The sequence below is a fragment of the Boleophthalmus pectinirostris genome, unplaced genomic scaffold (genome assembly GCF_026225935.1).
Source record: "Boleophthalmus pectinirostris isolate CB_2022bp ecotype Guang Dong unplaced genomic scaffold, ASM2622593v1 HiC_scaffold_10, whole genome shotgun sequence".
Lineage (NCBI taxonomy): Eukaryota > Metazoa > Chordata > Actinopteri > Gobiiformes > Gobiidae > Boleophthalmus > Boleophthalmus pectinirostris.
The window spans coordinates 32,819,948-32,941,843 of NW_026570971.1; the positions used below are offsets into that span (position 1 = coordinate 32,819,948).

Sequence of the window (121,896 nt, forward strand, 5' to 3'; positions counted from 1 at the left end):
ACCAGACTAAACCAGGCTAAACACACTGATTAAGCAAGCCCAACCTAACTAGGCTAATCTAAAATAATCCATGCTACCCCATGTCAAACCAGACTAAACCGGGCTAACCTGGCTAAGCTGTGAATCAACATCTCATGGTTTTATACTGAGCCCAGGTTGAACGTTAGTTATTTCTCTCCTCTCACCTTTTCTTCTCTTCCCCTCTCCTTTCCCTCTCGCTCCTCTGCCCATCTCTCTCTCTCCTCTGCTCCTCTTCCCTGCTGCTCTCCTCTCCTCTCTCTCCTCTCTCCCTCTCTTCTCTCTAACCCTGCAGGTACAGTGCTGAGTCTGCATTAGTGCTGTACGTGTCTAGTGTAACAGTAACAGTGTAACAGGCGTCTCAGGTCTGCTCTCTATAAATATCTGTCCCTCTCTCCACACCTCTCCTCTCTCTCTCTTTCTTTCCTCTCGTCCCTCTCTCTTCCCCCTCTCCTCTCTCCTCTCTCTCTCTTTTCTCCTCTTGTTTAAAGACTCTGACCTTCTGTTTGGATGTGACTCCAGCTCAGGTCTCACTCTGAGGACAGAAGTACTATATGTCCTCTGCACCTGACACAAACTACAGGGTTACATCTGTCAGTGTGTGTTTTAGGTTGAGTACAGATGTAGTTAGAGGTTTAGAGTCATTTCACATTTGTTTCTCATTTGAGAAAACTGTTCTCAGGTAAAGGCACGTTCGTTTGTTTTGGTGCGGGTTGGTACAGTCTGAAAGTGATTCACAGTTTGAAATGAAGCAGCCTGTTTGGAGAGAAGAAGAGAAGAGTTCTGTCTCATTTCAGCTAGAATGTGATCCAAAACTGTACAAACTGATCCGGTTGTGTTATGTAGTTCTTATTTACCTGTCATGTAATTACAGAACTGCTTTGTGTAAATTCAAATTCAAACATGAGACTTTCTGGCCAACACCAACCAGTTAACAATCTTATTACATTTATTTCATGATGGATTATTTGTTTATCAGCACAGCGGATGCACACCGCCTGAGTGCAGAAAGCACTGCTGTCTGTGCTCGTAATCCTAACTGTGCAACACCAATGAGTGTGTTGTCAGCACTAAAACAGTTTATCACTGTCTGATAAAATCAGTTATGATGCTAAATGAACATTACTGAGTGGGATACGTCTTATTGATCTGTATGCACTCAAACTTCAGTAGTCATCCGTCCATTCAGTCCTGATTGACACACTTAACCCCGCCCCCTGGGAGAATCTGAAATCTGCTGAAGTCCTACAAGACTCTGACATGACACAAACAGAACAGCTGCTCTTTCTGCAGGAGACATGCGCAACAGAACACAAAGGGATGTATAATCCCTCTGTATGTCCAGCCAAGATATCGGCTGAACTGATATTTGGGAGCCGATATCTGATTCAGCGCATTTTTCAGTATCGGTGTCAATATTCAACACCTCATCTCTCTCCTGGTCTGAAATGATTGGAGCAGAGAATGTAAACTCTGGTGAAAAGCAGACTTCCAAAAGCAGATGTGAACTAAACATAAGTGTGACTTCATCCTGTGGTAAATGTTCAACTTATATATCGAGCTGGAATATTTAATAAAACAAAGCCAATGCACCTGAGTTACAAACATGTGTTTCCTGTTTATTGACACATGGCTCTCACATCCAGATCAAAGATTTGACATTACACCAGGTCATAATGATTCTGACATGAGTCACCATGAGTCAAAGCCGTTACATAAAGAGACGTTTAAATGTGCTGTAGAGGCAGGAAGTAGTTTCATGTTTACTCGTTTCACAGCACCACAAAGAGATTTCTGCTCTTACACAGTCACATGTACAACTCCAATAACTAATATATAACTACAAGTGAAAGTACACTGCTGTTGGTCTTTACTGTGTGTAATGGTAAATATAACACCCCTCTCTTCCTCTTCCTCAGGTGTTTAATGAGCACCCAGCGTTCCGCCTGGCCTCAGACGGGTGCCTGCGTTCTTTGGCCGTACAGTTTCAGACCACCCACTGTGCGCCCGGGGACCTGATCTTTCACGCGGGCGAGAGCGTGGACACCCTCTGCTTCGTGGTGTCGGGGTCACTGGAGGTCATCCAGGACGACGAGGTCATCGCCATCCTCGGTACGTGTCACTCCTCTTTAGTCCAGAGTCTAAACTTTATTTTTACAGTGCATGTGTCAGGTTTTTACGTGTTGGTTTGGTGGTACCTGTACTAAATATTGATCATAGTTTTACATCAAGTGGTAGTTTGTGGAGAAAAGTCAAAAACTAAAGTACAAAAATACAGAAAGTAGCTCTGAGTTGGAAGACAGATTCCCATCAACATGGAAAACTCCATCCAAAATGCAAAGACAATTTACGCACATTTTCCTGACAGTTTAAACCTTCATTTAACTAAATCAAAGCGTTATTGTTTGTTTTAGTCTTATCATAACTCTTGTGTGAGTTCGGCCCCGTCCACTAGAGATGCGCGGATGGGCTACTTTTTCATCCGCAACCGCATCACAAAACTCATCGTCCGCCCGCTATCCATTTGCAACCACAGTTTTTGACCAGTTTTCAAAACCGCACCCGCCCACCATCCGCTTGGTCCCCTCCCATTTGCTGAGTTTTTTATTTGAGTAGTGAATCCGCCACCCGCCCGAATTTAATTAAAATATTATTTTTCGTCACGTCATCCGCCCGACCCGCGGTTTAGCCGCGGAGTCCGCGGCTGTAACCGCCATCCGCGCATCTCTACCGTCCACACTAGTACGAATTCGAGTCGTTTTCGTTGTGGATGCTCATTCACACTAATCTGATGGAAAACGGCTCCAGAGACGGAATGATCTGATGCCTCCAGCTCCCATGAATTCATGTTTGTACAGATCTGATTCAGCACTGTGTGGGCGCCTGAAAACACTGATACACTGATGTATTTCTGTGCACTGCGAAGTAATTCACATCCAAAATACTAAGAGGCTAGAATATCTGTCCATTCATATAAACGTGTGTCTGTGTGTACGACCTGCAGACGTATAATCTCTGAAAAGTTTAACATGAACCATCTCCAACACGACAGAAACACAGAACAGACTCACCATCAACATAACACCCCTCTGTCACAGAAAGAACACTCATATTCCACTGAGTCGTGTCCTTTAGTCCAACAGAAGCTGAACCGCATCAGCGCACAAGGACGAGCTGTTTTTTCAGTTTATGCAAATGAGTCATGTGGTTTTAAGTTTCGTTTCTGTAAAACGTAAACAAATATGCTCAAAGTTGTGTGGATAGGGAAGGATTGCGGACACAGAAACGACGTGTGTGGACACAGATTGTTTTTGATACGGTGATACGTGGATTTGTTTCAGTGTAAACATAGTCTTAGGCTGCGTTCAGACTGCAGGGCTTAATGCTCAATTCAGATTTTTTTGTGAAATCCGATGTTTTTGCGAGGTCGTTCAGATTTCCAATTAAATGCGACTTGTATTCGATCCCCTGTGTGAAAAGTAAACGGCCCGAAAGTGTCCCGCATGTGCACTGGAGACACAATGACGTCAACCACAGTGAGCGTGCTCTGTGTTTACGGAAGTTGTCCAAACATGGACGCAGCATTGAGCACCTGGAGATTTTAAAGTTCCTCTCATACTGGAGCCAGAACATGAACAACTTACTTGTTTTAAGGAGGAGATTGAGAAGGAGAAGGACGAGGTTTTTGGTCGTGGTGTTTTGTGGGACAGCGACAGCGACGTCCGTTGAAAGGAACATGTGGATGTGGAGACGGAGCCAAGAGTGGTGAGTGGTGATGTGCTTCACTTCAGTGACACAGAGTTCATTAACAATTTTCTCCTACTTCAGTGCAGAATAGTGACGTTTGTGTCTTGTTGATAACGTGTAGGTGGATGAATGCACTTTGACCGTTCAGACTGAAGTCGCATGTCAAAAGATCAGATATGTATCGGTTTCAGGAGCACATATCCAAGTGTCCTGGGTCACACTTTGAAAAAATCGGATCTGTGCCGTTCAGACTGTCATTAAAAGATCAGATACAGGAACATAGAGGCCAAAAAATCTGATTTGGGTCACTTCAGGCTGCAGTCTGAACGCTGCATTAGACAAGTTTTGGGCATTGTTTACATTATGGTTGCTAGGTAACAGTTATGAAATTACCTTTATGTATGCCATATCTGCTCCCATTTTATTCTTTAATAATCAGGAAGTGCTTGTTAACTTGCTAGTTAGTAGCTTTACTGTGGCACAAACCTCTGCTCTGGTCTCTGAGTGTGAAAAGAGCTTGGTGAATAATTAGGAAGTTCTGGATGCATAAGGTGCATGAGGGATAACTCTGGAACACTGCTGACTGTGTTGTAATAGTGCTCTGAAGGGGTAGTGACTTAACACGGAGAGCAATGAGGGGAGACTCAGTTTCAAAAACTAGTAAGTAGAGCCCGACCGATATGGATTTTGCTGTGGCCGATATGAAACCAATATAATGGAAGTGGAGCTGCCGATAGCCGATATATTTAGTGATGTAAAAATTCACTGTAAATGTTGAATTGTTTAAAAAACTTAGGTTTGGCTCTGGTGGATTTTAAATTGGGTTTATTTAGGCAACATTTATTGTTATTCTGCCTCTTTACATCATATTTACAGACAGTAGGTTGGCTTAATGGCATTTTTGCATCACATTCTAGACACTAGTGATGGGTATTCCAGTTCTTTTTAGAGAACCGGCTCTTTTGGCTCGGCTCACTAAAAGCTGCTGGTTCTTTTGGCTCCCAAGTGGCTCTTCAGATTGTTTTGTTGCAAGCAGGACTAAAGCACGTCTAAAGCAGGACTGAATCAGGACTGAACCAGGTCTGAACCAGGACTGAAAAAGGACTAAACCGGGACTTATTTATTTTATGCTAAACTACAGTCAAATATGCTCGTTTTTTTAATTTTTTTTTTTTTTAATCCTACGTACACGCAAATTTCTCAAAGTTTCTTTTTTAGCCGCTGCCACTGTCAAACCACGAATCACGCGGCGTGAAGAGAAAAAAAGTGAGAGAAAGAGAAAACACGGCTCCCAATAAGGATCAGGCTCCCGTCGTTCCCTTCAAAGAGCCGGTTCTAAGAGTCATTTCGTTCACGACGGACCCATAACTAGTAAAGAAAGTAGCGCTATTAGCCTTTAGCCGTAAATACGCTGCGCGCCGCGGTAATTAATTATATGCGCAAATGTCATAATTCACACGTCTATTCACAGCTCATTTACATATCAGTGCAGGTCCAGTAACAAATATACGGCCAATATAGTCACTTTAGAACAGACCAATAGAAAACAGTCTGTTTATGTGCGGGAGCTACAGCAGCTAACCCATAACAAATGACAAAAACTAGCTTCAGAGTCGACATATTTCCAACACTCACCGCTCATACAGGCTCCTCCCACATCACAAATCTGCACTAATAAATGTCCTTTTAATCCAGACTCAAACCGATTGTCCGTAAAAAGAATATAATCTCAGTGTTTGGATCTGTGTCTGCAGGTGTAAACAAACACACGTGAGTGACGCGACTCTGTGGTGTGTTCAGGGACAGTACGGACACACACAGACAAATGACTCCGCAGATAAATACTGATGTGGAGCCACATATTAGAACATTTATCTGTCTGTAAATTGGATTAAATGAACAGAATGTAGAGAGTCTAAGCTTTATAACGAGGTATAACATGCCCACGTGAAATATCGGCCCCTATCAGCAAACATATCGGCCGATAGCTGATATGCCTAAAGTTGCCCATATCAGCCGATAATATCGGCCAACCGATATATCGGTCGGGCTCTACTAGTAAGTAATGAAAACATTTTCAAAACACTAAAAGGTATCAGATTATCTAAATATGTGTTACGGAAAGAAAAGATCTTGTCTTTAAGGCTACGCTGGTTGAGGCTGTTTGATAAATGTCATCATCTCACCTTGTTGTTTACTGCGGTGTTACCATGACGACAATCTGACCTTTACCTCAGGGGTCGTGACCTTTAGCCGCAGGGGTCAACACCACACAGCGCTAAAGCTATTTTAAGCTAACTCCCAGGGACACTTATCAAACATGTTTAATCACATCACAGCCTCCCATCCTCATGTGTCAGATGCCCTCCCATCCTCATGTGTCAGATGCCCTCCCATCCTCATGTGTCAGATGCCCTCCCATCCTCATGTGTCAGATGCCCTCCCATCCTCATGTGTCAGATGCCCTCCCATCCTCATGTGTCAGATGCCCTCCCATCCTCTGTATCCCTGTGTGTCAGATGCCCTCCCATCCTCTGTATCCCTGTGTGTCAGATGCCCTCCCATCCTCTGTATCCCTGTGTGTCAGATGCCCTCCCATCCTCTGTATCCCTGTGTGTCAGATGCCCTCCCATCCTTTGTATCTTTGTGTGCTTCCTGTTTTCAGCACTTTTTTCCCCTGCAAACGTGTTATTGTTTTATGTTAATCACTATGACAACAGTCCTTAGTTTTCATCATTAAGCTTTTTGACTAGACCAGCTCTCCCTAAACCCTGGACTGGGGACTGGTACTGGTCCTTGGGTCGTTTGGTACCGGGCTGTACAGAAAAAATAAATGACTTACATTATTTAAGTTTTATTTATTATCCAAATCTGAACAATGTTTTATTTTGAAAAATTACAAAATTCTCTCCGGTACATCCATCTATGACTCTCTCTTGACGCATGTCCAGATGTTTGTCTCAGTCACATGACACATTAACACTAATATTAAACCCACAAGCTGCAAAATGAGTAAAAAACAGATGTCTTTGGAAATGTTTATTATTATACTAAAATACCACAGTTTTTATGTTGGTATCATTGGTTGGTATTTTGTTGTATTTATCCATCACAACTTAAAAGCTGGTCGGTGAATTGAATATTGTCTGACTTTGAACTGGTCCTTGGTGCAAAAAAGCTAAACCAAGAAGTTTAAAGGTGCACTATGGGCCCGGTCAAGCAGAAGTAAACAGCAAGGCCAAAAATTGAAGTTAATGCATCTGATATAAAAATATATTCAACAGATACATATGTACTCTAGTTTATGAAACTGTTGACCTTTTTTCTGTACCATTTTTGGTTCTAAAGTTCCATATGTTTTAAACAGACCATGTATGAAACATGGAACAACAATTATTTCCCAAATTTCAAAGACCTGCAAATCATGTCAATAAATGGATGTATTTCATCATATCTTGTGTTATTCCATCTTTGAGCTGTTGATGAAGGGGCATGATTATTTTTTTTAAGTATTTAAAATTATAAAAATGGACTGACATATTTTATAGAAATAGTTTCTTTCATTTTGAAGTAATATTAAAGTATTCAGAAGAAAAAAGCGACAAATTATACAAAATCATGCACCTTCTACTTGCTCGCACAATTTTCCCGTAACCATGACCTTTCTTAATAAAACATCTCATGAGTCAAAAAGTAAGAGGTTTTTCAACCTAATCTTGTACCATATGGTAGAAAACTATATGAAGCAAATATTCAAACCAGTTTGTTAAGGATATGGAAGTGAGAACCAAGAGTTATCACTGTTTGGATTTATTGCCCAAGAAGTGCTGCATATTTCATTCCCTCCGTTACCGACATGAGTTTTTTAATTTTTTGTCAACAACTTGAAAGAATATCGCAGGGTTAACTTTACCCTTTCTCCTACATTCTGATACTTTACTTATTTCAATAGTCCCTCTAGTTTCTGAATAAGAGACTATTTGAATGTCTGCCCCTGTTTCCCTCTGTTACCACTTGACCGGACCCTATGTAACTTTTTGTTTTGTTGATGGTCTCCATGTCCAGAATGTTCCACAGGATGTATAGCATGAACTTTATGTATCCATGAGGCCAAATTACAGGTCAGATCTGTGGAGGGGCAACACTCCTCCACTCACTGTAAGAATGCCTGTTTTTCAAGTTATCATAGAGCAATAAAAACAGCAACAATCTAATAAACGTAAGATTGACAAGTTTAAAGCATCCACATCTCCATGGAGACAAGCATGTGACGGACTCTCCTGCGCAGTGATTTTGAATATAGCCCTAAGCCCGGCTCATATCTGTCTCACTTATCAAATAATGTCCCATAATTCAATAAGGAACGCTGCGGAACTTTCTAAATTGTGTTAAAATCCTGGATTCGTTTGAGCCCAGTTTTTATCTTTCTTTCTGCAGGGATATGAGGATGGGAGGGCATCTGACACACAGGGAAAGAGGAGGATTTCTAGAATAATGGAGTTTCTTGGTGAGTTTGTGGAGTTGATATAAAGCGAAGGTTCCACAGCTGGAGAGTGACATTAACACAGCAGGACGCCCGGCTCTGAGAGAGAGAGAAGATGGAGGGAGAGAGAAAGAGACTGAAGAGGAGAGAGAGGGCGAATGAGGTAAGACAGCGAATAGAGAGAAAGAGGGAGAGATAGAAAAAAGAGAGAGGAGAGGAATGTAGTCGAGGAGAGGAAGACAAGGAAAGAGAGGGAGACGTAAGAAGGAGAGGAGTAGGAGAGGGGGAAGGCGAGGGAGAGAGAAAAAGAAAGGAAAAGAGAAATGAGAGTGGAAGGAGAGAGGGAAAGAGGAGTCATAAACATAGAGAATATAGGGAAGAGAAGAGATATACAGGAAGGGGAGAGGAGAGAAGAAAGGATGGAGAAGGGGAGAGAGAGGGAGGAGAGGGGAAGAGAAAGACAGGAGAGAGAGAAGGAGAGTGAGATGTCAAGAGAGGAAAGATAAGGAGTAGAGTGTGAGGAGAAGAGAGATAGACAGAAGGAGGGAAGAGGAGAGAGAAAAGAGAGAACGAGGGAGAAGGGGAGAGAGAGCGAGAGAAAGACAGAGGTGAGAGAGAGAGAGAAGGAGAGAGAGGAAACAGGGAGTAGAGAGTGAGGAGAAGAGAGATAGACGGAAGGAGGAAGAGGAGAGAGGAAAGAAAGGGAAGGAGGGAGAAGGTGTGGGAGAGAACGACAGAGGAGAGAGAGAAGGAGAGAGGAAGGGGAGCGAGAGGGAGAGAAAAGCAGAGGAGAGAGAGAGGAGAGCGAGATGGTGAGGGAGGGAAGTAGGGAAGGACGAGAAGGGAAGAGAGAGGGAGGAGAGTGGGAGAGAAAGACAGAGGAGAGAGAGAACGAGAGCAAGATGGAGAGAGAGGAAACATAGAGAATATAGGGAAGAGAAGAGAGATACACAGAGGAAGGGGAGAGGAGAGAAGAAAGGAGGGAGAAGGGGAGAGAGGGGGAGGAGAGGGGAAGAGAAAGCCAGAGGAGAGAGAGGAGGAGACTGAGATGGAGAGAGAGAAAACACTGGGAGTAGCGAGTGAGGAAAAGAGAGATAGACAGAGGGAGAGAGAAGAGGAGAGAGGGAAGGAGGGAGAAGGGGAGAGAGAGTGAGAGAAAGACAGAGGAGAGAGAGGAGACAGAGATGGAGAGAGAAAAAACATAAGGAGTAGAGAGTGAGGAGAAGAGAGATAGACAGAAGGAGGGAAGAGGAGAGCGAAGGAGGGAGAAGAGGAGGGAGAGAGAGGAAACATAGGAGTACAGGGAAGAGAAGAGAGATAGACAGAGGAAGGGGAGAGGAGAAAGGAAAGAGAGGGAGGGAGGGAGAAGAGAAGCGAGGGAGAGAAAGGCAGAGGAGAGAGAGAGAGAGAGAAGGAGAGTGAGATGGTGAGAGAGGAAAGTAGGGAAGGACGAGAAGGGAAGAGAGAGAGGGAGGAGAGAGAAAGACAGGGAGAGAAGAGGAAAGAGAGAGAGGGAGAGAAAGACAGAGGAGAGAGAGAAGGGGAGCGAGATGACGAGAGAGGAAAGTAGGGAGGGAGGAGAAGAGAGAAGAAAGAGAGGGAAGGAGGGAGAAGGGAAGAGAGAGGGAGGAGAGAGGGAAGAGAAAGATAGAGGAGAGAGGAAAGGAGAGAGAGTTGGAGAGAGAAATAAAGGAAGGAAACAGAGGGAGGGAAGAGGAGAGAGGGAAGAAGGGAGAAGGGGAGAGAGAGGTAGGAGAGAGGGAGAGAAAGACAGAGGAGAGAGAGAACAAGAGATGGCAAGAGAGGCAATATAGGGAGAAGAGGGAGGAGGAGAGAGAAAGGAAAGCGAGGGAAGGAGGAGAGAGAAAGGAAAGCGAGGGAAGGAGGGAGAAGAGAAAAGAGAGGGAGAGAAAGGCAGAGGAGAGAGAGAGAGAGAGACAGATGGTGAGAGGAGTAGAGAGAGAGGAGAAGAGAGATAGACAGAGGGAGGGAAGAGGACAGAGGAAAGAGGGAAGGAGGGAGAAGGGGAGAGAGAGAGCGAGAGAAAGACAGAGGAGAGAGAGGAATTATAGGGAGTAGAGGGAGGAGAAGAGAGATAGACAGAGAGAGGGAAGAGGAGGGAGGAAAGAGGGAAGGAGGGAGAAGGGGAGAGAGTGAAGGAGGAGAGTGGGAGAGAAAGACAGAGGAGAGAGAGGAGGAGACCGAGATGGCGAGGGAGGAAACATAGGGAGTATAGAAAAGGAGGAAAGAGGAAAGAGAAGGAGGAGAGAGGAAAGGAGAATGGGAGAAAGAGTGGAGAAGAGAGGAAGAGGGAGAGAAAGACAGAGGAGAGAGTGAAGGAGATTGAGGAGAAGAGAGAGAGACAGAGGAAGGGATGAGGAGTGAGGAGAGAGGAAAGAGGAGAGAAAGAGATGGATGCAGGAAGGAGGCACAGTAGAAAGAGAGAGGTGAGGGAAAGAGAGAGAGAGAAGGAGGGAGGAGAAGAGGAGTAAGTGTTATGTAATCGGGTTTTCGAGGCTCTAAATCTGTGCAGAGAAAAGCACAGTGAGGATTTGTGTTCAGTCCTGTCGTTTATCCAGAGGAGGATCCAAACTCTTTAAACTGTGAGACTTCATTATTTCTGGTTTCACTCTGCCCCGCTGCTGCCCTCTGCATTATAACACTTAAACTGAAACACATTTATTCATATTTTATTCATAAATCAGGAGCTGTTGGATAATAAGGCCAGAGTGGACACGAAATCTCAGTGTCTTTTGATATTCTAAAAGTTTTGATATAGCATAATCAAAACTTTTAGACTTTTGAGAGCTTTTCTTCTTGTGTTGTCACGATAATCAAATTTCAAACTCAATTTACTACTTAAAAAGATAATTTCCTTTTTTATCATTTCTTAAAGTGACCAAATGTGTACAGAAATCTCAAGTAAAGTTATGTATGATAGGGTGACCAAACGTCCGTTTTTCCCCGGACATGTCCGTATTTTGCGTCATGTCCTGGGCGTCCGGGTTTTTTTTTTTTTTTTATAAAGTGATGCAAATGTCCGGGTTTTCATTACTGTTCATTGGGGCCATTAAACTGAGCGTCTCTCGTAGCGTCTGTGACTCAGAAGGAGCGAGACACAAACAGTCGGTCAGTCTGCAACATACCGAAGCACAAATGCACATTTGACAATGACGTACAAGAAATTCTCTGTTTTCCATCCCGGTCGGGACAAGTGTGAGTCCATGTGCACAGGTTGTGAGGTGAGAGTACAGTGTTCCTCGTTTATCGTGGGGGTTACGTTCTAAAAATAACCCGTGATAGGTGAAATCCGCGAAGTAGTCTGCTTTATATTTTACAATTATTCCATCTGTTTTAAGTCTGTAAAACCTCAGCACAAACTTTATACACTTTTCTCAGACAGGACAGGTGCAACACTTTTTACTTCCTTCTTAAAACTTATTGCTGCTGTCGTCATGTTATTTTCCTCCTTCTTTATGTAACGAACTGAAGATTCATTTATTCCGTAATGGAGCCAACAGCGCAGAGAACTGCACGTCTCCATTTTTGAGACCCCCAGTACAACACCACAACCACACAGTACAACACTGCACCCGCGCAGTACAGGACCGCACCTGCCCGTTAACCCGAGATTATATCAAACGTTTGCACTGCCTACGCCACGGACTGAACCAAGACCAAACCAGGACTAAACCAGGACGGAAGAGGAGGACTAATCCACGACTGAACTAGGACTAAAACAGGACTAAACCAGGACCAAACCAGAACTGAAACAGGACTCACCATCAGGATGAGCTTGGAGGTGACCGCAGGAGAAAGGACCGGCTCAGCGGCTCAACAGAAATATGGTCACCCTAATGTATGAGCACCGTTCCCTCACCAACAGACGCCTGGATTATTCTGATAATCTGACTCCGACACAGTCCACACTCAGTGCAGATCAACAGACCGACTGAAACAGACTGAAACTGTAAACAGTGTTAGTTCCAGAGTAGTTTCAGTGTAGTTAGCTCCTCCTGCAGGGAGATATGAAGAAGTGTCCACCAGAGTCTGAACACAACTCAAGAAGCAGTTTGGATGAGCTGAGAAATGTATTTGATCAAAGAACTTTTTTCCCGTGACATAATTGAATTCCTCCTTTGCCATAAAGTTTCTGAATTAGGTTTTTGTCTTCTCTCCAGTGAAATCTGTTTCTAGTCTTGTCCTGCAGTTGGTCCACTGTGACTCAAATGTTCAGTTAATCCTCCCTTTTCTTTTCCTCCTGTAACTTGTGACCTTCTGTGTTTATCCTGACACCTGCTTTTGTAAAAAGTGTTTTGTCAACAGTTTAAAGACACTGACCCAGAGCTGCCACCACACAACACCTCCCTCTGTCACTCTGCAACGGAAGGAAGAGACAGAGACGACAGAGAGGGAGGGAGAGAAGAGAGAGAAGGGAGAGAGAGAAAGAGAGGGGAAAGGGAAAGAGGTCAGACAGGGAGGCCAAGAAAGAGGGGAGAGAGGGAGAGAAAAGAGAGAGGGGAGAGAGGGAGGAGAGAGTGAAAGAGGGAAGGTCAGAGAGGGAGGCCGAGAGAGAGAGGGGAGTGAGAAAGAGGGGGAGAGAGGGAGACAAGGGAGAAAGAGGGGAGAGAAGGATTAGAGACTGAAAGAGGGGAGAAAGTGAGGAGATAGGGGGAGGTAGAGAGAGTGAGGGACCCAGAGGCGTCTGAACACACTACAACACCTCTGTGACTTCTGCAGAGAGGAGGAAAGAGAGAGTGAATGAGTGACACGACAGGAGGAGCAGGAGAAAGAGTGAGAGAAAGGGAGGTAGAAGATACTGTAGATACTGTATGCTCTGTGCACTAAAAACAATCATGTTTTTAAGTTTGACTTTCATTTTTGATGCTGTGAGTGCCCCTCCCTTTACTCCACCGGTTAAGTCACTCCCCCTTCAGAGCACTATCACAAGACAATCAGTGTGATTCCTGCATTCTGGGTAAACACTATTGTTAACCTAATTTGAAATAAACACAGGTTCAAATCAGGACTAGGATTAAGAAGGACTAAAGCAGGACTAAACCAGGACTAAAGCGGGACTAAACCAGGACTAAAGAAGGACTAAAGCAGGACTAAACCAGGACTAAAGCGGGACTAAACCAGGACTAAAGAAGGACTAAAGCAGGATTAAACCAGGACTAAAGAAGGACTAAAGCAGGATTAAACTAGGACTAAAGAAAGACTAAACCAGAACTAAACTAGAAAAGCACTCAGAGAGCGCAGACCTCCGCCAAGGACTACCCCCATTTTTTATATAAATTGCGATAAAATTAGTCTTGTGGATCAGATCCGGATCAGCCTTTGGAATATGAAAGAGGATCCCATTGTCCATCCCTGAGTCAAATTTCATGGGGTTTGGTCAATAATTAACCGAGATATTGAGAAACCAAATTTTTGGCCCCATTTACCACAATGTTAACTAAAATTTCAAAGTGATCCAGAATCCAGGGTTTCTTCCGGATCACCCCCAAAATGAAATCAGTTCTTCCTTTTCACATTTCCAACAAATCCTGAAAATTTCATCAAAATCGGTCCATAACTTTTTGAGTTATGTTGCTAAAAGACAAACAGACAGACAAACGTGGGCAAAAACATAACCTCCTTGGCGGAGGTAAAAAGAACTAAAGCTGGACTAAACTAGATCTAAACTAGGACTAACTGAGGTCTAAAAAAGGACTAAGGAAGCACTAAGGAAGGACTAAACCAGGTCTAAACCAAGATTAACCTAAGTCTAAACCAGGACTAAACCAGAACTAAAAAGCTGCATCAGTACTTAACCAGGACTCTGTGGAGATGCTGTTGCTTACTTTACTTGAAATGTTCCATGGCATTAAACTTGTATTGTATTTATTCTGCTACAGATGTTTTTATTGCTCAAGGGTGACAGGAAAAGCAGTAACATCACCATGGAGACGAGCAGGTGATGGATCCTCTATGAGAAAAGTTTCGCAGTGGAGCTTTAACTTCTAAACGTCTAAAGAAGTGAAGGCTAAATCAGGACAGAATCAGAGCAACTGTAATATTACGTCTCCCTTGCTCATTTAATTAAAAATCGTAATAGCTCCCAAATTTCCTGTGGTGTTGTTGAATGTGATGTAATTGTGAGAAACTGGTCATAGACGAGTTCTAATTACAGCTCCTCAATCCTCAGAGACACTGTACACACACACACACACACACACACACACACTCCTGTAGAGAACCATCAGAACACACACTCATCACACTACACACATCTGGGCCTATCCATCACAGCTCATCACAAACACAAACACCAGGACTAAAGCAGGACTAAAGCAGGACTAAAGCAGGACTAAACCAGGACTAAAGCAGGACTAAAGCAGGACTAAAGCAAGACTACACCAGGACTACATGAGGATTAAACCAGCACTATATCAGGACTAAACCAGGACTAAACCAGGATTAAACTAGGACTACACCAGGACTATACCAGGTTTACATCAGGACTACATCAGGACTATACCAACAACAACAAGGACTATACCAGCGACTAAACCAGGACTACATTAGGACTACCTCACGACTAGATCAGGACTAAACCAGGATAACACCAGGTCCACATCAAGACTACACCAGCAACTAAACCAAAATTAAACCAGGACTACATCAGGACTAAACCAGGACTACACCAAAATTAAACCAGGACTACATCAGGACTAAACCAGGACTACACCAGGACTACATTAGGACTAAATCAAGACTACATAAGGACTACATTAGGACTACATCAGGACTACACGAGGACTACATCAGGACTACATCAGGACTAAACCAGGACTAAACCAGGGATTAAATGAGGACTAAATCAGGACTACATCAGAACTACATCAGGATTACACTAGGACTAAACCAAGACTACACCAGGACTACACCAGGACTAAACCAGGACTACATCAGTGATTAAATGAGGACTAAACCAGGACTACATCAGGACTACATCAGGACTACATCAGGACTACACCAGGACTACACCAGGACTACACAAGACTACACAGGACTACACCAGCGACTAAATCAGGTCTGAATCTGGACTAAACCAGGTCATAAACTCAGACACAGTAGATCTGTCAGTGGGGTTCGTGGATGCGGTTGCTAGGGACCTGTCCAGGTGAGGCGGTCTCCATGGAAACGGAGATCAAAGATGAGGAATATTTTTAATGTTTCTCACGCGGCTAAAGTGTGTGCTCGTTAAAACCTCGTTAACAGAAAATCCAATTAGGATTTGTTTACAGGAAATTAACACAGAGTAAACATGAGGGGATTAAAACGGATTAAGGAGAACTAAACCAGGATTTAAAGGGGTCTAATCCAGGATGTAACCAAGGCTAAACCAATTAATAAAAGAATAAGAGAACTAAACCAGGACTTAATCAGTGGTCTCCAGTTCCCCGTCCTTTCTGGTTCTGACGCTGTCTCCTTTCTCTCTGGTCCAGGTAAAGGGGACGTTTTCGGGGACGTGTTCTGGAAGGAGACGTCGTTAGCTCACGCCTGCGCCAACGTCCGCGCGCTCACCTACTGCGATCTCCACGTCATCCGGAGAGACGCCCTGCTCAAAATCCTCGAGTTTTACACCGCCTTCGCCAACTCCTTCTCACGCAACCTCATCCTCACCTGTAACCTACGGAAACGGGTAAGAACCAGGACTAAAACAGATCTAAACCAGGGCTAAACAAGGACTAAACCACAACTAAACCACGACTAAACCAGGACTAAACCACGACTAAACCAGGACTAAACTAGGTCTAAACCACGACTAAACCAGGACTAAACTAGGTCTAAACCAGGACTAAACCACGGCTAAACCAAGACTAAACCAGTACTAAACCAGAACTAAACCAGGTCTAAACCAGGGCTAAACCAAGCCTAAACCAGAACTAAATCAGGACTAAACCAGCACTAAACTAGGACTAAACTAGGACTAAACAAGGGCTAAACCAAGACTAAACCCTTACTATACCAGGACTAAACTCAGGCAGCAGTGGCTCAGTGGTTTTGAGCACTTCACACATTTCTGAAGATTCACAGCTGTAACATGTGTTTTGTGTCCTTGTGCAAGACACTTGGCTCTGTGTGAATATGATGTGTGAGTGTTGGTGGTGGTCAGAGGAGCAGATGGTGCAGATGGGCAGCTTTTGTCAGTCTGCCCCAGGACAGCTGTGGCTACAAAAGTGTCTTACCACGATGGAGTGTGGAGTGAATGATGAGTTCAGTTATCCAGTCTGACGCCACCGAGCGCGTCCACTCAATTTCATTTCTCTCCACTGACTAGGTCATTAATCAGAATACAGTAGACGGTTCGCAAAAACCCCGGAAGTGCAAGTTCGGGCAAAAGCCAATCAGCGAAGAGCCATACATTCAGTGTTGGCAACGATTCCCGAGATTGATTTTTTTAAAGCCGATCGATCGATTTAAAGCCAGAACAAAGAGAATGTTTGGTGAATTTCATCAAGGGGGAAGACGTTATTTTCCTTCTTCCTACAGGATTTGGGAAAATCTTAATATACCAGTTTGCCCCGTTAGTGGTGCATTGCATACGTCATCACCAAATAGCAGCGATTGGTTAAATAAAAAAAAATTTTGAGGGAATGAATCTTTACCCTGCGAGGTCAGATGGTTTCCACGAAGTGAAACCGCCTGATGAATCAGGCTAGAGTTCAGTGCAGCCCTGTAAAGTACAATGTATGTGTAAGGCATAGTTTTCCACATCTAAACCAGTCCTAAACCAGGTCTAAAACTAGGTTAAACTAGGTCTAAACTAGGTCTAAACTAGGTCTAAACCAGGTCTAAACCAGGTCTAAACTAGGTCTAAACTAGGTCTAAACCAGGTCTAAACCAGGTCTAAACCAGGTCTGAACTAGGTCTAAAACAAGTCTAAAACAGGTCTGAGCCAGGTCTGAACCCAGACTGCAGATGTTCAGGGTGAAGGACAGGACACAGTAGGTGACTCTGATTCATAATTGAACATTTGAGTTATAATGAGAGAAAAGTGTTTTATTTATGAAGGAAGATGACGTGCAGAGACATGAACCCTAGACACACACACGCGCACACGCACACACACCGACACACAGCCACACAAAAACACACACACAGACAGGGCACTAGAGACCCGTAACAGAACTGTATACCAATCCACTTTATTAAACCTTTATCAAAAAGACATATTTTCTTTGGTTCCTTTCAGCACATTTGAGTTATGCTGAATTTTTAGAGACTGTTTTTAACCAGGTTTAAACCAGGTTTAAACCAAGATTGAACAAGTTCTAATCCATCTTCCAAGCAAAATAAACTACAAAACTAAACCTGAACAAAAGGAGACCTAAGTATAGCAGTAATAACAACAACAAACTGTGGAAAATGAACCAGAGACTAAATCCAAAATTGAAGCAGTACCTACCAACACTGACTCAAACACTGAACTCGGTCTAAACAAGGCCAAACCAGGACTAAAAATGGACTAAATCAAGAACTAAAATGGGCCTAAACCATGTCCAGGACTTGATCCATCCAAAAGTTCATAGATTTTTTGCATTTAACATAACTGCTTTTACTGCATTTTCTAAAACAAAAATGCAAACACTTCACAAACCAAGTATAGCACAAAATGATCATAATACTCAGCTCTCTAATCTCTAATCTCTCTTTCTAATAACTGATTTGCATATTCATATACGGTGCCCAGTGAGGGTCATTTTTCATTAAAGCCAAAGTGAAAAAAGCTGAGTCTATAAAAAACAGCAGTAAAACTTTATTAAATCGTGTTTCAAAGTTCACCTCGCTCTGAGCAATGGCCGACCTTTGTGTCTGACACTTAACTCGGAGATTCATCTTGAAATCAGCACGGGTTTTTTTTATTCTGTTGTTTCATTGTATTCAAATTGTATGAACAAAATACAGCTAAGAGGAAGTACAGAAGCTTTCAAAAGGCAATTCTTGCACTATTGTTCACCGTCTTTATGTTTTAATGTGCTGTAGCAGATTTTTACTGTCTTAAAAACCTGAAAAACAGAACTAGTTCTTTATAAAAACTTTGCAGTGGTCCAGCGTTATTCCTCACTTACCTTACACATTCAGAGTATCCTAATTAGTTTTTAAGACTTTGTAAGAGCTTTTCATAATGCTCAGAGACCAGAGTGGAGTTTTGGGATCACAGTAGAGCTAACAACAACTAGCATACTAACACACACTTTCTGCTTGTCGAACAAAAAGCACTTTATAATAAGGAATTTTTTTATTTTTTTTTAACAGCGTATGAACGTGTATTGTGTATTACAGGTGGGTAGTAATTACACACGGGTAAGTCAGGAGTAAACCAGGTCTAAACCAGGACTAATCTTGGACTTAAGAGAGAGAACGTCGAGCAGTTTGTCCGCAAAGCGCGATCGGGCAATTGCCGTGTTTAACTCCGTGAGGTGTGGAGCTGAGCCTGTCCTTTCTCCTGCGATCACCTCCGAGCCCGTCCTGACGGTGAGTCCTGTTTCAGTTCTGGTTTAATCCTGGTTTAATCCTGGTTTAGTCCTGGTTTAGTCCTAGTTCAGTCGTGGATTAGTCCTCCTCTTCAGTCCTAGGTTAGTCCTGGTTTGGTCTTGGTTCAATCCGTGGCGTAGGCAGCGCAAAAGTTTGATATAATCTCGGGTTAACGGGCAGGTGCGGTGTTGTACTGTGTGGTTGTGGTGTTGTACTGGGGGTCTCCAAAAATGGAGTCGTGCAGTTCTCTGCGCTGTAGGCTCCATTACGGAATAAATGAATCTTTAGTTCGCTACATAAAGAAGGAGGAAAATAACAAAAGGACGACAGCAGAAATAAGTTTTAAGAAGGATGTAAAAGGTGTTGCACCTGTCCTGTCTGAGAAAAGTGTATAAAGTTTGTGCTGAGGGGTTTTACAGCCTTAAAACAGATGGAATAATTGTAAAATATAAAGCAGACTACTTCGTGGATTTCACCTATCGCGGGTTATTTTTAGAACGTAACCCCCATGATAAACGAGGGTCCACTGTACTCTCACCTCACAACCTGTGCACATGGACTCACAGTTGTCCCGACCGGGATGGAAAACTGAGAATTTCTTGTACAAGTCATTGTTAAAAGCCCTTTTGCGCTTCGGTATGTTGCAGGCTGACCGACTGTTTGTGTCTACTCGCTCCTTCTGAGTCACAGAGAACTACAAGAGATGCTCAGTTTAATGAACTGTACAGAAAACCCAGACATTTGCATCGCTTTATAAAAAAAAAAAACCTGGACGCCCAGGACAGGATGCAAAATACGGACATGTCCGGGGAAAAACGGACGTTTGGTCACCCTAGACGACGTCTCACACAGCATTGAAAACATGGAGATTTTAAAGTTACTGTTATACCGCAGCCAGGACATGTACAGATAATTTGTTTTAAGGAGGAAATTCAGAAGGAGAAGGACGAGGTTTTTGGCCATGGCGTTTTGTGGGGCGGTGGCAGCAACGTTCATAGAAAGAAACGTTTGAGTGTGAAGTCGCAGCCAAGAGTGGTGGGATTGATCTTTGCTTCACTGCTTCACTCACACTGAGTTCAGACACAATTTTCATATGATGAGAAGAACGTTTGTTTACATTTGTGAGCGCCTACTTGTACCACTCTACAGTCCCTGACAAAAGTCTTGTCGCTTATCCATTTTGTAGAAACAAAAGCTTATAACTTGACTTTAAATGAATCGATTGGTTTTAGAAATGTCTCATATGAAAGCTAAAACCCTCCCAAATTATGCTCAATAAACTAAAATAAATTTGCTTCACTGAAGAAAGATTGATCATTTAATGAACACAGAAAGGTCAGATTTTGGCAAGACAAAAGTTTTGTCGCCTACATAAAATTGAACAAATAATTTACTTCAAATACAAAAATATGTTGCATAACGTCAGTGAATGAAGTAGTGGTGCTGTGAGATCCATATTTAATATCTTGTATGACTTCCATGAGCTTGAAGGACACATCCATGTGGTTCAACAATGATTCATACAATTTGTTGATGAAGTCATCAGGAATAGCAAAGAAAGCGTCTTACATGCCTCCCAGAGTTCATCAAGATTCTTTGGTTTTGCCTTCCATGCTTCCTCTTTCATTCTACCCCAGACATGCTCAATGATGTTCATGTCTGGTGACTGGGCTGGCCAGTCCTGGAGCACCTTGATCTTCTTCGCCTTGAGAAACTTTGATGTAGAGATAGAAGTATGCGATGGAGCACCATCCTGCTGCAAAATTTGACCCCTTTTATGGTTGGGAATGTAAGAGGAGCTAATACTTCTTGATATTTTAGGTTATTGATATTTGCCTTCCACCCTGCAAATGTCTCGCACACCCCCAGACTGGATGGAACCCCAGACCAGGATTTTTCCGCCACCAAACTGAACTGTTTTCTGGGTGAATCTTGGATCCATGCGGGCTCCAGTAGGTCTCCTGCAATATTTGCGGCGGCTGTGATGTAATTCAGCCGAGGATTCATCTGAGAAATCCACCTTCTGCCACTTTTCCAGTGTGTCCATCCTTTTAGCAGGCTGTGGGCCTTGGCAAATGCCACACGGTTTTTTTTTATTGCCTTTTGTTTAGTGCTGGTTTCTGTGCACTGATTCGACCATGGAGGCCATTTCCAGACAGAATTCTACAAACTGTTGTGGTTGACACAGGGACTTGAGGTGACCAGGCCTGGTGGAGTCTGCTGCAGTGGAAAAGGGGCCTTGGATTTTTGAATCAACAGACGGTCCTCCCGAGCAGTTGTCTTGCGGGGTCTGCCGGACCTGGGCTTGTCAAAAACATCTCCAGTCATTTCAGATCTTTTTCTTATTCTTTGTACTTGACGCTGAGACACATTGAAGGTGTCACCACCTCAGCAGTGGATCTGGTCTTCAGCCTCTTGATAATTAACGCTTTGGTCTCAGGGTGGATCTTAGGCATGTTGTCAGAGGTCAAGTTGCAGTTGATGTGAAGGTCTGGTGTGCTGGGGTTCTTTTTATACACACCCACTAATTGATTGATCAGTAACTGATCACAGGTGAGGCTGTAATCTAGGATTGGGTGCATCATATGACAAGGCCACAAGACTTTTGTCTTGCCAAAATCTGACCTTTCTGTGTTCATTAAATGATCAATCTTTCCTCAGTGAAGCAAATTTATTTTAGTATATTGAGCATAATTTGGGAGGGTTTTAGCTTCATATGAGACATTTCTAAAACCAGTCGATTAATTTAAAGGTTGTATGGAGGATTTTTTTTGTTTCAAGTTGTCAATGATAGCATTATAGAGATGCAGTAGCCTTGTAATTATGATGACCAAAAAAAAGAGAATAAAAATTCATCAACTCTGGACGTGGTGGGGCTAAACATTTGCCAATAGATAACGACACTGCCTCGTTATCTGTTAGCTGACAGGCTGTCAATCAATCTCCCTACGTTTCTAGCGTAACTGACTTGCCTGCGCGCTGTCGGTACGTGGTTTACGTACGACTGTCACGCAGTCCACAGACGCAAGCCGCACAGACGCTGTTTACTCCACCAACGCAACAGTTCTTAGCGGCTTTTTTTGACCTATATCTTCCTCGCAGTTCGCACAAAGTTTGTTGCAATGGCAGACAAGAATCCAGGAGCAGTTAGCCGAAAAAGAAAGTCCGTTTTTGAGGTCGCTGAAAGAAGAAGACAAGGGGAAAAGCAGCGAAGCCAAACTAAGGTGATTCTTGAAGATTCATTCCAGCGATGGCGCGACTGAAGCAGACGCAGGGTCTAAAGACTGACGCATTGGTCGCCAAATTACTCCTGGACAGGTCACTTCTGCTTATTATGAAAACGTACTTTATTTCCAAGAGCTAGTCAAACGTTTTTCAGGACACGAAAGCGATATCCTATGTCTGAAAACGTAATTTTCAAGGCAAAGAAAGAGTCCGCTTGCTGCTGCGTGTTGTAGCTAGTTCATTCGCACGGAATCTCCGCGCAACCTTCTCTGCACCCCTTTCCTGCTCCTGTCCCCGCTGCCCGATCCGCTCTTCCCCCTGCTCCTCACTTCTCCGGACACGGAATCTCCGCGCACCGCTCCCCTCTCCTCTCTCTCTCTCCCTGCTCCGCTCTTCTCCCTGCTCCTCACTTCTCGTCCGTGAACGAAATGTCCGCGCACCCGCTCCTCACTTCTCCGCCTTGCCTAACCAACACTGTAGTTAGTTGTTTACAAGTCATGTGCAGCACCGGCTGTAAACAAACCTGTTTCTGGCGTAAGGAGGAGGCGGGAGGAGGCGTTTCTACGTAGGAGCTGTAGGGGAGGGGGGGTGGTTTCACGCATGCGCAACATTTGAAAAAGGACAAACAGTCGCTGGATTTCTCGTTCCTTGGAAAATCCTCTATACAACCTTTAAAGTCAGGTTATAAGCTTTTGTTTCAACAAAATGAATAAGCGACAAGACTTTTGTCAGGGACTGTAGAGGAAGGAGGAAATACGTCTTCAGCGGCCTACATCAGTGAGCAAATGCTTCGGCGCTGGACTGTATTGGATCGCAACCGGTGCTTGTTACTGTGTTGTTTTAACGTGTAGGTGGGATGAATGTGACCTGTGAGTTCAGACTGAAGTCGCATGTCAAAAGATCGGATGTGTATCGGTTTTAGAAGCACATGTCCAAGTGTCCTGGGTCACATTTGAAAAAATCAGATCCGTGATGTTCAGTCTGTCATTTAAAGATCTGATACAGGAGCATAGGGGCAAAAAAAATCAGATTTGAGTCACTTCAGGCTGCAGACTGAATGTAGCCTAATTTTGCATCTTTAAAGGTCCTATATTACTCAGAATCCAATACTCACAAAAACAAATAAATAAATAAATAAATAAAAGTTTAAAAAAAATAAAAATCTGTTCCACCTTGTGATGTCATGAAGCGATAGTTTTACAAATTAACAGCTACCTTTTCAATTTTATTTAGTAGAGGTTGGTGATTCCAGGTTCAAAATCATCCAAATGTTTCTGTTGAAGGTGTATGGAGTTTAAAAACACAACGGAGCATTTTCAATATTACCACATGACATCACAAGGTGGAACAGAGTGTTTTCAGTTTCAGAGAAGAACTAAATTTGCATCTTCATGTGTGAATGAAAAAAAACACAACTCCAGGTCTGTTTGTGATGAGGAAACTACTTTAGATCAGAAAATAGTGTCATGTGGCATCTTTAATTCTTACTTTTTTTCATATATTATTCTGTTTTTGAAATATTTTTGCCAGTGGAGTCCAAAGTCGAGACAGTTTCTTTCACCCACACATCACTGAACTCGAAATGAGGAAAATCATTTATTGAAACTGTAAAAAGAATCGATTCAGGGCCAGTCCAGGTCAGCGTTATTATGAGTCTCATTTTTGGTTTTGGAGCCGAGTAAATCTGTCGCACCCTCCCGTCTCTGCTGCTGCTGTCGGACCCAAGTCGAGTCAGCCATTTTGTGTCAGACTCAAGTCGAGTCAGCCATTTTGTGAATCCATGAAATCTGAGCCTGCACAATCCACTTCACCATGACTCAGCACAATTTAGACTAAAGTTACACAGAAAGTTAATTTAGGATTCAGAGTTTGTTCATGCTTTAGCTGTGTTAGCACTTACAAACAACAATGGCACTAATGCTGGAACTAAACCAGGGCTAGACGAGTACTAAAGCAGGATTAGAATGAGACTAAACCGGGACTAAACCAGGACTACATCAGGACTAAACCAGGACTACATCAGGACTGAACCAGGACTAGATCAGGACTAAACCAAGACTAAAACTAAGGCTACATCAAAATGTAATCAGGACTAGACTAGGGCTAAACCAGGATTAAACAGGACTAAACTCCTTGTCAAAGTCTCCTGTCAGATCTCAGAGCTCAGCAGGGTCAGGTCTGGTTAGTACTTGGATGGGAGACCTCTGGGAAAATCAGGTGCTACAAGGGGAAAACAGTTGTTGTGTCTTTAGGCAAGACACTTCACCCACATTGCCTAGTATGAAAGTGGTATGTGTGTGTGTGTGTGTGAGTGATGGTGGTGATCAGAGGGGCCAATGGCACAAATTGGCAGCCTCGCTTTCATCAGTCGGCCACAGTGCAGCTGTGGCTACAATAGCAGCTTATCACCACCAGGTGTGGAGTGACTGAATAATGCACCAAACTGTAAAAGCGACTGAGCAACAGTATTGAAGCTACGTCTACACCACAAATAAACCAGGTCTAAAATTGAATTTATGACTGAATCTAAGTCTACACCACGACTAAACCAGGTCTAAAACTGATTTTAGGACTTACACCTGTTTCTGGTGTAGAACTAGGACTGAAACTAAGTCTACAACAGGACTAAAACCAAGACTACGTACTTCAGGACTGAACCAACATTAGAATAGTACTAGAACAAGACTAAAACAAGTCTACATCAGGAATAAACCAGGACCAAACCAGAACACAACCCAGTTATAGCCACTCATTTATTACCGTCACATATATCGAGTCTTTGGTTTGAATTTACTTTTATTAGTCCTGCAGTTCAGACAAGTTTTGTGTTCGTGTGTCTGATCCATAGACTGTATATATAAATGGACATAGCTAATCCGCTACCTGCCACATTCCAAATAGGAAGTGTTCCTGGGCACACTTCTGGCTCCATCGACTCTGGTTCCAGCAGCCCCTCTCTCTGTAACTGCTGCCATGGTCCTGCTCATTTTGGTTTTAAAATGTTTATATTAACCCAGTCTACATGATCCTGCTGTTTTTATTTTGCTATTCTGTCTCTAAATAAATTTCTTTTCCTTATATGGAACTTGGCCTCAAATTCGCCCTATAATTTCAGCACCGATGAGCTTCATTTGACTGGAGCTGAACTCTGTGGGTGATGTCACACTCACTTAGTCCACTTCTTTATAGGCCTACAGTTTATGGTCACATCTTCTGCCCGTGTCCAACCAGGAAGTAAAATTATGAACTTAAAAATTTTAAGAGTAGAAAAGCATTTAGAGTTTTTAGTGACATGAGTCGAACCGAGACTTTAAATGTGTGTGTGTTTTTGTAGAGTATAAGTTAAAATATAAGATAAATCCTTGTGATGTTGTCGGTACAGTCTCTTTGGTCCGGTCCGGATCTAATCTCCGCTCGGCTCTCGGGCTCTAATGAGACTGACTCGATTGAACCGGGCTTAGTCTGTGATGGATGGACTCAGGATCAGCTTTAGCAGCTGCAGCTAGCACCAAAACAAGCACTACATCACACGATAACAGGCCCGGATCAACTCTGTGGACTCAGGTAGCGTGAAGAGACGGAGAGGAGGAGAGGAGGAGGAGGAGGAGGAGGAGAGAGAGGATGGTGTGAGAGGGCCAACAGGCCTTTATAAACTATATGCTCATGTAGTGTGAAGAGAGAGAGGAGGAGGAGGAGAAGAGGAGGAAGACAATGAGAGAATGCAAGAGAGAGAGAGGAAATGGGTACAGACAATGTAATGGGATGAGAAAGCGAGGGAGGGAGATGGGAGAAAGAGGGGGATGGAGGAATGACCATGGGATCCAATTAGAAGGAAAAACATGTGATAGTAAATAGCTGTGGTGCACCTGACTTTATAAATGACGCTGTTTGGTCACAAAAGGTTTATTGTAAAAGCTGCTGCACTTTAGACCCTGAGCTCTGATCCCCAGTGTCCTGTCTAAACCATGAGTATACCTGTATTACACCAGGTCTAAACCAGGTCTAAACCAGGTCTAAACCAGGTCTAAACCAGGTCTAAACCAGGTCTAAACCAGGTCTAAACCAGGTCTAAACCAGGTCTAAACCAGTCTATACCTGTATTACACCAGGTCTAAACCAGGTCTAAACCAGGTCTAAACCAGGTCTAAACCAGGTCTAAACCAGGTCTAAACCAGGTCTAAACCATGAGTATACCTGTATTACACCAGGTCTAAACCAGGTCTAAACCAGGTCTAAACCAGGTCTAAACCAGGTCTAAACCAGGTCTAAACCAGGTCTAAACCAGGTCTAAACCAAGTATACCTGTATTACACCAGGTCTAAACCAGGTCTAAACCAGGTCTAAACCAGGTCTAAACCAGGTCTAAACCAGGTCTAAACCAGGTCTAAACCAGGTCTAAACCAGGTCTAAACCAGGTCTAAACCAGGTACCTGTATTACACCAGGTCTAAACCAGGTCTAAACCAGGTCTAAACCAGGTCTAAACCAGGTCTAAACCAGGTCTAAACCAGGTCTAAACCAGGTATAAACCAGGTCTAAACCAGGTCTAAACCAGGTCTAAACCAGGTCTAAACCAGGTCTAAACCAGGTCTAAACCAGGTCTAAACCAGGTCTAAACCAGGTCTAAACCAGGTCTAAACCAGGTCTAAACCATGAGTATACCTGTATTACACCAGGTCTAAACCAGGTCTAAACCAGGTCTAAACCAGGTCTAAACCAGGTCTAAACCAGGTCTAAACCAGGTCTAAACCAGGTCTAAACCAGGTCTAAACCAGGTCTAAACCATGTCTAAACCAGGTCTAAACCAGGTCTAAACCAGGTCTAAACCAGGTCTAAACCAGGTCTAAACCAGGTCTAAACCAGGTCTAAACCAGGTCTAAACCAGGTCTAAACCAGGTCTAAACCAGGTCTAAACCAGGTCTAAACCAGGTCTAAACCAGGTCTAAACCAGGTCTAAACCATGAGTAAAAACCAGGTCATCTAAACCAGGTCCAGGAAACTAAACCAGGACAAAACCAGGTCTAAACCAGATCTAAACCAGGACTCAATCAGGCACTAAATCAGATCCTAAACCAGAACTAAACTAGATTTAAACCAGAACTAGTATAGTATAAAAGAAGTATAAACCATGAGCAAACTTGTATTAATTAACTTCCTAGTACCTGAACTCTTGTGCCTTTAGTGATTTCTCTTTGTTATTTGAGCTCTTTGGAACCTGATGAGTACAAAAACACAGAGTTATATTTTCATAATATGTTTTATATTTTTATATTTATATGTCCACATATGATATATAAAACATTTATTTTGTGTTTTAATCATTTTGATGGAACACAGAAAGTCACAATTGAATAATGATTTGCAAAATTAGTTATTAAGTGCCTGAACAACCCAAAATGTGTTGGACATACATGTGAACATGTGTGGACACCAGGTCCGAGGAGACTGCACCAGGACTGAACCTGGACTAAACCAGGACTGAACCTGGACTAAACCAAAACTAAACCAGGTCTAAACCAGGACTAAACCAGGACTGAACCAGAATTAAACCAAAACTAAACCAGGACTAAAGCAGGACTGAACCAGGACTAAACCAGGACTAAACCAGGACTAAACCAGAACTAAACCAGAACTAAACCAGGACTGGACCAGGACTGGACCAAAACTAAAGCAGGACTAAACCAGGACTAAAGCTGGACTAAAGCTGGACTAGGCCAGGACTGAAGTTTGAGGAGAATGTGTGAAACAAAATACACCTCCAGAGATGTTTTGGTGAAGATACTGGTTAAAAAGTCTCAGTTTAAGAGATATAAATGCTTTCTCCATCTCTGCTCCCCTCCCCTCCTTCATCCCCCTCTCCTCCCCTCTTCTCCTTCATCCTTCTCTCTCTGTTCTTGGATGCTTCTGTTCTCTCCATATTTCTACCGTGTCTCGTGTTTGGCAGAATCTGAACTCTCCACCTCCAACAAGAAAAATCCTTTTCAGTTCTGTCTTTTTATAACGATCCAGGTTTAAAATACCACCACCTCTTCATCCTCTTCTTCCTCTGCTCCATCTGACCCTCTGCTCCTCTATCCTCCTGCTCTGCTCCTGTCTGCTCCTGTCTGCTCCTGTCTGCTCCTGTCTGCTCCTGTCTGCTCCTGTCTGCTCCTGTCTGCTCCTGTCACACTGACAGCCTGTGGAAAGTGTAAATGTGATTACAGTGTGATAATGAGGTCCATTGATTTTGGATTTTGAAGCGTGTAATGAAGAAACATCAGAAAATCTCTGTCCCAGAATGACTTATTATGAACTGTGAAGTGAGAAATAGATTTAAGCAAACAAACAAACAAATTATAACTCCAACTTTTAAGCTCTGAGTTATCACCCTTGATTAAAAATAGCCATTTGACATTGTCCAGAGGCGGTTAGAGGAGCCAAAAACTGTCTGCAAGTACTGTCAATAAAAATATGACTATTTCTCAAGAGAATATAACTGTGTACTGCCCACCTCTGCACTAATGTCTAATAAGTTTTGTTCACTATTACAGCCACAAAACTGGGACCCAACCTGGAACTAAAACAGGATTAGAACAGGACTAAACCAGGTCTAAACCAGGAATAAACCATTACTAAACCAGGACCAAACAAGGACTAAACCAGCACCAAACCAGGTCCAAACCAGGACTAAACCAGGACTAAACCAGGACTAAACCAGGACTAAACCAGGACCAAACCAGGTCTAAACCAGGTCTAAACCAGGTCTAAACCAGGTCTAAACCAGGACCAAACCAGGACCAAACCAGGTCTAAACCAGGTCTAAACCAGGTCTAAACCAGGACCAAACCAGGACCAAACCAGGACCCTAAACCAGGACCAAACCAGGACCAAACCAGGACCAAACCAGGACCAAACCAGGACTAAACCAGGACCAATCCAGGTCTAAACCAGGACCCAAAACAGGGATTAAAACAGGAAAGAAGTAAAACAGGTCCAGAGCTAATTAGGACTGAACCAGGACTAAACCAGGACTAAACCAGGACTAAACCAGGTCTAAACCAAGAAAGGTCATGCCTCTCTTCTTCCTCTTGTCCTCCTCTCCTTCTTCAGTATCTGTCACTCTCCTCCTTATCTCCTCCTTCTCTTTTCCTACTTCAGTATCTGCTCCTCTCCACCTCCTATTCTCTTCCTTAAATATCTGTCACTCCTCTCCTCCACCTTCTCTCCTCCTCCTCCTCCTTCAGTATCTGTCTTTCCTCTCCTCCTCCTCCTTCAGTATCTGTCTCTCCTCTCCTCCTCCTCCTTCAGTATCTGTCTCTCCTCTCCTCCTCCTCCTTCAGTATCTGTCTCTCCTCCTCCTCTTTCCTCTCCTCCTCCTCTATCAGTTTCTGTCACTCCTTCTTCTCCTCTTCCCCTTCTCGCTTCCTCCCTCCTTCTCATCTCCTCCTCCTCCTTCTTCTTCTCTATCTCCTTCTCCTCTTCCTTCAGTATCTGTCACTCCTCTCTTCTTCCTCCTAACTCAGAATCAGTCACTTCACCTCCTCCTCTTTCCTCCTTCAGTAACTGTCACTCTTCTCTTCTTCCCTTTCCTTCAGTATCTCTCACGTTTCCTCTTCTCCTCTCCTCCTCCTCCTCTTCTCCTCTCGTCCTCCTCCTGGTTGAGTACGTGTCACTCCTCTCCTCCTGTGCTCTGTTCTCGTGTCTGTCAGGCGGTCGTTTTGTGCAGACAGAGTGTAATGATGCAGAGACGGGGGGGGACAGTGGACAGGTGTCAAAAAACGGGACATTTAAGGAGACGAATCCTCCAAACCCACTGCACTGTCTACTCCAGCTCCAATTATACCACAGAAATCCACACTCATCCTTTAACACTGTTTCCTGATAATGCTGCACTGATTAAGAGTTCGCCACCTGCTCGGAGCTGACAATCTTTGTTGAACTAAGGCAAATTATGAGTAACTGTATTCAGTTACAGTTACTGTTTCCATGAGTGGTAATTGGATTACAGTTACTTTGTAGAAATAAATGGATTACATGACGGTATTTTCACATTTTGGGCTATATCCCTTTTTTCTTTTTTTTCCCCCAGTAATTCCACTCATTGCCGGACACTAAACCAGGTCCAAACCCAGGTCCAAACCCAGGTCCAAACCAGGTCCAAACCCAGTCCAAGTCCAAACCCAGGTCCAAACCCAGGTCCAAACCCACGTCCAAACCAAGTCCAAACCAAGTCCAAACCAAGTCTAAACCAAGTCTAAACCAAGGTCTAAACCCAGGTCTAAACCCAGGTCTAAACCCAGGTCCAAACCCAGGTCCAAACCCAGGTCCAAACCCAGGTCCAAACCAGGACTAAACCAGGACTAAACCAGGACTAAACCAGGACTAAAACAGGACTAAAACAGGACTAAAACAGGATTTAACAGGACTAAACCATGCCACTGTCTTTTAGCAGACAAAACATCTCATGTGAAGATGTAGTCTTTGCTTCTCTACAGCAAATCAAGGAATCCAAAGTATTCAGATTACGTTACTCACTTTAAGTAATTTAATGGTTACGTTACAAACTACATTTTGGGATATGTAATCTGTAGGGGAATACATTTTAAAAGTAACCTTCCCAACACTGTAGACAGAGTTACTCAAACATGTGTGAATGAAACAAAACACAACTCCAGGTCTGTTTTTGAGGAGGTAACAACATTCGAACACGACTAAAAGCTCACAAGAGTTGATTTGGCGTATTATAAGATCTTTAATATGATTTTGGGTTCCTCCTGACCTGCTTTGTCCTCTGTTGTTTACCTGCAGGACGGTGAAGACGCAGAGGAACTTTTAGAGGAGATGTATTAACAAAGTTTTCCGTTTGAATATTTCATTAGACGAAGCTGCTGTTTGCTCCTGTCTTTAAAAGCAAAGTTTGTCCTTTGAACGTCACTTTAAAATTCACAAATTCACTCGGTTGGAAAAGTCTAATAGATGTGAAAGTCAAACATTTGAGAAGGTCTAAATACACACACGCACAAACATGAGTCAGCTATAAGTAATGTCCAGAAAAAATGCCCAGTCACCAGTCAATACTAATCTGTACTACTGACTCATTTGAGCAAGTATGTGGTAGTAGTAATAGGGCCCTGTCAAGCAGAAGTAAACAGCAAGGCCAAAAATTCAAGTTAATGCATCTGATATAAAAATGTATTGAACAGATACATATGTACTCTAGTTTATGAAACTGTTGACCTTTTTTCTGTACCATTTTTGGTTCTAAAGTTCCATATGTTTTAAACAGACCATGTATGAAACATGGAACAAAAATTATTTCCCAAATTTCAAAGACCTGCAAATCATGTCAATAAATGGATGTATTTCATCATATCTTGTGTTATTCCATCTTTGAACTGTTGATGACGGTACATGATTAAAAAAAAAAAAAAGTATTTAAAATGATAATGACATGATGACTGACATATTTTATAGAAATAGTTTCCTTTCATTTTGAAGTAATATTAAAGTATTCAGAAGAAAAAAGCGACAAATGATGTAAAATCCTGCACCTTCTACTTGTTTGCACAATTTTCCCTCCGTTACTTTTGCCTCTGTTACCATGACCTTTCTTAATAAAAAATCCCATGACTCAAAAAGTAAGAGGTTTTTCAACCTAATCTTGTACCATATGGTAGAAAACTATATGAAGCAAATATTCAAACCAGTTTGTTAAGGATATGTGAGTGAGAACCACTAGTTATCACTGTTTGGATTTATTGCCCAAAATATTATTGCCCACTATATTTCATTCCCTCCGTTACCAGCATGAGTTTTTAAAATTTTTTGTCAACAACTTGAAAGAATATCACAGGTTTAACTTGACCCTGTTGGAGTGTAACTCTTTCCTACAATCTGATACTTTACTTATTTCAATAGTCCCTCTAGTTTCTGAATAAGAGACATTTGAATGTCAAAAATCTGCCCCTGTTTCCCCCCGTTACCACTTGACCGGACCCAATAATAGTAGTATTAGTAGTAGTGGTGGTAAATGGTCCAGGAAAGTGTTCAAAACAGTTGGTGATCTTAATACTAACAACATGTTTCCTGACTTTTATCAATTATCCGAACAATATGACATGAATAAACATCACTTTTCAAAATATTTATAAATAAGTAATGAGTTGAGAAAAGAATACTTGGACACTAAACGCTCCACACTTTTGTAGAGGTCATTCAAACAAAGTGAGTATGTACAGACAGACACATTCAACATCGATCATAGGACATTTCATTCTCAGGCTGAGCACGTTAGGACATGGTGTTTCAGACCAGTCAGAGTAAAAAACTCAGAGTCAAAGATGGAACATGTCCATTGGAAATCTTGTTCACATGCTTTGGAGTTGTGTTAAATCACAATCTTACTGGAACTGTGTGATGAGGAGAGCTGATGTGTGGGACTTTGTCTGGATGCTGAGTACAGGATTTGGATTTTAGGAGATGCTGCACCACTAAATCCTAACGGCTGCTAAAAGATATTTTGTGCTATTGGCAGCGACTACGGCCAAAAAATGCATCCTCAAGAATTGGAAACCTCTGCTCTCCCAAATTAGACAAACTGTACAAACACCCCAGGGAAGATCTGACTCTGTGAGGGGAAACAAGAAGACTTTGAACAAATATGCACCCCCTTGGGCATATTGCTGGGACTGAACATTGGTATGTAAAGAGAGGGCTGAGACGTGGGAGGGTTTTTATTTATTTTTTGTTGCACAAAACAAGAACAAAAATAAAAGTGTTAAATTCAAAATAATAGTATAATAATAATATAGTATAATAATCAAAATAATAGTAATAGTTGTAGCAGATGTAATATCAGTGGGCATGTTATCAGTCCGCCCCAACACCCTCTCACCTCACTTACAGACTTATTCATACTGTTACATGCCTTGCCCAAGAGCACAACAACAGTGTGCATTTTAATACTTTGGAGCGCCCTCATGTGGAACAGTCTTCACCCTACAGCCGATCATGGACTTGACAGTTAATTTTTACATATGAACTGACACACTATTATTATATACATTATTATACAGATACTGAAGGGAGGATTTGACCTATTGTGCATGAGGAAACCCACCCACACAGGGAGAACATGCAAACTCCACATAAAAAGGCCTGGGAGTTGAACCAGGAACCTTCTTACTGAGAGCCAGAGTGCTAGTCACCCAAGTCCAAAAACAGCTCAAATAATACAGCGTTAATAATGACAGCATTAACTATATACAATATGCACACACTATTAATTAGGGCCCGACCAATATATCGGTTAGCCGATATTCTCGGCCGACATGGGCACTCAGGAACATATCGGCTTAAATCTTGGCAATATGGGTCGATATTTCATGTGGGCATGTTATACCTCATTATAAAGATTAGACTCTCTACATTATGTTAATTTAATCCAATTTACAGACAGATAAATGTCAGTATTTATCTGCGGAGTCATTTGAACACACCCCCAGAGTCACGTCACTCACGTGTGTTTGTTTACACTCGCAGACACAGATCCAAACACTGAGATTATTTTCTTTTTACGGACAATTGGTTTGAGTCTGGATTAAAAGGACATTTATTAGTACAGACTTGTGATGTGAGGAAGAGCCTGTGTGACGCTGAGTGTTGGAAATGTGTTTTGAAGCTACTTTTGTTTTTTTGTCATTGGTTAGCTGCTGTAGCTCTCGCACATAAACAGGCTGTTTTCTATTGGCCTATTGTAAAGTGACTATATTGGCCGTATATTTGTTACTGAACCTGCATTGATATGTAAATGAGCTGTGAACAGAGGTGTGATCAACATTTACACATATAATTAATTACCGCGGCATGCACGCATTTACAGCTGAAGGCTAATAGCGGTAGTTTACTTTCTTTACTGGCTAGAATGTGATGCAAAAATGCCATTAGTCTGACCTACTGTCTGTAAATATGACGTAAAGAGACAGAATAACAATAAATGTTTGTTTGTTAAACAATTCAAGATTTACAGTGAATTTTTACATCACTAAATATATCGGCGATTAGGGATGGGCATGATTAATCGATAATTGATCATTAAGAATTTCATCGATTAGGTTAATTTTAATCGACAACCCGAATGTAGGTTGCTGTGCTGTGCGCAGCGTGACCAAACAGGGGTCTGTACATGTGTCTCTCTGCACTCAGAAGGAGCGAGACACAAACAGTGGGTCAGTCTGCAGCGTACCGAAGCACAAATGTGGATTTAACGATGATTTGTACAAGAAATTCCAAGCTTTCTGTTGTGTTCAGGACAAGTGTGAGTCCTTGTGCACAGTGTATAAAGCAGCACATATATGTTTCGGTGTCCAGTGGGAAGAAGCTTTACCAGGTGAGAGTCGCACAATGTCGATGATGAGTCCCCACCTCCCTCCCCCCGTACAGTCCTGGTTTTGACAAACGCAAATCTGGTCACACTAACCTGTATTCACCTGAGTCATGTCTTTTAATCCAACAGAAATTGACCGCATCAGTGACAAAAGAGCTGTAGTTTTATCTTCGCTGAGTTTATGCAAATTAGTGATGCGGTTTTAAGTTTGGTTTCTGTGAGAGTTGCTCAAAACTGAATTAAACACATTATAATGTCAAACGGATTGATGTGGCTCTAGAGTCGTTACAGTTTATATGTCGTAAAGTTGAATTTATTTATGCAGATTAGTAGTGCAGATAGTAATAATAATGATGATCATTTTAATATAAAAACGTTAATGATTAATCGATAATCGATCGTTAATTCTTCCGACGATCGATTAAGAAGATTTCATTGAATGCCCATCCCTATCGGCAATTGTATCAGCTATCAGCAGCTCCAGTTCCCATTATATCGTTGTCATATCGGCCACAACAAAATCCATGTCCATGTTCGGGCCCTACTATTAATATTGTTTTTTTTTTCTTGTACAGTATTTTCTCTACTCTTTTCTCTGTACTAATAACCAAACCTGAAAATGAGTTGTGGGCCGGACCAGGTCTATTGGTGGACCGGATCTGGCTCTCGGGCCATCTTTTGAACAGTCCTGTTTTAGCCCCCAGTCCACCAGCCCTGATTTAATCTCATTTTACCAACAAAACTGCACCGTTGACAAATTTGCACGAATCACATGTCAAACCCCAAAAGCGCAGAATTGAAATGATTCTGTATTTAGCCTGTGTTTGGGTGGACAGGAGGAGGAGGCGGACATTTTGAATCGTTCTCAATAATTACTGAGATAATGGGCTTGAGTGGGAGGAAACAGAACTGATAGGTAAAAGTGAGAGTGGATACGATTACATGACCAGAACAAATAGAGGAAGTGCAATGAATTTTAACTCTTTCGATTTTGTTTTTTTTTAAGGGTATTTTACTTCTATGGGGCATTACCTGCACACATAACTTATTTAGCTTGCCCTTTGCTCTCTGCGTTAAGTCCCTCCCCCTTCAGAGCACCATCACAACACAAACGATCTCCTGCAAAATCCATCAGGTTTGTCAAGATGTAGTGCACAATTTGTATCACGTATTTGTATATTTATGGAGAATTGTTGTGTGTTAGCATGGGTGATGTAGGCCTGTGGGCGGAGCTATCAATAAGTAGGGTAGGGAATAGGGCCTCGTAGAGATCACTAGATTACTCAAACATGCATGGATGAATCTCAAACCTCTTCAAACATGTTTTTGATGAAGGAACAATGTTATAACAGTAAAAAGCTAAAAACTATGATTTTTTTTTTGCAGTTTCTCTTTCATTTTTATCTTCACCACATTAGTTTGTCCTTTTTTGTATAATTGTTCCTGCCAGAACCTGCACAGGGGTGAAAAAAAGGATTACGCACATCAGATGGAACAGTCAACATTTCTGTAATCTGATAACAACAGAAATCAGATCATGAGTTTAGACTGAGTTGAGTCCTGGCTTAGTTGCTGGTTCTATTCTGATTTTGTAGTCCTGGTTTAGTCCTGCTTTAGCATTGGTTTAGCCCTGGTTTCTTGTGATTGAATCTGGTTTTAGTCCTGGGTTAGCTTTGGTTTAGTTCTGGTTTAGACCTAGTTAAGTCCTAACTTAGTGCTGGTTCAGTCCTGATTTTGTAGTTGTGGTTTAGTCCTGGTTTAGCTCTGGTTCTGTCCTGGGCCAGTCCTGCTTTAGTCCTAGTTTAGTCTTGGTTTAGTTCTGGTTTACTCCTGGTTTAGTCCAGGTTTAGTCCTGGTTTAATTCTGCTTTACCCTTGGTTTAGTCCTGTTTTAATCCTGGTTTAGTCCTGCTTTAGTCCTAGTTTAGTCTTGGTTTAGTCCTGGTTCAGTCTTGGTTTTGTCCTGGTTTAACCCTGGTTTAGTCCTGCTTTAATCTTGGTTTAGTTCTGATTTAGCTCTGATTTAGTCCTGGTTTAGTCCAGGTTTAGTTCTGCTTTAGTCCTGGTTCAGTCATGTCTTAGTTCTAGTTCAGTCCTTGGTTTAGTCTTGGTTCAGTCCTGGTTTTTGTAGTACTGCTTTAGTCCTAGTTCAGTCTTGGTTTAATCCTGGTTTAGTCTTGGTTCTGTCCTTGTTTAGCCCTGGTTTAGTCCTTGTTTTGCTTGTTTCCTTTTTGTTTGTTAAACTATTATGGACCAATAATTGTTTCACTGTTTGATTTTCTAATTCCCTGTGGCTTAAATCCTGCTGCTGTCATTTGGGGCTCTATATAAACTAACCGAAACGTAATCATAGCCATGGCTTTGAAAAAGACTAAATCAACTTTTCGATTCTGTTTTGTGTCTCTTCCTCAGGTCATTTTCCGTAAAATCAGCGAAGTTCGAAAGGAGGAGGAGGAGCGGGAACGCGCCAAGAACGAAGTCCAGCTCACCATCCCCCAAGACCACCCAGTCCGAAAACTATTCCAGAAATTCAAACAACAAAAAGAGCTACGCCACCAGGGATCAAACTCCGTCGATCTGGAAAAAAATCAAATCCAGGCCGAACACCAAAACCTGCACCAGCTCGGTCACTCCAGCCTCCAGCACTCCCTCCCTCTGAGCCGATCCTTCCAGAACGGAGCCCCCGTCAGCAGCAGCGTCCTGACGGTTTCGCAGATAACGCCGATGCAAACGTACACTGACAGTACGACAAAACCGAACAACTGCGACGTAATGGAGGGCGTGGAGCAGGCGGTGAGAGCCAAAGCCAGCCCGGGCACGACGCTGGCGAAAACAGCAAAGGCGAGCGCTTGGATGAGGTTAAAAAACAACATGGCGGCTTCCGAAGTGAGGAAAGACGGTTTGAATAACAAGGCGGCGTCGGCGGAGATGCTGACCCAAGATGGGAAGAAGCAAGAGATCACCGCGGAGACGGAGGAAAGCGGGAATTTGCGGAAAACGGATTCGTGCGACAGCGGGATTACAAAAAGCGAGCAGAGGATTGATCTCCACAGCCCCCTCCAGAGCTCGGGGGGATCTCCGCAGCCGCTGTACCCGGGGTCGGAGCCTCTCATTCGGGCGGCGCTGCACGAGACCAGGGCGGAGCTCCGCGCGGACATCCAGACGCTTGGGGGCAGGCTGGGGCGGCTGGAGGCGCAGGTGAAGCAAATTATTGAACTGTTATCGGACAAACGAGGTGAAGACGAAGAAGAAGAGGGGAAGGAGGAGACAGGGCCGACCGGAGCAGACAGGTGCAGACAGGAGCACAAAGACAAAGCAGCGACACAGAAGCAGGACATATTCACTGTGTCCAGACCTGTGACGCCGGAGTCTCAGAGGGCCGAGGGGCTCTGAGGGGGAGGGGCTAAAAGAGGGAAACTGGAATCTGATTGGCCAAGTATCCAATTATTCTTCATTTGCCACGTTTACATGAGAGCTTTAATTCTGAATAAAAATTAATTCTGCTTTAAAAAAGACCATCTAAACACTTAATTCCTAACGTAACTGAATTTCGAAGTAAGTGGATGGTTTAAGCCCTGATGAAGACCAGTTTAGGTCAAAACATGTTGGCTTTGGCCATTCAAATAAAGGCCTTTTAACTATATTTTTCCTTGTGCGATTTTGAACTTTTTCTACTTTTTTGGAGTGCCTGGAGTCCATTGTGTTTTAGTTTTGATCCTTTTTCCAAGAGCACCCTCTACCTGCTCCCACTGATTGGAACACCTGCAGCAAACAGCCACATTTTTGTTCTTTCTAAGTGGATGTTTTATTTTGTTTTTAAAGCCAAATTAATTTATTCCTGGGTCATGTAAATGTTTATTCTTAAAATAATCCCAGTCATTCAGCAAATGCTCGTTGTATCGTCCTTCTGACATGATCCAGACAATCCGGCTCCACCAGTCCTGGCTTCTGACTTTCATCCACGTCTCTTTGGATTTGTGAGTGGGATACGGGAGTGGGCTGAGGTAGAGCAGCCGTTGACTCAGTTTGTCTTCTTCCTCCTTCTCCTCCTCAGCTGACAGACGGAAAGCGTGATGAGAGAATTCTCCAGGTGCTGCGCAATTTTCATCGGAACTACTGTGGGAAAATTTTGGATCACGTTTGTGTCCGTGGCGTAACGACAAACTGAGATGACAGAAAGGCCGGTAGCAGCTGAACTGTGTGTTTTCTTCCGGTCGACGTAAATACGTTGATGTCTCTATTCAATCAGAACCTTCCCCACCACCAGACATGGAGCGGAATTAAATAAAGACAAGTACGTTTTCCAAATAAACCTCAATTCAGAATTATTATTTCCATTTAAACTCCAAGCAGAATATTTTAATTTCTATTTAATTCAGAACAGTTTTTTCGGAATTAAAAACATCATGTAAACGTGGCCAGTGTCTCTGGGTTAAACCTGCATTTGACTCATCCTTCAGCGTCTCTGGGTCAAACTCATCATGGTCAGGACTAACTTAGCCGGAGGATCTGCCCTATAGTGCATGAAGAAACCCACCCAGACACAGGGAGAACATGCAAACTCCACACACAAAGGCCCAGGAGTTAAAGCAGGAACCTTCTTGCTGTGAGGTGAGAGTGCTAGTCACCCAAGTTCAAAAACAACTCAAAATGTCGCCTGTTCAGGAGGATCAGTTTCCTAGTCCAATCAGGTTAATTTGGTCTTCCGATATTTTATGTTATTAAGTTCTTTATTCAGACCAAGAGTTTGTTTTCATCCCTGACAGTTTCGACTGCTCACTAGCGTCTTCCTCAGAGTCACGTGATGTTGCTCTGACATGTCTCGTCAGCTGATTTAAACAGGTTTTGGCTCTGTTTTCCTACCGATGGAGGCAGGACGACAGCGCCATCTGCAGTCCGACTTCTTCAGGACAGTATCCCAGGTGTGTGAGAGTAAAAAAGCCCCTCGTCTTGGTTTATCGTCCAGTGGGCACATTTCTGTATTTCAATTGCCTCTTCAATCCAGCGACGATGTTTGTTGTCCTCTGTCTCAATGATGTTTGCTCCGTCCCAGACCATAGCCTGGTTTTCTCTGGGAACACTTGGTCTGAAAAAATAACCTAATAACACAGTGTCAGTTTCTGTTTATAGACGCCATTTTGAGGACTTCATTGTCGTTACTCTAAAAACATGGATAAGACTTTATTACAAAAGATTATAAAACAAAACGAAGTGATTAAGAAGAACTGGCCATAAAAACAAATAAAAACAAGTTGAACTCTGGGACCCTGTGAGGACCTTACGGACTCGGCCTGTTTCTCCGTCAGGGCTCACCCAGTCGTCGTTTCTGGATTTCACTTTTTGCACACGCTCTTCAGGTCACATGACAGGTCTCTCTGGATCACATGACTCTCTGATTGTACAGATCTTTCTTTCTCTATCTCCGTCTCTCACTCCCTTACCCCACTCTCTTCCTCTTCTCTCCTCTTTTCTCTTACCATCCTCTCCTCTGCTCTTAAGGTCCTAGATTACACAGAATAGACTCTGTGTGAGCTTTAAGTCATGTTATAATACTGTTACCTCCTCAAAAACAGCTGGAGTTGTGTTTTGTTTCATTCAAGTGTTTGAGTAATCCTTTATTTTTGGTCTGTCTGCATCTCCAAAGCTCTAAATGCTCTGCTCCACCTTGTGATGTCATGAAGTGTTAGTTTTCAAGTTAACTACTTTTTTTTTTTTTTTTTTTACCTTAAAGGGCCCATCTCATGCAAAATCAACTTTTCAGAGCTTTCTACTTTCTAAAAGTGATGTGTGGGCTTTATATATGTCGCCGATGTGTTGTGCCACCCTCCCACCTCAACGCACCTAAACAAAACCTCAACAAAAACAACAGCATAAGATTATTGTTCTCCACTGCAGTGTACACGATATAATAAGTTGATCTACTAGTGTTTATTAATACTTTACCAGTCAGTAATGTTCAGTTGATGTGGACCCGGTGCTTGAGCTTCGTGTTCCTCAAAATCCTCGTCTGATTCCAGGTCCAACACATGCGGCTGAACGCTCTGTATCTCCATGATGAATAAAAGTTTATTCCTACCACTATCAGGGCGCACGTCTGTCTCCCCCTCCCACCCTGAGATGGCGGAGGAAGGGCAGCTCACTCGTCGCCTAAGTTACGTTTGGAGGGTGGAGCCTGTGCTTTCTCAGGACGGGCGGGGGAATGAGCAATAGTTGGACTTTCATAGTTCCTGGTCTGTGACTGTCTCCAAGAAATCAGTAAGATTTCAGAACTATAGTGTAATGGATGTTCCAAAACCCAAATTGAAGATACAATGTGAAAAGAGTTATTTTACATGAGTGGCAATTCCAGGATTGAAATGATCAGATCAGCAGTCATTTGGTACCGGGTGGCACAGAAAGTATAAATAACTTACATTATTTTCATTTCTTTTATTATCAAAGTTTGAGCAATGTTTAATTTTGAAAAAATGACTGAATTCTCTGTTACATCCATCTATGGCTCATTCTTGATGCATGTCCAGATGTTTGTCTTGTTCATTAATGCGAATATTAAACCCACAAGCTGCAAAATGAGTAAAAAACAGACGTCTTTGGAAACATTTATTATTATATTAACAAAATACCACAGTTTTTGTATTGATCATATCATTTTATTTTGTCGTATTTATCCATCACAACTTAAAAGCTGGTCTGTAAAAACATTGTCTGACATTAAACTGATCCGTGGCTCAAAAAAGGTTGGGGACCGCTGGTTTAGATGATTCTAGTGAAGGTGTGTGGCGTTTAAAAGACAATGAAGCATTTCCTGTATTACCGCATGACATCACAAGGTGGAACAGTGTGTTTTCAGTTTGAGAAGAAAGCCTAAATATGCAGGATTTGTGTGTTAAAATGTGTGAATGAAACAAAACACAACTCCAGGTCTGTTTTTAAGGAGGAACATTACAGAGGAGATCAGAAAATAGAGTAATATGGGTCCCATTTATCCCTACTTTCTCTCTTTCTTCTTTTTCCTCCTCCCTCCCTCACCTCTTCCCCTTCATTCCTCCTCTCTCCCTCTCTCTCTGCATGTCCAGCTGGTTTCTGGCCTGCCTCCGTCCTCTGCTGTAAACCTGTACACACGTGTATATCTGTAGACTACACTTTAGAGCATGTCTCAGTCTCTTGTACAAACAGATATTTTTATTAAACTTTGATTCTTTTCAAACTGTAGCATCAGATTTTCCTGTAAAACGCTGCATGGATCCGATCTCCAAAGACTCACACTTAGGGACGAGTTTTGCCTGTATTTAAAGGTGCACTATGTAACTTTTCTGGTGACCTGCTTGTCTCCATGGAGATGTTGTTTTCTCTTGAATGTCCCAGAGTGACATTAAACATGTCCGTCTTGTGTTTGCTCAATAACATGTTTTTTTTTTTTTACCTACAAACTTACATTCTGACTGAGTGGGCTCGCCTCTCCACAGATCTGACATGTAAGTTGGTTCTGTGGCGTCACCTGCTGTTTCCGTAGAGATAAATAAGTGTAATGCTATACTGTGGAATATTTTTAGGCTACGTTCAGACTGCAGGGTTGAAAGCTCATTTTGGATTTTTTTGTGAAGTCAGATTTTTTTGCGAGGTCGTTCACATTTCCAGTTAAATGTGACTTGTATGTGATCTTCAGTGTGAACTTTAAATGCCCCAAAAGTGTTCCACATGCACATTGCAGGACATGACAACGTCACACACAGCGAGCGTGTTCAGTGTTTGTCCTTCCTACAGGATTTGGGAAAAGCTTAATATACCAGTTAGCCCCGTTAGCGGCGCATTACATACGTCATGACCAAATAACCGGTTAAATAAAAAAGTAACTGCCTACCGTCAAGCGTATGAATCCTAATGCTGCGAGGTCAGATGATTTCTATGAAGTAAAATCAGCTGATGAATCAGGCTAACTTGTAAGTGATGTCCAGTGTGAACTTTGAACGCCCCCCCAAATATTAATGAACTCACTAAGCTTGCTTCTCTTCCATTGGCTGGACTATGAGCCCTGAAAATTCTCTTGCATTGTTGTCCACCGTGGTTGTGTCTTTCTTCCAGTTTCCGCTAGCCAGACTGGCGCCACCTAGTGCCTCCGCTCAATTTCATTTCTATTCAGCGACTCGGTCAGGAATCAAAATACACTAGACGGTTCACAAAAACCCCGGAAGTGCAAGTTCGGGCACCAGCCAATCAGCGAAGAGCCAGACATTCTCGGTTGGCAATGATTTCTGAAATCGAGGATTTAAAACTGGAATTTTTGGTGAATTTTAACAAATGGGGAAAGACGTTATTGTCCTTCTTCCTACGGGATTTGGGTAAAGCTTAATATATCAGTTAGTGCTGTTAGTGGCACATTACATACGTCACGACCAAATAGCAGACGAAGTGAAACCGACTGATGAATCAGGCTAGACTTCAGTGCAGCCCTGTAAAGTACAATGTATGTGTAAGGCATAGTTTTCCACGTCTAAACCAGTCCTAAACCATGTTTAAATCGGGTCTGAACCAAGTCTAAACCAGGTCTAAACCTGCCTACCATCAAGCGAACAAATCCTAATGCTGCGAGGTCAGACAGTTTCCACAAAGTGAAACCCGCTGATGAATCAGGTTAACTTGAATGTGATCTCCAGCGTGAATTTTGAACTCCCCCAGATATGAATTAACTCGTTTACCTCACTTTCCCTCCATTTGCTAGACTCCGAGCCTTCAGGGCCTGAAAATGATCTTACATTGTCATCCGCCGTCGTTGTGTCTTACTTCCAGTTTCCACCTTCTTCAGCCCAGAATAGTGACGTTTGTGGCTTGTTGATAACGTGTAGGTGGATGAATGTGACCTGACCGTTTAGACTGAAGTCACATGTCAAAAGATCGGATAAGTTTCAGTTTTAGGAGCACATATCCAAGTGTCCTGGGTCATATTTGAAAAAACTGATCTGTGTGGTTCAGACTGTCATTAAAAGATCAGATAAAGGAGCACAGGGAAAAAAAAAATCAGATTTGTGTCGCTTCAGGCTGCAGTCTGAACGCCTAAGACTTCGACAAACTTTATGAATCCACAGGGGAAATGACTTGGACACAGCAGCTCACACATCACAACATAATATAATAACAAAGAGTAAAAATATATGTGGTAATAATACATTCTAGTTGCGATATCTCCATGGGGAGCAGCAGGTGATGGACCCTCCACCAGAAAAGTTACACGTTACAAGTTGTAATAAGCTCCCGTTTTCCACCAAAGCAACTTCACTGTATTTAAACCGAGAATCTTTTTACCCAAGAAACACAAGTGCAGCCATTTCACGTTATAGCAGCTCTCTGAAGCATGCTGCCATAGTTAATGCAATAATGAATGCATGTGTCTGGGGTTTTACTGAAGCATTTCTCTCTTTTTTATGATTGTTTTGATTTGCATTATTTAAGAAATGCATGTTCAGGACAGGATAGACAGAGTGGACAAATCATTTACACATTCTTATATAGACTGGACAATAATACGATCTGAAATAGTTTCAAATAATCAACAAAATAACAAAATAAAGCTAGACAAAAAAACATGAATCTTTTCTCAGATAGTGACACAGAACATGAATTTGGAAAAAACAATACCAATCTTTCACACACTTCTGTCTTCTTGCAGATTTTCAGGGTTTAACATGCTTCAAATTCCATTAGAGCAGAGAAAATGTATGCTTTTTCTGTTACTTATATTTTGTATTGTGTGAGCTGCCAATACAATGTTTCTTTAAGGTGAGAATGTTTTATTAGTCTGTCTACATCTCCAAAGCTCAAAATGGTTACACCCTTATAGTCAGAAAGCCCAATAGTCAGAAGGCCCTGTAGTCAGAAGGTCCACTTGTCAGAAAATCATTCCCTCTTCTATTGGTTTGTCAGCAACATTTCTCTTGAACAATTGAATGTATATTTGATGAAAGCAACAGGGAATAATCCCTGGATATCAGGGAAGAATTAGTAAACTTTTGGATGTTTACCATTAAAAATCACTGCAACATCAAAACCTTTAGAGATATTGACAGGAAAACACATAATCATGCATAACAGCATTAGCTAAGGCCAGAATTACTTAATTTGTTGGTTTACAAACCCACCAATGCTATACTAAAAGAAAAAGATTTAAAATAATGAAATGAAGGTTGTAGAGCTCAAATTACTGAACATTTTGCAAGTTGTTGCCTGAAAATCAGACAATTATTAACCCTGTTCCACTTAAGACAGACATTTCCACCCAAATCATTATTTCCTCAAACATTTTTGCTGTATTTTAAGGGTTTAATATATTTATTACTTTTAATATTTACTTTTTAAAATATTTAAAACTTGAAATACAATTTCATTTGTAACAATTTGTAACACGACCTGAACATGGATTTTCTGACTAGAGGCTCTTCTGATGATAAGGCTGACCTCCCTCAAAATACTCTGTTCCACCTTGTGATGTCATGTGGCGGTCAAGTTAACTGCTACTTTTTACTTTTGGTTCAGTAGAAATCGGCAATTGCAGGGTCAAAATCGAAATCCGAAATCGTCCAAATGATTGAAAGTGTTTTCGGTTTGAGAGAAGAAGTCAGTGTAAATGTGCAGGTTTGTGTGTGAAACGTGTGAATGAAACAAAACACAACTCCAGGTCTGTTTTTGATGAGGAAACATAACAGATGAGAAAATTAAGACCTTTAAATTGTGTATTAATAATATTGACATTTGGCCAAAGTTACACGTGTCTGCTGATGTAAGAATGTTATATTATATTCAAGAGGGCATTTTTTCCAACTTGTTTTTGGTGGAAAATGGGCTTTGTGTTCCTCCTGTAATAAAAATCTTGTGTATTTTGAAGTTTAATATTGAATTTTGCTTCTAGATCATTTCTATTTTGATACAGAAACGTGAAATGTGAAATGTCTCTATGCACCAGAGCCGCTGTAGAGCTGTAGACCTGAGTATGGACCAGTCTGCACCAGTCAAAGGTTTCACTCAAACGCTCCAATTCTCATGATTTGTTTTTGTTTTTTATCAGTAATTTTATGCTTTTATTTGTATTTATATTATTATTTTTTTATTTATTTTTTTTAAACTGTTATTTATTTTACAATTGTATTTATTTATTCATGTATTTATTATTTGCTAATGACACAGACAGGTTTAATTTTGCTCTCACAGTTTTTATTAATTACACTTTGGAAGGTGGACTAAACCAGGACTAAATCAGGTCTAAACCAGGACTAAACCAGGACTAAACCAGGTCTAAACCAGGTCTTGACCAAGTCTATAACAGGACTAAACCAGGACTAAACCAGGTCGAAACCTTTACTGAAAAAGAGACTAAACTAGAACTAAACCAGGAGTAGACTAGAACTAAACCAGGTCTAAACCTGTTGTAAACAATAATTAAACCAGGACTATAATCTTAACTAATGTAGGACTAAACCAGGACTAGACCAGGACTATATCAGGACTCAACCAGTACTAATCCAGGACTAAATTAAGAAAGAGCCTTGTTTAGTCCTTATTTAGTAGTGACTAAATAAGGACTAAACAAGGTCTAAACCAGGACTATAACCAGAACTATTAGGTCTGAACCAAGACTATGACAATAATGAACCAGAACTAAACTAGGACTAGGTCTAAACCAGGTCTCGGTCTAAACCAGGTCTCGGTCTAAACCAGGTCTCGGTCTGAGTCCAGGTCTTGGTCTAGTCCAGGTCTCGGTCTAGTCCAGGTCTCGGTCTAGTCCAGGTCCTTCTCTCTCTCTTCAGTGTCTAACTTTAAACTGCTCGTGTCAGCAGATCCTGGTTCTGTCTCTGTCTCTTCTCTTTTCGTTTAATTTGACATTTCTCTTCCTCCTCCGACTCAAATCTCATTTTTGCACTTCCTGACCCAGTTTGAACTGTTCCGAAAATCACGTTTGAGTTTTAAAAGTGTAGAGCCGGCAGAGAATGCATGTGGTCCAAATATGCACATTATTTTGAATGGAAACGTTTGTAATGTTTTTTCTCGACATTAATAAAATAAAGTGAATAAAAATGACTTTGGCAGAGTGGTTTTCCTCTCTCGTCCTCTCAGGAAGGAGAGACAGGAGGACGGGAGGGCATCTGACACATGAGGATACAGAGGATGGGAGGGCATCTGACACATGAGGATACAGAGGATGGGAGGGCATCTGACACATGAGGATACAGAGGATGGGAGGGCATCTGGCACATCAGGATACAGAGGATGGGAGGGCATCTGGTACACAGGTGTTCTCTTATAAAACTTGAATCTGCGTCACTGTTTCTCTCTGTGCCCACTGCTGTTTCTAAACTTATCCTCCTCCTCTCTCTCTCTCTTTCTCTTTCTCTCTCTTTTACTTGTCTGTTTCTTCTCGCTCTCCCTCTCCTTTTCTATTTTCTCTCTCTCTCTGTCTGTCCCTTTTTGCTCCCTGTCCTTTCTTTCTCTGTCCCACCTCCCTCTCTCCTCTCCCCCTCTTTTTCACTCTCTTCCTTCCCATTTTCCCTGCTTCTTGTCTATCTTGTTACTCTCATTCCCTCTCTCACCTTCTCTCTCTTATCCCCGTTTTCTCTCCCCTTCACTCTCTCTCACCCTTCACCATCTCTTTCACCCCCTCTCTCTTTTTCAGTCTGTCTCCCATATTCTCTCTCTTCCTCTCACCTCTCTCCCTCTTCTCTTCCATATACTTCTCTCCCTCCCTCGCTCTTTCTCTCCCTCTCCTCTCTCTCCCTTCCTCCCTCCTCCTTTATTCGTTTCTCTCTCTCACTCCTCTCTCTCTCTCTCTCCTTCTCTCCATCCCTCCCTCTCTCCTCCCCTATATATTTCCTTCTCTCCTCTCACTCCCTCCCTCTCTTTCTCTCTGTCCTCTCTCTCCCTCCCTCCATCCTCCTTTATACATTTCTCTCCATCTCTCCTCCCTCTCTCTCTCTCCCTCTCGCCATCCCTCCCTCTCTCCTCAATATATTTCCCTCTCCTCTTTCTCTCCCTCCCTCCCTCTCTCCTTCTCTATGTATTTCTCACCCTCTTACTCCCTCCCTCCCTCTCTTCTCTATATATTTCTCTCCTCTCTCTTTTTCTCTCCATCTCTTCTTTCTCTAATCCTCCCTCGCTCCTCCTCTATATATATATTTTTCTCCTCCTCTCATCTCTCTCTCTCTCTCCTCTATATATTTCTCTCCTCTCTTTTCTCTCCCTCTCCTCCTCCTCTATACATTTCTCTCCCTCTCTCCTCTCTCTCTATCCCTCCCTCTCTCCCTCTATATATTTCTCTCCTTCTCTCATCTCTCTCTCCTGTCTCTCTCCCTCTCTCCTCCTCGTTATATTTCTCTCCCTCTCTCCTTTTCTCTCTCTCTCTCTCCTTCCTCTGTCTCTCCCTCTCTCTTGTTCTCTCCCTGTCTCCTCTCCTCTCTCTCTCTCCCTTTCTCTTCCTCTATATATTTCTCTCCTTCTCTCATCTCTCTCCTCCTCTCTGTATTTCTCTCTGTCTCTCCCTCTCTCCTTCCGTCTGTCCTCCTTCTATCCCCCTGAGTGTTCGTGTCTCTTTCCGTTCTCACATAAACACTGTAAACTGTGTAATGATGCTTCTCTGCGGCTCCCGTCCGTCTCACGCGCTCACAAACACCACTCCACTCCACTTTTATTCTTTCTTTTTCTGACGGTGAATCCTTGAAGACGTCACATCTGAAGACATTTATCTCACCACAGCACCGCACGATTATATAAGGAACCATTAAACGAGCTTTGATGGAAAATCTTTTATGTCTGAATCAAATAAAACACTTGTCATTTCACTAAAACGTCGTTAGATTTTATCATAAGATTTCCCTGATAATCTACCTTTTCATACCGCGCTTTTCCACCTTCGGGGCTCAAAAACGCTTTACATCCAAGGAGCCGCTCGCCCACTCGCTCGCAGGGGTGTCTTGCCCAAGGACACAACACCAGCATTCGTCTGTGGGAGCTGGAATCTCACCGCTGCCCCGCTGATGTTTAAGTCGAGAGTGGGAGCGTTTTTGGGGCAGCAGTGATGGTTCCGTATCTGTTTCCTAGCAACCATCAAGTTAACAAAGGCCAGTTCATTTAACAAATAAAAATAAATGACCTTTATGTCGTTAAAACTGAACGAACTTTAAAAATGCTTTATTAGGAGTTGATTGTGTTTTAGAACTCCTCCTGACTTCATATATGACATTAAACTCAAATGGACACGAACTCCTCCAGGTCAATCTACAAATCAGATCTGTGGAGAGGTGAGCCCTTTCACGGTAAGAAATGCATCGACCTAAACCCAATGCGTGATCAAGAATGAAAGCTTTTAAAAATCTGTTTAAACAAAAAAACTAAATTAAGTAACAGAATGAATGCAAGATGTGTTTATTTAATTTCTCACTGCGGAACATTCCAGGCAAAGCAATGACACGGAGACAAGCAGGTGGCTGTACGGGTGAGTTACACACATGTTTTAAGTGCACAAAGTGTGGGCGGGTCTTAGGTTTGTGTAGGCGGAGCTTGGATGTGTGTGGGACTTAGGTGTGTGTGTGTGTGTGTGTGTGTGTGTGTGTGTGTGTGTGTGTGTGTGTGTGTGTGTGTGGTGGGTGGGTGGGTGGGTGTGTGTGGGTGTGTGTGGGTGGGTGGGTGGGTGTGTGGGTGTGGGTGTAGGTGGGTCTAGGTAGGTCTTAGGTGTGTGTGTGTGGGGGTGTAGGTGGGTGTTGTGTGTGTGGGTGTCGGTGGGTCTTCGGTGTGTAGGCGGGTCTTAGGTGTATGTGGGCGGGTCTTGTGTGTGTGTGAGCGGGTCTTAGGTGTATGTGGGCGGGTCTTGTGTGTGTGTGAGCGGGTCTTAGGTGTATGTGGGCGGGTCTTGTGTGTGTGTGAGTGGGTCTTAGGTGTATGTGGGCGGGTCTTGTGTGTGTGTGAGCAGGTCTTAGGTGTGTGTGAGCAGGTCTTAGGTGTGTGTGAGCAGGTCTTAGGTGTGTTGTGGGGGTCTTAGGTGTGTGTGAGCGGGTCTTAGGTGTGTTGTGGGGGTCTTAGGTGTGTGTGAGCAGGTCTTAGGTGTGTGTGAGCAGGTCTTAGGGTGTGTGGGGGGTCTTAGGTGTGTGTGGGGTGGGTCTTAGGTGTGTGTGAGCGGGTCTTAGGTGTGTGTGAGCGGGTCTTGGGTGTGTGTGAGCTGGTCTTAGGTGTGTGTGGGGGGTCTTAGGTGTGTGTGAGGGTCTTAGGTGTGTGTGAGCGGGTCTTAGGTGTGTGTGAGCCGGGTCTTAGGTGTGTGTGAGCGAGGTGTGTTGTGGGGGGTCTTAGGTGTGTGTGAGCCGGTCTTAGGTGTGTGTGTGAGCCGGTCTTAGGTGTGTGTGAGCGGTCTTAGGTGTGTGTGTGTGTGTGTGGGGGTCTTAGGTGTGTGTGGGCGGGTCTTAGGTGTGTGTGTGAGCGGGTCTTGGGTGTGTGTGAGCGGGTCTTAGGTGTGTTGTGGGGGTCTTAGGTGTGTGTGAGTGGGGTCTTAGGTGTGTTGTGGGGGGTCTTAGGTGTGTGTGAGTGGGTCTTAGGTGTGTTGTGGGGGGTCTTAGGTGTGTGTGAGCCGGTCTTAGGTGTGTTGTGGGGGGTCTTAGGTGTGTGTGGGCGGGTCTTAGGTGTGTGTGAGTGGGTCTTAGGTGTGTGTGAGCGGGTCTTAGGTATGTGTGAGCAGGTCTTAGGTGTGTGTGAGCAGGTCTTAGGTATGTGTGAGCAGGTCTTAGGTGTGTGTGAGCAGGTCTTAGGTATGTGTGAGCAGGTCTTAGGTGTGTGTGGGCGGGTCTTAGGTGTGTGGGGGTCTTAGGTGTGTTGTGGGGGTCTTATGTGTGTTGTGGGGGTCTTAGGTGTGTGTGAGCGGGTCTTAGGTGTGTTGTGGGGGTCTTAGGTGTGTGTGGGCGGGTCTTAGGTGTGTGTGAGCGGGTCTTAGGTGTGTTGTGGGGGGTCTTAGGTGTGTGTGGGCGGGTCTTAGGTGTGTGTGAGCGGGTCTTGGGTGTGTGTGAGCGGGTCTTAGGTGTGTTGAGGGGGGTCTTGGGTGTGTGTGAGCGGGTCTTAGGTGTGTGTGGGCGGGTCTTAGGTGTGTGTGAGCGGGTCTTAGGTGTGTTGTGGGGGGTCTTGGGTGTGTGTGGGCGGGTCTTAGGTGTGTGTGAGCGGGTCTTAGGTGTGTTGTGGGGGTCTTGGGTGTGTGTGAGCGGGTCTTAGGTGTGTTGTGGGGGGTCTTAGGTGTGTGTGAGCGGGTCTTAGGTGTGTTGTGGGGGGTCTTAGGTGTGTGTGAGTGGGTCTTAGGTGTGTGTGAGTGGGTCTTAGGTATGTGTGAGCAGGTCTTAGGTGTGTGTGAGCAGGTCTTAGGTATGTGTGAGCAGGTCTTAGGTATGTGTGAGCAGGTCTTAGGTGTGTGTGAGCGGGTCTTAGGTGTGTGTGGGCGGGTCTTAGGTGTGTGTGAGCGGGTCTTGGGTGTGTGTGAGCGGGTCTTAGGTGTGTTGAGGGGGTCTTGGGTGTGTGTGAGCGGGTCTTAGGTGTGTTGAGGGGGGTCTTGGGTGTGTGTGAGCGGGTCTTAGGTGTGTGTGGGCGGGTCTTAGGTGTGTGTGAGCGGGTCTTAGGTGTGTTGTGGGGAGTCTTGGGTGTGTGTGTGTGGGCGGGTCTTAGGTGTGTGTGAGCGGGTCTTAGGTGTGTTGTGGGGGGTCTTAGGTGTGTGTGGGCGGGTCTTAGGTGTGTGTGAGTGGTCTTAGGTGTGTGTTGTGGGGGGTCTTAGGTGTGTTGTGGGGGGTCTTAGGTGTGTTGTGGGGGTCTTAGGTGTGTGGGCGGGTCTTAGGTGTGTGTGAGCGGGTCTTAGGTGTGTGTGAGCGGGTCTTATGTGTGTGTGAGCGGGTCTTAGGTGTGTTGTGGGGGGTCTTAGGTGTGTTGTGGGGGTCTTAGGTGTGTGTGAGCGGGTCTTATGTGTGTGTGAGCGGGTCTTAGGTGTGTTGTGGGGGTCTTAGGTGTGTTGTGGGGGTCTTAGGTGTGTTGTGAGCGGGTCTTATGTGTGTGTGAGCGGGTCTTAGGTGTGTGTGGTGGTGGGGTCTTAGGTGTGTTGTGGGGGTCGGTCTTAGGTGTGTTGTGGGGGTCTTAGGTGTGTGTGAGCGGGTCTTAGGTGTGTTGTGGGGGTCTTAGGTGTGTTGTGGGGGTCTTAGGTGTGTTGTGAGCGGGTCTTATGTGTGTGTGAGCGGGTCTTAGGTGTGTTGTGGGGGGTCTTAGGTGTGTTGTGGGGGTCTTAGGTGTGTGTGAGCGGGTCTTATGTGTGTGTGAGCGGGGTCTTAGGTGTGTTGTGGGGGTCTTAGGTGTGTTGTGGGGGGTCTTAGGTGTGTGTGGGGGGTCTTAGGTGTGTGTGTGAGCGGGTCTTAGGTGTGTTGTGGGGGGTCTTGGGTGTGTGTGAGGGGTCTTGGGTGTGTGTGAGCGGGTCTTAGGTGTGTTGAGGGGGGTCTTGGGTGTGTGTGAGCGGGTCTTAGGTGTGTGTGGGCGGGTCTTAGGTGTGTGTGAGCGGGTCTTAGGTGTGTTGTGGGGGGTCTTGGGTGTGTGTGGCGGTCTTAGGTGTGTGTGAGGTGTGTGAGCGGGTCTTAGGTGTGTTTGTGGGGTCTTAGGTGTGTGTGGGCGGGTCTTACGTGTGTGTGAGTGGGTCTTAGGTGTGTTGTGGGGGTCTTAGGTGTGTTGTGGGGGTCTTAGGTGTGTTGTGGGGCGGGTCTTAGGTGTGTGTGGCGGGTCTTAGGTGTGTGTGAGCGGGTCTTAGGTGTGTGTGAGCGGGTCTTAGGTGTGATGGGCGGGTGGTGTGTGTGAGCGGGTCTTAGGTGTGTGTTCTTAGTGTGTGTGAGCGGGTCTTAGGTGTGTTGTGGGGGTCTTAGGTGTGTTGTGGGGTCTTAGGTGTGTGTGAGCGGGTCTTAGGTGTGTGTGAGCGGGTCTTAGGTGTGTTGTGGGGTCTTAGGTGTGTGTGAGCGGGTCTTAGGTGTGTCTTAGGTGTGTTTGTGGGGGTCTTAGGTGTGTGTGGGGGTCTTGGGTGTGTGTGAGCGGGTCTTAGGTGTGTGTGAGCGGGTCTTAGGTGTGTGTGGGTCTTAGGTGTGTGTGAGCGGGTCTTAGGTGTGTTGTGGGGGTCTTAGGTGTGTGTGGATGGGTCTTGGGTGTGTGGGCGGATCTTAGTTGTGTGTGAGCGGGTCTTAGTTGTGTAGCGGGTCTTAGGTGTGTGTGAGCGGGTCTTAGGTGTGGGCGGGTCTTAGGTGTGTGTGAGCGGGTCTTAGGTGTGTTGTGGAGGGTCTTAGGTGTGTGTGAGCGGGTCTTAGGTGTGTGTGGGCGGGTCTTAGATGTGTGTGGGCGGGTCTTAGGTGTGAGTGGGCGGGTCTCAGGTGTGTGTGGGCGGGTCTTAGGTGTGATTGACAGCTAGGTTACACAGATGTGGTGCTCTCGGTGGTCCTGGTTTGACACTCCTGTGGTCTGTAGAAAGAAGTGGACAAAGGGAGTGTGACGTCACCCATAACGTTCGGCTCCAGTCAAATGAAGCTCACAGAGGTTAGCAGTTATATGGGCAAATCTGGGGTTCCGTAGTTGGACTTCCGATGCCGAGTATCACAGCAACCAAAGAGCCAATCAGGAGCAAGACTGTTGAAGGCAACATCGTGAAACGCAGCTCAGAGGAAAGGTGTGGGCGGGTCTTTGGAGTGGTGGGCAGGGTCTTGTGTTTGATTGACAGGTGTTTCACGCAGATGTTATGCACTCGGTGGTCCTGGTCTGGCACAGGCCGCACTCACAGCTCAGGGCAGAGGGGTAGCTGTAGTTCGGGTCGACGTTGGCGCCGCAGTCGGGCAGTTTGACGGTGACGAGGCGAGAGGAGTTGTACGTACAAACTCTCTGATACGAGTCGATGAACGGAGGGTCCACGATCGGCTTCTGAGGAGAGAAAGAGGAAAAGTTTATCTGGCAACTGCAAGCTCAAATGTGGTTTTAAATGAAAATGGAGAGAGGGAGGACAAAGAGGAATAAGGAGAGGAAGAGAAGACTGGAGAGATGAAGGGGAGGAGAGATGGAGTAGAAGAGGTGGTCGATGAACAGAGGCGCCACTATCGGCTTCTGAAAGAGAGAAAGAGGAGTTTATCTGGCAACCACAAGCTCCAGTGTGGTTTTAAATGAAAGGGAAGAGAGGGAGGAGAGGGTGACTCGAGAGAGGAGAGGAGGAGGAGGGAGAGGGGGACTCGAGAGTGGAATGGGAGGAGAGAAAAGAGGAGGAGAAAGGTGGTCAGTGGAGAACAGAATGGAATCAAAACACATTTTTCTTATAAATCTCAGCGTCGCTCTGTGGGACAAATGAGCTCATGGGCCCAGTTTGGCCCACGAGCCACCCTTTGGACACACCTGTTCAAGAAGCTTTTTAAATTGAAAGCATCTTTAGGAGGCGCTCTTTCTCTTTCTGTGGCTTTGTTCACATGCACCAAAATCTGATTCTAATCTGATTTCTGGACCTTTGAGCAGATTTAATGATGAGAGGAACCACGAACTGAAAGATGTTGTTTTGTTGTGGCCATAGCAGTTTGTCAAAACCTGATCTCGTCAGATGTCAGAGTTCAGCAGGGCCGGGTCTGTTTAATATTTGGACAGGAGACACTGGGAAAATCAGGTGCCACAGGAGGCGCTAGTCACAAAAACTGTTGTTGTGTGCTTAGGCAAGACACTTCACCCACATTGCCTAGTATGAAAGTGGAGTGTGTGAGTGATGGTGGTGGTCAGAGGGACTGATGTCTCTGATTGGCTGGCAGCCATGCTTCCATCAGTCTGCCCCAGGGCAGCTGTTTACTACCACCAGATGTGGAGTGAATGAATAACGCTCTGTAAAGCGAGACAAATGTCTCTGAAAAGCTCTATATAAATAAAACACTTACTTACTTATTTTATTATTCTAACTCGTTTGAGTGTGTGCGAGTAACTGCAGCTGCTGAAAACATTTGGGTTCACAGAACATTCAGACTAAACACCAGAGCAGCTCTAAACACCATGAAACAAACAGAAAGGTGCTTTAAAGACACATTGTGCTTTTGTGGAAGAACCGTGGAAAGACTCAGTGAAGGAAACAGTGAGAAGATGCTTCAATGCTGTAAAAAGTTCATTTAGCACAATTTGTACTTTGCAGTGACATCACGCTGGGGGTGTTCTGTAATTTCTATTGGCAAAATATTCAGCAATTTCCATAGTGACACTATGGTGACAGGAGCTCAGTTTGTCCACTGATCTGAAAGCTGGTGGTTCGAATCCGTCTCTCGACATAAACATCATTGGGTGAGCGGTCAGATCCACTGAGCCACAGGTTGGAGGTGCAATTCCAGCTCCCACAGATGAATGCTGTTCTTGTGTCCTTGGCTAAGACACTTACCACCCCCAGTGTCTGTGTACTCTGGTGTGTGAATGGGTGAGTGGTTCCTTGTTGTAAAGAGCTTTGAGCCTTGAAGGTGGAAAAGTGTTATATAAAATGTGATACAAAGTTTAAAGATTGTCTGAAGACTAAAGAAGAAGAAAGAATGTATTTAAACAGCATATTTTCAGGAGGCTGTGATCAGTGCGAGGGTTCATGGTCTTGTTGAGGTGTTTGATTTTCAACTAAAAGGTGAGAGTGACACACAACACAAACCATCTCATCTATTGTAGGTCCAACTAAGTCAGATCTTTCTGGTCTGTGTTCAAATAAAGATCAGATTAACATCTAACTTGAGTAACAGAGCTTCAGACAGAGCAGTGCTTTCAGTTAGCATCACACTGCCAGGGAGTGTTGATGACATCAGGTGTAGTAGCAGTAGATCCACTTTAATAGTTTAATATCAGTGCAGTGTTTTGTTTTTGTCACTTGAAAAAAAAATCCTCTTGTTTTCTCTTTTTAAATTTAGAAGCAAATGTTTTTTCCAAGTTAAAGTGAGTGAGTGTGTGTGTGCAGGTGTGTGTATATATATATGTGCGTGTGTATGTGCATGTGTGTGCAGGTGTGTTTGTGTATGTGTGTAATGTGAGTGTGTGTGTGTGCATGTGTGTAAATATGTGTGTGTGTGTGTGTGTGTGTGCGTGTGTATATATTGTGTGTGTGTGCGTGTGTATATATGTGTGTGTGTGCATGTGTGTAAATATGTGCGTGTGTGTGTGCGTGTGCGTATATATATATATGTGCATGCGGGTGTGTGTCTGTGCGTGTGTATATATATGTGTGTGTGTGTATGTGTATATATGAGTGTGTGTATGCGTGCGTGTGTATGTGTATATATGTGCATGTGTATGTGTATATATAAGCGTGTGTATATGTGTGTGTGTATATATGATCGTGTGTATGTGTGCGTGTGTATGTGTATATATGTGCATGTGTATGTGTATATATAAGCGTGTGTATGTGTGCGTGTGTATGTGTATATATGTGCATGTGTGTATATGTGTGTATATATGTGCATGTGTGTATATGTGTGTGTATATAGGGGTGTGTGTGTGTGTATATATAAGTGTGTGTGCATGCGTGTGTGTGTGTGTGTGTGTGCAGGTGTGTATATAAGTGTGTGTGTGTGTGTGTGCCTGCGTGTGTGTGTGCATGTGTGTATATATCTGTGTGTATGTGTGTATATATGTGTGTATGTGTGTAAATGTGTGCATGTGTGTGTATACATGTGCGTGTGTGTATGTGTATATGTGCGTCTGTGTGTGTGTGTGTGTGTGTTTATGTATAAGTGTGTGTGTGTGTGCAGGTGTGTATATAAGTGTGTGTGTGTGTGTGTGCATGCGTGTGTGTGTGCATGTGTGTATATATCTGTGTGCATGTGTGTATATATCTGTGTGTATGTCTATATATATGTGTGTAAATGTGTGCATGTGTGTGTATACATGTGCGTGTGTGTATGTGTATATGTGTGTATATGTGTGTGTGTGTGTGTGCGTGTGCGTCTCTGTGTGCGTGCGTGTTGTTTATGTATAAGTGTGTGTGTGTGCATGTCTCACCTCCCAGGTCTCGCAGCGCCCCCAGCAGGCGTCTGTGGTGATGTGCAGTCCTCCACAGCCCGGTTTTTTAGCCAGAAACGTGAACTCTCTGACCGCACAACCTGTGAAACGACGAAGATTCACCACGGAGGAGGACAGGAGAGGGGGAGCGACGGAGGAGAAGAGGAGGAGCAGGGAGAGGAGGGGGGGACTGGAGAGAGAGAAGAAAAGAGAAGAAGAGAAGGGATGATGGAGGAGGAGAGAGAAGGAGGAGGAGAGGAGAGAGGGAGGAGAGAAGACAGGGAGGAGGAGGAGGGAGAGAAGGGGTGGACTGGAGAGAGGAAACGAGAGAAAGAGGGACAGAGGAGAGAGAGGAAGAAAAGGGAGAGGAGAGAGTGACAAGAGAAGGGAGGATAAGAAAGAGAGGAGTGGAGCCAGATAGATGAGAGAGAGGAAAGAAAGGAAAGGGAGAGGAAAAAACTAAGGAAGAGGAGAGAGAACGGAAGTAGTGGAGAAAGAGGGAGATGAAGCAATAGAGGAGCAGGGATGGAGAAAAAGGAGAGAGAAGGAGGAGAAGAGAGGAGAGGGGAAATCAGTAAGAAAGACATGCAAGAGAGGAGGCAAAAGAAAGAGAGAAGGGGGAAAGCAGAGGAGGAGAGAAGACAGGTAGGGGAAAGAAGGGATGAGGAGGAGAGAAGTTAATTCAGTTTTGTAAAAAAAAAATAATAAAAAAAATAAAATCTAAATTAATATCACACATAAAAGCACGACATAAAAACAAAAAATAAATAAAATAAAATAAATACAAAAATATAACAAACCTTCCAAACTTCCTGAAGTGAATCCTCATCCTTTCTTTCTTCTTGTGCAGAAAAAGTGAAAAATAAAAGCTCCAGAGTCTGTTTCTTCTTGTGTTTAGCCCCAAACCTGCACCATTTATAACCTTCTCTCAGCTGTCAGTCAAACTGTAGCCCCGCCCCCCTGACCTGCAGCGCTCCTGCATGTCCCACTCCTCTTTTTTTCTCTCCATCCTTTTTTTATTCTCTGCCACTGCCTCTCTCCCTCTTTTTCAGTCCTTCTCCTTTCTCTCACTTTGCATCTCTCTCTCTCTTTTATTTCACTCTTCCACCTCCTCTTCTTATCCCTCTCTCTCTTTCACTCTTTCTCCTTCTCTCTTCCTAACCTCTATCTCACCCCTTTCTTTCTTTTTAATACTGTCTCTTTCCCTCTCTACCCCTTCGTCTCTCCTCCACCACCACTCCCTCTTTCTGGATCTCCCTCTCTCCTTCTCTCCCCTGTCTCTCTCTCTCTCTCTCTCTATTTCTCTCTCCCTCCTTCTCTCTCTCCGTCCATTTTCCTGATGAGGGGAAATCCCGTCTTTTGTGTAAACGTCTTGAGGTGGAACAGAGTTGGACTTTAGGTTCATCAGATCAGACGTGTCTCTGTTCAGACGTGTTTTCAGACTTCAGGAGGAGCGGGGCATTTTCTGCTTCAGATTATCAGCTTTTTGTGAAAGAAAAGACAGAATAATGACTGGAAAAAGCTGCACAAAACTTCAAGTATTTTTAATTTACTTTTCTTAGTCCCACAGCTCAGGAAAAAGCTTTTCATTAACTTAAAGATACACAAAAGTGACACTTGAGAGCTTTGAGTCATGTTCTAATGTTGTTACCTGGTTGACTGAACAGTCGGGCAAGTGACTTCCCATTGGCTTCAAAAGTGGTTTTCCACAACTGCATCGAGTTTGCAGTGAAGGCCTTTAGAGTCTTGTTGATATTGTACAACTCCAATCACTCAGTGATCTGTGTCCAGGTTCTGCATGGGCGACTGTTAAGGGTGATCTATCTATCGATAGAAGGTCACCTGTTAGCTCCCTTTTTCATGAGTGAATTTTACTGGTCAATCTTTGTTCCTCCCCTCAGTTATGGTCATGAGCTTTAGGTAATGACCAAAAGGACGATATCGTGGATACAAGCGGCTGAAATGAGTTTCCTCCACAGGGTGTCTGTGTGCTCACTTAGAGATAGGGTAAGGAGCTCAGCCACATGGGAGGAGCTTGGAGTAGAGCTGCTGCTCCTTCACATGGAGAGGAGCCAGTTGAGGTGCCTCGGGCATCTGCTCACCTCCCTCGAGAGGTTTTCAGGGCATGTCCCACCTGGAGGAGGCCCCGGGGAAGACCCAGGACACACTGGAAGGACTATGTCTCTGGGCTGGCCTGGGTCCCCCCGGAGGAGCTGGAAGAAGTGTGCATGAGAAAAGAAGTGTGGGAGTTCCTGCTTAGACTGCTGCCTCTGCAACCTGGCACTGGATAAAGTGGAAGAAAATGGATGGATGGATGGGTCCATCACCTGCGTATTTCTATGGATGTCATTGCTCTGAAAAGTTTAAACTTAAAAGAGGAGGAGGAGGCAGATAACGAGTGAATGGCAGATTTGTGCATATATTTTGGGGATTTTTTTGTTGTTGTTTTTTTTTTATTCAATTACAGGCGGTTTTATAGCTCAAAAATACCTAGAAAGCCTCTCCATAGATCTGACCTGTAACTTGGTCTGGTTTGGTCTCCACACTGATAGAAAGGTTTAATATCATACTGTGAAACATTCCAGACAAAGTAATAACATCTGCATGGAGAAAAGCATTTGACAGACCCTCCACCAGAAATGTTACACAATGCACCTTTAAGATAAGATGTCCTTGTAGAGAAACGTGGGACCAGCTCCAGATCTCGAGCTGGTCTTGGTTAACTGGAGGATTTGACCTTTTGTGAATGTTTTCAGAAAATGTTATGGTTTCACAAAATACTAGTAGTAATAGTTAGTGAGGTCACTTGCTTGTCTCCATGGAGATTGCTCAGTTTATGCCATTTTGTGGAACATTCCAGGCAAAACAACATCTCCAGGTTTCAAACTCTTTCCCTTGAGGACTTGGGACCATTTAAAATACAGTTTTCTGGTCCATGTTTTAATGTTGTTATGTTGTTACGTGTTTTGTTTCATTCACACATGTTTAACACACTCTGTGCCACCTTGTGATGTCATGTGATAATACAGGAAGTGCTCCACTGTGTTTTTAACTCCATACACCTTCACTAGAATCATCTGAATGTTTTTTTCAGCTCTGGAAATACCGATCTCTACTGAACTAAAAGGTAAAAGTTCACTTGAAAACCACTGCTTCATGACATCACGAGGTGGAACAGAGCATTTCGAGCTTTGGAGATGTAGACAGACTAATAATAAAGAGCTACACAAACATTTATGAATGAAACAAACACAAGTCCAGGTCTGTTTTTCAAAAGTTTCCAACTTTAGAACATGACCTTTTCCTTTTCTCTGTTGCAAGTTTCACCAGTTAGATCAGTCGCTTGTGTGCTGTGTTTTGATTGGTTGGCCTGGTTCTGTTGCCATGGGCCCTGGGTGGTTACACATAATTACAGGGTGATTTTATTAAACATATTTTTGCTCTTAGTTCATACTTCACTAAATAAAGGCTTTATTTTGACCAAGTGTTAATCACACGTCAAGTCCTGCAGCGCTGTCATTATTTTTGATGTAGTTCGCAAAAAATACTGACAAAGATAATTTACTTAGTTTCTAAAATAAAAAATGTGGAGCGTAATAATTGAGGAGGATGTTGGTTAAATTCCAGCTAACAGTATTGCGGTGTTCTTGTGCCTCTGGGCAAGACACCCATCATCAAACTTTAATACTATTAAAAAATATATAGTTTGTTGTATCAGTGAATCCAAATTAAAAAGGCGTTTATAGTGCAGGGGGCTTTAATTGTATTCAGTCAGTACTTTATATTAATACTTCTTCAAATGCAAGAAGTAAAACCAACCTTGTATTTGAAGAATATATGTGTAAGCAGCAGCAGCAGCAGCAGCAGCAGTGAGTTGTTCTTCCTGATAGAAAGTTTGGCAGCGTCGGACTGATATATGAGAAAATAGTCCCTCAACATGCGACGATTCATGTGATGCAAGGTTAGTTTTATTTCAAACATTAATTTTATTGGCACAGACATTCACATGGTGTAATAATAGATTTGTTTGGGGTGTTTTGTGGAGTGGGTAAGACTGTTTTTAGTGGCAGAAGAACTATGACCATTGACATGCACTAGTCTAACACCAGTGACCTCTGCAAATACAAGGACTGGATGGAATATTTCAAAAAGTGTCTCCACACGTCTCCAACACTCTGGAATATGAGGAAGTGAGGCCCTATGTGTCCAAAATCCCAAACTGTCCCTTTAATGTGATACTGTGGAACATTCCTGGCAGAGCAGGAATAGAAACAAGCAGGTGATGGACCCTCCCCCAGAAAAGTTACACAAGGCAGGTTTAAATAACAAAACAAACCCATCTATTCAACACCAGAGCCTTTACAAAAGAGTGGACTCACACTTTGGTACAAACAGATTTTAATGGAAGAACAGGTAAGTGACAGGTGAGCGACAGGTGCGTGACAGGTGACAGGATAAAGTGCAGCTACAAATACATTTAAAACAGACACGACAAGTTTAAATCATTAACTTCATAAAAACAAGAGGACACTTTCCCCAAATTTCAAAATAGTTCTGGGTCACCGTTTTTAACCTGGTTTTCAAATCTTATCATCACTTGTACCTCTGAATATAACTGAATAATAATAAAACAAAAACAGAAATATGTATTGTCATTAAAACATGTCAATAATTAAACTAAATTATTGACATGTTTTTGGACAAACATTTATTTTGAAAAGGTTTAAATAAATTGCATCTAATTTGAGTTTCTTTTCAGAAGTCTCATGTTAAAGGTGCACTGCGTAACTTTTTGGCTGGGGGTCCATCACCTGCTTGTTTCTATGGAGATGTCACTGCTCTGCCAGGAATGTTCCACAGTATCACATTAAAGGGACAGTTTGGGATTTTGGACATATAGGGCCTCATGCCATGGCATTAAACAGCTCTACTTTATATTTATTCAGTTACAAGTGTTTTTAAAGCTCAAAAACACTAAAATTAACAAATATTCTGACTGTGAGTGGGGTCACCTCTCCACAGATCTGGTCTCCATGAAGACAGAAAGGTTTAATGCCATACTGTGAAACATTCCAGACAATGACAGGCAATAACATCTCCATGGTGAAGAGCATTTGATGGACCCTCCACCAGAAAAGTAGCACAGTGCAGCTTTAAGATCATATTGGCACCAACTCATTTACATTATAGTTTAATCTGTTATAAATTACAAGATTTAGTTAGAAAATTTCACTTTGGAAGAACAAATATTTCTATAATTACAATTTCAAAACATAATGAATAACAGTCAACAATAACAACAAAATACACAAAAGTGAAATATAAACTTCAAAATTAAACTTTTAAAGGTTATTACTGTGTTTGGCAAAATACTCAGTACAAAATGGTGATACATGTAGGAACTATTAAAGCAGGTTTACAGAAAGATTCATGTACATAAAGATAATACTGAGATCAGAAAAAGAATTAAGATGGGAGTAAAGTTCAGGTTTGGAGAGGCAGACTAAACCAGGACTAAATCAGGACTGAACCAGGACTAAACCAGGACTAAACCAAACATAAACTAGGGTTAAATCAGGACTAAACCAGGATTAGATTAGGTCCAAACAAGAACTAAATTAGGACTAACCCAGTTGTAAACCATATTTTAAAACTAGATTAAACTAGTAAACCAGGACTGAACCAGAACTAAACTAGGACTAGATCAGGTCCCACCAAGAACTAAACTCTGTTTAAAAGAGGACTGAACCAGGACTAAACCAGTGCTAACCTGATCTAAACCAGTAGTAAACCATATCTAACACTTGAATAAATCATCAAACCAGGACTAAACCAGGTCTACACAAGGTCTAAACCAGGACGAAACCAGGTCTAAACCAGGACTAAACCAGGATGAAATGAGGATGAAACCAGGACTAAACCTCGTCTAAACCAGGTCTATACAAAGTCTAAAGCAGGTCTAAATCAGGTATAAACCGGGTCTACACAAGGACTAAACCAGGACTAAAGCAGGTCAAACCAGATCTATATAAAGTCTAAACCAGGTCTAAACCAGGTCTAAACCAGGACTAAACCAGGACTAAACCAGGTCTAAACCAGGTCTAAACCAGGTCTGGAACACTGGTCCCGTCTGCTCCTCCAAATCCAGAATCTACAACACTTAAATCTGATCAATGGAAGCTAAAAAAATGTGGATTTATTTTGGCAGTAAACATTAAGAGACGACATTCAGACAAATAAACTTCTGTTATGAACCACGTCAACTGAAAACTTCTCAAACATGTGTATAAAGTAAAGCAGAGTACACAAAGTACACAGAGCAGAGCTAGTGTCAGGTCTGTGGAGGAAGAATGCATTATCCAAATGTAGACACTGGAAGTTTTGTAAATAAAGTTATGGCACGAGATCCACTGCAGTCAAAAAAATCAAACCTGGAAGACCAACTTTATAAACTGCAAAAAAATTCTAACGGAACAATTTATACAAGAAATAAAATCACTTGAATTCAGAAAAAAGGCCAAGAACACTGAATGTGATTATAATATCTGCTGATTTTTGGATTTTCGTCATCTGATCGGTGTCGGCGGCAAGGTATTTGAGGGTCGTGCCCCTCCTAGCGGCCACTGCTGCCCCACCCCCCAGCACAGGCCGTTATTATGACTATTTAAAAATGATTTTGATTGGCACATTTCACTTTGGGCTGAGGGCACAAACTTTAGCGCCCAGACCAATGACATCACAGTCTGTTTATTTAGTGCAGTGTGATTGGACAACTGTCCTGTCACTCACGTCACGTCAACCTGCTGCGTCAACTTGTAGCTGCTTCACGATTAGCGGCAGCTGCTACTTTAGCCTAAAGCTCCACACAGGAAATGGCGAGAACAGAGTCAAAGACACTGACAGACCCGCCGCCGGGACCGGGACTGTCGCTACCGCTGCTGGGGCCGGGACATTCGCCGCCGGGACAGGAGACAATCGCTGCCGGGGCTGGGTCAGTTGCCACCGGGCCGGAGCTCTCGCTGCCGCCGCTGGGCCAGGCAGAGGATAAAGTCTATCCGCCTTTGCCCGCTCGTTTCTGGGTGTAAAAGTTTGACCGTAGCGCAGAGGCAGAAGTCTACCTGGTGTCTCAGTGCTAATATGGACTGGTGTAACTTTCAGATTTAAGTAGCAAGCGGGATTAAGTTTTAGTTTTACAACCAGCTCGTGCATTCGGCTCCCGGACCTGTGTCACGGACCTGACTGGACCAGGATTGGACCAGTTTCATCTCTTCATATTGGACAATAGACTTTAGGAGACAGAACCAGCGGGACAGTGGACAGAGGAAACACTCTGCTCATGGAGCCTCACAGGTAAAGAGTGTTATAGTGTTAATAGTGCGTAAATGAGCTGGTGTGTGATGGAGCTGCTCTGGTTGTTCTGTCGTGTGCTGTAGGAGCGGCATCTATGTTCATGTTGTGATCGTGGCCTCTTATTGTAGTTTTGTTGACGTTGTTGTGTCTGGGTGTGAGCACCGTGTTACATTGTGTTATTGCGTAAAGTTTGTGCTTGGCTGTTCATTGTGCTCTGACAGATATAGTTCAACCAATAGTAACCAAAATATTCACAATATATATTTATAATTTTGGCCTTTGTGCCCCTCCCAAAAATTATACCACCATTTTTTTATTTTTATTTTTTATATATCTCACATCAGGAGAAGTGTGTGGACGGTGTACCCTCGTGTACCACGCTCACTACAGCCCTGGTGCTGCCCGATGTGTGGCTCTTTCTTACCCGATTGCTTCTTTCAATGATGTTGTTCAGGTGTTTTTGACGAGAGGCTGTTGTTTAATGTTTACAACCAGTGGCAGGCCTTATTGTTTTTTAATAAATCTCAACCTTTTATTATTGTCTTGTGTGCGTATTGTCTACCACACAACCTCAACAACTATTGCAGCTAATAATAATAATAATCATAATAATGATAACAACAACAACACATAATTAGCCTTATACTGTTAAAGAAAAACGTGTTTGATAGTTGATTTTTTGCTTTGTATGAAAATATTTCTCAAATGGCAGTGCCCCCCCTGCTGCTGACCCACGACCCTCCAGTAGATGTGCTCTGACGCCGACTCTGCATCTGATTTTGACCAAAGAGATGTTATTGCTTTGCTAGAATGTTCCACAGTATGGCAATAAACTCATCCACGCTATAGTCACACAATCAGGTCAAGTTACAGGTCAGATCTGCGCAGAGGCGATCCCACTCACAGTAAAAACGAAATGTTCGTTAAAGTACTTTGAGCAATATAATAACACCAGAAATTAACAATAAAAATGAAATGCCAGACTGTGAAACATAAACATCTCCACGGAGATGAGCAGACAACAGATCCAGCACCAGAAAAGTTACATAGTGCAGCTTTAAAGGTAAACAGAACTGAAAACGTCCAAACAGAAGAGACAGAAAGTTATAATATTCTGAATTCAAGTGATTTTAACTAAACACGATTTTACCTTTTGTAAACGTCAAGTCCAAAATTCTATGATTTTTAACCAGAAAAATAAAGTACATTTAGATGAGTAAAAATGGGCAGTTTGTGAGGAATGGCAGTTTGAACAGTTCATAAATGTAAAAATGTGATATAAGAGAATACTGTAAGAATCTTCATCTAATATTGGCAACTGTAAAAAAAAATGTAAGGATTATAACTTTCAAGAATGCTTCAAATTTGAATTCTTTGTAGAAAAAAAAAAAAAAAAAAAAGAAGAAATTACCGTCAATGAAAAATGTGCTTGTAAACACGTCAGTTTTATATTACAAAAAAGAAAACTGGTTAAATAATTATCTTCAGCAGCACCTCTAGAATTTTATTATTTTATTTGTACAAATGGATTTTTATTTCAAAATCTTGGTGCTAAGAAAAAAAAAGTTAAACATGTTGTAGTTGTGGTTTGAGTCCTGGTTTAAGTCCAGGTTTTAGTTGTGGTTTTAGTCGTGGTTTAGTCCTGGTTTAGTTTAAGAGCCAGTATATCAGAGGGTTTGTGTATATTTCTGGTTTTACATAAGGTTTAGACACACAAGTTTGTATTTACAATAGACGAGGACCAGAACAGGACCAGACCAGACCAGGACTAGACCAGGGACTAGACCAGGGACTAGACCAGGGACTAGACCAGGGACTAGACCAGGGACTAGACCTGGAACTAGACCTGGACTAGAAGAGGATTAGACAAGGACTAGACCAGGGAGTAGACCAAGACTAGACAAGACCAGGAAAAGACCAGAACTAAACCAGAACTAAACCAGGACTTAACCAAGAACCAGACCACAAACTAGACCAGGACTAGACCAGGACTAGTGTGAGACAGACCGTTGAAGGGAACACTTGGGTGAGACGAGGCCACTGAGAGTCACTAGTCACGAGATTCGTACAACAACTTTGCCGCCTGAAAAAAAAAAAAAAAATTTAAAAATATTTTGTTTATTGTATCAGTGAATCCAAATTAAAAAGGTGATTATAGTGCAGAGAGCTTTAATTTTATTCAATCAGTATTTTGCAGTAAAAATTCAGACACTAACAGATCCTAAAACTTGAATTGAAACTAGATCCTCATTTGAGCAGGTATTGATAATAGAAAAGTCACACTGACAGGACAGACATGAACCTTTCCATGGAGCACTGAGGGATTACACAGATCTACTACATTTAATCTAATCTATTTAAGTATTAAAGTCATTTAAAAATGTAAAGAGTAAAAACTAAAAATATTTTGTGTGTATTTTGAGATCTTACAAAGCTTCAAATGTTTTGATTTTAATAAAGAATTGCATTTTTGAATTGTTTTCACTCGAAACAGTTACAATATAATTGTTTCTTTTCCCAGCTGTTTCTGCTTGAGACAGTAATAAAAAATACTTTTATCTTGAAGTCCTGTTCAAAAATGTACAGTGAAGTAGAAAGTACAGATACCTGCTCTCAGATGTAGTGAAGTAAAAGTAAAAAGTATCTATCTTAAAATCTTCTTAAGTACAGATAACTTTTTTTTTAAATTTTTTTATTTAAAAGGTGCACTGTGTAACTTTTCTAGTGGAGGCTCCGTCAAAAGCTTTTCTCCACTATTATTATTGTTTAGTCTGGAATGTCTCACAGTATGGATTAAACCTTTCTTTCTATCATCATGGAAACCAAACCAGACCAAGTTACAGGTCAGATCTGTGGAGAGGCGACCCCACTCACAGTCTGAAAGAAAGAGTTATAAAACCACTTGTGATTGAATAAATGTAAAGTAGAGCTGTTTAATTTCACACTGTGGAACATTCAAGACGGAGCAATGACATCTCCATAGAAACAAGCAGGTGATGAACCCCCAACCACAAAGTTACATAGTGCACCTTTAAGCACAGTACTTTACTACTTTTACTTTGTTACATTCCACCACTGGCAGTAGCAGTAGTATTGGTAGTAGTTGTAGCAGTAGTGTCTGTATTACCTTGTGCATAGCAGCGAGCCACTGTGCTGCCCCCTTGTGGTCAGGAGCCGTGTCCAGTCTGAGCGTCTGAGAGTCCTGAGAGCCCATGGGTTTGTACTGCACCAGGAGACCACTGGCCCTGGCCCCTGCTCCTACAGAGGACGAAAAAACTGCTATGAGAGGGACAAATACAGGGACTAAAGCTGGCATCACTAACACAGAGAGAGGTCAGAGGAGAGAGAGAGAGAGAGAGAGGGTGGACGAGAAATGACTGAAATAACAAAAAAAAAGTGAAATAAAAAGGGAAAAATGTCTAAATATAGTGTCTGTGAATTGACCCTTTAAAATAAATCATAATTTTCAATAACTGATTAACAGATTTAAATGATGATTAGCTGGAAATGCTGATTGTTTGACATTATAACAAAAATAAACACCTATTTTAAATTTCCACGGTTCACATTAGGGCCCGACCGATATGGATTTTGTTGTGGCCGATATGATACCGATAAAATGTCCGTTGGAGCTGCCGATAGCCGCTATAATCGCCGATATATTTAGTGATGTAAAAATTCACTGTAAATCTTGCATTGTTTAAAAAACTTAGGTTTGGCTCACTAAAAGCAGCTGGCTCTTTCGGTTCCCAAGCGGCTCTTCAGGTTCTTTTGTTGCAAGCAGGACTAAACCAGGTCTGAACCAGGTCTGAACCAGGTCTGAACCAGGTCTGAACCAGGTCTGAACCAGGTCTGAACCAGGTCTGAACCAGGTCTGAACCAGGTCTAAAGCAGGTCTAAAGCAGGTCTGAAGCAGGACTGAACCAAGTCTAAACCAGGACTGAAAAAGGACTAAACCAGGACTAAAACAGATCTAAACCATGTGTAAAACAGGACTAAACCAGAACTGAACCAGGACTTGAGTGTCGGGACTCGGGCTCGAGAGAGGGAGAGAGATAGAGACCAAGATTAGTCCTGGTTTACTTATTTTACACTGAACTATAGAAAACAGCCTGTTTATGTATAAACCGATTGTCCATAAAAAGAATATAATCAAGTGTTGCGCACATGGATCTGTGTCTGCGGGTGTAAACAAGAACACATGAGTGACGTGTGTTCAGGGACAGTACGGACACACACAGACAAATGACTCTACAGATAAATACTGATGTGGAGCCACAAATTTGGACATTTATCTGTCTGTAAATTGGATTAAATCAACATAATATAGAGAGTCTAAGCTTTATAACGACGTATAACATGCCCACGTGAAATATCAGCAAGATTTAGGCTGATTGGCGATATGTTTCTGAGTGCCCATATCGGCTGATAATATCGGCCAACCGATATATTGGTCGGGACCTAGTTCACATGTTAGTTCATTTGCTTCTCTGTACAGAAGGACAGAAAAAATACAGTTTTCTAACCTCAAAATTGTATTTAAAGGTGCAACTTTTCTGGTGGAGAGTCTGTCAAAATGCTTTTCTCTGTGGAGATGTCATTGCTCTGTCTAGAATGTTCCACAGTGTGACATTAAACAGATCTACTTTACATTTATTCAATTACAGGTGCTTTTATAGCTCTTCCTGACTGTGAGCGGGGTCGCCTCTCCACAGATCTGATCTGTAACTTGGTCTGATTTGGTCTGTGTGAAGATAGAAAGGTTTAATGTCATACTATGAAATATTCCAGACAAAGCAATAAAAGGAAAACATTTGATTGACCCTCCACCAGAAAAGTTACACAATGCACCTTTACAACTGTTATGGACATGAATAATTATAATATTATGAATAAATTCCATATTTAAACTTTTATATAATTGTACTTTGTTGTACAATAAAACGACAATGATCGAGCAGAGGTCATGATGGATGAGTAGCTTTTTGTACACAGTTTGGCGATTATTTTTGTTGCTGATTCTCACAATTATATCAAAAGTTGTATATAAAAAATGAAATATTGTGAAATATTGAAAGTGGAACCATAAACACAGAGACAGAATCAAACCTTCGTAAAGACACTGACTCTCCATCAAACTGGTGTAAGTGTGAACCTCCTCCTCTGCAGCAACACACACACACAAAAGAACATACAAGGAAAGAAAAGGGAGACGGAGGGAGGGAGAGAGGAGAGAGATATGAGAGAGAGAGGGGGGAAAATAAAGAGAGGAAAAGAAATGAAAGATGAAAGCGGAGAGAGCAAAAAGATAAGGAGGGAGTGTGTGCAAGGGAGTGAGGAGTGAGAGAGTGTAAAAGAGAGAAGGGGAAAAAGGAAAGATGCAAGAGGGTGAAAAAAGAGAGAGATAACAAAAAGGGTTAAGAGATGACAAAGGGGGGTGGAGTTAAGAGTAAATAAGAGTAAAGAGGAGAGAGGGAAGAGAGAGAGAGCAAAAGGGTTAGTTAAAGAAAAGATTTAAGTGCTTAAGTTGAGCAAATTAAAAGATCTGTTAGAACAGACATGTCAAAACTATGGCTCGGGGGCTAAATGTGGCCCTTAGACCATTTTTTTGGCCCTGAAGCTTCTAGGTGAATTGGCCCAAATTATTTTAAGCAGAACTTTTACTCGAAGTGTTTTTGATCTTGATAAATCTGATATTAAATACTTGTGTGTGCTATTGAGCTTAAATAAAGGAGCCCCAGTCTATGGCCCTACATCATCCCTCTGCTTCACTTGTGTTTTGATCCTTGATGAAAAAGTTTGGACATCCCTAGACACAAGAAAGCACTACCCTGTCCTGTTTTATTTACTGTATAAATATGTACAGTGGTCCTGTTTACCTCCTGGACTGAACCCCTCAGATTACAATTTGATATTTAAACAGGTTTTTGGTTTATTATTTACATTGATGGTAGTTCTGTTTACCTCCTGGACTGGAGCCTTCTGTGAGCACCTGGATACTGGAGATACGAGTCAGCTCCACCTCGAAGTGACTCTCTCCATCCAGAAACAGGTATCTGAGAAATACATAATCTATTTATAAAAGAAACATGACACATGCACAGGAACTTGTCTCACATCGGGACTGAAATATGGTCTTAACATCTAATACACAAAGAGTGTTTTTGTATGATGTTATATAAAGGATGTAAAGGATGCATGGTTTATAAAGTAAGGATAACTTTAGCAAGATGTTTGAAATGAAAAATGAAATCTGATCAGTGTGTTGTGGGAAATGCCACTTGTTTCAGCTTGAATTTATCAGACAGTTGTCATTACAGAGAGTCTGAAGTTGGACTTTTGGGTTTCTCGTCAAGTCATTAAAATCAACAGCATAGTTCTGTTTTTCACCTGTGGTTGTTTGAAAGGCGACATGTCATAGTTTCTGTTTTGTCTGAAGTTCCCAAAGTCACAATGAATGTTCCTCCTGCAACAACACAACACAAAACTGTGTTACAACTACAATATAACAAAATATATATTAACACAACTCAGGAGCACAACAGATGCTTTAATTTAATGATAAAAAACATCATGTCACTGATGTTATTTCACTGATAAGTAATGGAATTATTATGAGTACTCCAACAATTAATCTGATGATTTAAAACTAATCAAAGGGGTAAAATACAACAAAGCATCATTTAAAGTTGCACTGGGTCACTTTTGTAGTGTAGGGACATCACTGGCTTGTCTCCTGCCTGTAAAGTTCCAAAGTATTGCATTAAACCTATCTATCTCCATGGAGACAAGCAGGTCACAGCACCGGACCAAGTCACAGGTCAGATCTGTGAAGAGGAGAGCCAGCTCACATGATTTTCAAGGCATTTCTGAACAACAAAGACACTTATTGTAATTTAAATAACTTTATGCCATTCTGTGAAATACTCTAGGCAATGGAGATAAGACAGGAATGTGGTGAGAGCAAAAAGTGACACAGTGTGGCTTTAATAGTTACATAAAACAATAATAAGTTGCAGCCTTATTTCTCATGAGTAAAACATAAACATATATATTGACAGTTCTTGTTGCGTTACCTCCGAGCAGCACTTTGAGCTGTTTTTCGTAGAACTCGGCCTCTCTCTGCGACGCAAGGCTGCAGGCGGAACACTGTCTCACCGGGTCCACGAAGCACATGCGCGGCAGGGGAAGCTTTTTACTGCAACACTTATCGCAGAAACACCGGCCGCAGCGACGGCAGTGGTGCTACGGGGGGCGCCAGAGAGACACAGGTCAGAAACACACACGACAACAGAAACAACAGCTCAGAGCTCTACAAACACGCTGTCAGATGCCCTCCCCCGTGTGTCAGATGCCCTCCCCCGTGTGTCAGATGCCCTCCCCCGTGTGTGTCAGATGCCCTCCCCCGTGTGTGTCAGATGCCCTCCCCCGTGTGTGTCAGATGCCCTCCCCCGTGTGTCAGATGCCCTCCCCCGTGTGTGTCAGATGCCCTCCCCTGTATGTGTCAGATGCCCTCCCCCGTATGTGTCAGATGCCCTCCCCTGTAAGTCAGATGCCCTCCCCGTGTGTCAGATGTCCATCATTTTTATTTCATTATTAACTATTTTATGTAGTTTTTGTTTTTCTCAGATTAAAGTTTAACAGAACCTTAAAAAAAAATAAAAATAAAAGCTAAGACCTTTCTCCTGATGAAGTCGAACTTGGTGTCACACTGCATACATCTGGAACACTGCACAGACAGGAAGCGTTGAAGGGAGAGAGAGAGAAAGAGGGAGGGAAGAGAAAGGGAAGTGAAAAAACAGATCATCAAAAACACAGACTGGACATTTCAGTTATTTTAAATTGTTCCAAACAGAGCTGAAGACCTTTAGTCATTTTACTGATTAATCCTTTTATTTAGATGACAAAGATTTCTATGGGACCACAACAAAAAGGAGAAGCATGAGTAAGCTGAAAATTTGGCATTTATCCGTAAAATGTCAACTTAAACTCAAGATTCACAGGTTTAATCTGGCTGTAATAAGTTCACAGATAACTTCAATACGGACGATAAAGCCGTTTTAAAGCCTTGAGGGAATCAGTGCAGTGTGACTTATTGGTGCAGATGAACACTGAACATTTTACACAAATGAACCGACTTTATGTCATGTTTAAGATGTAAAACGTTTCCCAAACTAACATGAATGGGACCAGAAGTGCCACCACAAGAAAGCGCGGTTTAGGAGCGTTTAGAGTGGGCAGGGCAGAAATATACAGTTTCCTAGTAACCTTTTCTGCATAAATAGTCATTTTTGCAACCCTAACCCTGCACGTGTAGTCTTGAGAGTGCACTTTGGGTCAGATAAACAGAGATATGTAATAGTTTTGAGCGCTTTTGCCACGTCCACTTTTTAGTTGCCCAAGCAAACAGCAGGACATGTCTTTAGTCCAACAAGAGTTTATTTAGTCGACTACAGCCCTGGTACCAAGTTGGACTGACATTTTGAAACTGTCATGATTCAGGCAACTTTAGTTTGAGCAAAACAGTCCGTGACAAAAACAGTTGGTGACAAATAAACATTTAACACATGGAGCAATTCTGAACAAAGAGCAGCTCTGAGGACAAAGAAGCACTCAATAATAATAATAGAAAAAAAAACTATACAGAGAATTTAAAAGGCAAATGTCAGCTGGAATTAAAGATTTCAAATACTTATTGAATTTTGAATAGGGGACAACATAGCGAAGGCCTGAAGGCAATCAAAAAACTCACTTTTTAATATGTAACATTTGTGGTCAGAGCTTTGTCCATTTGTCCAGCCTTTGTTTGAGTTTCAGTGGATCCGTTTTTAAGCCAAAACAAACATTAAACTGAACTGAACCCGGCTCTTCACACTGCTGATGGAGGTTTACATGTTCTCCCTGTGTCTGTGTGTTTCCTCTGGTACTTCTACTACTGACGCAGATTTTCCACTGTGTTTTTAATCTACTCCACCCGGCTTCACTTGAATCATTTGGATGATTTCACTTCTGGAATTGCCAATCTCTACTGAAATAAACTGTAGGTCTTAATGTGAATACTACCACTACATGACATCACGAGGTGGAACAGAGCATTTTGAGCTTTGGAGATGTAGACTATTAATAAAAGTGTTACTCAAACATATGTGAATGAAACAAAATATAACTTCAGATCTGTTTTTGAGGACGTAACATTATAACATGGCTTAAAGCTCATACGAGTCAGTTTTGCGTATTATAGGACCTTTAAAATCAATGCCAGTGAATATATTAATGGAATAAAAGTAGTTAGGAACAGTAGTTGTACTGTTAGAAACTAGTGATGCACTGATTCTGATTCTGACAAAGGCACTGTACAAGATAAATAACTTTCACATCATATAAATTGTATAAAAGGTTAACTGTGTTTTTCAGTCCTTGCACAGATAATCAGGAATCAGAGCGGAAAAACAGAAACAAACAAAATCTGAATTGATACATTTCTACTTAGAACTTGAAATTATAAATACCAATATGGCCTGCTAATGCTACTACTACTACTATGACTACTACTACTACTGCTACTATTACTACTAACTACTATAACTACATATCTTCATGGACCTAGTACAACTGTAACTACTACTACAGCTACCACTACTGCTACTACTACTGCTGCTGCTACTATTACTACTACTCTTACTGCTGCTACTACTACTGCTAGTACAAATACATACCTCTATGAACCTATTACAACTATAACTACTGCTACTCTTACTGCTGCTACTACTACTATTACTGCTACTGCTACTGCTGCTACTGCTACTGTTACTACATACCTATGGACTTAGTTCAACTAGAGCTATAATTACTACTACTACTACTACTACTACTACTACTACTACTACTACTACTTACAGTTACAAGAACCATAATTACTCTTGCAGATGCCATTTTTTTCTAATAATAATATGATACATAATATGACACCTACTGGTAACATTAGTAGTCTTCTTTCTACACCCAAATAGTAGAAAATTACTATAAAACGCAAAGTAGTAACAATACTGCAGTAGTAGTAGTACATTCAGACATGCACAAACAATTGACATGTGATTTTATTCTCCCTTGTACTAGAAATTTAAATATTTAGCTTAAGAAAGTTGGTCTGATAAGCATGTAATTTAATTAAAATAAGACAAATATTCAATTGTAAACTCATGTATTAGCTTAGACTGTCAGTTTTTGAGTTCTTTCTCCACTATAGCTTTGATAAAATTATTAAAACTTGATGCAGTTCTTATGGGACTTGGCTCTGCACAGGAGAGGCACTTTTTCTCAGATAAATAAGCTGAAATTTCAGTGTTTTTGGTCAGATTGTGCAGCTGCGTGGCTCTGAGTAAAAACGCCCAATATCTACACTAAAAGTGGCAAGAGACACGAGAACACACAGGAAATACACTAGGAGAACTTCAGAATAAAACACACTCAACTATTATTGCTATTGAACTTACTAGTACAATATAATTTATTACCAATACTAATTCTATCAGAGGTACTTGTACAAATTTATAATTTAGTTTATAATTTAGTTTATAATTTAATCAAATACTAACTTTAGGAGTTAAATAAGAAATACAGATATTTGTCCATAAGGGGAATTCTTCAGTTATTATTAAATTAACAGGTCTGCCTCTACAAAATGAAATAACTAATGTTTAAAAATAACTATAGACAGCATAAATCTGACATTACAATGATAATTACACAGCCTTAATATACAAATTAGATTTAATGAAAAGCTATTATGACTTCATCTTTACTTAAGTGGGGATTTGATATATTAAGCTTTGTTTGTGTTTTTTTTGCTTTGTTTTGTTTTTTATTATGTGTTTTTTCTTTTTTAATGTTCTTTTGCAATTTATTCAGGTTTATATATATATATATATATATATATATATATATATATATATATATATATATACATACATACCATAAACCTTATAAGCCACAGTATAGTAGTATATAAGCTTTTTATTTTTTTTTATTTTTTTTTACATAAAATCAATATCAAAGAGTACAAGTAAAGAAAAATAAATACTAATGAAAATAATAATAAAATGACTATAATAATGTAATAATTCTCATATAAATATACCTTTTAATGACCGAACGCTTTTACTTTGAAACCAGAAGTCTCTCTGCTCCGTCTCCCTGTAGCTTCACTCCACACAGCTCTCATCATGGCCTCTGTCACAAAGCTCAAACCCTCTTCACCTCCTAACCGCCCTAAACCCTCCGCTCCTCCGTACCTCTTTGTCCGGGACCCACTGCGGCTCCTCCAGGCTGAAGGGGCTGTGGAAGGCGCCGCTCTCCGGGACCATGCGAAGGCCGCTCGGGCTCCGGACCAGCTTCTTTCCGTCCGGGACCGAGGAAGACGACATGTCTGCGGGAACTGCGGCTGCTGGCTCCGAGAAGCTAATGTGGCTAATGCTAACGGAGCCCAGCCTCCGGAGCACTGACAAACAGCGGTTCAGCCAATCACAGAAGCAGAGGGTAGAGGGCTGGACCAATGAGAGAGCAGGGGGCGGGAGTCATGTGCTCAGTGGAATGTTTTGGTTTTTATTGCAGTTTTTTTGAGCCCCACCCGCAGAAAAACAACTCAGAATCAGACATATGACCAGGGAATGTCTGCACGTACGGGATAACATCTCCCAAGTTACATAAATAAATAAAGATTATAAGATTAAATGCATTAGCCTACTCAAGTGAAGACTAAACTCTGAGTTAATAAACGGAATTTCAGTACACAATTCATCCACATACTTGAACCAACATACTTTACAAAATGTTTTCTTTCTTTCTTTTTTAAACATACATTTGACAAAAAATAGACAAACTAATCAAAAATATGAGAATTATATTTAACATGTTTACAGAATGGTATAATTGGCTTTGTCAGAAGTATGGACTTTTTAAGCAGGCTATTCTGTCATTAAAAGTTCCAGTATGTAACTTTTCTCATCTCCATGGAGATGTTATTGCTTTGCCTGGAATGTTCCACAGTATGGTATTAAATCTTTCTATCTTCATGTAAACCGCACCAGAAGTTACAGGTCAGATCTGCGAAGAGGCAACCCCGCTTATAGTCAGAATGTCTGTTTTTCTATATATTTTCGAGCTATAAAACATCCTCTGACTGAATAAACATGTCATACTGTGGAACATTCCAGGCTGAGCAATGACACATCCATAGTAACAAGCAGGCGATGGACCCCAGCCAAAAAGTTACACAGTGCACTTTTTAAAATGCTTTATACTGGGATTAGGTTGGAGGTTTGGTCACAAAACACTTTCAGTGAACAAACATGCCACAAAAGTAAACACAGGACTTAAACTCAAGGCTAATTTCTATCCACTGTCTTGTTTACTCTTTGCTGGAGGCACAAGAGGTGAAATGCCTTGCTCAAGGACACAACTATACTCACTTGACACACTTAAGTAGGGATAGAATAGAACCATCAAACTTTCCAATGATTTTTTTCGTCCACACTGTTTTATACTTCACAAGAATATTAATTTATTAATTCACTGTGGTGTTTTATTCTGATTTGAATATATTTTCTATTTAACTTGCATTATACTATTCTGTACGAGTTTATTTGTGGTAACTAGAGTTGTTTTTATTTCACTTGGAATAATCTTTTGTTTATAAACCTCTCTTGAAACTGCTTCTCCAAACCTTTTAATATTCAGCAGAATTCTGGATTTCCTGTTTTTGAATTCAAAGGTCACTTGAGTTCATTTAGAGAAAGAAAAAAATCTCTATACATTGTATTTTTCCACAAATATTTATTAAACTGTTTGTAACAGAAACCAGGAAGCAGGAAAAAGAAGAGGCATCATTATTCTTATTATTAACAACACATTTACAACAAAAACAGTGAAATTCAAACTTTTAAAACAATTTTTACATTCAACTTTACAAACTTAAGTTGCGACTCAAAGTTCCTCTTACTGGAGATGAACAAACACGGCTTTTGGTGACACAGACAATGTTACGGTTGGTTTTGGTTGGCTAGAATAGTTTAAATAATGAAAAATATAGGGCAAATGTTCAAATTAATGACAACATTCATATATATTTTTTTATCTCCCTGAGTTCAGATGGGCGTGATTGACAGGTGGATTAGCCAATCAGACACACATGGTCTGTCTATATGAAAACAAATATGACTGCAAATGAGGAAAAAAGATACAGAAACTAAACAAAGGCTGAAATCATAAGGGACTGAAAAATAAGGTAGATTTCTGCAGAATCACATTTGTTTGTAAATGACAGGTGACCAATGAGCTCCTTCATTTCACATGCATGACTGAAATAAACAAGTCTAATTGGAAGATCAGGTTTGGTTTTGGCTTAAGACATGACAGACAGAGTGAGGACCAGACTGATATCACTTTGTATAAAAAATACACGGAGAAAAAGTCTGAATTTGCCAAACTACTTTTGTGCTTGTACTTTTGTCTATTATTTAAAAAAAAAGAGAGAGAGAGAGAAAAATGTGGAAAAACTAAACTGCATGACTTAACTTGGTTGATTAAAATACAACAAAACTAAAAATAGATGTTCTGAATTATGGAATATAGAATGAAGATTTGAATGAACCCAATATTATATTTAGATCAGGACTAAATCAGACTTAAACCAGGTCTAGACCAAGAGAACTAAGCCAAGACTTGAGGTTCAAACTAGGACTTAACAAGGACTAAACAGGACTAAACCAGGACTATACCAGAACTAAACCAAGACCAAAGATAAACACAAGTATTATAGAAGTGAAAAAACAGATTGTGCATTTAGTTTGAATATTATTTGCATGTAATTAATAACTGTTAAGTATTTTATTTTTATACCACCACCAGTGTCTGTGTCACTCGCTGCGTTCTCAGTTTATCTCCAAAGCTTTGTTCAGATATGTGCCTCTGTACTCTGCATCTTCAAACACGTAACAGCGTCATATATTTATTTCACAACTCCAGGAACAGACCGATCAACAGTCGACAATAAAACAGTCCTTGAACTAAATATTTCTTCCTCTAAAACCAAAAATAAAATAAAAATTCTGTGATTCTTCTGTTTTAGTTCCAGTGCAAAAGCTTAAACTTCATAAGCACAGCGCAAAATTACAGGCAAATTTAAAAAGAATTGTAAAAATATGATTCAACCAATGGGCCTCCTTCAGCTAAATGGTATCAAGTATTCTGTCCGGCGGTTGATGGTTCAGTCTGTGATGCCTGCATTGCATAGCGCCATTGTTTCCTTGGGCAAGACACTCCTGCGCTACTTGAAGAGTTCCTCAGGGAAATTATTAAGGGCATTGTATTTAAAGTGAGGGCTCTGGAGGACTAAAGGGGAGAGTGAGGAGGAGAGGGGTCTGGAGGACTAAAGGGGAGAGTGAGGAGGGGAGGGGTCTGGAGGACTAAAGGGGAGAGTGAGGAGGAGAGGGCTCTGGAGGACTAAAGGGGAGAGTGAGGAGGAGAGGGGTCTGGAGGACTAAAGGGGAGAGTGAGGAGGAGAGGGCTCTGGAGGACTAAAGGGGAGAGTGAGGAGGGAGGGTCTGGAGGACTAAAGGGGAGAGTGAGGAGGGGAGGGGTCTGGAGGACTAAAAGGGGAGAGTGAGGAGGGGAGGGGTCTGGAGGACTAAAAGGGAGAGTGAGGAGGGAGGGGTCTGGAGGACTAAAGGGGAGAGTGAGGAGGGGAGAGTGAGGAGGGGAGGGGTCTGGAGGACTAAAAGGGAGAGTGAAGGAGGGGAGGGGTCTGGAGGACTAAAAGGGAGAGTGAGGAGGGGAGGGGTCTGGAGGGCTGAAGGGGAGACTGAGGAGGGAGGGGTCTGGAGGACTAAAAGGGAGAGTGAGGAGGGGAGGGGTCTGGAGGGCTAAAGGGGAGAGTGAGGAGGAGAGGGGTCTGGAGGGCTAAAGGGGAGAGTGAGGGGGAGGAGGGGGCGGGGTTTGGAGGTATAAGGAACAGTGTAATTGGTCTAACAGGTATTCATGCTTCAAACGCCGTCCCTGCAACCAGTGTTTGTATCAGAAACACCTGACTCAGTACTTGAAACTGCAGTGGCCTCTAGGGGCAGTAGATAATGCTATTAAAACACCATATACAGTTTAGTAGCAAAAAAAAGCTGATTTGTGTTTAGTTCCACTTTAAATGTAGTTTAAAGGTCCTATATTACACAAAAGTGACTCTTGTGAGCTTCAAGTTGTGTTATATTGAAATTACCTCCTCAAAAACAGACCTGGAGTTGTGTTTTGTTTCATTTACACATTTTTGAGTAACTTCTTATGATTAGTCTGTCTACATCTCCAAAGCTCAAAATGCTCAGTTCCACCTTGTGATGTCATGTAGTGGTAGTTTACATGTTAACAGCTTCTTTCACCTTTAGTTCAGTAGAGTTTGACAGTTTGAGGGCTGAAGTCATCCAAAAAATTCTAGTGAAGGTGTATGGAGTTTAAAAATAAAATGGAGCACTTCCTGTATTACCACATGACATCACAAGGTGGAACAGAGAAGAACTCAGTTGAAATATGCAGAGTTTGTGTGTTTAAACATGTGAATGAAACAAAAACTCAAGTATGTATTTGATGAGGAAACAACATTATAACAGAGAGAAGAACACAGTGTAAGCTCTTTAAATAGTTCTATTAAACATTCTAACTGATAAAAACTATAGTGTCAACTGTCCAAGTGGTTTGCATAGTGTTTGGAGAAAGTGTCTTGCCCACAGACACAAAGGCAGTTTGCAATACCAGTAGTGGGGATCAAACCAGCAACCTTCTATCTGTAAGTATGTGTCTCAGAGCTTGTGTGACTGAGGCCCATTGGATCCTTCTGCATAGACGTCTGCATAGTAACAAAACTCCACTTAAAGTTACATTCAAAACAGTGAATTTCAATATAACACAACAGCACTTCTACCACATCTGCTAAACTAAACGAAATAGTTTTGGTCAACTTCAGTAAAATGCATCAAATATATTCTGCATCATGTATTTTTGTGGGTAAAAATAAATAGTTTCCAGTTCCAAACACATTTGTAATAAAAGCTTCTCTAAACTGCATGTAACAGTAAACCCAGTAAACAGCTCTGTAACATTAGCTCCTCTATTTTACATTTAAACAAGAAAACAAACTTCAGATTATCAGATTTTTTGGTTTTAACTTTGATTTCAAAAGTCAAATTGTTCCAAATAATACATTAAAATGTGGAGTAATTATTCTTTTATAAGTTCAGCAAATGTAAATGTTTCTTCCAGCCAAACACGGACAAAAATATATGGATAAAATGACTTGAAATCAGAATATTATTTTGTTATAGAAATGTGTTAGAGAAAATGTTTTTAGCACTTTTTCTAGTCATTAGGTCATAGTTTATGTCACGTAATTCACGGTCAATTAGTTTAAACATAAACTGAATTATTCCTTTAAAATGCCATTCAATTCTTATGAGATTTTCATTTGATTAAAAGTACAGTATGTAACTTTCTGGGAGGTGGTACGTCACTTGCATAATTCCATGGAGATAGATGAGTTTTATGCCATACTCTGGAATATTATAGCCAAAAGAACAACATTTCCATGGAAATGAGCAGGAAGTGGTCCCTCCTCCAGGCCAAACAAGAGTCAAGTCTGTGGAGATACAAGCTCGCTCACAGTAAGGACGTATGCTTTTCAGAGCAATAAAAACAATAAAAAATGTAATCAATATATTTTAGTCATTTTTTGGCTAAAAAGTTACATACTGTGGTTTTAAGACTTTTTTCTAAATTCAAGTCATTTTCCATTTTTCCTCAAACAGCTGTTAATGTTAAATATCGTCTTTTGCAGTGAGGTGACTATAGACCACAGTCTAACTTAAGTCTTTCTTGACCATTTCAAACCTTCTAAAACAAACAAATGCAGTATTCAAGTCATTCTAGTATAAACTCTATGTAAACTCCTTTTAGTTTTGGACGTGTTTCAGTATCTTGACCTAAAGCAGTAAAAGCAGCGTTAGACTCACACAGGTTTGTACAGTAGCTCTCCTCGTTTTTCCTCTCGATATGTTCAGGTCCAAAGTGCAGAAAAACACATCTTTATTTTACTATAAAATCCTCAAAGTGCCAGGTTTGTGGAGCTGGCGCTCAGGTCGTTCCTCCTCAGACTATTATTTCGCTCCTAACAGACAAAAAAGGAGGAAAACAAAAACAGATCATTAAAACAGATCATTAAAACAAATGATAGAAAATCTGTGTAAAATGGAGTTATATTTGGTCAGAAAGAAATAGAAAAAAATAAATTAAAAGTATATTTGATAGACAAATTTAGAGAAATCTGTCACCAGACGACAGTTCAAAATGAAACCAAACAACTATAAATTCCAATAGCCGCTACTTTGATTCAAATATAAAATAAACAAACTATTCAAATTCCAATAAAATTAGAGTACCTGACTGTTATTACTTGGAGATGACTTCAGTTGGTGGCATTTACCTCTTTATTATGCCTTAAAATTAGCCTTAACATTGACACAAACAACTCCCTTCCTAAACACAGAAGTTTCCTCTTTTGTTTAGTGTTTAATAAAAAAAAAAAAAAGCAATTTATGAATTTATTTTGGGCAAATAAAGATTTACATTTGTATACAATGGAACATATAACATAAGTGAAATCATAATAGAAATGAAAATAACAACAAAATATTACTATTATTATTATTATTATTTTGCCCAAAAAGGAGTGGGAAGAAGACAACTTATTTAATCCCACCACTACTCTTCATAATCTAACACAATGAGCTATCTTTTGCGTTTTTCAGACATTTTGAATTAAACTATATGAACAAAGAGTCACTGTTATAGCTCGGTAGTGTAACATAAGTGTATCAACAATGGTAAAGTTAAGGATACAGACAATGGTAAGAAACAACAAATACAAGTCATGTAACGGACAGCACATACCAGCAATGGTAAGAAAACAACAAACATAAACAAGCGCTACAGAGGAAGTATTGTTCTAATATTACGTGTTGTCAGTGACATCCTCTCACAGCGCCTGGTCCACTGCTTTATTTTTAAATATGTATGAATTTTGAGAGCGACTCAAAACCCTCACAGAGATACAGTTGAGGCTGCTGAGCGCTGCTGTGCACAGACTATTACCAATGAATAAAACATTGCACTGCTCGCTGGTGGAGATTGGAATAATAGATCAAATAAAATGAATAAAACAAATCTTTGACCTCTCAGAAACCAACACCACGTAAAATGACACAGAGACGATGAGTTACAGTGTTAAATGTGTGATGTTAGAATGGACAGAGTCTAAAAGTGTCTGCTACAGTCTCATTAGAATGTAGTTTCCTCTTCCTCAAAATCTTAATCCTGCACACATTATTACACTTGGCCCCACCTTGTGACATCATCAGGTGGTAATCAAGTGAGTCCTCTGTGTCCAAAAAAATCCACACAACTTCACCTAATAATTTCTATGGTTAAATGTTCTTCAGTACACTCTATCAAACCTAGAATAGATAAACTAACACACATTTGATAAACAAACCTCTAATAAAAGTTATACTAGGTAAAATTTTGGTGGGTTAGTTCACTACTTGCTTGTCTCCATGGAGATCTTACTGCTTTCCCTGTAATGTTACGCAGTACAGTATAGAATTAAATGTATGTATTTCTAGAGAGACAAGCCTACTCAAAGTAAGAAGGCATGTTTTCCAAGGATTTTTATAAACAAGAAATCAAATAAATACAAGATGGCTAAGTTTAATGCAATGCTGTGGAACATTCGAGACACTAGAAAAGTTCCACAGTGCTTCTTTAGTAGCAGACACTGTTAGTCCCTGGAGGAGGAGAGATGAGGTGAGTTCTGTTCTTACTTGGTGGATGTCTGGAGCAGCTCTGTCCAACATATTGAGAAAACCCAAGGAGCTGGCTCGCTTCATGCTGCACCCAGTCACATGCAGTGAAGGGGGGGTGGGACAGGTGAGAGAGGAGGAGGAGGAGGTGAAGAGATGGAGTCAGATGAGAGAGGGAGAGGAGGAGGTGAAGGGTGGGGACAGGTGAGAGAGAGAGGAGGAGGAAAGGAGCAGAAGATGGAGGAGGAGGGAGAATGAGGGTTTTTAGCTCAATGGAGTGTTATTGGTGACATTAAAGTTAGTCAAATACTTTTACTATCACTGAGGACAATTATGACAACAAACAAGACAAATATTGGACTTGACGCTACAGAAAAACTAAAATAATATATATATTTTTAAAAGATATATATTAAAACTAAAATAATAAATTCTTCAGACTTCAATGTTTTCAAATTCAAATTTTAGTTTTTATGGTTTATAAAATTGTATGGACACAAATCCTTGCTGTGAATAGCTACAAAGATTTACAGCTACACATTACATTATAAAAGTTGCTCAGATTGACTTTGCTTTAGTGGTTATAAGTTACTTTTGAGCCACAGATGCCCTGGGACAGGTTAACAGAGACATGGCTGCCATTCTGTGCCAACAGTATCTACTCAGGTCATGTAATCTTACAGTTTTGAATGGGATCTATGAGGAGGAAAAGTCCATTTAAAGGGTCCATATTCACTATTTTCTGATAAATGTTATAATGTAGTTTTGTCATCACAAACAGACCTGGAGTTGTGTTTTGTTTCATTCACACATGTTTAACACACAAACCCTGCACATTTAGACTCTGTTTGTCACAGGAAATGCTCCACTGTGTTTTTAAACTCCACACACCTTTACTAGAATCATCTGGATAATTTCAGCCTTTGAATTGCCAATTTCTACTGAACTAAAGGTAAAAAGAGCTGTTAACTTGAAAACTAGCGTTTTGAGCTTTGGAGATGTAGACAGACTAATAATAAAGACTTACTCAAACGTGTGTGAATGAAACAAAACACAAGTCAGGATATGTTTTTAAGGAGGTAACATAAAATAATAAAATTATAATAAATAATAAGCAAGTTATTATAAATACAGTAATAAACAAGTGAAAACAACAGCCAAACACGCAGAGAGACACACATAGAGACGAAACATGCATCAAACAGTTTAAAACATTTATTTAAATAAAAATAAAACTGCAGCCCAGAGTCATGCAGCGTTCAGTCCAGAGCAGAACTATACAGAAATATAATAAATAAAAGAGACAAATGAACCGTGACAGAGACAGACGTGAACCAAGAAGGGTTTAAAAAAGAGACACAAGAACCACACCTGCTTCTGCACAGAGTTACATGTTACAAATGTAGTTCTCTAAAGGATCCATAATATTCCATTTTCTGATCTACTGTATGTATTGTATGTATAATGTTTTCTCATCACAAACAGACCTGGAGTTATGTATTGTTTCATTCACATGTTTAACACACAAACCCTGCAGATTTAGGCTGAGGCAGAAAGCATTCAGTTCCACCTTGTGATGTCATGTGGTAATACAGGAAGTGCTCCATTGTGTTTTTAAACTCCAGACACCTTCACTAGAATCATTTGGATGATTTTGGCCCTGGAATTGACAATCTCTACTGAACTAAAAGTAAAAGGAACTGTTCACTTGAAAACTACCACTACATGACATCAGAAGGTGGAACTGGACACTTTGAGCTTTGGAGATGTAGACAGACTAATAATAAAGAGTTACTCAAACATGTGTGAATGAAACAAAACACAACTCCAAGTCAGTTTTTGTATGGTAAACAACATTAAAGCATGACTTAAAGCTCAAAAGAGTCAATTTTGAGTAATATTAAACATTCAATACTTCAAAATAAGAGTTTAAAGTACATAGGACAGCTTTTATGTTTTTAACAATAGTACTTGCGGTGAATATTTGTCATAGTTTTGCATCAGTTAAGTGGCGGTTTTGAAGAAAAGCTGCAAACAAAAAGTTGAAGTTTACAGGAAGTAGTGATGAGTTCTAAGAAAGGAATCCTAGTACGTCATCAAACCACAAAATACAGGGGGGCACAAGGAATACTTTTTCTGACATTTTGATGAATCCAAACACTTAATATATAATCGATATACTGGTTAATGGTTTGTTTATAGCTCTCAGTAAAAACTAAAATAAATATGAACACAAAATAGTCATTGTTTCTACTTGAATAGATTTAGAAATTACTGTAATTCTGAAAGGTCCTATATTACTCAAAATGGATTCCTGTGAGCTTTAAGTCATGTTATAATGTTGCTACTTCATCAAAAACATATCTGAGTAAGTAAAATATGAGCAGTCCCCCTGTGCAGAAGCAGTGTCTGTTCAATAATATCCACAGATGTTTATTATAAAGTATAGTTCATATTCTTTAAACAGCAGCAGCCCCGTTCTCCAGCTCTGTGTTAGTCCAGTGCAGCCCAGAGTTTCAGTACAGTTCAGGGGTAAATGCTCTTATATACAGTACTTACAGTGTATATAAACAGATCTGTATATATGGGATACTTGTACATATATTTACCCTGTGTTCTTGGGCTCCGGCTCCCTGGGTGATCCTCCTCTCAGTTTTCGCACCAGTTTTTCACTGCTGCGTCGTATAGAGGCTCTGAGTTTACTGAAAGAGCCACTCCTCTTCAGAGCGCCAGAGCCGTCCTGAGGGAGAGGAGACCGGGTTAGGCTGGGTGTAGACCAGGTTTAGACCAGGTTTAGACCAAGATCAGACCATGTTTAGACCATGTTTAGACCATGTTTAGACCATGTTTAGACCATGTTTAGACCATGGTTTAGACCAGGCTTAGACCAGGCTTAGACCAGGCTTAGACCAGGCTTAGACCAGGCTTAGACCAAGGTAAGATCATGTTTAGACCAAGGTAAGATCAGGTTAAGATCAGGTTTTTACCAGGTTTACACCAAAGTAAGACCAGGTTTAGACCAGATATAGGCCACGTATAGACCAGGTAAAGACCATGTTAAGACCAGGTACAGACCAGGTTTAGACCGGCTTTAGACCCATGTTTAATTTAGGTGATCTTCCTCTCTGATGGACAGAGGTTTTATGCAGCACAATGCAGCCAAGACATGTCTAATGTCACACTCAAAATGCAAAACATACATCTGATATCATATGTATTTAAGTATAATAATAACTGTTATATTTATATCCTAAGTAATAGGAATTGGACCAAAATGAAACTTCAGATGTATTTACAGTGGAAACAATATTTAATATGTTATGTTAATATGTTTTATTATGTCCTGACTGATGGAGACCCTTGTTCTTCAGGATGTTTTTTGGTGGTCATTATGTTTGTTTTGTCAATTTTAAGCAAGAACTGATTTACAACTTACTAAAATATACTTTGTGGTATGTGGCCAAATGTATAAAAACAGTGTTTGCTAACGTGTGCATTGTGTCTCCATGGTAATTACTAAACATTTCACCATTACAGATACATGTATAACACCCCCAGCGTGATGTCACTGCAAAATATCTTATTTTAAGTATGGTGACTTTTAAATGATCTTTTCTCTTAATAGTACAGTTGTATTTAATGCACTTCTGTCAAACCTAAGGCAGGTCCTGGAGAGAATTTAAAATAACATGAGAATCAGGAGACCAAAGTCATGTGCTCATCATTAGACACGGGGTTATGAATGTCTCCAGTGCATATTTGAACAGATTCAGCATGGTATAAGATGTGTGTCAGATGTCCTTCTCCCTTCAACTATTCTTGTGTGTCAGATGCCCTCCCATTCCCCTATCCATGGGTTTCAGAATAATGAAAAACTATGAATTCTGTCATATTGGTTAACAATTTAAAATAAAATACCAGATCTTTGGAATGAGAAAAAGTCCTCAAAATGTACAACAGCTGAAAACCCATGAATAGTCTTGTGTGTCAGATGCCCTCCCATCTTGCTATCCTTATATTTCAGATGCCCTTCCATCTTCCTGAATACTAAAATGCACTTCTACCACCTTTAAATCATATTCATTACATGCTTTCATAATGCCATTAGTAGAAACAGGATCAGAAAAAGACACAAAGAGGAGACGGGTTTTAGTTTAAAATGGAGCAAAGAACAAAGTTTTATTAGAGAAACTTGAGTAGAGCTCAAACGTGGGTTAGACTTAAGAGGAGCAAAGCATCAGGGACACAGAAGCCAAAACATCACAACTACAGAATCTCCTCAGCGTCACGTTTAGGACCACAGAGAGGTCAGGGCAGGCAGTGCTACAGACATGCAAACCAGATATTCAAGTTCAAGATTTTACTATTTACAGCCAGTGGAGTTACTCAGAGTTACTAGAGTGATCTGAAGTGCATATGACAGGTTAGACTACACATTTAAAACAGAATTAAAAACACTGCATGCAACTTTTTGCCAAAAAATAGATACAAATTAAAGCATGTTTTTTCATTTTGGATGTGCTAATTGCGTTCAAAGACACCCTTCCTGTAAGCAGGCTCGCATCTCCACAAACCTGACTCTTATTTGGCCTCTTATGTTGTTCCTTTGGATATAATTTGCCACAGTATGGTATTAAACATATCTAAATATATTTAGCTTTTTGATGTGCCGCCTCCATGAAGTTATATACTGTAGCTTTAAGATAATTATTTTCAAGAATTAACTAAAACTCATTATTGGACGTTAAAACTGTATCAAAATCGTCTCTGCATTTTGGATGGAATTTTGTGTTGATGACTAACTTTTATTCTCAAACTGCCACTTAACTGTAAACCTCTGATAAATAAACTTTAAAACTATGATCAGTATTAGCACAGATACTATCCCACCAAAGAATCAGAAATAGAAACACGTGAAAACCTGTCATATGCACTTTCAGAACACAGACAGAAAAGAGCGAGTGAAAAAGGTGCTTTATAATATAACACATCTCCTTTAAAGTTCAAATCTGCAGCTAAATTAAAGGTACAACACAGAGATGTAAGAAGAACCACTGTGTTTTGAGTAGCACTTCTTCTATAAAGTTGTTAAAGGATTATGTCACTTCCGGGTCCATCCAGAAACTTCACAGCATCCGTCGTACATGTTCTGTCACCGTTACAACCACACATACACGGTTTTAATCTCATTAGCTTTAAGCAACTGCAATCTCTTTTTGGATGATGGCCGTGTCTCATTTCTCTTTCCTCGTTTCCTTCTTGATTCCTCAATTCAGCAGGAAATGCGTGAGGAAGTCCCGCCCACTGAGCAGACACAATGAGGAGAGAAGATCTAAACTCCTCAGTGAGACCAATAAAGTTTGGTTCTTTTCTCTGGTGTCTGCTCCTGAAGCCTTCCTCATGTTTACTCCTTCCTTCTGTGGTTTTCAGGACACCGCTTAATATGACATATTTGATTGACAGCTGAAAAACGGAGGATCGAGGAGAGGAATCAAGGAGAAGGAAGCTAGGAAAGAGAATTGAGACGTAGCCGATGTGTTGACGGTAAAAAAGGCGGCAATTTTGAACATATTCATAGTTTTTAAGCCAGCTGATGGACCCGGAAATTGACTTCACACAAAATACTATACACTCAAATAAAGATTTCAATATTATTACATTCCACAAGAGAAGGAAAGTGAAATGCTCAAGTAGAAAAAGAACAGATCAGATATGGAGAGAGAGAGAGAGAGAGAGAAAGAGAGAGAGAATATTGCAATTTAAAATCACACGGGTCATTTTGTTAAAAGTGTTACAAGTGTTTAAAGCTGAAGATGCAGAAGTGAAGAAAAGTGCAGCCAGGTCCTCTCATGCAGAACAACAGACATCTGCAGCTAAGGCTTTAGAGAGAAAGAGAGGAGAGGGGAAGGGAATGACAGATGAAAGAGGAGAGATGGAGAGGGTGGTAGGAGAAAAGAGAGAAGAGGGAGAGGGGATGAAAAGAGAGAGGAGCAGAAGGTAATGAGCGATAATGGAGAAAAGAAGATGACGAAATGGAGAGAGGATGGAGAAAGAGAAGGGAGGGAGGACAGGAAGAGAGGAAGAAAGAGGAGGCAAAAAGGAGAAAAAGGGAGGGAGAGTTAGAAAATTTATGTTAAAAAGACACGAGAAAGGTTAGATAATAATGTATATTTTCACCAGTTTTTCTCAACCAGAAAATGATTATAAAATGTAAAATAATCTGGAATTTAAATAATTAGAAATGAGAAAAAAACTAAAAAGTTCAGTTGGATTGAACAATTTGTCAGTGTATATATTTGTACTGATGGAGAATTACAGTGGTGCATAAAAACAGTAAGAAAACAGTCAGAAATGCTGGTTTAAACTAAGACTAAAATAAATACAAAAAGACACAGAGCATCCAGATGTTTCAGATGTTAGAAAGAAGGAAGACATGCTCTAGCTGTTATTTTAGTATAATTTCAAATAAAATAATAATACTGTACTTCTGGTTTTATAATTTAGTCTCCGGTTGCTAAAATGTCATTAACAGAACTTCACAAAAAATTGACAAATTAGTGAAAGTTAAACATGAAGCAACACAAAACATTTCAGTGGCATCAGGTTTAAAAATGACAAAAACACAAGTGGAAAATGCACAGACAGAGTACAGTACAGAGCCCAGAACAGGTCAGAACGGTTAAGGGATTTTAAATGACGTTTTACTGAAGAAAAGTGAATCTGAAGGGACATGTTTGAGACAGAAGTTTGAAAACTGCAGACAGAAATAAAGGTGAAAAAGAGGTTTAATAAGACCAAAGCAGAGGATTAGCAGCTCAGTGTTCACACCTAACAACATAAAACAGAAATACAGTGGCACAGTGGGTGAAGCTTTGCCCACTAACAGGAGGGATGTTCATCGTGATGTTGTGCCGTGGGGCAAGACACATTTAAGTTAAAGGTGCACTTGAAACTTTTTGGTTGGGATCTGTCACCTGCTTGTTTCCATGGATTTGTCTGCCTGGAGTGTTCCACAATATGACATTAAACAACTTTACTTAACATTTATTGAACTACAGGTGGTTTTATAACTCAGAAATACCTCAAAAAATAGACATTCCGTGAGCGGCGTCGCCTCTGAACAGATCTGACCTGTAACTTGGTCTGGTTTGATCTCCATGAAGATAGAAAGGTTTAATGCCATACCATGAAACCAGTCCCAAGTGACTCCTAATTAAGGTCAAGATTTAAATCCAGGTTAACACACAACTTGCTCTGGAATTTTTTTTTTTTTTATTTATAAACAACACCTAAAAATTCTGCATAAACACACACACACACACACAAGCACACACACGCTTGAATGCTGAAGATAAAATTATATTCAAAGTTCATTCATGTTTTTCAAGTTTTTGCATCTATTGCAATAAAGTGTCTTGCCCAATGACACAACGTCAGAATGCACAGGTCAAAGCTCTACCACTGAGCCACCGCTGCCCCATCAGTGTGCTGTGAACTGCGTTTTTCTGTTTATCTGATTGTCTCACCCTAATATTTTTTGTGATTTTTTGATTTCTGTTTCAGTAAAGGCATAGTAGATATTTTAAAGAGGGGTTTTTACACTTCTATGGAGTATTAACTGCTAAAACATAACATATTTAGATCGCCATGTTAGCTTTAATTGTTTTGAAAATGAAATATTAGCCGAAAAACAACAGCTAACAATAAGGAGGGTTTGAGTAGGACTCGGAAGAGATCTCTAAGGCTACGTTCAGACTGCAGGGCTTAATGCTCAATTCCGATTTTTTTGTGAAATCCGATGTTTTTGCGAGGTCGTTCACATTTCCAATTAAATGCGACTTGTCTGTGACTTCAGTGTGAACGGTAAACGGCCCGAAAGTGTCCCGCATGCGCACTGGAGACACGATGACGTCAACCCCATGCATCAACGCAGCGAGCGTGCTCTGTGTTTACGGAAGTTGTCCAAATATGGTCGCGAGCGTTGAGCACCTGGCGATTTTACAGTTCCGGTTTCCACCTGCCTCAGCGCAGAATTGTGACGTTTGTCGCTTGTTAATGACGTGTAGGTCGGATGGATGCGCTTTGGCCGTTCAGACTGAAGTCGCATGTGAAAAGATCGGATATGTATCGGATTCAGGAGCACATATCCAAGTGGTCTGGGTCGCATTTGAAAAATTTGGATCTGTGCCGTTCAGACTGTCATTAAAAGATCGGATACAGGTCACATAGAAGCCAAAAAATCGGATTTGGGTCACTTCAGGCTGCAGTCTGAACGCAGCCTTTATGACTCAAACATGCACAGAGTACATCTAAAACCTCTTCAGGAATGTTTTTGATGACAACATTATAACATGGTAGAAAGTTCCAAAAAGTAAATTTTGCATAATACCCCCTCTTTAAACTTAACTTAAAGATGCACTAAGTAACTTTTTGGTGGAGGAACCGTCACTTGCTTGTTGCTATAGATACGTCATTGCTCTGCTCAGAATGTTCCACAGTGTGACATTAAGCAGCTCTACTTAGGCAGGGCAAGTTTATTTGTAAAGTGCAATTGGTACAAAAAGCAATTCAAAGTGATTCAAATACATTAAAATCACAATAAAAAAATATCAAAACATAAATAATCATCCTAAAATTAAATAAGAGAGAGACATTAAATGAAAGTGAAGTGTGCCAAATAAAACCTTTGAGTCATATGCACATAGGGGTGTGCAAAAATATCAAAATATCATTATATCGTAGAGTATTTTTTGGTATATTTTACTAAATTATTTTGTTACAGAGCTACAGTTTTGTTACTTGTTTAGAGGAAGAAAACTTCACATTTTCACTGTTTTGATGATTAAAATGTTGGTCTTTCATACGAACTGGTTCAACAAAGACGTTTAGTATAAGAGTCATGATTTAGCCTTTATTTTTTATTGAACCATATCGAATCAATTTGAAATATATCGTATCGAATTGAAAGTGCACTGTATCAAGATATGTATCGTGTCATGGCCTGTGTATTGAGGTATGTATCGTATTGGCAACTTCTTAATGATACCCAGCCCTAAATGCACTGCTAAAAGGAACTGTTTTGAGTCTTCTTAATGTTTATTCAATCACAGGTGGTTTTAGAGCTCAAAAATCCCTAGAAAAACAGACATTCTGACTGTGAGCATGGTCATCTCTCCACAGAGCTGATCTGTAAATTAGTCTGGTTTGGCCTTCACACTGATAAAAAGGTTTAATACTGTGAAACATTCCAGACAAAGCAATAACATCTCTATGGAGAAAAGCATTTCACGGACCCTCCACCAGAAAAATTACACAATGCACCTTTAAACAGACTGAACCTTGCTGTTATTCTAGTTTGTCTTTTGGTTCTGTGGTCTGTACTGCACTTACCCCGTTCCACTCGACGCTCATACTCACTCCCTCTCCACCGTTCACGCCACTCTCGTATTTCACCGTGTCTGAGTTCAAACTCTCTCTGCTCCTCTGTTTGTCCCTCTGCTCCGGGTCACTCAGCACCTCGGCCACGCGCTGCTTATGAGCCGTGTCCAGGCCCTGAAGATGATGACAAGTGAGTCAGTATCCCTGTGTCAGATGACCTCCCAGCCATAACTCAGTCGCCATAACAATTAACAATTTCAAGCTCATTTTGAACAGGCAAGAGTCTTCAAGTTCTTCAAGACATCTATAAACAACAGGAAATGAAAATGAACAAATATGAATATCCCTTTGTGTCAGATGCCCTCCCTTCCACCTATCTCCCTGTAGTGTTAGACTGAGGCAGGTCAAAAGTTTCTTGTTAATCTGCAGATGTTGTGATGTGTCAGATGCCCTCCCAGATGCAACAGGAGAATGGACCTTGTCCTGATAGAAATGATCAGAAAAAATGTTTGTTTATTTGACTTTTGGAGATTCCTATTAATAATATCATATACTGGAACTTTTATAAACCCATAAATTTTAATATCACCAAATAACTCACAGCCTTAAACTCTAAAAACAATTCTTTTATTTAGATTTTCAGATCATGAAGATCTCCGATACTGAAAAGGGGTCTGTACATAAAGCTACAGTGCCTCGTTCCTCGTGAAGACGCTGCCTGCTCTGTGCTGCTGACTGACGCTGAGCTCTGCAAAATAGTAATAATAGTTTAATATAAGTTCAGGCTGAAATAGAACTGCACTTTAAATAAAAATATTAAACTAACCTTATCGAAAAGTGAAATTGTTGAAACAAAATACATTTTATATTGCGATAACAAATAGGTCTACAGACTATGATTTATTACATTTAAAATCATATTCACATTTTCTTTACTTATTTCAGTTTTGTCCAGTTTTAGTTCTGCTTTGTCATTTTTAAAGCCACAGTGTGTAACTTTTGATCCAACAAATCAATTTTGGTTGTGTTTACTGCACTAAAAAATAAGTGTTCTTACTGTGAGTGAGCTTGCATCTCCACAAACCTGAGTCTTATTTGGTGTTGGGGAGAGTCAAAACTTATTTAGCTCCATGGAGAATGTTCTGAAGTATGGTTTTAACTTTCTATTTAAACAGAATAATACAAGTGACATGCCACCTCCAGAAAGTTACATAGTGTAGCTTTAGTTTAGCTCCAATTTAACTAGGTTTCAATTCTGCTTAGTCATCTTTTAAGTAAAAATGTTTACACAATTTGACAATTAAGCAAAGGCAACTACATTTCTGTTTCCACATTTTAACTGTCACCATTCACATTATCACATTTTCTTAACTCTTCATTATCATTAAATTATATGTGAAGATTCAAAATAATTCTGTATCTTAATGTTTAACTCCTCACAAACCTGTTTCCTGGACCTCATAGCGGCCTCCTCCAGTGTGTCTGCTGCCTCAAATTTCCCCTGTCGCCTGTAGAGGGCGCCCAGGTTCTTCAGAGTGGTAGTGACTGTGGGGCTGAAAAAGGGGAAGGGAAACTTTGTTAAAATATAGTACATTTTGTAGTGAAAACAAACCTTTTCTAAATCCAATAAAAGTAAGAACATTGAATATGTTATAATTTGGACATTTTAAAGGTGCACTGTAACTTTTTGGTTGGGGGTGTGTCACCTGCTCGTTTCTATGGATATGTCATTGCTCTGCCTGGAATGTTCCACAGCATGACATTAAACAACGCTACCGTACATGTATTCAATTACAGGTGGTTTTATAGGGAAAAACAGGCATTCTGACTGAGTAGGGTCGCCTCTCCGCAAATCTGACGTGTAATTTGGTCTGGTTTGGTTTCCATGAAGATAGAAAGGTTTAATGCCATACTGTGAAACATTCCAGACAAAGCAATAACATATCCACAGAGAACATTTTTTGATGCACCCCCCACCAGAAAAGTTACACAATGCACCTTTTAAATCACAACATTCTAAAACAACTTAAGGAAAGAAACAAGTGGGGTTGCGTTGCCTTCACTGTTTAGGATTTGATGATTTTGTCGTTTCAAATGAGGGGAAAATACCATATAACTAATACAATTATTATTTATTTAATATAGAGTGGGTACTAGTGGGTACTTGAAATAACAGTGGCTAAATGTTGACGTGACCCTTGTTATTTAATATTAGCAGCACAGTAATTACAAAAAACCCTACAATATCAAACTTAAAGGTCCTATATGACACAAAATTGATTCTTAAGAGCTTTAAGGCACACTATAATACCTTGTCAAAAACAGACCTGGAGATGTGTTTTGTTTCATGTTTGAGTAACTCTTCATTATTAGTCTGTCTACACATTCAAAGCTCAAAATGCTCTGTTCCACCTTGTTAACAGCTACCTTTTATCTTTTGTTCAGTAGAGATTGACAGTTTCAGAGCTGAAATCATCCAAATTATTCCAGTGAAGGTGTATGGAGTTCCTCTATTACCACATGATAACACAAGGTAGAACAGTGTTTTCCATTTGAGAGACGAACTCAGCCTAAACATGCAGGTTTTGTGTGTTAAATATGTGTGAGTGAAACAAAACACAACTACAGGTCTGTTTGTGATGATGAAACATTATAACATAGATCAGAAAAAGTGTATGTTTTTTTCTGCTTGGTTTGGTGGGACTAACTATTTATATGTTTTACAGTTAAGTGGCAGTTTGTTTGAATAAGGTAGTAAAATACAGGAAGTAGCAGTGAGCTCTTGATTTCACAAAATAGATGTGTTGTCATTTATTTTTAGCAGCCTATTCATAACTTGTGTATTTTAGTGAAGTTTGGCTCCTGTTAACATTATATTAACCCAAGAGACATTATGACCTCTAACCTGTCAACTTTACAGGCTTTGTACCAGCCGCCGTATTCTCCAAACGGGGACCCATCCTTCTGTTTCCCCTGAAGACACAAAACACAGCGGATTCATGAGAAAATATAGAAATAATATAGAAATAATACAAAGATTTCACATTTATTTCTCATTTCTGACCTTGCTCTGCTCCTCCCTCTCCTCTGCGTGCATCCAGATCGGCTTGTTCTCATCTGAAAACACACATAAATTACATTATATATTATATTTTTACTGTGTTTTGTGACAGAAAATAGTTTAAAAATGGTTGTAGTCTTTGGTACCGTCCACAGATCCAAACTCGCGCTCGTGGGCCCTGGTCAGGATTTCTTTGTACAGTGTTTCTGCCTGTTTGAATTTGCCTTGTTTCAGGTAACAGGAGGCCTATGGGAGAAAAGCATAAGATATAAAAACATACTCAGTGTTAGCATGGAAAAAGTATGTCAGTTTATACTTATTCTGGCTAAAATCTCATAATCGTATAGTTTGAACCTCTACAAACATGTTCCAAAATGTCCCTGTGTGTCAGATGCCCTCTCTGTATTTTCATGTGGTCTTATTCTATGTAAAATCTGCTAATCGTATAGTTTAAATTTCTACAAACATGTTCTGAAATACATGGGATTCTTGGATTCATTTAAAGTTCTAATTTCAGTCTTCTTTCAAATGTGAAAGCTCCTCAACAGGATTAAAATGCCAACTGTAAACTGCAAAGAAATAAAAATAAAAAGAAGCACATGTCAGGTTTGTTCAAAATAGTTGGGCCCATGTGGAAAGAGGATATTTTTATTCATTTATTGACATGGGAGTTTAAAATGTTGGCTTGAGAGAAACAGACTGAGATTTTTTACTTTGTTTGCTAATGTAATGTGCATTGTGTCACCATGGTAACTAACTCAATACCCAAATATCTCCTCTCTGTGCTTCTAGTAGCATTAACATAATTTTAAACAGCATCTATATTTTGAATTTCCTTCAGATCAATAAAGAAAATAAACAAATCATCTCTTGCACTGACCAGGTTGTTCTTGGTCTTGGCCACGTTGGGGTCGTCAGGTCCCAGTTTGCTCTGATAAATGTCCAGTGCTCTCATGTAGTACACCTCCACCTCCTCGTACTTCCCCTGGTTCTGACACAGCAGAGCCAGGTTATTCAGCTGTTTGGCCACGTCCGGGTGGTCTTTACCCAGAACCTGCACAGAAACGCACAGAAACCACACGAGAAGGGGTTGAAGACAGCAGGTGGTACACACAGGGTTAAAACAACATGACACGCCAAGACGTGAAAAGAGAGAGGACGGGCTTCTCAACACTTTTCATTCTGTCGACTAAAGTGAAAGTTTATTGTGTAACTTTTCAGGTTGGGGGTGCATGGAGATCCTATTGTTTTGCTTATAATATTCCACAATATGATATTAAATGTATATAAGATGCATTTATTCAATGATGGGTATTTTTATTGCTCAAAAATACCTTAAAAACATTCTGACTGTGAGTGGGGTCGCCACTTCACAGATCTCACCTGTAAATTGGGCTGGTGGCGTCTACTGCTTGTTTCTGTGGGGATTGAAAAGTGTAATGCCATACTTTGGAATATTGGAGGTAAAGCAAAAACAACTCCATGGAGACAAAAAAAAGTTACTCAGTGCACCATTAAAGGTTTACTAGTAGTCCATGGAGACAAAAGCCAAATCAAGTTAGAGGGTAGACCTGAAGAGAGTTGACCCCTCTCACAGTAAGAATGTTTGTTTCAAGGTATTTAAAGAAATAAAATAAAAACAGATGCAGCAAAGCAATAATGTCTCCAAGCAGGTGGCATACCCCCCACCCACCAGAAAAGTTATAGTGCACCTTTAAGAAACACACAATTGAGTTTAAATAAGCTTGAGTTTCAGATTTTAAAAGATGAAACTGAACAGTATTTGAATAGAAAATGTTCTTTGTAGAAAAAAACATCTTTAAGAATGTTCTGAGAATTTTGTACATTAAAATAAATGTGAAACTGTAACCTAACAGACAAAAAATAACAACATATTGAATACTAAACAGACACGTGCCTGCTACCTGAGTTTGTTGTACTGTGTTGTGAACCACTGGCTGGAGGGGAGAGTGTTTAAGGAGACATTTGAACAAAATAAGGAAGTGTGTATGGTCAGCAAAACTAAAGCAGGTTTCTGGAGTCATTAAAAAGGAAGGAAAGAGCGGAACCACTGTCACTGCTGAAAAGAAGAAGTGGAAAGTCGCCAGAAATCTGAAGTCTGAACTGATTCAGACAGAAACAATTGGAATATAAAAGAATAGCTGAACCAACAGCACATGGCTGACTGACACGAGAGAAGATGTGGCATTCTACTATCTTTAATTTGATGAAAATAATAATGTGATGTTTAAATTATACAGTTTAAGTACATTTAAATTATTATAGTCATATATTTAAATTATACAGTTTAAGTACATGTTGTGTGTGTTTGGAGCCGGGCCAAGTGATTTAGAAAACAACTTCAAAATAATGGCATTGTGTTGAAATAAAACTACTTGTTGTAGAATTAAATAAAGACATAACTGCCATTTCTTATCTACAACATTTTTTGAAGGAATGTTTAAAGTTCTCTTCTATTCTATTAATTTCTAAAAGTGACAAGGTCCATTCTCTTGCTGTATTCATCCAACCACATCACAACGTCTATCCATGGGTTGTAGAATCATGAGAAATCTGGACCGTTGCCATAGTAATAAGCAACCTAATGCAAAAAAAATATACAAACTTTCAATTGGGAAAAGTTCTCAGTTCAGTATTTTGTCTTCAAACAGGAAGCTGAGGCCCATGAATAGTCCTGCCCTCATCTCAGAGATAAGCAGTGGACAAAGGGACCGATTGGAGTTTTTCTGAGTCTAGAATGTGATGATGTCATTCTCTCAGATGGGGGCAAAAGACACATTTCCATATTGATTACATTGGAGTAAGTGACTAGACTCAAAAACCTGCACAGAGCTCGGGATTGTGAAGTCATATCTCAGAATTTTCAGTGAGCGTAATATTAAACCAATAGAGATTTTAAGATGCTAAATACTAGACTTAGTGTTCTTTGAAAAGTTTTCTGACACGATTGACATTTTGCGGCTGATGTCATCAATATTCCCTGAGTGTGTGACGCTAACTAAAAGCACAGGTGAGCTGTTTTAAACTGGTCTCTGTCACATCAGCAGCAGTTTTTCGGTTAGTCTCTCTCACAATTTTGTTACAAATCAAACTCTTGAACATGTTCATGAACGCTCATAATGATCACAGGCTCCTGAAAATGTGCTGTTTACATCCATTTTATAGTTTCTCTTGAGTTTTCAGACTATGTTTAACATTTCTGGGCAGTTTTTGCTAATGCATTTTGTGCATTGTGTCACCATGGTAATTGTTGAACATTCCACCAATAAAGACACATGTACAACACCCCCAGAGTGATGTCACTGTAAAGTATAGATGTATTTACCCACAGTGAATCAGCAGTTAAACAGCTGGTTCTACAGTGTTTTCGTTTACTTTTTAACATCATTTTCACTAACATATCTCTATACTTCCACAAACATGGCGGATTTCCATGGTAACAGATATTTTTTGTACGTTCCATCCCGAGCTCTGTATTACAACAAAAATCTGTATTTGAACAATATTTTAGTTGCCCCGCATATGTGTTAAATATTACCGGCCTATAGAATGTGTTGTCATCTGAAACACAGCATTAGGTGAAGTTGGTGTTACGATGATATTAAAAGTGCATTGCGTAACTTTTCTGGTGGAGGGTCTGTCACCTGCTTGTCTTTGTGATGTTATTGCTTTGTCTAGACTGTTCCATGGGAGAGTTTAAACCTATGTATGTCAAGGGAGACGACTATACGCTACATTACAGGTCAGATCCGTGGAGAAGTGCTCCTATTCACAGAGAGAATTATTGTGCTTTTGCACAATAGAAACATCCATAATGAATAAATATGTTTAATCATGTCAAACCATGGAACATTACAGGAAAAGCAATAACATCTCCATGGATATAAACAAGTGACGCACCCTGAAAAGTTACGCAATGCACCATTAAATGAACAAAATAAATAAATATAGTGTTGTTTCTCAGACCCACCTTCTCCCTGATCTCCAGCGCTCTCTTGCACAGCGGCTCCGCCTCTTTGTATTTCCCTCGCTTTCCGTAAAGAACAGCCAAATTATTCAGAGTCGCAGCCACCTGAAAAACATTAAACACTTTTAAACAGGTTCAAGCTTCACACATTCCCATCTGTCAACTCCTCAGTCACATTCATAATCACTATCATCACTATTTAACTATGTGAGATAGATTTTGAAATAGTAATAAAACAAGATTAGACAATAAAGTAATTGAGTCATTTGCAAACCATGAGAAACGGGAAAAAAGGTGTCTGTAAATGTCTCAGATAATGCAGATTTTGTTTGGAAGATTACAGTGTTTATGGACTTTTAGAAGCTTTGTGTCTGGTTTGTTATAATATAGATGAAATACTTGATCATATTATAATTTAGTATTTCTGCAAAACATAAGGATATGATCTTTTTGATGACATATCTCTTGGCTGCACTTTCAGACAGTATTTGTGGAGAGTTTGTGACATTTTTAGTTTAACCTTTTTTGCATTTTCCACATCTTTGTGTCAGGTTATTTAAATTCAAACAATACACATCAAATTATAGTTTTATAAGAGTTCTTATAAATTTAAATGGTTGGTGAGAGCGTTTGTCCACTGATCAGAAGGTTGGCGGTTCGAATCCAACTCTCGATATTATTAAAAAAATAAATAAATCCTTGGTGGTTGAGCTTTCAAATTCACTGACCCACAAGTTGGAGGTGCGACTCCAGCTCCCACAGATGAATACTGTCATTGTGTCCTTGGGCAAGACACTTAACCCACCTCACCCACTGGTGTGTGAATGTGTGTGTCTGGGTGAATGGGTGAGTGGTTCCTTGATGTAAAATGCTTTGAGAGCCTTGAAGGTGGAAAAGCATTTATTTTCTTTTTTTTACATTTTTAGTTTAAACTTTTATGAAAACTAAACTTAAGAAGTTAAGCTTTTCCCATCTTTGTGGTAGGTTATTTTTAATGATAGACGATAAACTTGATCATATTAAACTTTTATATTTTTTCTCCTAAATTTCAGTATTATCTTGTTGACAACATATCTCTTGGCTGCACTTTCAGATAGTACTTGTGGAGAGTTTGAGTTTGTTTCCTCAGAGCTTGAATGGGTTGTTTACATTTTTATGGACTTTTCACATCTTCGTGTCTGGTTACTTTTAATTATAGATGATAAACTTGATCATATAAAATTTTTATAGTTTTTCTCCTAAATTTCAATATTATCTTGTTGACAATATATCTCTAGGCTGCATTTTCAGACAGTATTTGTGGAAAGTTTGTGATAGTTATAGTTCAAACTTGTATGGACTTTTCACATCTTTGCGTCTGGTTATTTTTAATTATAGACGATAAACTTTATCATACTTTTATAGTTTATCTTCTAAATTTCAATATTACCTTGTTGACGACATATCTCTTGGCTCCACTTTCATACAGTATTTATGCAGAGTTTGTGCCATTTTTGTTTAAACTTTTATGCACTTTTTACATTTTTGTGTCTGGTTATTTTTAATTATAGATGATAAGCCTGATCATGTTATACTTTTATCATTTTTCTTCTAAATTTCAATATTATCTTGCTGACGGCAGATCTCTTGGCTGCATTTTCACAGTATTTATGCAGAGTTTGTGACATTTTTAGTTGTAACTTTCATACACTTTTTACATCTTTGTGTCTGGTTATTTTTAATTATAGATGATAAAATTGATCATATGATACTTTTATAGTTTTTCTTCTAAATTTCAGTATTATGACATACCTCTTAGCTGCACTTTCAGACAGTATTTGTGCAGAGTTATAGTTTAGCATCATGTTTTCCTCTGAGCTCAAACCAGTGCAGTCACATTCTTAGTTTAATGTGAGAAAGAGACATGAACCACAAAACAAAACTGCATTCACCAAAAACACTGTTCAACACACACAATGCTGATCACACGGATCATTACAACAGTTTTACAGAGGGATCTGATTTATACATTAACAAAATGAGCTCTTCTCAGATTTCATAACACACTTTTCATAATAAATACACTGGTGAGACAGAGTTACCAAAAATAAAACTGGTGATAATTACTCAACTTAAAGGGCCCATATTACACTATTTTCTGATCAATGTTATAATAATGTTTCCTCATCAAAAACGGACCTGAAATTGTTTTTTGTTTCATTGTTTTAACACACAAAGCCTGCATATTTAGGCTTTAGGAGTTCTCTCAATCAGAAAACACTCTGTTCCACCTTATGATGTCATACATACAGGAATGCAGTACTCCTGTGTGTTTTTAAACTCCATGCGCCTTCATTAGAATTATTTGGATGATTGCAGCCACTAAACACAACTGTTAACTTGAAAAACACCACTTCATGACATCATAAGGTGGAACAGAGCATTTCGAGCTTTAGAGATGTAGACAGACTAATAATAAAGTGATACTCAAATATGTATAAATGAAACAAAACACAGCTCCAGGTCTGTTTTTGATGAAGGAACAACATTATAACAAGTTTAAAATCTCACACGGCCAATTTTGTATAATATATAACCTTTTACAAAATGTGCTCTTCTCCGCTTTCATAACACACTTTTCATAATAAATACACTGGTGGAGGTGGATAGTGTTACTGAAAGTAGAACTCGTGACCCAAATAATTACTCAACTAAAGTAAAAGCAACTATTAAAAAAAAACAGTGAACAAAACTCCAAAACTAGGAATGTGCTTTGGTGATTGGGTACAACATAAAATAATTAATGAGAATAACTATGCTAAAAACTAATGCAAACTATGAGACAGAAGTTTAAAAAAATAAATTAGAGGAAGTAACAATAAATAACATTCAATTTAGGATTGATTTATTCTTAGTTAAAGCAATATGAGCACGGAAATGATCAACGTCTAGTGAAGGTGAATGGACTTTAAAAACCTGATGAGAGTGAGAGATGTGAACGAAAGAGGAACAGGGACACTGCATTAGAACAGGGTTAATGTCTAAAAATAATTCATTAATAAGAATTGAAGACTTGAAAACTCCTAAGATGTTTCAGATGAACTTTTCTGATCAGGACACTGCCTCTATTCAAAGTGTGATTTATCAGTGGGTAGATTTGAGAAAAGATTTGTGAATATCTAATGATTGTTGTAATGTTTTTTGAGATTTTTCTTTGTGTTGTGTTGAATCAAGTCTGAATGATTGGTTTTGTTGGACTGGAGGCTCTGACCTTCTGTTAAGAGCAGGTGAGGGTCCACACAGCAGAGACCTGTCAGAGGGACTGGGTTTGTTTAAGTTTATACTGACAAACACAGAGGAGGACTGTCTACTAATGTTTAATCCACATTTTATATGTTTTGTACCCTGTTTTATTATTGATCTGATCTGTATGTGTGTATTATCTGCACTGAGACACTCACAGCTGGATGGTCCCGTCCTAAAGTCTTCTCTCGAATCGCCAGAGCATCGTTCAGGAGGTTCGCTGCTTCTTTGTACTTGTTCTGATCCCTGAAAAACACAGAACATATTTTAAGTTAAGAGTTTTCTCTATATCATTTCATTTTGGTCTGGAGTCCTGGAGTGAGTTAAAGCGTTTCTGCACTTGACAATGATTTTCCAAAACTTTTCTGTGACATTTTTGATTAAGGGTGTCAGGTTTTGCCAAATAAAATGTAGTCTTAAAGCAATACTCAAAAGAATAACCAAGTACTGCCAAGTACTGGGATTGAGGGTACTCCTCCAAGAAATTATGAAAAATTGATATTTCCTGTATTTTGGTGGAGTTTAGTTGAGGTCCTGTTTTTGACTCTTCACCTGTTCACCAGAGTCAGTCCCTCCCCTTCCTTCCCTCTCATACCTGTAGACCAAAGACCCCCTCCCCTCTCTCTTCTCTCCCTCTCTCTCCTCCATCCCTCCCTCCCTTCTCTATTCTCCCTTCCCCATCTCCTCCTTCTCTTTTTTTCTCTCCTTCCCTCCCCTCTTTCACCTGTCGACCAGAGACAAGTTTGTTGAGCATAGTGTCTTCCCTCTCCTCCTTCCCCTACTCTCCCTCCCTCCTTTCCTCCCTCTCTCTCCTCCCTCTCATCTCTCACTTGTAGACCAGAGCCAGTCCCTCTCTCTCCTCCCGCCTCCTCCCTCTCTCTCTCCTTGCTCTCATCTCTCACTTGTAGACCAGAGCTTGCATGGTGTCCTCCAACTCTTTCCCTCTCCCCCTCCCATTCCTCCCTTCTCTCATCTATACACCAGAGCCAGTATGTTGACCATGATGTCCTCTCTCTCTTTGTCCCTCTCTGTCTCTCTCCTTTCTCTCTCCTCCATCTCCCTCCCTCTCTCTCACCTGTAAACCAGAGCCAGTATATTGAGTACAGTGTTCTCCCTCTCTTACCCCTCTCTCTTCCTCTCCTCTCCCTTCCTCCCTCTCCCTCCGTCCCTCTCTCTCACCTGTAAACCAGAGCCAGTATATTGAGTACAGTGTTCTCCCTCTCTTACCCCTCTCTCTTCCTCTCCTCTCCCTTCCTCCCTCTCCCTCCCTCCCTTTCTCTCACCTGTAAACCAGAGCCAGTATGTTGAGCATGGTGGCCACGTCTGGATGGTCATGCCCAGATGTTTTCTCCAGGTCCTCCAGAGCCTGTTTGCAGAGGGGCACAGCCACCTCGTAGCGTCCCTGAGAGGCGTACTGGATCACCAGGTTATGGAGGGTCCTGAGGCGCGCGGGGATCTCATATCCTCCCTGCTGAGCCAGAGCTACGGCGGCACTACCGTGAGCTGTGGGGACTGACAGAGGGGGAGAGAGGAGAAAGAGGGAGAGAAAAGGGGGAAAAAAGGGGAGGGAGAGAGAGGAGAGGGAGGGAGACAGAAGGAGAGAGACAGAGGGAGAGAGAAGAGAGGAACAAAGACAGGAAAGAGAGAGAAGGGGCAGAGAGAGGGAGGGAGTACAGAAGGAGACAGAGGAGGGATATGGGAGAGAGGAAGAGGGAGAGAGGAGAGAGAAAGAGACAGAAAAGGAGGGGAGAAAGAGAGAGAGAGGAAGGGAGAGGAGGAGGGGAGATAGATGAGAAGGATTAGAGAGAGGAGGTAGGGGGGTGTAAAGAGGGAGGAAGAGAGGGAGAGAAAGAGAGCGAGGAGGGCGGGGAGAGAAAGAGGTAGAGGGAGAAAGAAAGAGAGGAAGGATAGGCGGTGAAAGAGAGGAGAGATAGGGAAAGGGGAGGAGGGGCAGAGCGAGGGAGGGAGGAGAAGGAAAAAAGAGACATGTTTAACAGAGACATTACACCAGCAAGCGGAAATGAAAGGTCCTTGCCCACAAACCAGATTATGGCTAATGGTGCTACTCTGTCCCTTTTGTTTTGGATTGCAATAAACTACAGTTGACATGGTACTAAAATTTTAAATTTGATTTAACTAAAATTATTCTTTAAGATGACAGAATGGGATTTTTCAACACAAAATAGGTTACTCTTGATTTTATCTCAAGAGACTTCATGGTCAAATAAAAGTATAGTTTCTTTAATATTATCATTTTATAGAGCTGACATAGATTCAGGTTATTCTAAATGTATTCAGAAAAGCTCCAGTTTTGTCCTGATTTTTTGTCTGTATCAATCATCTAAGAGGTATCTAATTTTGATACTAGTTGTAGGATCGATTAATATCTGATTATCGATATTTTGTACAAACCCAATAGCGTCAAACAATTCTGCATGACTTTACCATGATTCATTTCTTGTTCATTTACAAAAACTCTTGCTAAAACTTGCAAATTAGGGGGTTCACACGATCAAACCAAGATGCTCTCCTTCAGTTATGATAATCTGAAAACTGGAGAAATGTAACTGTAATAGCATTTTAGGAATTTGAAGAATTAGTAAAACTCTGTCACATTCAGCATAATTCAAAAAAAGAAAACAAAAGGAGATCAAACCCGAACCCACAAAAACGTTCTCTTCAAGAAAAATGCTGCAAAGAATACTTGAAATACTTGACTAAAACCATGTTCCTGTGAGGCTTGACTTTAATGCTGATAAATGCAGGGCTGTGGTCTTCACCGAAAGCCAAAAATCCCACTTATTCTGAGGCACTTTAATCTCCCACCGCAGAATACTGGGTCTGACTCAGAGCTCCACAGGACTCCCACTGAAAACAGCTCAGATCTCCTCCAGCGCACAGAAGTGATTTTGTAGAAGGAAATGATGCAAAACTTCCTCCTGACAGTGTTTTGGTTTAGTAAGTATTAAATCATATAATGTGAAAGAAATGGGGTGTGAATGTCAGATGGTTTGCACATGATAGTATTTAAAGATGCCACAACCTCTACAGAGAAACCAGATGCACACTCCACATTTGCACAAAAATAAGTTTCATTTTGGTTGAATACTGGATCTCCCTTTGCTATAATTTACACTAAATCTGTTTCTGTTGAGATTGGCTTAAACACTGAGGTCTCTTCCCACAGCTGGAGCAGACTTTTCAAATACTTAAGTCTGAATCTACAATGGTCACGTCTCATTTCTCTTTAATTGCTTCCTTTTCTTTGATTCTTCTCCTCGATTCTACAGGAAATGGGTGAGAAAGTCCCACTCACAGAGGAGACACAGGGAGGAAAGAGGATCTAAACTGCTCACTGAGACCAATAAACTTTGATTCTTTTCTCTGTTGTTTGCCTCCTGAAGCCTCCCTCAGTTTTACTCCTTCCTTCCGTGGTTTTCTTTGGGACAACACTTAATATGACACGGATTGACAGCTGAAAAATGGAGGAACGATGAGAAGAATCAAGGAGAAGGAAGCGAGGAAAGTCTAAAGTCTGGCTCAAACCGGAAGTGATGCGTGACTTACTTCCTGGTGCGGGCTCGTCCTGATCGTCGGGGAAGAGGTCGTCCAGTGTCTCTCTGCTGGAGTCGGAGTCTTTGTCGTCCTGAGAGACAAACAAAGAGTTTAGTAAGAATCATTTTGAACTGAATTAATAACAGAAGCAAAGAGAATCAGGTCATCCCCGGTTCCTACTGTTTGATTTAAAGGTGTGCAACTTGTCCAGTGGAGTGACCGTCACCTTCTTGTCTCCTAGAATGTTCCACAGTATAACCATAAATGTATGAATTTCCATGCAGACGTGCAAGCCAAACTACAGATACATTTGTGAAGAGGCGACCCCACTCACAGTAAGAATTCATGTTTTTAAAAATATTTTTGAGCAAAAAATGACACCTGTAGTTGAATAAATGCAAGACAGATTAGTTTAATGCCATACTGCGGACAATTTAAACCAAAGCATTAACATCTCCATGGAGACAAAACAGGTTGCAGACCCCCTCCAGATGACATTCCTATGTACAGATGTATAACACAATATATTGACGCTGATCCAGGAACATTTGCTGGATCAAGTTCAGCTGATATAGGTGCTAGAGCCTTTAAAGGTGCACTATGTAACTTTTTGGTTGAGGCTCTGTCACCTGTTTGTTTCCATGGATATGTCACTGCTCTGCCTGGAATGTTCCACAGTATGACAGCATGATTTGTTTTAATTGAATTACAGGTGGTTCTATAGCTTAAAAATACCTAAAAAAAAACAAACAGACATTCTGACTGTGAGTGGGGTTGCCTCTCCGCAGATCTGACCTGTAACTTGGTTTGGTTTCTATGATGACAGAAAGGTTTAATGCCATACTGTGAAACATTCCAGACAATAATAACATCTCCATAAAGAAAAGCATTTGATGGACCCTCCAACGGAAAAAGTTACATGATGCATCTTTAATTGAATGTAATAAGACTGAGTGGCTGATGTTGGCCCAGAACGCCTCATAATAAGATTAGATTAAGGTACACTTTACTGTCCCTGTAAAAAAAAAAAAAAAAAAATCCTTCAGTGTGTCTGGGTTAAATCTGTCAAAAGCGACTTGTGATACATCTCCACATCTTGACTTAGTCTTGGTCGGGATCTTAACTGGAGGATTTGATCTACTTTACATGTTTTGGGTTGATGTAGCAATCAAAGGAAACCCACCCAGAACATGCAAACTCCACCCAGAAGGACCCCACCACCCCTCTCCCCTTCTCCCTCCTTCTCCCTCTGTGGTGTAACCCCTCCTTTCTCCGCCTTCACTCACGCTGGGGGACAGGTCCTGGTCGTACTTCTTCAGCTGGTTCATAAACTCCAGGTGTTTCTTCTCCTCCTCCAGCTGCGCCACGCTCTGCTCGCTCCTCTGCAGCTTCTGTTGAGTTCCGGCCAGTTCGTCTCGGAGCCACTGGTTTTCCTGACACAGCCTCCGAACCTGAGCGCGCAGCTTCTGCTTCTCCGACTCCACCGCGCTCAGGTGACTCGACAGCGCCATCATCACCTGGGACGAGTGAGAACATTATGGAGAGTTAGTACAGAAACCACAGCTAATTCTTGTTGGACCAAAGACATGTCCTGCCAATCCATCAGTAGACTACAGGGGGCGTGGCAAAAGGGCTCAAAACTATATACTCTATGTAACTCCATTTCACACTTTATTTCTAGAGCACATTTCAAAAACAAAGACTGTTTCCAAAGTGCTGCACATAGAAAAATAAATCTACAATTTGACACAATAAAAAATATAATAAAACCAATAGAGTAGAATACAATTAAAAAACAGTAAAATAGTCCAATACGAATAAATAAATTTAATAAAACAAAACACACTGCTCCCACAGAGAATAAAAAAAACAACAACAGTCCACTATATCTGACCCCAACTGCACTCACAAAACTACACCTGCATGACAAAAAACTACTACTCATGCAAATACTACTATTTATGCAGTACTGCTAGGAAACTATGTATTTATGTAATGTGCCTTGTTTTTGTGTCCAAATTATCTGCTCTGTTTAGTTCAGTGCAAACACCTCGGTGCAATCGGCATCATTTGTTTAGATGAAGTGATGTGTTCGGGAGCGTCAGGACATCAGTGTTTCTATTTAAAGTCACTGTCCCCGGTGTGATTTGAGTCACTTCAACCCAGCCCGAGGGAGGATAGTCTGCCAGTGAATCACAGACGGCTAATTCATTAATACAGGAGAATACGGTGGCCTCCCATAATCTAAAATTCTTCGCCATCGTCTAAAACAACCTGAACTACACATCATCACAAAATCACACTTTGTTACCCACTGTCTTATCATAAACAAGTAAAAGTAACTACACTGGGATAAAAAGTCTAACCAGAACCAATGATGGGTATTTGATGCTATTTTTGCTACTTATTTAGAATTTATTTTTACCATTTATACGTTTTCCTCTTTGTTATTATATCATTTTGTGATGTGTGAGCTACTGTCTAAGTCTGTCTATGGAAAACACTGCTGAAGCTTGTGTTGAATAAATGACTGATGCTCCTTTTAATGCTGTGGTTTCCCCTGTGACATTTCCAACAGTCATAGATCACTGTATTAGAGTTGTTTACAGTGAATTCCTGCTTTAATCCTGGTTTACTGTGGGTTTAATACATTTTGTGCAGGGCTTGCAGAGGCAGGATCAGTGATAGTGATTACACGCACGAACGTGGTAGGTGGAGGTGGGTAGGGCTGAATAATAAAGGCAAAATATCAAACTTTTCACTTTCTGGCTTAGCTGTAACCATACGCTTTTCATATTCAGAATAAATCTATAACACATGTGGATCATTCATTCAGCATCACGTTCAAAACTACTGAACTGATAAGCTTCTCTTCCACTGTAACAAGCTGCAACACTTGGATGATTTGTGCTGTTAAAGTCGCTCACACATAAAATTACAGTTACAGACTAGCTAGCATTAACCAACAGTTTTTCAGTTGGTCACTCTCACCTAGAGTCTTTAGTTAAGAATCTAACTCTTAAAAAGGACCATGAATGCTATATTGATCACTCGAACTGATATCAGCCTCCTCAAAATGTACATTATATATATCTTCTTTAGTTTTCAGATCACTTTTTTGGCAGTATTTGCTAATGTGTGCATTGTGTCACCATGGTAACGGCTCAACATTTTGCCAATTAGGGCTGGGTATCATTAAGAACTTGCCGATTTAATACATACATCGATACATAGGCCACAGTATGATACTTTTTTTCAATACAGTGCACTTTCGATTCAATATGATTGGATAAGATATATTTCAAATTGATACGATACAGTTCCGTGATAAACAAAGGCTAAATCATGGCTGTGATAGTAAAACTCTACAAGTCTGCTAAGTCTACAAAGTTTGTGCAAACTTAATAAAAAACACCAATTTTACTCACCAAAACAGTGAAAATGTCAACACAATTGTAGCTGTTACACAAAATAATTTAGCAAAATACACCTACAAATACTCTACTTGGCGGTATACCGATACAGCAGCCCATGATATCAATACTGTATCATTAAATTAAACTACATGATATATCGATTTCAATGTTTCTGTACACCCCTGTAGCCAATAGAGACACATGTAGAACACCCCCAATGTGATGTCATCAAGTATCAATAGAATGTTGTGGTGCATCTGAAAACAAGCACTTGTGCAGCTCAGAAATTGGCCATAAAAAACCCACGTATCAGTCTTTATGTCTGTGACTCACCTGAGCCTCGCTGAGTCCAAGCTCCAGCATGTCCAGACTCTTCCTGATCATGAGGCTCTTCTCCTCCACCAGCTCAGACTGAGGCTCTCCCTGTAGCGCCCCCTGTGGGTGAGCCTCGGACCCGCTCTGTTTAAAGCACTGCAGTGACCCCAGCAGACCGTCCAGTATGGAGGTGTGCTCCTGCTTAAGGGCCTCCAGACCCGCCACCACCTGCCGAGTCCGGGACACGATCTCATCCTGGGTCAAACGCTCCCCCGGGTCCCCCTCCTCCGGCTTCACACACAGCACCGCGGACATGTCCTCACGCATCCTGCAGGGGGAGACAAAGGGACATGTGACAACAATTAAGACCAAAAGCAGCAGTTACATAGAGAAGGTTGACCTTTTTTTTTTTGTAAAGAGTCAATAGATACAAAAGCAGCCCCATGTTCACTTCCTATTTGGAATGCTGTGAGGCATTCCAAACATTGCAGGTTAGCTATGCCCATTTTTACAGACAGCATATGGATAATATATGCTTCAAAGACTAAAACAGCACTTTATCAAGTCTTGTTCTTATTATAATCCACAAAGGAAGCTATAAACATCAAAAAATGTTGATTGTCTGAGTCTCAACTTCTGATATTTCTCAATACAATACAATCAAAATGTTCACTCTATGTATTTACTGATGTCATTTGTATCATCAGTAAATACAAATAAATAAAACTTGTACTTCTGTAATAAACCCTGGTCCTCAGTCTCCCCTCACAGCTGCTGTCCTCACACTAGAGCCACTGTCCCACTCAGGCCCAGACACAAGCAGCCTTCTACTCTCTCTCTCTCTTCTATCTGTCTTTCTGTCTATCTATCCCCCATCTCTTCCCTCTCTACTCCCTCTTTTTCACTACACTCCCTCTTTCGCTCTCTCTCGTCTATCCAAAACATGCACCACAGGTCAAATTCTCCAGCTAAGGTAGTCCTCCTGACCATAGTCTGTATAAAGAAGTGGACAAAGTGAGTGTGACATCACTTCAGCTCCAGTCAAATGAAGCTCATTGAAGCTGGAAGTTATAGGAGCAAATTTGAAGCACAGTTGCATATTAGGCTTAGGAATTGATTTACAGACAAAACAGCAAAATAAAAACACCAGAATCATGTAGAGCAGGTTAATAAGAATATTTTAAAACCAAAATGAGGAGACTGACAGCAGCGGTTACAGAAAGAGATGACAGAAACAATTATCAGTACCTTAACCTTAATCTTTCTATCACTTCTGTCTCCTTTCCTGTTCTCATTTTCTCTGTTTGTCTCTACAACACTCACATCTTCCTCTTTTTCTCTGCCCTACCTGTCTCTCCTTTCCTTATCATCTCCTTTTTCACTTTCTCTCTACCACCTTCATCTCTTCTTTCACTCTCCCTTCTTTTCTACCTTTCCTCTCCTCTGCCTTTCTTTTTTTTACTTCTTCACTACTCCCCTATCTCTCTCCCCTCTTTTTCACATCTCTCACTGTCTCCTATTTTGCTCTCTTCATTCTCTCCTCCACTCTTCTTCCTTGCTCTATCACAGTCTTTCTTATCCCTCCTCCCTTCCTCCTCTTTTTCTCACCCTCCTCTATCTCTTGTCTTTCATCTCTCTCACTCCATCTCCCTTCTCATCCCACTCTGTCAAGGTCTACTCTTTCACTCTTTATTTCTAACCCTCTACTCCTTCTTCCTGTCTTTCTCCTCCCCTCATTCCTGATACTAAGGATTAGACTTGACACTCAAAACTGATTCCGATACCAGTATTATAATAAAAAGTATTTAGTTTCAGTACTGGTTTTAGTATCGATTAGGATCTGATTTTCAATACTTTTGACAAGCCTATTTCCATTAACAGTGAATCTTTGTGCTCTTTGTGTGTTTTGTGTTGGTTAAACCTGTAAAACCAGCTCACTATAGAAAAGTACTGCACCTCTCCTGCACCAGACCAGAGCTCACACTTACATAAGGAAAGGATTATTAGATTAAGATTATTATTATAACTTTTAATGGTTTAAATACACTTTTACGCATTCACTAAGGCTAAGATGCAGTTAAAAGTTAATGTGGTGTTTGTGTCATGAGTCTGTATGAAGTGAACAGGTAAATATTAGCTGTGAACGCCTTCAAAACAAACAAGGACTAAACAAAGACAATGTAGATTGCAATGAACCATTTCAGACTTTCACTCCTTGGATTTATGTGTTATAAAATACAGAACTCCGCTGTCCAAAATGACAATGGAATATACTTCTGGAACAGTACACTGATTGGAAATATTGTTCAAATTAAAATCATTAATTTCTTTGTTTGTTATAGTTGTTGGAAGGTCATAATTGAAATAAAAGCATATGACTACACATTTAGGACCATTATATTTAAAATTTTACCCAAAATTTTAAACATTTTTTGGACAATTTTGCAATTTTTAGATGTTAAATTTACTTTATGGTTGGAACATCATAATAGGGAGTTACATAACTGTTACCTAGCAATCATGTCATACACTGGGTCAATATCATGTTCAAAGAATGTACACACCAGTCAAAAGTTTGGACACACCCTCTCATTCAGTGCTCTCTTTTCTTTGTTTACTATTTTCTGCATTTTACAACCAAACAGAAGACATCATGAAGCAAGATATAAAGAACTATGTAGCAAAGAAAAAAAGTGAGGATTTGAATTTAAAATATAAAAAATTTCGTTGTTTCAAAGTATCCGCCCTTCGCTTTGTTGACAGAGATGCAAACCGTTGGCCTCCTCTCAGTGAGCTTCTTGATGAACCTGAAATGATTTTCGCTTCACGTGTGCCACATCATAGTCAAAAAATCATGACTATTTTAAAAAATCTAAATTCTGACACAAGTTTTGAGTTATTTTGGAGTTTATTTTTCATAGTTTTGATGCCTCCAGTGAGAATCTACAATGTAAAATGAAGAAGTAATAATGAAACTAAGAAACACGTGCACCCAAACTTTTGACTGGTCGTGTATGTACAAAAACAAAAGCTAAATTTGACTATAAAAAATACTATTTATTTGTCCTACTTTTGCTTGTCTGTTCCCAGGTCCCTGCACCCCTGGTTGAGAAACAGTGCCTTAGCCCACCTTAGTGCAGGAACTTGGAGAACATGAGTCAGTGTCCTTCATCGCGGGACTGCTCAATCTGACTGAAATGATCTGATTTGGGAAATACCTTCAGCAAATATTAGAAGGTTCAAGGTTAAAACTGTACAAAGTTCACACTCGAGAGACAGATTGGGAATATTATTAAAGACTATTTGGTTAATCAGTCAATACGATAAGGCAGGTCACAGTATTCTCAGAAGTACTACATAATAACTGAGAATTTTACAAGCAAAAGTACAGTAAGTAATTTCAATTTAATCTACAAATAAAATGTCCTTTCTAATCAGTCTGTTTTTGTCACATTTAACTGCACTTTCTCCTTCATAAAGTGTGATTTGATGACGCTGCTCACAGACAGAGGAATGTGTTTTAAACCAGAGCCAAATCATGGCTCAGTCCGGACTTAACCCGGATCAACCTAGGACCAAACTAGAGCTAAATCTGGATGAAGCTATAGGGCTGTACTAGGACTATATTAAGACTGGACACTTCATTTAGTCATTGACAAAAGAATTGAAAGCTACATTCTAAATCAATACTAAAACTAGTATCGAAATTAGATACTCATTTGAGCAGGTATCGATACTAAAAAAATCCCATTCACAGGACATAAATGAACCTTCCTGAATAGTTTTAGAATGATTTTGAGCTGAATCAGAACAAGTATAAGAGCACATAGACTAGAACAACTGAAACAACAGGTTATACAAGGACAAAATCATAACTAAATCACAGCTAAGGTAAATTCTACCCTATATCCCAGCCAAATCATGTTTTAAAGTGATGCAAAACAGGGAAGAAGCATTGTACAGCTCAGCCACACATCACATGACAAACAAAACGCCTATAGGGAAATGCTTCTGTCTCTCTATAGTCTGTGCTAGTGTGTACAATGTGCCTGTGTCTGAATACAACATCTCTATACGCTCTAGTTACTCAAAATAATCTACACATGTTTATTATGAACTGACCCCGAACCCTTTATCAAGCCAGGACAGACAGCAAAATTAGGTTAAGTACAATTACAAATCATCTATTACAATTAAACCAGTGAAAACGTTATGTGAAATATACAGAAGATCAGGTAAGGTGAGTGAATAGAAAAACAAGGAATGCTGACACTGAAGATTTTACATTCAAATGAATAATGTTTATGAAAATTTTTTTACAAATTTTGGGGGAAATCTTAGACAAGCAAAGGGCAAATACTTGACTTAATGTTATATTACTAAATAATTTCAAAATCAAGGTAGAAAAGGCAAGTGAAACTACATTAAAGTCTAATTATGTTTAACCTGTGATTATTTTACAATAGACATCGTGGTAAAACCAAAACCACAGTTCAAAACAGGCAGATAGTCTTATGAAAAATGACTGTAGTTACAAAATTCTCTTCTTTTCTTATTAATACAATGCTTAATACATGAGTAACTAATCATGTGTGCAAAAAACAATGTATAAAACAAGCAACAAGATGAGACAGAAGTGAAATTATGGTTAAAACACAAAACTGGAAAGTGTAAAAACTCCAAAACTGTCAGAAAAGGTAAGTGAAACTACATTAATGTCTAATTATGATTAACTTGTGATTATTTTAGAACAGATATAGTGTTAAAACCAAAACTACAATTCAAAACAGGCAAATAGTCTTATGAAAAATGACTGTAGTTAGAAAATTCTGTTCTTTTCTTATTAGTACAATGTTTAATATATGAGTAACTAATCATGTGTGCAAAAAACAATGTATAAAACAATTTACAAGATGAGACATTAGTGAAAGAATGGTTAAAACACAAAATTAGGGTTAAACTGGAAAGGGTAAAAGGTTCAGAACAGTCAGATTGTGTTGTAAAAATGGCTATAGTTAAAAAATTCAGCTCTTTTCTGATTAATATAATGGTTAATATATGACTAACTAACCATGTGTTCACAAACAATGTATAAAACAAGCAACAAAATGAGACAGAAGTGAAATAATGGTTAAAACACAAAATTAGGGTTGAATTGGAAAGTGTAAAAGCTTCAAAACAGTGAGATAGTGTTATGAAAAATGACTATAGTTACACCAACCTGTTCTTTTCTTATGAATATAATGCTTAACATGTAAGTAACTAATCATGTGTGCAAAAACAATGTATAAAACAAGCAACAAGACGAGACAGAAGTAAAATAAAGGTTAAAACACAAAACTGTAAAGTGGAAAAGCTTCAAAACAGTCAGATTGTGTTATGAAAAATGACTACAGTTACAAAATTCTGCTCTTTTCTGATTAGTACAATACTTAATATATGAGTAACTAATCATGTGTGCAAAAGCAATGTATAAAACAAATTATACGAGATGAGACAGAAGTGAAGTAAAGGTTAAAACACAAAACTGGAGTGTTAAAAGCTGGCTCTGCACGGACTCACCTGACAGATAATGTGCTTAATACATACTAATTCCCCTCAGTTAACGCAAACAAGACTCACCTTTGCGGTCAATTCTCTATTAAAACTTACTTTACCAATGAAAACGCGCTTAAATGTGGTCTTAGTTAGGTTTAGATTCAGTAAAAGCTTCAGAAAATGACTGTTTTAGCTCAAATGCTTAATTAGCCAGTTAGCGTTAATGACACAGTTGTAAGCTAGTCACTCACTCACCGTTCTCTCTTATGACATCCGCTGTCTTCCGAACAATTTTTAACACGTTTTAAAAAATAAACGTTGTGTTATCCAAAAGAAGGGTGAAGTAATAGTTGTTTAGATGTTAAAAATGTAAACTATATCCACTGTCGTCCGTTTCTTTGGGAGATTTTCTGAATAAAACGACGTCTTCCTTGGTTCGTTTCACCGCATCAACAGCCAAGCTAACGCCATAGCAACACCAGGTTTACCGGGGAGCCAATGAGGGGTAAGCCGCTCTCCTCGCCCTCCATGTCGGCCTGAAACTGCCCGAAAAGTGGGTCAAACGCGGTTACATGGAGCTGGGAGTGGTCCGTGAGGTCGCCAGCCCCCCCGGCCCTGGGGTGGTGTGTTTTTTGTGGAGGTTTTGTTGACAGAAAGAGGAGTTTATTGGGGTTGTTGGGAGCAGCGGCAGGCGGAGAGAGAGCCGCGGGGGAAAATGGCGCTATACCCGGCCTCCCCCCCTCACAGTGCCGCGGTGCGTGCTGATGACGGCATGCTCCTCCTGGATCTCTGCTACTATTAGTCAGATTACTAATAAATAAATGGCCAATAAATAAATCCTGATCCTGATGTTATTCTGAATATTACAAACGCATTCAGTTATGTAAAACTAGTGAAGGCAAGAATGCATTCAAGTTGTAGGTAATCAAATAAGTAATCAGTAATGTCCTTTCTTTTACACAAAAAAATGTATAAAACAATTAACAAGATGAGACAGAAGTGAAATAATGGTTAAAACACAAAATTAGGATTAAACTGGAAAGTGTAAAAGCTTCAAAACAGTGAAACAGCGTTATGAAAAATGACTATAGTTACACCAAAATGTTCTTTTTGATTATGTTGATTATAATGCTTAACATATCAGTAACTAATCATGTGTGCAAAAACAATGTATAAAACAACTAACAAGATGAGGCATTAGTGAAATAATGGTTAAAACACAAAATTCAAGTTTGAACTGGAAAGTGTAAAAGATACATTAAAACTCCTATATTACACTAAACGGATTCTTGTGAGCTTTAAGCCATGCCATAACATTGTTGCCTCCTCAAAAACATACCTGGAGTTGTGATTTGTTCCATTCATACATTTGAGTAATTAGTTTGTTCCACCTTGTGATGTCAATGAAGAGGTAGTTTTCAAATTAACAAATACATTTTGCCTTTTGTTTTGTAAAGATAGGGTATTCCACTGCTGAAATCATCCAAATGATGTTAGTGACTGTATATGGAGTTTAAAAACACAGTGGAGCCTGGAGTTCCTGTATTACCACATGACATCACAAGGTGGAACAGGGTTTTTCCATTCTGATAAAATAACTCAGCCTAAATATGCAGAGTCTGAGTGTTAAACATGTGTGAATAAAACAAACAACTCCAGGTCTGTTTGTGATGACTAAACATCATCATAACATAGATCAGAAAATACCATATGTGCCCTTTAAATACAAAACATTACATTCAAATAAAGTTGAATGTAAGTTTTAAGTATTGTAGTAAGATAAACAAAACAAAAATGTATGTATACTTAGGGTAAATCCTTGCTAAATCAAACAGTTTGATACAAATATTAGCATAATGCAAATTAAAAATGTACTGCTTTGAAACTGGTTACTTAAAATAGTGAAATAGTATATAAAAACGAAAACATATTTAGGATATTGCCACTGATAATGATAATATATGCTAACAGGAGCAACAATTAATTAGTTTCAGCTTCTTTACATTTTGAAGACTTGTCAATAAAAAGAGAAAATCTAATGCAAAATGTTATTATAGTTACAATATCCCATCCTTTAAAACAAGTAAAAGATGTAAGGTAGCCCAGAAAATATTCAAGTTTATATTTAGGTATCAAATAAAACTAAAAAGTTGAGATGAATGTGTGGTATTATGCAAATTAGATGCCTTAGTAAGGCTTTAAAAGTAGTGACTTAAAATACTCAAGTAGAAACATGGTAGTAAAGATATCAATACAATTAAAATAGCACCGAGAATAAAGTACCAGAAGCAACTGCGCCCTCTATTGGTCACACACGAGGCGGCGCAATTATTGTTTCTAACTTTTAGAAGCTTATAATTAAACATGTCAAGTTTAAGTCTTTTATATTAAAGTAATTTATTGAGCAAATGATAATTAAACAAACAGGATTTAAGCAGTTTTAATTCACTTTCATGTCGTAGGAGAGCTGCTTTTCTTGTTGTTTCGCGATAAATTCTTCCAGACGTTTTGAAGAACCACTCGCGCCATAAGGAAAGTGATGGTGAAGTTACGTCTGTACCATTCTCTGCACAAGAGAAGGGAAAACAAATTATTATTACATCCATAAAACTGCTCTCCCATCTCATCCCATTCCCTGTACCTCTTCTTTACCATGTGTTCACTGTGTCTCCCCGTACTATAAAAGATAAAATGCCAAAACTTAAACTCACCTGTTGTAGTTTGCGTGCCGTATTCTGTTTTTGTCCAGGAAACTTTTGTAAAACACAGCCATTTCTTCACTGTCCAGGGAGCGTCTTCGTCCTGATGAAGAGGAGTCTATATTAAATCAACATGCCTCTTACAAATGCCATGAAGCTGTTACCTAATGCGTACTGACCTTCTGGATCGCGCCGGGACAATCCTTTTGCATTGAGTTGTGAAACTATAAACAATTCCTTTTCCTGTTAAATAGAAAATCATTATGTACAAGATGTAATTTCATCTGTTCAATTTTGACAATGTATTTTTAATACAATGCTTTTCTGTTTCTGTCAAGTTTTAAGCAATTAATTCTTGCTAATGAAATACCATGCATATTTATTCAACTAAACCTATGTTACATCTAGGAAACTTTTTTATGAAAATTGTAATAATCGCAAGTTTCAAATGAATCTAGTTGGTGGCGCAAGTGATCCTTAATTTTTTTTGTTTTATTATTTATTATTTTTGGAGTAAGAATGCCTCTACCAATCACATAAAGGACTGCTTATTGATGGCTTCTATATATGTTTAGGATAATGCAACAAGGGGAAAAAACGTATTATTATTTGTTTTTTGGCTATGGGGGAATACATTTGTAGTTAAAGTGCACATGACAGGTTAGACTAATAATTTCTCTGAAACATAGTTAACATCATTATATTTAAGATTTTACTAAACTCTCTAAACCAGATCTATAAGAGAACTATTCTAGCTCTAATCTAGGGCTGAATCAGGTCTGAATCAGGTCTAAACCAGGTCTACACTGGGTCTAATCTAGATCTAATCTAAGTCTGAACCAGGTTTAAATCAGGTCTATAACAGGACTATTGTAGGTCTAAATCAGGTCTAAACCAGGTCTATAACAGGACTATTTCAGGCATAATCTAGGGCTGGACCAGGTCTGAGCCAGGTCTAAACCAGATCTAAAAGTGGATTTTTATCATTTCCATTGTCGTTATAACAAGAAAATATCTCAGTTAGGATTAAAAAGTGAATAACATGAACTCTAAATGAGGAAAACCCACAAACTGAAGAGCTCCAAGTCCTATCTGAAGGAGCTAGAATGCAGACAACCAGATAGCAGATACCTCCACCCAAAAAGTTACATAGTAGGGATGGGCATGATTAGTCGATTAATCCATAATTGATTATTAAGAATTTCATTGATTACGTTAATTTTAATCGACAAACCGAATGTAGGTTGCTGTGCGTAGCGTGACCAAACAGGTCTGTACATGTGTCTCTCTGCACTCAAAAGGAGCGAGACACAGTCGGTCAGCCTGCAATGTACCAAAGCACAAATGCGTATTTAACGATGATTTGTACAAGAAAATCCACGCTTTCTGTTGCGTTCGGGACAAGTGTGAGGCCATGTGCACAGTGTATAAAGCAGCACATATGTTTCGGTGTCCAGTGGGGAAAAGTTTTGCCAGGTGAGAGTCGCGCAATGTCAATGACGAGTCCCCACCTCCCACCTCCCGTACGGTGTCCTGGTTTTGACAAACGAAAATCTGGTCACACTAACCTGTATTCACCTGAGTCGTGTCTTTTAATCCAACAGAAATTGACCGCATCAGCGACACAAGAGCTGTAGTTTTATCTTCACTTAGTTTATGCAAATTAGCGATGCCGTTTTAAGTTTGGTTTCTGTGAGAGTTGAACAAAACTGAATTAAACACATTATAATGTCAAACGGGACTGATGTGGCTCTAGAGTCGTTACGGTTTATATGTAGTAATGTTGAATTTATTTATGCAGATTAGTAGTGCGGATAGTAATAATAATGATGATCATTTTAATATAAAAACATTAATGATTAATCGATAATTGATCGTTAATTCTTCTGACGATCGATTAAGAAAATTTCATCAAATGCCCATCCCTATTACATAGTGCAGCTTTAATACTGTATATTGTGTATTGAGTTGTGCCTGCACCTTGGTGAATGTGAAGTTCTGTTTGGCCCAGAATTCGTGGTTCCAGTCCTCTGTGTCCTGCCTCAGTGCCCTCAGTCTCTTCTCCAGCTCCGTCTCTGTCTCCAGGGCTCTGTACACGATGGGACGCAGGTTGGACAGAGGGTTTGGGGGCCCGATCCAGTCGTGAGTGGGGCTGGGGGCTGGTCTCTGGATGGAGGTCTGAAACAAAACAATGCAATTAAAATTCACCTTATTCTGCCCCACCCACTTTTGTCTCTAAATACTTCTCAACCGCGCTTTCTTCTGGTTAAATGGGGATCCCATTAATTTCAATTGAAAATTTGGGAAAAAATTTGCAGATTAAATATGACATAAAGTTAATTTGTGTAAAATGTTCAGTGTTCATGTGCACCAATAAGTCACACTGCACTGATTCTCTGGAGGCTTTCCAGTCCATATTGGCCTTATTTGCTGTTAGAATAGGAACCTTCATACATACATAATAATACAACCAGAATTATTATGGCGGCGCCCCTGGCAACTTCTGGAATAAGGTGAATAGAGCTGCAACAATTCACTGGAATAATTGTGACTTATTGACTACTGTAATAAACAGCTGACAATTTAAAGCAACACTATGTAACTTTCTGAAGCTGGCATGGCACCTGCATGATTCCATGGAAATAAAAAGTTAACACCAAACTACAGAGATACTGTGCAATAAACACACCCAAAATGAAAAAAAAAAAAAATAATTCTAAGAGAACCTGAAGCACGCAAACAGACAAAAGTGTTTTTTATAACAAACACAACTGGACTGAACAACGGGAATCAACGTGGCATTTTAGGGTGAACTGAACACCTCTAACCAATATACTACGAAACTATACACAGTAATTTTAGTAATTGGTAAAAAGTCCTATATCTATAAGGTTTTAACATATGCACATAACATGTATATTATAAATGGGTACAAAATTACTGCTGTTTATCACTTATAAGTTCACTGTTTGTGAACGCATCCTTTCTAGTCAATGTTTCCAGATGGTTGAATACACACAAATAACTACTAACAATGTCTTATATATTTTGAAAGAAGGACTTTACTGAGCCTGAAATCTATAAATATTGAACATGTCAAACCTTGGCCTTTTTCTTTTCTTTACTGGAGGTTGTGGGGGGGCTCGAGCTGCAGAAGCGGCTGTTTGCAGCGGTGAAGTCCGGAGCGCGACGCACGAAAGCCCGCAGCAGAGTCACACCCACCACAGACATGGTTAAGGTGATTTAGAGCCGAAAAATAAGCAATAAACAGGTTTAAATGTGTAAAATATCAGTAACTGTTTGACCTCAGCGGTTCACGGCATGTTTGGGTCTGTGTCTGTCACGTGGTGCTGCTGAGGAGGCGCTACTTCCTGTTTATGTTTTAAATGAGACATAGCGCCACCTACTGCACGGAAAGTGGTACCTCATGTTAAATGCAACAGTTATTATACAGAGCAGAATAATAACATTTTCTACATCATTATGATTCCTTCCATCCTAACCTAGAATAGTAGAAGAAAAATATATGAACTTAAACCATTAATAATGACTATGGTATTAATTGCACTTAAATAATTGGTCTGGTCTCTGGTCGTGATTATTCATTCACTCTGCTGTTACTGAAGCAGTCCTGGGGCAGGCTGATAAACATGTGACATCAAGTCTCTCCAGTCACCACATTTTTGTGCAGGATGACTGAAGTGCCTTACCCAAGGACAAAATAATAATACACCATCAACCTTTCGGATTATACAGTGCCTTTAGATGATTATATTTGTTTTGAATTTATTATAGGCTATGTGATGTTAGTGGATTATTTAAAACAATATTTACAATAGCTGAGTTTCAGCTGACATCACACCATTCTATTATTAATTCAATATTAATTAATACAGACGGTGGGCAGCTTAAAATGCAAAATCATGTTGTAATGCAATGAGTTCTGGGGTTTAGTCAGTTACTGAATCATTGAAAATACCAGGTTCATGATTTGTGAATTTACCTTTTGGATATTTCATGGCAAAGTATAATGTTATCAGTAGGAAAATGTGGCCCA

At 40.5% G+C, this 121,896-nt stretch overlaps 5 protein-coding genes across 10 annotated transcripts in view; 1 reads left to right on the forward strand and 4 right to left on the reverse strand.

Moving 5' to 3' along the window:
• Positions 1 to 37,755, forward strand: part of LOC110153091 (potassium voltage-gated channel subfamily H member 5-like) — a 118,108-nt gene extending 80,353 nt beyond the window's left edge. Inside the window, exons 11-13 of the mRNA XM_055161197.1 lie at positions 1,938 to 2,130; positions 15,742 to 15,938; positions 36,775 to 37,755. Coding sequence (XP_055017172.1) covers positions 1,938 to 2,130; positions 15,742 to 15,938; positions 36,775 to 37,755 — 1,371 coding nt within the window. The remainder of the gene's footprint in view (positions 1 to 1,937; positions 2,131 to 15,741; positions 15,939 to 36,774) is intronic.
• Positions 37,756 to 52,773: 15,018 nt separating this feature from the next.
• LOC110153419 (glycoprotein hormone beta-5-like) lies at positions 52,774 to 57,552 on the reverse strand. Its single transcript, XM_055159523.1, has 3 exons — positions 57,168 to 57,552; positions 56,368 to 56,557; positions 52,774 to 53,298 (listed from the first exon to the last, which is right to left on the reverse strand). The coding sequence occupies exons 1-3, from the start codon at positions 57,194 to 57,196 to the stop codon at positions 53,107 to 53,109; spliced, it is 411 nt and encodes a 136-aa protein (XP_055015498.1). The 5' UTR covers positions 57,197 to 57,552; the 3' UTR covers positions 52,774 to 53,106.
• Positions 57,553 to 60,748: 3,196 nt separating this feature from the next.
• On the reverse strand, positions 60,749 to 75,185 carry zfyve21 (zinc finger, FYVE domain containing 21). Of its 4 annotated transcripts, XM_055157766.1 has the most exons (9): positions 75,009 to 75,185; positions 71,396 to 71,446; positions 70,794 to 70,962; positions 70,108 to 70,183; positions 69,682 to 69,773; positions 68,827 to 68,880; positions 66,845 to 66,975; positions 65,725 to 65,800; positions 60,749 to 65,035 (listed from the first exon to the last, which is right to left on the reverse strand). In XM_055157766.1, the coding sequence occupies exons 1-8, from the start codon at positions 75,138 to 75,140 to the stop codon at positions 65,768 to 65,770; spliced, it is 738 nt and encodes a 245-aa protein (XP_055013741.1). In that variant the 5' UTR covers positions 75,141 to 75,185; the 3' UTR covers positions 60,749 to 65,035; positions 65,725 to 65,767. The 4 variants fall into 4 exon arrangements, with proteins under 4 accessions (XP_055013741.1, XP_055013735.1, XP_055013749.1 ...); XM_055157760.1 differs by lacking the exon at positions 60,749 to 65,035 and having other exon boundaries at positions 65,196 to 65,800; XM_055157774.1 differs by lacking the exons at positions 60,749 to 65,035; positions 75,009 to 75,185 and adding an exon at positions 72,470 to 72,590 and having other exon boundaries at positions 65,196 to 65,800.
• Positions 75,186 to 76,528: 1,343 nt separating this feature from the next.
• klc1a (kinesin light chain 1a) lies at positions 76,529 to 116,635 on the reverse strand. Of its 3 annotated transcripts, none has more exons than XM_055154641.1 (16): positions 116,480 to 116,633; positions 109,621 to 109,930; positions 107,158 to 107,388; positions 105,884 to 105,962; positions 103,600 to 103,828; positions 102,475 to 102,562; positions 99,038 to 99,139; positions 95,927 to 96,100; positions 95,193 to 95,292; positions 95,050 to 95,102; positions 94,891 to 94,958; positions 93,430 to 93,538; positions 91,998 to 92,159; positions 85,217 to 85,347; positions 82,629 to 82,695; positions 76,529 to 80,917 (listed from the first exon to the last, which is right to left on the reverse strand). In XM_055154641.1, exons 1-16 carry the CDS (start codon positions 116,503 to 116,505, stop codon positions 80,855 to 80,857), a joined length of 1,992 nt encoding a protein of 663 aa, XP_055010616.1. In that variant the 5' UTR covers positions 116,506 to 116,633; the 3' UTR covers positions 76,529 to 80,854. The 3 variants fall into 3 exon arrangements, with proteins under 3 accessions (XP_055010616.1, XP_020772958.1, XP_055010625.1); XM_020917299.2 differs by lacking the exon at positions 116,480 to 116,633 and adding an exon at positions 115,396 to 115,868; XM_055154650.1 differs by lacking the exon at positions 82,629 to 82,695 and having other exon boundaries at positions 116,480 to 116,635.
• Positions 116,636 to 117,518: 883 nt separating this feature from the next.
• LOC110153420 (cytochrome c oxidase assembly factor 8) lies at positions 117,519 to 121,191 on the reverse strand. Its single transcript, XM_020917304.2, has 5 exons — positions 120,942 to 121,191; positions 119,820 to 120,017; positions 118,019 to 118,082; positions 117,852 to 117,942; positions 117,519 to 117,706 (listed from the first exon to the last, which is right to left on the reverse strand). The coding sequence occupies exons 1-5, from the start codon at positions 121,068 to 121,070 to the stop codon at positions 117,592 to 117,594; spliced, it is 597 nt and encodes a 198-aa protein (XP_020772963.2). The 5' UTR covers positions 121,071 to 121,191; the 3' UTR covers positions 117,519 to 117,591.
• Between the last annotated feature and the right edge of the window lie 705 nt (positions 121,192 to 121,896).

What these genes read in the sequence shown, in the direction of transcription:
- zfyve21 (XM_055157766.1), bottom strand. Translation starts at nt 75,140, where the DNA reads ATGTCGTCTTCCTCGGTCCCGGACGGAAAGAAGCTGGTCCGGAGCCCG. An exon ending in GCTCAAAGTGCTGCTCGGAG is followed by an intron (nt 70,184 to 70,793) that starts GTAACGCAACAA and finishes GTGTTGTTGCAG; the next exon opens with GAGGAACATTCATTGTGACT. An exon ending in GAGTCAGTGTCTTTACGAAG is followed by an intron (nt 66,976 to 68,826) that starts GTTTGATTCTGT and finishes CGTCCTCTGTAG; the next exon opens with GAGCAGGGGCCAGGGCCAGT.
- LOC110153420 (XM_020917304.2), bottom strand. Translation starts at nt 121,070, where the DNA reads ATGTCTGTGGTGGGTGTGACTCTGCTGCGGGCTTTCGTGCGTCGCGCT. An exon ending in AAGAAAAGAAAAAGGCCAAG is followed by an intron (nt 120,018 to 120,941) that starts GTTTGACATGTT and finishes GTTTTGTTTCAG; the next exon opens with ACCTCCATCCAGAGACCAGC. An exon ending in AGAACTTCACATTCACCAAG is followed by an intron (nt 118,083 to 119,819) that starts GTGCAGGCACAA and finishes TCTATTTAACAG; the next exon opens with GAAAAGGAATTGTTTATAGT.
- LOC110153419 (XM_055159523.1), bottom strand. Translation starts at nt 57,196, where the DNA reads ATGAGGATTCACTTCAGGAAGTTTGGAAG. An exon ending in CACTTCAGGAAGTTTGGAAG is followed by an intron (nt 56,558 to 57,167) that starts GTTTGTTATATT and finishes CTCTCTCTCCAG; the next exon opens with TCCCCCCCTCCTCTCCCTGC. An exon ending in GGCGCTGCGAGACCTGGGAG is followed by an intron (nt 53,299 to 56,367) that starts GTGAGACATGCA and finishes TTCTCTCCTCAG; the next exon opens with AAGCCGATCGTGGACCCTCC.
- klc1a (XM_055154641.1), bottom strand. Translation starts at nt 116,505, where the DNA reads ATGAATGGAACAAATCACAACTCCAG. An exon ending in GGACGAGCCCGCACCAGGAA is followed by an intron (nt 103,829 to 105,883) that starts GTAAGTCACGCA and finishes CCCCTCTGTCAG; the next exon opens with TCCCCACAGCTCACGGTAGT. An exon ending in CGAGTTTGGATCTGTGGACG is followed by an intron (nt 95,103 to 95,192) that starts GTACCAAAGACT and finishes GTGTGTTTTCAG; the next exon opens with ATGAGAACAAGCCGATCTGG.